Below are 144,179 nucleotides of genomic sequence, written 5' to 3' on the forward strand. Positions count from 1 at the left end.
GCAAAAAAAAAGCAATGTGGGTGTTATCACAATACTATATTTCAAACTCTTCAACAGAGCCATAATAACAAAAACAGCTTGGTATTGGCACAAAAATAGAATCGAAGATCAATGGAACAGGTTAGAAGACCCAGAAATAGAATCACATACTTACAGTCATCTCATATTTGACAAAGAAGCCAAAGACACAGTGGAATAAATATAACCTCTTCAATAAGTTGTGTTGGGAAAACTGGGCATCCATATGCAGAAAACTAAAAGTGGATCCCCGCTTGTTACCATGCACTAATAGCAATTCAAAGTGGATCAAAGATCTCAAGACTTGAAACTCTGAAACTACTACAGAGAGAGTAGGAGAAACATTAGAACCTGTAGGTATAGGCAGAAACTTCCTGAATAGAGTCTCTGGGGCACAAGAGATAGGAGAGAGTCTGGACAAGTGAGACTACACTGCATTAAATCAAAAAGTACAGATAAGGGCATAGTAACTAAACTAGAAAGATAGTCAAACAAATGTGAAAAGATGGTTACCAACAATACATCAAAGGCCTAGTATCCAATATACACAGGGAGCTAAAACACTTACCCTTCCTAAACATAATACATCAAATTACTAAGTGGATAAGGAAGGTAAGGAGAGACTGACTTCTCAAAAGCAGAAGTAAGAATGACAAAGAAACACATGAGGAAGTGCTCCTAGTCCCTGGCCCTAAAGGAAATCCACATCAAAACAACCACAAGACACCATCTTATCCCAGTTAGATTGGCCAACATTTTGAATTCTAACAATAAATGCTGGTGGGGATGTGGGGGAAAAAGAACCCTACTGTACTGTTGGTTAACTAGTATAATCACTCTGGAAAGCAGTCGGAGGTTCCTGAACAGCAAAACATAGACCTTCCCCTATGTTCCGGCCATACCATTCCTAGGCATCTACACTGAATATGAAACCAGGGTATAATAAGGACACCTGCACATCCAAGTTCATTGCTGCACTCTTCACAATAGCCAAGATAGGGAAACAACCCAGAAGCCCCACAATAGATGAATAGATTCAAAACATGTGATATCTATATACAATAGAATTTAAAATAGCCATTAGAAAGAATGATATCATTAGCAGGGAAATGGCTGGAACTAGAACACAGCATGTTAAGTGAGGTAAGCCAAGATCAGAGAGACAAATGGCACATGTTCTCTCTGATATGTGAAAGTCAGATATAAAAGGTACTGGGATATGACAAATTACACAGGGTTCTAGACACTCAGACACAGTGAGACCAAAAGAGGATAGTGTTGGGAGAGAATACAAAGGCGCAATACCAAAGCACTCCTTTATATGTATATAAAATAATATGCATACTGAAATGATCTCTAAAGCTATGGAAATAAAGGAGTTTTTTGTTAATTTGTTTTTTTTCTTTTGCTAATGATTCTGTATTATTTACCTCATATATGGTGTATTCATGGGCACTTCTATGGGAGAGTGAGGAGGAGGGCACAGAATCCTAGGAAAAAGGGTGGAGAAGTTCAGCAGTGGAATGCATTGGACATTGATCAAAGTGAACTGTACAACTCGTGGGAGGAGATGGGACGGAGGGAATGGGAGAGAATGAAGGACAGATGGCGCTGTATGAAATGAAATGTAGTTATTACCTGACACATATAAATGTAATCCCTCTCTATATCACCTCTATGATAATAATAAAATAAAAAGTTCATGTCATTATTTATCTTTAAAAAGCTAATGTTATTATTTCATTCTATATATTTAATACTATTTTTAATTACAGCAATCAAAATAAATTTGGAAACAATATTTCTATATGACATAATTTGTTCATTTAAACTCTTATAAATATTAAATTTTGGAAATGTATACATGAGCATCTTGATGCAAACAAAAGAATACATTGACCCCCAGAGAATTGGTGCCATCTTGGAAGATCAGTTGGGTTGCGGTGGGAATTGGGTTGTACAATAGCCACTCCGGAACCTAATGAGGCTCTGTGATGCCTTCTAATTCATAGCTGGATCTCCAGCTTCATCCGGGATTCCTCTACAAAGGAGAACAAATACCACCTAATTTGGATAAAGTACAAGATATTAGTCTTTTTATGCATTCACTTTTTCATTCTTCTTACATTTATGAAATGTTGTAATTCTTATATTTAAGAAACTATTTGCTCTTTTGATGCTACAGTGAGAAATAGTTAAGAAGGAATATATTTTTGAGTGTAGGATTCAGATAGGAAACTTAAACCATATAAATTATAAGAGAGGAATAAATCCCATGGAGAAACAATAAACAGGCCAGTGTAGGAGTTAGATGTTCCAGGGACAGGAGTGGTCGGTGCAGGTCTCAGTGGGCACTAAGCACTTGAGCAAGGATGGCAGGAGGTGAGGACAGTTCATGTTGGGCATGGTACCATCTCTCTACAGGGTTGTGAATGGAAGATCCCACTCACATGGCTGAAATTTACTTGGGAGTTCCTGTCTAACAATAGCCTTTTTGGTTATTTTAATTAATCCCATGGTGAGAGCAATTAGAACAAATGATGAAATGTTAAGTATAACTTAATACGATATTTGACTTATAAAAAACAAAGAATTGCATTACCATTCAGTAGGAGAACACAGAAAATATACAGAGCACTTAGTTATCCCTTTGTGAAAACAGAACTTGACAAGTCAGAAAAAATTGTTACTAACACAGGGCATTAGGACAGGCTGTAGATTTTGTATTGTTTTGGTATAACACAGCCATAGTTTTTGTAAAAAATGGGCGAATGTACTGTGAAAAGTTCGATTGACACACTTCACATATATCCTCAGGAAAAAGGAAAATAGGAAGTAATCAGGCCTTGCAGAGATATGCAGCCAAGATCTCTAGGAAATATCTAGGAGATGATCAAACCTGTTAGATGAGCAAACTAATATTATATGAGGGTAAAATGAACATGCAATTAAATGACCAAAGCTGTAATTAATCCTATCAATTGTTAAGATAAGTATGTCTAGCTCAATGAAACCAAGACACCAAGAATGAGAGGCAGTGGAAACAACAGAAGCAGAAACATAGATAGAATATATCGGTGTTAATCAACACAGTCAAGAACATTACTTTATAATAAGGAGAAAGAATGCTGTAGCCCCTCAGTTCCTGAGTTTCTGAGACTCACAATTTAGAGTTCCTGTGCATCCTGGGCTGATCTTGGGGCGCTGAGGCTGTCACCACGACATAACAAGAACCTATTCATATACGCTATAAGCACTCTGCATACCATTTGAGTGAACATGAGAAATGAAGTAAAGCAAGAGGCTCCTGAACATCTAACATAGACAGAGAAAGAAAAACGGAGAGGGGAGACAACTTTGATAAGACATAGTCTAGTTATAAAACTCAAAGAGTTTGTACACCAATTTGCATACTAGAAGAACATTAAAAACTATAAATTTTGCATTTATGTCAATTAGTTAGAGAAGAATAGTAATATAAAAAGGAGGGTATAAAAGGGACACAATTTTAAAATTAATTAAATAGAAAGTCAACATAGAGTGAAAGAAAATCAATAAATACTTGTTTTCTTGCAGTGATTTTGTTACCTTTTAGCCTGTAAAAATAAAAGGAAAGTCCAAAACACAAATAGCCAAATAGGGAAGGAAAAAAGCAATACAAATACACCTTTTACACCTATTATTAGGAGTATAAGTAGTTATGAGCACTTGTATGTAACAATTGATAATTTAGGTAAACTGAAAAATTTAATTAATTAATTAATTAATTATTATTTTTTTTGCATTTCCTGGGCCTTGAACTCAAGGCCTGAGCACTGTCCCTGGCTTCTTTTTGCTCAAGGCTAAGCACTCTACCACTTGAGCCACAGCACCACTTCAGGCCATTTTCTATATATGTGGTGCTGGGGAATCGAACTCAGGGCTTCATGTATATGAGGCAAGCACTCTTGCCACTAGGCCATATTCTCAGCTCCCACTGAAAAATTTTAAACACATAACTAATTCAAATCAGCTCAGAAAGAAATTAAACAGGAGGGTCATTTAATAATTAAAGAAATTTAATGAGTACATGAAAATATAGAGATAGCAATACCTATTAAATTTTATTAAATACTAAAGACATTTAATGAAATAATAATTCTACTCTGACATAAGTTCACTGAGACTACAGTGTGCATATTTCAAGACAAGAATAACATATGAGAAGTCTTGATACCAGAACCCAAGTAGCAAAAAAGAAAATTCAATTATAGTCTAGCTTTATTTATTTATTTATTTTTCTCAAATTTTTATTATCAAACTGACGTACAGAGAGGTTACAGTATCATACGTTGGGCATTGGATACATTTCTTGTACTGTTTGTTGCCTTGTCCCTCATGCCCCCCTCCCTCCCCCCCTTTCCCTCCCCCCCCAGGTGTTCAGTTCACTTACACCAAACAGTTTTGCAAGTATTGCTTTTGTAGTTATTTCTCTTTTAGTCTAGCTTTATTTTTATGAAAATAGACAAAAATACCTTACAGAACATTAGCAACTTTATCAGCAGTTTATGAACACCATAGTGTATTAACATGAGATTAAGTGCATTCTAGCAAGAACACGTAGATTTAATTGAAGAACCTCGGGACAGAAATTGAAACCATTGAAAAGAGTTAATCAGAATTCAATTAAAGTCAAAATATTCTGTTAATTTGTTTTCCCTGACAGTAACAATAAATGTCATGAAGCTTCATTACAGAATTGTGGACAAATGTACTGCTTGGTATTTCATACTAGACCATAGGAGAAATATAAAAATCCTGAGTGGTATTTTTTTTATAATTTATTTATTAATTAAACAATTTTTTGACAAGGTGTTGTGCAAAAGGGGTACAGTTACATAGTAGGGCAGTGTGTACATTTCTTGTGATATCTTACACCCTGTTTTTCTTTCCCTTCTCTAGGTCAGGTAGACATATATACAATACACAGTGTACCAAAAACATATACAGTAGCCACGTGGCCTACGCCAAAGGAAATTCTCCTAGGGCTTTAAGTGTAATGTCGACAATAGGGTTTGCTTATCCTTGTCTTATATGAACGTACATACACAGCTTTTGAGCTATTGTCATACACTGAGAGGTCTATTTTTGACCTTTACATGTTGAGTAATTGTTTGGTTTTAGTTACATAATGTAGGGTCGCTGACCCAAACCTGTGGGAAATACCATTTGACAAGAAGTTTTTGGTTTCGCAGACCTGGTCTCTACCGTCTCCCCCTCCCCCACCTTAACAGTCATATATCAAGGAGATCATGCCCCTTTGTTTTCTGTGCTCTAGGCTTGTCTCGCTCAACATTATTTGTTCAAGTTCTGACCATTTCCCTGCGAATAACAATATTTCACCATTTCTAATCGCTATGTAGTGTTCCACTGTGTATAGGTAACATATTTTGGGATCCATTCATCTGTCGAGGGGCATCTGGGTTGTTTCCATATTTGGGCTATTGTGAATTGTGCAGCGATAAACATGGAAGTGCAAATGTCTTTTTGATATCTTGGGACCTGTTGTTCAGGATAGATGCATAGGAGTGGTATGGCTGGGTCATAGGGTAGGTCTATGTTGAGCTTTTTGAGGAACCTCCATACTGTTCTCCAAAGTGGTTGTACTAATGTGCACTCCCACCAACAATGGAGAAGGGTTCCTCTTTCCTCGCACCCCCTCCAGCATTTGTTGTTGCCTGAGTTCAGAGTATAGGCCATTCTAACTGGAGTGAGGTGGTATCTCAGGGTTGTTTTTATTTGCATTTCCTTTACTCTGAGTGGTATTTTTGAGAAATGTGCTACATGTTGTATATCCAGTACCAGATCTCAGAAAAACTGTGTAACATTTTCAGATACAATAAAAAGGTATCACTACGGACTTTGCAGTATTTACTTTTTGCTTGAAAGTATTTGACAAAACTATGTATTCACTAATGAGGTTGTACAAAATACTACATATATGTTTGTATGTATATATATATATATACACACATATATATCGTGTGTGTGGGGGTGCATGCTTGTGGGGGAGGGCAGTCCTGGGGCTTGAATTCAGGGCCTGAACTAGGTACCCGAGCTGTTATGCTCAAGGTAGGACTCTACTACTTGAGCAACAGCTCCATTTCCAGCTTTTTGGGGGTAGTTAATTGCAGATAATCATCTTGTACTTTCTTGCCTGGGATGGCTTTGAATCAGAATCCTCAGATCTTAGCCTTCTCAGTACCTAGAACTACAGGCATGAGCCACCAGCACCCAGCTCAAAATAGTATATTTTGAAGTAATAAAAAAATATACCAGAGCTACTTTATCTAATTAAAAATGTGATAGAATACATCACTGGAAAAGAACATCAAACAAATTAAACAATTGATAAGTTCATAGACAGACTATATTAAATTACAATGTTGGACATAAAATATGGAAAAGGAGTAAAGAGAAATAAAGGTTACAGGACACATTGAAGAACTTTAAAAGGATAACCAACTGAGTTACTGTAGCTCAAGAGGGAGAATTCCTTTAATCAATGGGCTAAAGATTCTCTTCTTAAACTCATCATTTCAACACCTACCCGAAATCACACAAGGAACTGAAATGAACTAATGTTATGGGCCTTCAGGAAACTTAAGATCCAAACTAACATTGTACAGTAAACATTTTGGGAGGGAAAACCTTTTAAAGGATTTTTAGCAAATTTTGTTTTATAACAACAGTTGATGGCCTCAATCACAATTTCAGTGAGATATTATAACAGCACTTCAAACCTTTCAGTTGGTACATGATCTCAAAATGAACCAATCTTACTACAACTTTCACAATGGATAATTATGTATCAATGATTGTAGGACCACTTTTAGGTATAGATATAAATATTATTTCCATAATAAAGCTAGAAAATACCAAACCTGACTAAGAAAACATTTTCCTCCCAAGTTCTCTCCTTAGAGCCCCTTTGATCTCATTATTCCTGAGGCTGTAGATGAGGGGGTTCAACATGGGGATGACCACCATGTAGAACACAGATATCACCTTGTTCTGGTCAGTGGAAAAGCTGGATTTGGGCATCACATAAATAAACAAAACTGTCCCATAAAACAGAGCAACCGCAGTGAGGTGGGAGGTGCAGGTGGAGAAGGCCTTGTGGCGGCCCTCTGTGGAGCGCATCTTCAGGATGGTGATGAGGATGTAGATGTAGGAGATGGCTATGACAATCACTGTGACCACAAGGATGGAGCCAGCAGTGAGTGTGGAAAGAAGAATGAGGATACTGTCTTCAGAACAGGCAACTTCAAGTAGAGGAGCAAAATCACAAAAGAAATGATTGATTCTGTTTGATCCACAGAACACCAAAGAAAAGAAAGAAAGAGAAAAGGACGAAGCATTTAAACAACCAGCTATGTAAGCTACTACAAGGAACTGCACACAGACTTGTGTAGACATTTTGGTTGAATAGAGCAGTGGGTTGCAGATGGCCATGAAGCGATCATAGGCCATGGCAGCCAAAAGAAAACACTCAACTGCCCCAAAGAAAACAGCTGTGCCAAGCTGGATGGCACATCCATGGTAGGAGATCATATTTCTGTCTACCAGGAAATTAACCAACATGTTGGGTGTGACCGAAGATGAAAAGACCATGTCAGCAAAAGCTAAATGGCTGAGGAAAAAGTACATGGGGTGGTGGAGCTGAGTGGAGACTCTGATGAGAAGGATTGTGCAGAGATTTCCCAATACAGTCACCAGGTAGATGCCCAGGATGATGATGAAGAGGATGACTCGAAGGACTGGATCCTGTGTTAAGCCCAATAAAATGAACTCTGTCACTGCAGTGTGGTTCCCCTCCACCAGGGAATCCATGAGGTAATATGCTTGTTTCAAACAAATCTTCAGTAAAAAGATTACATGAGAGAATTTGTTAATATGTTACATTTTTGTAAACACTGTAATTCAAAAATTTATATTGAGTTTTGTAATTTGCCTTTGAAATTGTATTATATATTTATGTCTACTGAGTCTTTCTACACTTTAGAATTGTTTTATCTTCAGCACCGGGTATCTGTCTTCAGATGCTGTGTATCTTTATGCATTATTGTAAAATGTACCAATATGGCCTGAAACCAAAAGCCTTACTAATATGATTTTTTTGAGAATTACACAAAGGAATCAAACTATAGTAAAACAGATTACAATGTATAAGTTATAAATAAAAAACTGAGTTGTCACTGATATTTACTGAGTGCTTAATTATGAGCACCATAGTAAATATATATATAATTAAATTTTAATTTCTATTAAATATCATTAAGTATTTTTATTTTTTTCAACTTACTAATAAGGAAAATGAGTTTGAAAATGTTAAGTAATTTATGTAAAAGTGCACAGGATGTAATAATCTATAGATGTGAGCTGCAGGTAGGTTGAATTCACTTCATTCCTTTTGCAACCATTTTTTAAAAACAATTTAATAATGGTTACTAATTTGAATACAATTGTAACTGGGTAGCTTACAACTTAGAGTTTTAATTTTCTGGTAATATGCAAAGAGGAGAAGCCTGGTTACCTGATTCACCATATCTATCAGTTAAACAAGGCCATTTTTAAATTTCATTTGTACCTTTCTATCTTATTCTTATTTTATTATTTTGCAGTTCTGGGGATCATATTCATGACCTTATGCTAGTCAAATGCTCTACTACCAAGATACACCACAAACCTACTATTTTCAACTTCCTTTTTCTTCTGGTACCTTTATATTAAACTCAGGAACTTGAGCTCTTGCTTGTTTTTTTTTTTTTTTAATCATGGCTGGCCTTCTAGCACTTGAGACACACCTATAATTCCACCTTTTTGCTGAGTAGGTTGGAAATAAGTCTTGTGAATTTGTTTGCCTGTGCTGGTTTTAAACCTCAGTCCTCTCATCTCAGACTCCTGAGACCATATTTTTAAAAACAAAGAAGAAATAATTTTCTCAACATCACAAGAAGAAAATGGGAGTTTTTATTATTTTTGAGCCAGGTGCTGGTGCCTCACACCTGTCATCCTAGCTACTTAAGAGGCTGAGATCTGAGGACTGTGGTTCAAAGCCAGCCCAGGCAGGAAAGTTGGTGAGACTCTTGTCTCCAATTAATCTCAGGAAAATCCAGCAGTGGTGCTATGCCTCAAGGGGTAGAGTGCTAGCTTTGAGCAAAAAGTGTTTAGGGACAGCGCCCAGGCCCAGAGTTCAAGGAATAGGACTGGCAAAAAAAAAATAGTAAATTTGAGAATGAAATTACTGATTATAATTTTATTAAACATTTTACTAATTCCAGTGAAGATATATTATCAAGTTTTTAAAAGTATCAATCTAATAACTAGGCAAAATATAGGAATGTATTTAGAACACAATTAGTACAGTTGTCTTTTTCAAACCTATGAAAAATGTTTGTTACAGAATGAAACATAGTATAAGGAATAAATCTCCACATAAGATGTACACTTGGTTCAAACAGCTATAGTTTATGTCACTGTTTGACTCCCAGTGTCTGATTCTTGTGATGCTAGAGCATTCAATCAAAGTATCCTACAAGATATTTACAGGTAGAAGCCATAAAAGCAGGGTAAAGTCATTGAATTTATAAGTATCGTGGCTAAATGCTAAGTTTAAAGACTATTAAGGACCGTGCTGGTTTCTTATGTGTAGAAAATGAATAATTTTTCAAAATGGAATTATGTCTATTTATTCACATTAATTGCACTATGGAAGCTTAAGTTAATTCAGCTGAAGTCATTTGCTAGCTGACTACTTGATTGTATCTGTCCCATGTCTAAGCCATGGGTTGTGAATGCACTCTACAACTTCCATGAATGAAATGTTTTCACATAGTAAAGGGAAATTACTAAAACAGATTCACCCACATCAGCCCAAATCTTACCTCTTAAAATAAGAAATCGTCCATCTTACAGTGAGAATTTAAGGATTCATTAGCAGTGATGTTGTCCCTCGTACTATTGTTCATCTTTGGGGCTAAAACTGAAGATTCTGCTGATTCAAATATGTATTCAAATACACTAGGGATCATTATCACATTCTCAGGTGAATATTGACCAGTTTATTCACACAAACACAATTAATCTACCAAGACTTTTATCAGTCCTCAAGAGATCCATTCCTTTCTTTTTCTGCAAGAATCAGTTCACTTGCCCTTGATAATTACTGGGAGAACACTAGAACAAACGCTCAGATAGCTAAATATTGTTTACTAGTTTAATTTTATCAGGTAAAAATACTACACTCGAAAATCTAAAATGGTATTATTAGCTTCTTTCACTCAACATCCATTCATTTGTAAGTATTTTGTGGTGGAAGATAGAAGAAAGGCCATTAGTCATAGTGAGAAATTTGAGGAGGGATGATACACAAAGCTGAATGTTAAGCTACACAATTACTTAAGAAAACACATCTTTTTGTACTCAAAGGCATAAATTCTTTAAAATTCATATAGATAGAGAACTATGAAACAAAAGAACCTAAGATAAGACACAAATCTCTTATTATCCAAACGTTAAGCAGTTGGTGATTGGCTAAGGATCTTATGGAAGATGGTAGAAACAGTGACCTCAATGGGAAAATTGAATCTAACTCTCTTGCTAACACTAGTTGTAGCAAGCCTACCACAACCCTTCTGATGTCTGTTGGATGCAAGTCATTGCCCACTGTTCTCATTTAATCCTTACTGAGATTTGGTTAACTCAGTGTTCCCATTGCCTTGTTTCAAAGATGACACTTTATTTAATGTACTTACCCAGAATTCAATTGGTAAAGTTAAATCCAGGTTTGAAATATAGGTCAAATAGGATGAAAGAATGTGTGCCCTGAACTACTATTATCACCAACATTTGAGTTCCAAATAATGTTAAGGGCACTGACTATCAGAAAGGGGAATCCATTTTAACCTATAGTTTCTGATGAGAAAACGGTCACTAACCAAATCCTTGCTCTCTAAGTGAATTAGGTTGGTTTTTTCTGTTGTTATTTTCAAGATTTATTATTTTGTTTTTGTTTTTGGGCACTCCACTGTATTTATAACGTGTGTGTGTGTGCGCGCACACATGCACGTATGCATGTGTGTGTTTTTACTGCTTTTTGCTTTATCTATGAGGTAATATGATAGTATTTGCTAATTTGAGACATTTTCAACAGTGACTCTTCAAGTATCTAATAAGTGTATGTTCTCTCCACATGCATATACACGTGCATATATATATCTATGTGTGCATATATTTGCAAATTGACATACACAAATGTGTTTAACTATTTGATATCAATCTACAGGTTTCTAGTCTTTGTTGAGTTTTTAAAAAGCCAGTTACTTTTTAATATATCACATGGTGTAATTTTAATTTTATTTTGTATTTGTCAGTTGTAATTGTTTTCCTAGTGTATCATATGATGTAGTGAAGTGTATATATGTATATGTATATATGCATAATATATGTATATATTATATATGTATTGGGGAATGGTTATATTTAGTTAATTACCTATGAAATTACCTGACATAGTTATAATGTGTTTACCAAAGTATTCAACTCATGGGCCATGAACACTTCCCTGCCATTAAGGTTTGTTTATAGTCCACATTCCCTGAGCTTAGTCAATAATGATGTAGATTGGAGATGAGGCCCAGGAGCTACAGGTTCTCATCTGCCACCAAGGCAGGTCTTGGGGCTCAGTCAGCAGGTGCAAGCCTAGAACCAGGGCCAAGAGTATTAGTCCAGAGGTGAGTGTTACTACTCAGGCCCAGTGTAAAGGACTACTGCAAAATCTTATGCTTATTTTCCTATCTTTCTCACAAGCAGGTGACATCACTGTGCTGCATTGGTCAGGATTGGAAGGACAATGACAATAATGCAAAGCTGTCCTTCCTGCTCTGTTTCGGATGCATGTTCTTGCTATTGTGTACAACCAAATATTGTGATCCCTCACTTGCTTCCTTAGCTCTTGTGACAGTATTTTCATGTGCAGATAGCTGTTGAATTGATTTTTCTATTGGGAAATGGTCTTTGGAGAGTTCTAGTCCTCAATCTTTCTCTGCCTTTAGGGAACTTATCGAATTGAAGATGGAGCAATTCTAAAACTTGCAGGAAGGTGAAAAGAAAAAGTGAATAAGAGCGATGATACAGAGGTGATGATGAAATCCCTCCTCAGAAGACTGGTAGAGATTATAGTCATACACACACACACACACACACACACACACACACACACACACACACGTGATATCCCCTTGATGAATAACTTAACATTAGATAATAACCTTTTTTACTTTGATAGATTGACTTAAAGGCTGTCTTGTGTGAAATAACTAGAATTGCCGCTGATCTTTTCTGGATTACACTGATAAAAAATATCGCTTCCCTTCCCTCCTCTTTCAGTTTATGTGTGTTCTTAAAGCTTTAGAATGTGTATTTAATGCTCATATGCTTTGGTATCTTTAAAAAGCATCTTCACCCACCACATGTCTTTTGATTTATACACTTATCTAATTTAAAGTAGTTGTGAATAGGTGAGAACTTTCGCTTCATATTCAGTTAGGTTTGCATATCATTTGTTACTTTATATTTGTTGGCTTCCATTCTGATTTGATGATTTTCTTTAGGCAATGTTTTGAGTTCTTTCTCTTTATTCTTTGTGTATTCATAACAGATTCTTTGTAGCTTTTCTCTTCCTTAAAATCATTTACATGACTTTAAACCAGTTGACAATGACTCTGCTTGACAAGGTTATTCAAATATTTCTTCTTTCTTAGTTTTGGCTACCTTCAAATAATAAGGCGATAGAAATTATTAGGGTAATTAATGGTAGTTTGTTACATGAGTGGGATAGAAATAGGGTGATAGTATTGGAGTTGATGCTTAATATAATAAATATGGTGGACATATATAAAATATAAATAAGTTTAAAGTATTTATGATAGAAATAATTTTATGCTTATACTGAAAGGGTGGGACATTAAAAATTGCTATTATAAAAGATTTTTCATAGTTGATGTTGATTTGTCTCTCACAAGTCATCTAGAATGACAGACAGAATAGCTACACTGAGGATGAAGTGGATAGGTACTAGATTTTCAAGTTAATATGTTTATTCCAGAAGCAAGTGGTGTACTTGTATAATTTTGATACCTTGAACTGTTATATGGCCAGGCATAATTTAAAAAGGCAGTGCTGATAATAGAATGTTTGGAGATTTTATTTATTAACGAACTAAAAATTGCTTCTAGTTGAAATTCTAAGTCTTCAGATCTAGAGGAAATTCTTAATGAAAAGAGATAAGTTTAATTGCTACATTTGTATTGAGTTAGTTTGTAAGTTTATGAATGTAAAAGAATTTCTAGTTTACTAAGCCTAGTTTTCTTTTTGAAAAATTGTATACTTAAACATTGCCTTTGTTGCAACAAACTAAAATGAGTAAATTAAAATCCTTTGGAATCAAGTCAGGTGTTCATTAAATAATTAATGAATAAGGAAAATATAGTATAATCTATGTGTGTATATAGTATGATACACAATGAGTGTTACTCAATCATAAAGAAGAAATTGTGTCATTTGTAGGAAGATGTATGGAACTGGAGATCATTATGTTCAGTGAAATAAGTCAGTCCTGTATGGACAAGCACCACATAGTACCACATAGAATCTAGACCTTAACCACAATGAAAATAGTATGAAGTAAGGACTGTTTGGGTATAGGAACAAGTGGGAGGAGTAAGTCGTGAAAGTAAGGTGAACTGGAAGCTGAATATAATTAAAGTATTTTTATGCATGCATGAAAATAGAATATAGAAATCTGTCTAAATTCCTTTTCAACGTAAGAAAGATAATAAGGAGGAATCGAAGGACTAAATTTTATCAAAGTAAATTCCATACATGCATATACATGTATGGAAGCAGCACAATGGAACCACTTTTCACAATTAATATACTGTACTAAAAAATAAAGATACCAAATGTGATGAGTGAGAGGGAGAGAGAGAGAGAGAGAGAGAGGGAAAGAGAGAGAGACACAGAGAGAGAGACACAGAGAGAGTGAAACGTGCAGCCCCCCTGTCTTAACTTATTGCAGAGAAAATCTCCACAGGAAACCTATGTGAACTCAGAGTTGAATAAATAGACATAAAAGAAAAGCTTAGCAATCTTTAGTATTGAGGGAAGAAAGAGAAATTCTAGTACTGCAAAGAACCACAAGGAACAAATACAACATGGCCCACAAAAATTCATTCTGTATGTCTATATGTATCCTGTATTCATGATGAGAGAATCTGCTACCAGCAGGGCCCTGCCAGAGATTCATGCCTGTAATCCTAGCTACTCAGGAGGCTGAGATCTAGAGGTCTCAAAGTCAGCCCAGGCCGAGAAGTGTGAGACTCGATCGATCTTCAATTAAACAGCAACATGCCAAACAGGAGGCATGGAGTAAGTGCTGGGATGTCATCCATGAGCAAGAAAGTGAAGCAAGAGCTTGAGGTCCTGAATTTCAGTCCTATTACATACATATGCCTCTCTCTCTCTCTCTCTCTCTCTCTCACACACACACACACACACACACACTGAGCTGCAAATAACTTAATGTTCATATTTTATTGTTAGTATAAAATGTTGAATGCACACAATGAAGTGTATATAATCCCTATCCCTGGGTTCATTGGTACTCTTACCTTCTAACACATTCCTCAAATGCAGAGCTTTAACTCTACAAGTTGTCTAGTGAAGACATGCTCTGGGAAAGTGTGGGAGAATGTGAGGATGAGAGAGGACAAACAAGAGTAGACACGGAAGAGGTGGGAGCAGCATTGGAAGTGCAGCTCCAGTCTCAGCCCATAGGGAACTCTGGAGCATGCGCGGCACCTGGAAATGATCTAACTCTATGGTTACCAGGCCAATTTCTTTTGATGTTATTGCTTTTTAAGCCATTGCAGCATTCAATTCTGACCAAGAGCCACATGTAGCATAGGAACAGTCACTCCCAGGTGTTTCTAGTCATTCTTATTCATTCAGCTAGGAGGAATTCTCCCCCTTGGCTGTGAAAGTTATCAGTCAGCTCTCAAAGAAGATGGACAATGTGTTTCTTTCTTGGTAAGACAAATCCAGGAAAGGCACTAATAGTTCTATCTAGTTTTTAAAAGTACCAATTCATCATTATACACAACTACCTAGTCATCTATGCTGTGTCAATTAACATGGAGGTTCTGGGAGCTAGTGCATCTGTAGTGTCCCGTCCAATACATTTCCTTCTTAATGACATTGCTTTTGGTATTTGTTATTAAAAGATCCTCTTAAATGAGGTATCATTTGTTCTGAAAGGACAAGATTTTGGATAGATGGAATCAGACAGGAGGGACAATTAGCAGAAGAAGAAAAGAGCAGAGCCAGATGATAGGAGCTAATGTCTGTAATCCTACCCACTCAAGAGGCTGAGATCTGAAATTGCAGTTGAAAGTCAGTCCACAGGAAAGTCTGTGAAATTCTTATCGTCTTCAAATAACCAAAAAGTTGGAAGCAGAGATGTGGCTTAAGTGGCAGCGTACCATCCTTGAGTGCAAAAGCCCAAGGACAGTGTCCAGGCCCTGAGTTCAAGCCCTAGTACTGGTACACGTGTGCACACACACACATATGCACACACACACACACACTAGCACATAGAAAGGAGCTGAATTTAATTAGAGGATAGTGGGTTGATTGGCTCATTTAATGAGAGCAGATACTGGAGATAAAATCTGACAGAAAGCTAGGTGAAAGATCACAAGCTGGTGAAGACTTTGTGGGTCAAATGGAAGAAAAATCAACTAGGGGCTACTTGAAGTTATTACAGATGGAGTCACTGGGAATTTAAATAAAAGTTGAAATGACTGCTTTTCAATAAGGACTTCTACAGTAGAAATTTGGGTTTTCTTTATTCTTATTTTTTCTCTTTATCTAGGCAATTGCTTCTCTTGGCACTCCATTCCCTTGTCCTGTAGATGGGGTAGGTAGTACATCTGTCAGCCTTGCATATTTTCAGAATTGTAAAATAAATGATATTGCACACTGTGCAAAACACGCCAGTGAGAATGGTCTGCTTTTCTGGATATATTTTAATAAGTTGAATTCCAACAATTTCTACTGTGATTCAAATGAACATCAGTGAAAAATCCACATGATATTGAAGATTTAATGTTTTTTGTCTATTATATTTTGTGATACAGAGCTAAAGCCTCTTTGTATCTAAAGTGAGACTTTCAAGGTACTAGTCTCCAGGGGCTCCTCATTATAATTGTTCATGGACCTGAGCTCTATCTACCAGAAATGTTTTCAGAGACACAAAATTCATAAGGGACTCACAGCAAATATTTAACAGGAAAAATCACTTAAATATTTTCCTGAACGAAGAAATGTATGTATTCACAGAAAGGGCCACAACAAGTCACGTCTGAGCCAGGAGTCTAAGTTCTTCCTGGAATTTTAAAGAGACTGATGATTTGGGCTGGGGGGGGTGGATTTTGTAGTGATTTTTCTCTTAACAATGAACTTCACTCTATAGCTTTTGATAATAAAGTTCTACTGGGTATTTGTACTCTGTTAGAAGGTTCCAAAAATTGTGGATGAGGATAAGCTGGAAATAAATAATGATAGTCAGTTCCCTATTTTTTGATGGAAAGGGAACCCAGGATGGCAATTATGTAGGTAGGTATGTGCACAGAGAACCGAATGCCAAGATTAAGGCAAAAGCAGATGTTGCAAGAGGATGAGGTTGGGCTAATCACACAAAAGAGTTCATCTAATGTTTTCAGGCATCTTGTTTTCCAGAGGCGGCCTGGATGATTTGAGAGAATCATATGTCATAGTGATGTATCTTCTATGGAGGCTGTTCTGAATTATATGATGAAATCATAATTTACCATTGACATACATGAAAATTGTCATTACCAAACCATTAACTGAGAGTATGATCACGGAAAGACCTTTAAAGTCTGCATATCCTGAGAAGAAAGAGAGCAACTCTGGAAAAATCTTGTGGTAGGTGGAGGAGTGTGAAGTGTTGTTTAATTTGAGATAAGCTCTTCAGCAATTCTGAAATGCCTTTATGTAGCAGAATTGGAGTATGAATTCATATTGTAGTAAATAAAAATAAATAGCCTCTAATATATAAACTTGATAGCTTCTTTCTCGCAGGCTTCATGACAGATGTTCTTCCAGAGGTAAACAGACAGGGAAACCTGCAGAGAAGTGGTCTGTGAAGGGGTCTCAAAGGAGCCATAGAGAAGATTGCTTGAGTAGATTTACTGCCCAGCTTAGGGTTGCTGTACTGGCCACATACTGTGCCTGTGATGTTGTCTGCCCTGTTCATCTCCCATTGTGTACAGTTGTCGGTCTATTCTCTACATAAGGATGTCACCTCCACACAGAGGGATTTCCTCACTCCATGCACAGAGCCCTGAACTCCAGCACCATAGACCCTATAGGCCTGTTTTCACACTGCATTTACAATCCAGTTAATCGTCTGGCACATAGTGGCATTTGATCAGCATATATTGAATGAATTTGTGACCTCTCATAGTTATTTAATCCCTCCATGCTTAATATTACTCATCTTTTGTAAAATTTGAGTAATTCCTTCTACACAAGCTTATGAAGGTTTTAACCTCTGTGAATCCGATAGAATGATCTCTAGCCAGCTTCTGTCTCTATCTCTCTCCACATCTTCACTTCCCATCCTTGTTCTGTTACTATTTTTCTTTGAATTCACAGTGAATGAATTGAAAAAAAATTCAAGTCCCAGTCCTGGGTTTGAACTTAGGGCCTGGGCACTCTCTCTGAGTTTTTTGTTCATTTTCTACCACTTGAGCCACAGCTCTACTTCTGGCTTCTTTGGAGATACGAGTCTCATGAGCTTTCCTGCCCCAGATGACTTTAAACTGCTATCCTCAGATCTCAGCCTCCTAAGTAGCTAGGATTACAGACATGAACCACTGGTGCATAAGTAAAAGTCAAAATTTTATGAAGGTCTTCCTATCACGTTTTCCCCCTCATATCTTCTATGGATTGTATGTTTCATGAACCATCAAAATGAAAGTATGAATTGCAAGTTGGTATGAGTTACTGAAGTCATTTTTTTAAGGTTTGTACTGCAAAACAAACCACTAATGGCTGTGAATATGGCTTAGTGGCAAGAGCACTTGCCTCGTATACATGAAGCCCTGGGTTCGATTCCCCAGTACCACATATATAGAAAAGGGCCAGAAGTGGCGCTGTGGCTCAAGTGGCAGAGTGCTAGCCTTGAGCACAAAGAAGCCAGGGACAGTGCTCAGGCCGAGTCCAAGCTCCAGGACTGGCAAAAACAAAAACAAACAAACAACAACAAAAAAACCCCACTAAGTATATCATCTAGAAAACTTGTTGGAGTTTCTGCTAAAAACGCAAAGGTGGGTTAGACCATCATGAACAAAATTTGATACTCTGAAATGAAACAATATTTTCAACATCCTATTAACTCCAGGCTAGTCAGTTTTATTATGTTATACATTTAGAAAATAACTTCTACAAGAAGTACTTAAGAATTTACAAATTACTGCTGTTTCGAGAGCTATTAGGTCATGAACAATTACTTTTGTATATATCAGGCTTAAAGTAGTACCAAAGAAAGATACTCAGAAGTTACAATGTGATAAATGACTTTATCCAGTGTAATCATTGCCATAAAATAGCATCTTTGGAGCCTTTGTGTGAATGCAGACAAAGAGAAGATATGTGTGTGTGTGTGTGTGTGTGCATTCGCACATGTGAGTGTGTGTGTGCGTGCGCGCACGCCAACCATAGGACTTGAACTTAAAGTCTTTTGTTCTCATTCACGGCTGATATTCTAAGAAGTGAGCCACCCCTCCACTTCCAAGATGAAGATAAGGATACACTTAAATGTGAACATACCTTTGAAATTTTTCACTCATCTTTCCAGAAATCATTGAATGTCATCTTAATTTTAAAGCAAGTGACTAAAATATTTTATTTATTTCACCAATGGTTTGCTGAGTTTTCCCTAAGTGACAGGGTAACATTTGACCTAAAACATTTAAGTAACGCTGGAGATGAGACTTATATTTGTATTACTCTTCTTCCTTGCAGATTTAGAACAGAGAAAATAGAGATCAAACGTCCTTTTGTGAGTAGAATCCAAGAAGAAAATTGGACCCACTTCAGAGTATTTGTGCAATATTTCATACTGGAATCATTTTCCTGCAATCTTGTTCTGCTTATTGACTTCTGCCAGGTGTACTTTCAAGCTGTATTCTCGAGTTCTCTTACAGTAGTAGCACAGGCAATCTGGATTAAAGTCCTGAGGACATCAGTGAGGAACAAGATATTTATGACCCTTTCAGAGCTTTGGCCTCCAACACCTCTGTGCGGTAAATTGGTTGCACCAGGAGAATGGCCAATCACACCACAGTGAGCACTTTCCTTCTCTGGGGATTTTCCAGTTTCCCAGAACTGCAGGATCTACTCTTTGTCGTGATCTTCATTTCCCACCTGACCATCCTCATGGCCAATGTGTCCATAATGGTAGCCATCAAGCTCAGCCACAGCCTTCACACCCCCATGTACTTTTTCCTCTTTGGCCTGTCCTTGTCAGAAACCTGCACCACGATGGTAATCCTGCCTCGCACATTAGTGGACTTGTTGTCAGAGAGCAAGACCATTTCCCTCCCTGAGTGTGCCACACAGATGTTTTTCTTCTTTGGCTTAGCGGCCAACAACTGCTTCATCATGGCTGCTATGTCCTATGACCGTTACACTGCCATCCACAGCCCGCTGCAGTACCCCGTTCTGATGACAAGGAAGATCTGCTTCCAGCTCATGGCAGCCTCTTGTGTGGTTGGGTTCCTGATTTCTCTGTCCATTGTCCTTATAGTGTTTGATCTGTCCTTTTGTCACTCCAATACTATCCAACACTTTTTCTGTGACATCTCACCTGTAGTTCACCTTGCTTGTGATTACACATCCCATCATGCCCTGGCTATTTTTGTGCTGTCTGCCTTTGTGCTGGTGGGCAGCTTTGTTTTAATTATGATTTCCTACGTCTTCATTGTGTCTGTGGTTGTGAAGATGCCTTCTGTAAAGGGCCGGTACAAGGCCTTTTCAACTTGCTCTTCCCACCTCACAGTTGTGTCTATGCACTATGGGTTTGCTGGCTTTGTCTATTTGAGGCCCAAGAGCAGTGATGCCTTCTGTGAAGACATGCTCATGGCCGTGAGCTACACTGTGTTGACGCCTCTGCTCAACCCCATCGTTTACAGTTTACGGAACACAGAAATGCAGACAGCACTCAGGAAAGTCCTGGGCAGTGCAATTAACATTTTCCCTTGGTTGACAAATAAAAAAGCCCTGGGTATTTAAAAAAAAAAGTACTAACCAGTGATTAAACACAATGGAAACTGTATAGTTCTTCCAATAAAAGTCACCTCTTGCTGTATATATCAGTCTCATTGCCTGATAGGTTGGTGACTCACTGTTTTCCTCCTATCAGTAGAATGTTTTAAAATATTTTTAAGTGTTTTCTACAAGCAGTAAACATATTTAAGTAGTTTAGAACATTGCTATTTTCATGATATTAGTTGATTTTGGGGGGTGGGGGAAGAAAATTGCTAACTGGAGAGGATGAAAGGAGACAGAAAAGAGAGGAAGAGAGAAGGAAGGGAGTAAAAAAAGGGACAGAAATTGAGAATGGAAAATGAAGAACAGAGAATGAGAACGAAGAGATTATACTGTACTCTATTGAAAAAGAAAAAGAACATACAAGCATGCTGAGATAGGACTGAGAATGGCTTATGATCATACTCCTGAACACAATGAAGGTCAATTTAAGGGAATAATGTATGCAATTCTATTCAAATAAATATGGAAATTAGAATAGAATAGGTGAATTTCTGAGTAAAAATAGTCCAAAAAAAAAAATGAACCCGAAAGCATTGTGAGTTTTAACATGTTGATTTCCATGACTTTCTTTTAGAAATCCATCCCAGTGCTTTCTTTCTGTTCCTCATTGCCCCAGAACATTTGACCAGGTGGCTTAGTAATTAATCTGTTTGTATTGTCAAGAAACAAATAATTCTAATGCTCTTAAAATAATTTGGTGTCCAAAGATACATAGCTTCTAATATATGAATCCCAGTGTGGAGGAAAGTGCTGTGGGTGCCTGTGATATGATTGTGGCCAGGCTATGGAGCTTTGGGAATGGGAGCTACCAGGTGACTCTTGTGGTGCCCGCATGTTAGAGTGGTGTAAATCAGTGCGGCATTGTGGGTGGGAGTTGCATTTCCCTGCTAACAAATTGTGTCTTACGGACTGGGAATATGGCCTAGTAATCGAGTGCTTGCCTCGCATACCCGAAGCCTTGGGTTGGATTCCTCAGCACCACATATATAGTAATAGCAAGAAGTGGAGCTGTGGCTCAAGTGTTAGAGTGCTAGCCTTGAGCAGAAAGAAGCCAAGGACAGTGCTCAGGCTTTGAGTTCAAGTCCCAGGACTGGCATAAAAAATGTGTCTTTCACCTTGTGATAACGTATTGGTCATTTGTGTATCTAATGCAACTTCAAGTTCTTTCCCCATTTTAATTGGGCTATTTGTATTAAGTTTAATGTGTTTTTGTAACTACACATTTCCTAAACAGATTAGTTGTATGAAAATTATTTCTCTTGTTCTTCAATTTGTTTCTTCACTTTATAGTTTTGTATTAACTGCAAATTATATGAGGTCCAATTTGTATGGCAAAAAGCCAGAAGTAGATGTGTGGCTAAAAGGGTAGAGTGCAAGACTTGAGCTAAAAATCCAAGTAAGTGCATAAGACCCTTAATTCCAGCCCCAGTAATAGCACACACACACACACACACACACACACACACACACACACAAATTGCCAGTAACATTATTTGAGCCAATCATTTTTTCTCAATAATTTTTTTTCTCAAATTTTTATTATCAAACTGACGTACAGAGAGGTTACAGTATCATACGTTGGGCATTGGATACATTTCTTGTACTGTTTGTTGCCTTGTCCCTCATGCCCCCCTCTTTCTCAATAATTTTGAAAAACTGATTATTATTAATTCAGATATATTAGTTGTTATAACTAACTCATCAAAATTGTCTATTTCTTCTTTGATTAGTTTTGGTAACTCTTGACTTTCTAGGGATTTACACATTTTATTTAAGTTATTTTACTTTTCAATATACAGTGGTTCATAATATATTTTGCATTTTTTGTCAGTCTTGGGGCTTGCACTCAGAGCCTGGGCACTAACCCTGCATTTTTGTTCAATCCTAGTGCTCTACTACTTGAACCAGAGCTCCACTTCCAGCTGTTCTTGGTGTGTGTTTAATTGGAAATAATAGTTTCATGGACTTTCTTGCCCAGGTTGGCTTCAAATTGCAATCCTTCAATATTAGCTTCTTGAGTAGTTAGGATTATGGGTGTGAGCCACCAGGCACTCAGCTCATACAGTTTTGTTTTGTTTTTAAGTTGGGTGGTAGCAAAGTTACTGCTTTCATTTCTGGCCCTACCTATTTTTAGTCTTCTCTGTTTTCTTCAGCAATCTAGCAAAAGCCTTGTCAATTTTGCTAATCTCTTTCATGAAACACTTTTTGTTTCTCTGACTTGCTCTGAAGTCTTTCTATTCTCTTTTTTTTTTCATCTTTCCCCCTTTATTGTCAAAGTGAGATACAGAGGGGTCTATTCTCTGTTATACTAATTTTCAGAAATACAACATAAATAGTATTGAGTGGGAAGCAATATATACCATGAAGTGATTTATCCTTACTCTAAACATATTTCAACTAGATCTCAATGTATGTTCTCACTAAAAACAGTGGGTTTTGGGCATCACAGAGTTCTAGGTCCACAGAGGACAATTCTTCTGTCGAGGAAGAAGAAACCCTAAGTAATGTCAAGGAGGAAGGGTCTCTGGTGGCCTTGAAACTCTCATTGGGAGTGTATCAAACTCAGCTCCAGTCACAGGAATAGAAAACAAACTGCCCTGTTGTCATAAGAGAGTTTATGACTTTAGACGAAAGTGGTCTCCTCATAGACATCCACAGGGGCAAATGACTTTAAATCGTATCTCTAAATGTTATCACAGAAACTACTACAGGAAATGATTTTTGGTGTAAGCTCTTCCTATCAGCTTCATTTTCCCCTTATTTTCGAAGTTGGAATTTATTCGTTGATAGAAACTGAGATTTTTATTTTGTGTTTTCATTTACCTAAGTATTTATCTGTTTTTGCCAGTCCTGGGTCAGGGCTTGAACACTGTCCCTGGCTACTTTTTGCTCAAGGCTAGCACTCTGCCACTTGAGCCACAGTGCCACTTCTGACCTTTTTCTGTATATGTGGTGCTGGGGAATTGAGCCCGGGGCTTCATGTATGCGAGGCAAGCACTCTTGCCACTAGGCCATATCCCCAGCCTACCTAAGTATTTTTCTATATCCACTAATAGCCAATTTCTTGTGGGTGTCCACAGAGTTAATATACTGAGAATGCTAAGGGCACCAAGAAGTATGTTCTTTGTGTTTTTCTTATTTCTTGGACAACTGTCACACAGACAGCAATGTGAGAGGGATGTAGAGAAAACCTCCAAACAAAAAGACTGTGAACTACAGACTGAAGTGAAGGATGACAATAGGGATCAGCTTGGGCAAACCAAGCAGACTCAGCTACAACACCCCAGATAATTTATGGGCAGGCAAGTAAGTATTGATAAGTTGTCAATAAACCATGTAATGTTTTAACAAGAGGGAATGGAATTAGCAAATATGAAGCTCTTATTATCTGATAGGCCATTATGCACAACATCTTAACCCTGTCCTTGCTAAAAGGATATATAGTTACAAGGAGGAAAATAGTTGAAAAGGAGAATAAATAGCTTGCACATGTGTGTGCAATAGAAGTAGAATTCATATTTGAATATATATTTGAGTTCCAGGGATAATTAAGTCTAGTTAGGTGACTTAATAATCTCAAAGGATTTAGCAAGGTTGACCATGGTGGTGCATACTTGGAAAGCAAAATACGTGAGAGTAAATGGATGGTAGAAATGGGGGGAAAATGGTTCAAGGCTTGTCTGGGCAAGAAAATCCCACACTACATCAGCAAGACCATATTTCAAAATACAAGTTAGGTATGGTGTCACAGGCAAGCTAAATAAAGAGGATTATGGTCAAAGACCAGCCTTGAGCCCCTTTTCTCACAGTCAAATAAAATATCATCTACTACTCCAAACACCGTTAAAAAGCTATATCATAGCCAACTTTTATTCTGATTAAGTTGAAAGAAAGTTAAATACACTTTGCCAGAGACTTGTTAATGAAGAGTTTTCTATCAGTTTTACCATATTTCTATCAGTGAACATTGCCAAGTGAACAGGGAATTTGCCAGAAAATTTCTCTAGCTCTGTGTTATGGAGACTGTAGCCCTAAGGTCCTGATAGTCTTTTGGTGGTAGATTCACAACCATTGCCCTAACTTTTCATTTAGAGAGAGGGTAAGAAAATTTGTGAAGTGATTAACCAAGAAGCAGCCCCCAATTCCTGCAGATTTTGTTGCTATCTCAAAGAATGTGTCACATTCAATCCATTAGAACTCACTGAAGGGAAGACTGGGGAAATCTGAAATATGAGATTTCCAGAGAAGTTAATTAGACCCCTATTGGTCTATAGAATTGATGTGGTCTGTAGAACTGATGTAGTACAAAGAGGCTGAACAGTTTACCTGTATCTCAGTCTGTGTCAAAGTTCCTACGTATAGAAGTTCCTCACATGTCACAAGTATTAAATAAATATTAGTAGACTTAGTGTGTCAGTCTTTATCTTTATTTATGAAATTTATATAACCTTAGTTTTACATTTTGTAGTATCAGAATTGAAGCACCACATAGAATTGTTGGAAGAAATTAAATGAAAACTCCTATCTAAGGCACAGCACACTCACCAACAAATTTTAGAGGTTGAGTAAATTATTGGTGGCATGGCTTATTTCATTTTGCATTCTATTCCCAGAAATGCAGTAGCAAAAAGGGAAATTATTCAGTTAAAAGTGTATGTTCTTGCCAGGTACTGGTGGCTCAGGCCTGTAAATCCTAGCTTGCTACTTGAGAGCCAGAGATCTGAGGATTGCAGTTCAAAGCCAGCCTGGGCAGGAAAGTCTGTGAGGCTCTTATCTCCAATTAACCACCAGAAAACTGGAAGTGGCGCTGTAGCTTAAAGTGGTAGAGTGAAGAGCTCAGGGACAGCGCCCACACCTAGAGTTCAAGCTCCATGACCAACAAAAAGAAAAAATGTTTATGTTCTTACATTACCTCTTTTTTCCTTGTTCTCTTTCTTGTTCCTTCTTTCTCTGTGTTTTCTTCCTTCTCTCACTTTTCTTTTTCTTGTCTCTCTTCTTCCTCCCTCCCTTCCTCCCTTCCCTTTTCTCCCTTTCCTTTCTTCCTTCTTTCCTTCCTTCCTTCCTTCTCTCCTTCCTTCCTTCCTTCTCTCCTTCCTTCCTTCCTTCCTTCCGTCCTTCCTTCCTTCCTTCCCTCCTTCCTTCCTTTCTTCTCTCCTTCCTTCCTTCTCTCCTTCCTTCCTTCCTTCCTTCCCTCCTTCCTTCCTTTCTTCTCTCCTTCCTTCCTTCCTTCCTTCCTTCCTTCCTCCTTCCTTCCTTCCTTCCCTCCTTCCTTCCTTTCTTCTCTCCTTCCTTCCTTCTCTCCTTCCTTCCTTCCTTCCTTCCTTCCTTTCTTCCTTCCTTTCTTCCTTCTTTCCTTCCTTCCTTCCTTCTCTCCTTCCTTCCTTCTCCCCTTCCTTCTTTGCTTCCTTCCTTCCTTCTCTCCTTCCTTCCTTCCTTCCTTCTCTCCTTCCTTTCTTCCTTCCTTCTTTCCTTCCTTCCTGATAACAGTAATCCAGTGGCCTTAGGAGCAAAAAATTTGGTGCAAGTTCAAAATAAAGCAACTTATCACCTTCCTTCTCTCCTTCCTTCCTTCCTTCCCTCCTTCCTTCCTTTCTTCTCTCCTTCCTTCCTTCTCCCCTTCCTTCTTTCCTTCCTTCCTTCCTTCCGTCCTTCCTTCCTTCCTTCTTTCCTTCCTTCTCTCCTTCCTTCCCTCCTTTCCTCCCCTCTGAGTCTCCCATTACTGCTTGAACTTGAACTCCATATTGTATGGAAAGTATTCCAGTTACTTTTGTGCTGTCATCTCACAAAGTAGGTATATTAGGAACTGATAGAAATAGAAATGTGACTTAATTCTTACCATAGCTGTGCTTCGAAGCAACTTTTCCCACTTACTAGGCATCAGTTAGTGAATAACCTGGAAGTTTTTCTGAACACTCAACAATTAACAAGGACTAGGAGACACAAGTCTATTCTCTGAGATTAGGTTAATCTCTCCCCAAACCTCAGATTCAAGCTACATCTAGACAGAAAAGAGGTCACCGAACACCTTCAAGACGTCCATGGTTGTTGTGTAGTTGAATCCAGTATAAATTTCATTTACAAGTTGTTTGTTAGTACAACATTCAGTTACAAAACGGTTACATTCAACCACATAGCATGAAATTTTGTTGTTATTTATTTGATTTCTGAATGTGTGCCAATACTGAGGAATGAACTCAGGTGGCTCAGTGCTATCCCTTAGCTTTTTTTTGGCTCAATGCTAGTATATGGCCACGTAAGCCACAGCTCCACTTCGGTCTTTTTGGTGGTTAATTGGAAATAAAAGTTTCATAGACTTTCCCGCCTGGGATGGCAGGAGTAGCTAGGATTATAGGTGTGAGTCACCTGTACCTATTACTTGCTTGATTCTACAAAAAGACTTTAAAAGAATATTTAGGAACGATACTGAAAATTTTCCTAGATCTCTTTCAGTTGTTGGGGATTCAGTCAACATTCTGTATGTCCGATTATTAGTTATACTCTTGTAGGTCAGAAGACAAGAACTTTTTACCACATTTCTCTCTCTTAGGCAGATATAGGAGATAAAAGGGTACTGAATAAGAAGTTCCCAGAAGATACTTGATTATTCATGTGTCATTTCTAAATTCACCTAGTAGAAACTTTCTCCTTGTCACACTTAGTTCTGACAGTGACTACAGAAGATGCTCTGGTCTCTTTCTTTGCAGGTTTTTCATTAAGAGTGGTCTTAACCTGGCCCAGGAGACCTTCATTACAGTCTAGCTATGGCACACAATTTTGCAATCATTTCATTCTTGGCCTCAACATATGCGCAGTAAATTGGTTCCACCAGGAGAATGGCCAATCACACCACAGTGAGCACTTTCCTTCTCTGGGGATTTTCCAGTTTCCCAGAACTGCAGGATCTACTCTTTGTCGTGATCTTCATTTCCCACCTGACCATCCTCGTGGCCAATGTGTCCATAATGGTAGCCATCAAGCTCAGCCACAGCCTTCACACCCCCATGTACTTTTTCCTCTTTGGCCTGTCCTTGTCAGAAACCTGCACCACGATGGTAATCCTGCCTCGCACATTAGTGGACTTGTTGTCAGAGAGCAAGACCATTTCCCTCCCTGAGTGTGCCACACAGATGTTTTTCTTCTTTGGCTTTGCGGGCAACAACTGCTTCATCCTGTCTGCCATGTCCTATGACCGTTACACTGCCATCCACAGCCCGCTGCAGTACCCCGTTCTGATGACAAGGAAGATCTGCTTCCAGCTCATGGCGGCCTCTTGTGTGGTTGCATTCTTTGTTTCTTTTTGCATTGTCTTCATTGTATTCAGCTTATCTTTTTGTAATTCCAGTCTCATTCAGCACTTTTTCTGTGATATCACACCTGTGGTCTCCCTGGCCTGTAATACAACTGCTTTTCAGAAGATTATTCTCCTTGCCTTCACTGTCTTTGTGTTAGTGGGCAACTTCGTTCTCATTATGACTTCCTATGTCTTCATTGTGGCCACTGTCATGAAGATGCCATCTATCAAGGGAAGGTACAAAACATTCTCAACTTGCTCTTCCCACTTCACTGTGGTGTTCATCCATTATGGATTTGCTTGCTTTATCTATCTGAGGCCCAAGAATAGCGACTCATTCAGGGAAGATACACTAATGGCTGTGACCTACACTGTGCTGACACCTCTGCTTAATCCCATTGTCTACAGTCTAAGGAACAAAGAAATGCAGACAGCACTCAGGAAAGTCCTGGGAAGTGTAGGTGGGTTTCCTCCCCTCAAGTGGTGAATAAAAGAACCCAGACCATTTAAAAAAAAAAAAAACTTTCACAGTGTTGTTAAATAAATGTGGAAAAGTGAAGGACTTTCAATAAAAATCATGACTTAGTGTACAAAGCAATGAGTGCTTTCTTGCTACCTTATATAACATAAACCAACTCTTTCCCTATCAGAAACCCAGATGCAGTTTGAAAGTATGGAAGTACCATTGAAAATCCATTTGCATATCTACATCTATATGCATACACATCAGTACAGAAGTACATGTATAAATGTATACAATAAACATATCAAAACATGATTTTGAAGTATTGTATTGTAACATTGATTGCCTTGTCAAAAGCAAAAATAGTCGGTGTTGGTGGTTCACACGTGTAATCCCAGCTACTTCGGTGGCTGTAAAGCCACCAGCACAACAATGTTCATCGCAGCACAATTTGTCATAGCTAGAAGCTGGAACCAGCCCAGATGCCCCTCAGTAAACAAATGGATCAGGAAAATGTGGTACATATACACAATGGAATTTTATGTCTCTATCAGAAAGAATGACATTGCCCCATTCGTAAGGAAATGGAAGGACTTGGAAAAATTTATACTAAGTGAAGTGAGCCAGACCCAAAGAAACATGGAGTCTATGGTCTCCCTCATAGGCAATAATTAGCACAGGTTTAAGCAAGTCACAGCAGAGGAACACAACAGCCCAACAGACCTTATGAACACATAAGATGATGCTAAGTGAAATGAACTCCATGTTATGGAAATGACTGCTATGGAAATGACTGTTGTAATTACTTTCAACATACGATGTGAAAACGTAGCTTCTATTATTGATGATCCTCTTGTATCCCCTTCCTATGGTTGTACCTGCACTATCTGTGTATCTCATCTGAGTACATTGGAAACTGTGTATACTGGTATTAGAACTAGGAAATAGAAAGGGAATACCAAAATCAAGAGACACAGGCTAAAAAAAGACATACGACTCCAAAAGCAATACTTGCAAAACTGTTTGGTATAAATGAACTGAACAACTCATGGAGGGGAAAGGGAAAGGGGGAGGGGGAGAGGGGAATGAGAGAGGAGGTAAAAAACAATACAAGAAATGTATCCAATGCCTAACATATGAAACTCTAACCTCTCTGTACCTCAGATTGACAATAAAAATTTAACACAAAAAAACCCAAAAACTAGAAATGCAAGGCCAGCTTGCCGCACAGCTGTACTCCCAGTAGTCCCATCTCATGTATCCTCTCATCCCTTCCCTTCTCCTCCCCTCCCCTCCTCTCCCATCCTGTCCTGTCCTGTCCTCTCCTCTGCTCAGATCCATGGCTGTCAATGACAGGTAGAACTGCTGACACTAGTCAGGCTGGGAAAAGGCAGGAGGGGGGAGGGGTGGAGTTCATTCCTTCAGTTGGCCTCACTGAAATTTGGGAAAGTGGGTTGGCACTATTTTTCGTGTGTGTGTGTGTGTGTGTGTGTGTGTTTGTGAGTTGTAACACTTTTATTTATGAATCTCTGTTGGTGCTGGGATGGAGGTTCCCTGTTGCACATTCAGAGGACAAGGAAGCAATAAGGAGACTCATGAGACCCTCTCCTTTGTTTTTCCTCAAGTCTTGACATTCATAAGAAGCTGCCTTGCTTCCTGTTAAAGACTTATACTTTTTTTCCATGAGAAATTTATGTTTTCCTTTTAATAATAAGAGGTAGGTTCTGAGAGAAGTTAGGCTTGTTTTTCTTCAGTGGAACCAGAATCTAGGCCTTTAACCATTTAGACACATTTATAGGGCTTTTTATTTATTTCATTTCAGAAAATGAGGGAAGTGCACATGAGTTTGGCAGGTTCAGATGTAGACACCCTACAGACACCTGCTACAGGAATGGTTTGCTAGACAGGAATGTGTCAGAGATAAAGGCCCTAGGGGTTCACCCTGTGTCTCTCTCTTTCTGTGTCTCTCTTACCCTCCGTTAAACAGATAAACTTCCAAACAAGACCAAAGGCACAGAAAACAAAAACAGCAAAAAAGAAAAAAAAATCTCTTTCCACTTCTTGGAGTTCATTTTGATAAACATTTTACATGATCATATGCACAAAGCTATTTAGCCTTCATGATCCTCTGGTAAGAATATCCACCTTTTGCCTGACTGTGTGTGAATGTCTAGAGAGCTGTACAATTTATCACATCCAAGTACATTTTTGTCTTTTACCATCCAGTGTTTTTACTTGTATTTTTTTTTGTCAGTCCTGGGGACTGGACTTAGGGTCTGAGCACTGTCCCTGGCTTTTCTTTGCTCAATGCTACTACACTACCACTTGAGCCACAGCGCCACTTCTGCCTTTTTCTATATATGTGGTGCTGAGGAATCGAACCCAGGGCCTCATGTACGGGAGACAAGCACTCTTCCCACTAGGCCATATTCCCAGCCCCTTACTTGTATTTTTATAGGCACATTCTAGTTGTTACAAGTGAGGAAAACCATGTAGCCTATTTTTCTTTGGGTCTGGATACTTCACTTAATATAAATTTTTCCAAGTCTTTCCATTTCCTTAGGAGTGATACAATATCATTCTTATATTCACTAGATACTATGTTGAAAATTAACTCTACACCTTGTGTGTGGGGATGGGAGAGAAAAACTGGGAGAAAGGCAAGGAAGATGTTCAAAAATGTACATTAAAAACAGCCAATGTACTCATTACTTTACTTATGTAACTGTAATTCCTCTGTACATCACCCTTCCAACAAAATAGAAGTTAAAAAGAAAAAGAAAAATGTACTCATTACCTGACTTATGTAACTGTAACCCTTCTGTACACCAACCTTACAACAAAATAAGAGTAAATTAAAACAGAAATGTACTTGTTACCTGACTTATCTAACTGTAACCCCTCTGTACATCTCCTTTACAATAACAATATGTATGATGTATACATGAACGTATGTATGTGTGTATTAAAAAGACCCTAGGGGGTCAATGGTTCTCAAGCAGCTTTTCCCTCCAGCCCTCCACAAGTGTGCTCACTTTCAAAGATTCAATAATTAGGAGCACATTTATGTGTTTGAAGTTCACTTAGTCTATCTCTTGAAGCATCTGTAAAGTAAGCATGGAATAAAATGTATTAGGATTATGATGTGGTTTACTTGGGTTAACACTGATAAATTATCCAGGACAGTATCTGGAATGAAGTCGGCAATCTTATTTTATCCTCTACTGTTGCTAATATCCTTACTAGTCTCCTGCTACTATTCCTAAAATTTGGTCTCTAGATCTAAGTGTTGGAACATTCAAATATATAAGGTGGTAAATATTTGGTAAGATACCTTAAACATCTGTTAGTAAACTAGGCTGGAACAGTAGTTAGTAATGTTCTTTTCTCTTTCTCTTTTTCCTTTTCCTCTTCCCTCCTTCCCTTCCCTTTTCCTCCCTTCTCTCTTTGCCTTTCTCCTTGTATTCTTCTTTCACATACTCTCTCCTCTCCTCTTTCCTTTCTTTTCCTCCCCTCTCCTCTTCTGTCCTCTCTTCTCCTTTCATTTCTTTGTCTTTTTTTTCTTTCTCTATTATTCATACTGGGGTTTCTCAGGATCTCACACTTGCTAGGTAGATGCTCTACCCCTTGTACTACTCTTCAAGTATCAGAATCAGAGTTTCAAACAAGACCTAAACTCCATATACTCATTCATTCACACTAATGATTCCAGGCACTCACGTACAGTAGATATTTATGCTTACTACATTCAAGGAACGTCATGAAAATTAGAGACAAAGGGAAGAGGAAGCTCTAGTGTCATGTATGTCTACAGGAAGCATCTAGCATTGTACACAGAATGTATAACTACCAGTGCAAGGAGTAGTTCATAGATATGGAGACAATGATTTTCTTAGTGAGGTCTCCAGCTTCAGAAGAGCTTCTTAAAGATCAGAAACAATAAGCATCTGCATAAGCAGATGCGAAGGGAACCCAGGTGAAGGGAAACAGGTTGAGGTACTGCATGGGAGAGGATCTTGATGTTACTTGAAATGAATTGTAGCTAATCAACCATGGGCCCACGTCCAACATGAGAAGAATTCGTGCAGGACACAATTCTAGTAAGAGTAAAGGGATAGTTTATTAGGAAAGAAATATGAAGAAGAAAGATTATGTGGCATAATGCCATGGGAAGGTAGTCTTTAGATAATCTTTACATTAAATGCTAGTCATTATGAGTCATTTTACTTGCTATTTCACCCCAAATTCTCCCTCTAAAGAGGTCCATAATGAACAAGAATAAATGAAGAGAAATATTTCAACCAGAGTCAGCTTCTTATTATTATGTTATTATCTATTACATCACATATTATATTATATTGTTTATTATATCTTTTTTGGTAATGCTTGGAATTGAAGTCAGGACCTTGCACTTGGTAAAAAGATTCTCTATCATTTAAGTAATGTCTCAAGCTCTTTTTTGCATGTTATTCTCAAGATAGGGTCTTACTTGATGCACAGGCTGACTAGAGCCTCCATCCTCCTACTAGTACATTCCTATATCTCTGAAGATGATAGTGTGAGCTAATGTGCCAGACCATCATGCTTACCCAGTGGCTTAGACACCGGGTTCAGAGTACCACACCATACCATTGGATGAAATGAAGTCTCAAAAAGTTCATTACCTAGGCTGGCATTGATTGATCCATGATCCTCCAATTTTCACCCCTCAAATAGGATTATAGAACTATCACATTTGCCCCTTTACTGTTGTACTTATGATATATATATATATATATTTCTCTCTATATCTATTTAGATAAACACATTTTCAGTGTTGGTGATCAAACCCAGGACTAAATGAAGACAAGGCAAGTGCTTTACTACAGATCTATATCTTCAATCTCTCTAGAAGATATTATTACTCTAATAAGTCCTACTAAATAACAACTATCCCTAAGAAAATATTTTCCTACCAAGCTCTCTTTTCAAAGCCCCTTTAATCTCATGATTCCTGAGGCTATAGATGAGGGGGTTCAACATGGGGATAACCACCATGTAGAACACAGATATCACCTTGTTCTGGTCAGTGGAGTAACTGGACTTGGGCATCACATAAATGAATGTAATGGTCCCATAAAACAGAGTGACCGCAGTGAGGTGGGAGGTGCAGGTGGAGAAGGCCTTCTGACGGCCCTCAGTGGAGCGCATCTTCAGGATAGTGATGAGGATGTAGATGTAGGAGACGGCTATGACAATCACTGTAACCACAATGATGGAGCCAGCAGTAAATGAGGGAACAATGGCTGATACACTAACATCAGAACAGGAGAGCTCCACTAAAGGAGCAAAATCACAGAAGAAGTGATTGATCCCATTTCGTCCACAGAAGAACAAAGAATAGAAGCATAAGGTAAAAGACCAAGTGTTGAGAAAGCCACCCATGTAAGCAATTGATACTAACAGGACACAGACTTGTGTGGACATTTTGGTTGAATAGAGCAGTGGGTTACAGATGGCCATGAAGCGATCATAGGCCATGGCAGCCAGAAGGAAACATTCAGATGATCCAAAGAAAACAACTGAACCAAGCTGGATGGCACATCCAAGATAGGAGATTGTATTTTTCTCCACTAAAAAGTTGACCAACATGTTGGGTGTGACAGAAGATGAATAGCCTAAGTCAGCAAAAGCCAAATGGCTGAGGAAAAAGTACATGGGGTGGTGGAGCTGAGTGGAGACTCTGATGAGAAGGATTGTGCAGAGATTTCCCAATACAGTCACCAGGTAGATGCCCAGGATGACGATGAAGAGGATGACTCGAAGGACTGGATCCTGTGTTAAGCCCAATAAAATGAACTCTGTCACTGCAGTGTGGTTCCCCTCCAGTAGGAAATCCATCAAACAATGGAGCTGCTGCCAAAACAAATCTAGGTTGAACAGATTACATGAAAGGATTATAAATATATGATGATATCGTGTTCTTTAAGAAATATGGAATGTTATTAAAAGCAAAGACATTCAAGAACACATACATTTTTTTTGTTAATAATAGCATATCAATCTGCAATTTAATTAAAAATATTTTTTTAGCAAACATGCCCTGAAAATTCTTATTGTATTGTCTCTTTTCCTTTATGGTTATAAATTTGAAACTGTCTGAAGTGACTTTACACCCATATAACAAAGGCAATGGAAATAATAACAATGTACAAAGATTTTAAAGGAAAGATAAACTTAGGTTGAGTTTTCAAAGAACTTTGATAGTAGTTAATAATTATTTAAGTGTTTAGTAAATGGTAAGCCTGCATCTGGGAATTACATATTTACACAAATATTTATAAATGTATGATTCATTAAGTATTCTAAAAACTTTAATTCCATTTTCATTGTAGAACTGAATTACATGAGGCTGAAAGAAAATATAAAATATTCACATAATTACATAGCAAGTGATAAAGTTAGAAATGAAGCCAAATAGACTGCCTATTCTTTAAGTAACTATGTAACAATCAAATTAAATTATAATAACCATAAAGGTCAATACATCAGTGGTTGAATATATAACCATTTCCTTTAGCTTGTAAAATAAGTTAATAAGTAATATCATCACATTGACTTTTTATGGTTCAATATATCTCTCGAGTACTGAAATATTTTGAGGAGAAATAAAACAGTTCCTGGTAGCGTAACAAGAAACAAATTCTAAATTAGGGTTGTAAATGTGGTCATAGCTATTTTTTTTTACCAACTATTTTAATTCACTTTCTGTTTAAATAATTTAAACAGTAGATAGTCTTTTGGCAAATTCTTTGGAGCATTATTTCAGTCATTATTAATATTGCAAACTTGAATACTCAGCTCAACTTAATGTAGGGTCTATCAAATGAAACAAATCACAGCCATAACAATAATGATTTGTAACTGGCAATGTTTTAGCATGAAGTAAAGCCATTTCAAACAACATAGCATAATAAGTTATATACTAAAAACTTCATTAAAATCACTACGCAGTGGTCAGATTGATTCTGAGTGTGAATACTAAGCTTTCTGTAAAGTGTAAAAGATACTAAAAATTCAGATGCAAAATTTTTATGCAAAGAATTTTTACATCATTAGGTTTTTAATTCTTTAATTAACTGTAAATATTAATGAAAACCCAAGGCAAGTAAAACTTAGCAAATTGTCAGAGCCAAAATTTGGATAATGCTGAAAAGACAGTGTCTGCTGGCTTATGGTTAAGTAAACAGGAATCCTAGTATTGGACTATGATTATTGGTGATGTAAGCAGAGCAAGTCAGACAAAGTAAAGCACCACTTGATTGCTTGATTACATCAGCCCTGTTTTCACACTATGACATGTGAAAATTGTAAGCTTCAGAGGGCAAATTTTCTCAATGAAAAGTGAAGTTAAGAAAAGAAGATTAATGAAAGTCAGGATCTTACCACTTAAAATGTGAATTTATTCATCTTTTGGTAGCAACACAGCCATAGTGGATATCTAGAGAGAGAGTACAAGTTGTTTTTATAACTTTTGTTCTCTTTTGGGGATTAATCTCTAATGAAACTAAGGATCCAGCTATGAATTCAAAAGCATCATGGAGCCTTGTTAGGTTCTTGAGTGGATACTGAGTACTTCAATTCACTCAACGCAACTGGTTCTCCAACATGTTACCAATTCTCAAGTGACCAATTTATGCTTTTGTTTCTATCTGGGTGCTCATGTACTCATCGTATTACCTCCAGGGAATAATTACACAAATTGCCTTACAGATAAATGTTAGTTCAATTTCACTTTAAAGATTATGATTAAAAAATAGTGCCAAGCACTGGTGGCTCACACCTGCAATCCTAACTACTCAGAATGCTGAGATCTGAGGATTGCAATTCAAAGCCAGTCCAGGCAGGAAAGACTGTGAGCTCTTCACCAATTAATCACAGGAAAACTGGAAGTGACTCTTTGGCTCAAAGTGGTAGAGCACTAGCCTTGAGCTGAAGAACTCAAGAACAGTGCCCAGACCCTGAGTTCAAGATGTGTGACCAACCAAAAAATTAGTGCTAAATTTCCAGAGCAACTGCTAACATTATCATAACATTCAATATGTGTTTGCTAACTAAGGTGTTCTTTTTTGTTGTTGCTACTGTTGTTTGCAATGGTATCCTTTTAGTCAGCACTTAAAAAAAAAAACTATCGGGGTTGGGATATAGCCTAGTGGCAAGAGTGCCTGCCTCAGATACACGAGGCCCTAGGTTCGATTCCCCAGCACCACATATACAGAAAACGGCCAGAAGTGGCGCTGTGGCTCAAGTGGCAGAGTGCTAGCCTTGAGCGGGAAGAAGCCAGGGACAGTCTGTGCTCAGGCCCTGAGGTCCAAGGTCCAGGACTGGCCAAAAAAGCAAAAAAACAAAAAAACAAAAATCTATCCTTAAGTAGTTGCACAAAGGAATTGCCATTTAACGAAGTAGTCTACGAATACAATCAATGTCATCTCTTTCAACATTCTCACTCATCATTCCCCTGCATACCTTTTTCCTCACGTTCTTAATTTTATAGGATTATATATTGAATTCTCAACTGCATTCTCCATTTCATTGTCTACCTGTTTTTCCCTGGACCTGACTCCAACACTTTCAAGTACGTGCTTCCCAGTATTTATTTTGTTGAACTTTGACTTTGCCTTTTTAAGGAATTACACCATTTGACTTCTCCTTTAAAAATATATTTATTATCTTTTAGTAGTTGTACAGAGTTTGCATTCAACAAAACAGTTTATGGATTTTATGGGTACAGACACAACTCAAGTAAATAACATCATGATGCAATTAAAACTGCTAGAAAAAAAAATCTAAAACTAGTAGATGGAGAGAGTGGTAAAGATTATAGCAGAAATCAATGAAATAGAAACTAAAAAACTATAGATAAAAATCAATGAAATAAACTGCTTTTTTTTTGAAGAAAAACGAATGAAATGGTCAGATAACTTATGAGATTAATGAAAAAAAGGAGAGGAGGTTCAAATCAACAAGATTAGAGATACCGCAGAAAACATTACAGAAAACATCCAAAAAAAAAGAAATGATTATGAAGAACTACTTTCAACACCTATACCCCCAAAAGAAAGAAAACCTAGAAGAAATGGACAACTATTTAGAAACATTCAATCTGCCTAAACTGAACCAAGAAGATATACGCCAATATAGGTAAGCCAATAACATTCAATGAGATAGAGGGAGTAATCAAAAGTCTTCCAAAAAGGAAAAGCCCAGGCCTGGATGGATTCATCGCTGAATCTTATAAGACTTTTAGAGATGGGCTAATAGTAATATACCTCACATTTTTCTGTGGATAGAAATGGGGGGAGAAATTCGAACTCATTCTATGAAGCCAATATCACACTCATCCCAAAACCAGGAATGGATCCAACAAAAAATAGACCTACAGACCAATTTCTCTGGTGAATACAGATGCAAAGCTCTTCAATAAAATACTAGACAACAGAATCCCAAAACTAATTTAAAAATCCTACATCATGACCAAACTCCCTTCACCCCACAGATGCAAACCTGGTTTAAGAAAGACAAATTAATAAATGTAATTCACCCTCTAAACAGAGCCAAGGACAAGAACCACATGATCTTATCAAAAGATGCAGAAAAAATGCAACACCTATTCATGTTCAAAGCTTTGGAGAACCTAGGAATAGAAGGAACCTTCATTAAAACAATAAAGATTATAGGTGACAGACCAGCAGCCAGGATTACACAGAAGAGTAAAAACTAAAACCGTTTCCCCTAAAATCAGGAACAAGGCAAAGATGTCCACCTCTTCAATGTAGATCTGAAATTCTTAACAGGACCAGCAAGGTAAGAAAAGGGCATAAAAAGATTCACCAAAGGAAAGAAGAAATTGGACTATTTCTATTTGCAGATGACATCTTCTTATACCTAAAGGATCCGCAAAAGTCCACTCACAAACTCCTAGAGTTGGTCAACCAAAGTAGCAGGATAAAAACTTAATCCACAAAAATCAATAGCCTTTCTGTTTGCCAACAATGTATAAGCACAAAGGGAAATCATAAAAACAACTGTATTACCAATGGCCTCAAAAAGTAAAAAACCTAGGAATTAACCCAACCAAAGATGTAAAAGATCTTTACAGCAAAAACTGTAAAACTCTGAAGAAAGAAATCAAAGAAGGCAGCAGAAAATGGTAAGACCTTCCATGTTCATGGACATATAGGATCGATATTGTGAAAATGGCCATACTATCTAAAATGTTATACAAATTCAATGATATCCCCATCAAAATCCAAATGATGTTCTTTACTGACATAGAGAAAACATACCAAAAAATCATATGGAACAACAAAAGACCTAGAATAGCAAAAGCAATTGTAGGCAAAAAAAAAGCAATGTGGGTGTTATCACAATACTATATTTCAAACTCTTCAACAGAGCCATAATAACAAAAACAGCTTGGTATTGGCACAAAAATAGAATCGAAGATCAATGGAACAGGTTAGAAGACCCAGAAATAGAATCACATACTTACAGTCATCTCATATTTGACAAAGAAGCCAAAGACACAGTGGAATAAATATAACCTCTTCAATAAGTTGTGTTGGGAAAACTGGGCATCCATATGCAGAAAACTAAAAGTGGATCCCCGCTTGTTACCATGCACTAATAGCAATTCAAAGTGGATCAAAGATCTCAAGACTTGAAACTCTGAAACTACTACAGAGAGAGTAGGAGAAACATTAGAACCTGTAGGTATAGGCAGAAACTTCCTGAATAGAGTCTCTGGGGCACAAGAGATAGGAGAGAGTCTGGACAAGTGAGACTACACTGCATTAAATCAAAAAGTACAGATAAGGGCATAGTAACTAAACTAGAAAGATAGTCAAACAAATGTGAAAAGATGGTTACCAACAATACATCAAAGGCCTAGTATCCAATATACACAGGGAGCTAAAACACTTACCCTTCCTAAACATAATACATCAAATTACTAAGTGGATAAGGAAGGTAAGGAGAGACTGACTTCTCAAAAGCAGAAGTAAGAATGACAAAGAAACACATGAGGAAGTGCTCCTAGTCCCTGGCCCTAAAGGAAATCCACATCAAAACAACCACAAGACACCATCTTATCCCAGTTAGATTGGCCAACATTTTGAATTCTAACAATAAATGCTGGTGGGGATGTGGGGGAAAAAGAAAACTACTGTACTGTTGGTTAACTAGTATAATCACTCTGGAAAGCAGTCTGGAGGTTCCTCAACAGCAAAACATAGACCTTCCCCTATGTTCCGGCCATACCACTCCTAGGCATCTACCCTGAATATGAAACCAGGGTATAATAAGGACACCTGCACATCCAAGTTCATTGCTGCACTCTTCACAATAGCCAACATGGGAAACAACCCAGAAGCCCTCAATAGATGAATAGATTCAAAACATGTGATATCTATATACAGTAGAATTTAAAATAGCCATTAGAAAGAATGATGTCATTAGCAGGGAAATGGCTGGAACTAGAACACAGCGTGTTAAGTGAGGTAAGCCAAGATCAGAGAGACAAATGGCACATGTTCTCTCTGATATGTGAAAGTCAGATATAAAAGGCACTGGGATATGACAAATTACACAGGGTTCTAGACACTCAGACACAGTGAGACCAAAAGAGGATAGTGTTGGGAGAGAATACAAAGGCGCAATACCAAAGCACTTCTTTATATGTATATAAAATAATATGCATACTGAAATGATCTCTAAAGCTATGGAAATAAAGGAGTTTTTTTTCTTTTGCTAATGATTCTGTATTCTTTACCTCATATATGGTGTATTCATGGGCACTTCTATGGGAGAGTGAGGAGGAGGGCACAGAATCCTAGGAAAAAGGGTGGAAAAGCTCAGCAGTGGAATACATTGGACATTGATCAAAGTGAACTGTACAACTCGTGGGAGGAGATGGGAGGGAGGGAATGGGAGAGAATGAAGGACAGATGGCGCTGTATCATAGGAAATGTAGTTATTACCTGACACATATAAATGTAATCCCTCTGTATAATACCTCTATGATAATAATAAAATAAAAAGTTAATGTCATTATTTATCTTTAAAAAGCTAATGTTATTATTTCATTCTATATATTTAATACTATTTTTAATTACAGCAGTCAAAATAAATTTGGAAACAATATTTCTATATGAGATAAACTCTTATAAATATTAAAGTTTGGAAATGTATACATGAGCATCTTGATGGAAGCAAAAGAATAAATTGACCCCCAGAGAATTGGTGCCATCTTGGAAGATCAGTTGTGTTGCGGTGGGATTGGGTTGTACAATAGCCACTCCGGAACCTAATGAGGCTCCATGATGCCTTCTAATTCATACCTGAATCTCCAGCTTCATCCGGGATTCCTCCACAAGGGAGAACAAATACCACCTAATTTGGATAAAGCACAAGATATTAGTCTTTTTATGTATTCACTTTTTCATGCTTCTTACATTTATGAAATGTTGTAATTCTTATATTTAAGAAACTATTTGCTCTTTTGATGCTACAGTGAGAAATAGTTAAGAAGGAATATATTTTTGAGTGTAGGATTCAGATAGGAAACTTAAACCATATAAATTATAAGAGAGGAATAAATCCCATGGAGAAACAATAAACAGGCCAGTGTGGGAGGTTGATGTTCCAGGGACATTAGTGTTCGGTGCAGGTCTCAGTGGGCACTAAGCACTTGAGCAAGGATGGCAGGAGGTGAGGACAGTTCATGTTGGGCATGGTACCATCTCTCTAAAGGGTTGTGAATGGAAGATCCCACTCACATGCCTGAAATTTACTTGGGAGTTCTTGTCTAACAATAGCCTTTTTGGTTATTTTAATTAATCCCATGGTGAGAGCAATTAGAACAAATGATGAAATGTTAAGTATAACTTAATACGATATTTGACTTATAAAAAACAAAGAATTGCATTACCGGTCAGTAAGAGAACACAGAAAATATACAGAGCACTTAGTTATCACTTTGTGAAAACAGAACTTGACAAGTCAGAAAAAATTGTTACTAACACAGGGCATTAGGACAGGCTGTAGATTTTGTATTGTTTTGGTATAACACAGCCATAGTTTTTGTAAAAAATGGGCGAATGTACTGTGAAAAGTTCGATTGACACACTTCACATATATCCTCAGGAAAAAGGAAAATAGGAAGTAATCAGGCCTTGCAGAGATATGCAGCCAAGATCTCTAGGAAATATCTAGGAGATGATCAAACCTGTTAGATGAGCAAACTAATATTATATGAGGGTAAAATGAACATGCAATTAAATGACCAAAGCTGTAATTAATCCTATCAATTGTTAAGATAAGTATGTCTAGCTCAATGAAACCAAGACACCAAGAATGAGAGGCAGTGGAAACAACAGAAGCAGAAACATAGATAGAATATATCGGTGTTAATCAACACAGTCAAGAACATTACTTTATAATAAGGAGAAAGAATGCTCTAGCCCCTCAGTTCCTGAGTTTCTGAGACTCACAATTTAGAGTTCCTGTGCATCCTGGGCTGATCTTGGGGCGCTGAGGCTGTCACCACGACATAACAAGAACCTATTCATATACGCTATAAGCACTCTGCATACCATTTGAGTGAACATGAGAAATGAAGTAAAGCAAGAGGCTCCTGAACATCTAACATAGACAGAGAAAGAAAAACGGAGAGGGGAGACAACGTTGATAAGACATAGTCTAGTTATAAAACTCAAAGAGTTTGTACACCAATTGGCATACTAGAAGAACATTAAAAACTATAAATTTTGCATTCATGTCAATTAGTTAGAGAAGAATAGTAATATAAAAAGGAGGGTATAAAAGGGACACAATTTTAATATTAATTAAATAGAAAGTCAACATAGAGTGAAAGAAAATCAATAAATACTTGTTTTCTTGCAGTGATTTTGTTACCTTTTAGCCTGTAAAAATAAAAGGAAAGTCCAAAACACAAATAGCCAAATAGGGAAGGAAAAAAGCAATACAAATACACCCTTTACACCTATTATTAGGAGTAAAAGTAGTTATGAGCACTTGTATGTAACAATTGATAATTTAGGTAAACTGAAAAATTTTATTAATTAATTAATTAATTATTATTATTATTTTTTGCCATTCCTGGGCCTTGAACTCAGGGCCTGAGCACTGTCCCTGGCTTCTTCCCGCTCAAGGCTAAGCACTCTACCACTTGAGCCACAGCACCACTTCAGGCCATTTTCTATATATGTGGTGCTGGGGAATCGAACTCAGGGCTTCATGTATATGAGGCAAGCACTCTTGCCACTAGGCCATATTCTCAGCCCCCACTGAAAAATTTTAAACACATAACTAATTCAAATCAGCTCAGACAGAAATTAAACAGGAGGGTCATTTAATAATTAAAGAAATTTAATGAGTACATGAAAATATAGAGATAGCAATACCTATTAAATTTTATTAAATACTAAAGACATTTAATGAAATAATAATTCTACTCTGACATAAGTTCACTGAGACTACAGTGTGCATATTTCAAGACAAGAATAATATATGAGAAGTCTTGATACCAGAACCCAAGTAGCAAAAAAGAAAATTCAATTATAGTCTAGCTTTATTTTTATGAAAATAGACAAAAATACCTTACAGAACATTAGCAACTTTATCAGCAGTTTATGAACACCATAGTGTATTAACATGAGATTAAGTGCATTCTAGCAAGAACACGTAGATTTAATTGAAGAACCTCGGGACAGAAATTGAAACCATTGAAAAGAGTTAATCAGAATTCAATTAAAGTCAAAATATTCTGTTAATTTGTTTTCCCTGACAGTAACAATAAATGTCATGAAGCTTCATTACAGAATTGTGGACAAATGTACTGCTTGGTATTTCATACTAGACCATAGGAGAAATATAAAAATCCTGAGTGGTATTTTTTTTATAATTTATTTATTAATTAAACAATTTTTTGACAAGGTGTTGTGCAAAAGGGGTACAGTTACATAGTAGGGCAGTGTGTACATTTCTTGTGATATCTTACGCCCTGTTTTTCTTTCCCTTCTCTAGGTCAGGTAGACATATATACAATACACAGAATACCAAAAACATATACAGTAGCCACGTGGCCTACGCCAAAGGAAATTCTCCTAGGGCTTTAAGTGTAATGTCGACAATAGGGTTTGCTTATCCTTGTCTTATCTGAATGTACATACATAGCTTTTGAGCTATTGTCATACACTGAGAGGTCTATTTTTGACCTTTACATGTTGAGTAATTGTTTGGTTTTAGTTACATAATGTAGGGTCGCTGACCCAAACCTGTGGGAAATACCATTTGACAAGAAGTTTTTGGTTTTGCAGACCTGGTCTCTACCGTCTCCCCCTCCCCCACCTTAACAGTCATATATCAAGGAGATCATGCCCCTTTGTTTTCTGTGCTCTAGGCTTGTCTCGCTCAACGTTATTTGTTCAAGTTCTGACCATTTCCCTGTGAATAACAATATTTCACCATTTCTAATCGCTATGTAGTATTCCACTGTGTATAGGTACCATATTTTGGGATCCATTCATCTGTCGAGGGGCAACTGGGTTGTTTCCATATTTGGGCTATTGTGAATTGTGCAGCGATAAACATGGAAGTGCAAATGTCTTTTTGATATCTTGGGACCTGTTGTTCAGGATAGATGCCTAGGAGTGGTATGGCTGGGTCATAGGGTAGGTCTATGTTGAGCTTTTTGAGAAACCTCCATACTGTTCTCCAAAGTGGTTGTACTAATGTGCACTCCCACCAACAATGGAGAAGGGTTCCTCTTTCCTCGCACCCCCTCCAGCATTTGTTGTTGCCTGAGTTCAGAGTATAGGCCATTCTAACTGGAGTGAGGTGGTATCTCAGGGTTGTTTTGATTTGCATTTCCTTTACTCTGAGTGGTATTTTTGAGAAATGTGCTACATGTTGTATATCCAGTAGCAGATCTCAGAAAAACTGTGTAACATTTTCAGATACAATAAAAAGGTATCACTACGGACTTTGCAGTATTTACTTTTTGCTTGAAAGTATTTGACAAAACTATGTATTCACTAATGGGGTTGTACAAAATACTACATATATGTATGTATGTATATATACATACACATATATATCATGTGGGGGGGTGCATGCATGTGTGTGTGTGTGTGTGTGTGTGTGCGCATGCAAGCATGCATGTGGGGGAGGGCAGTCCTGGGGCTTGAATTCAGGGCCTGAACTAGGTACCCGAGCTGTTATGCTCAAGGTAGGACTCTACTACTTGAGCAACAGCTCCATTTCCAGCTTTTTGGGGGTAGTTAATTGCAGATAAGCATCTTGTACTTTCTTGCCTGGGATGGCTTTGAATCAGAATCCTCAAATCTTAGCCTTCTCAGTACCTAGAACTACAGGCATGAGCCACCAGCACCCAGCTCAAAATATTATATTTTGAAATAATAAAAATATACCAGATCTACTTTAATTAAAAATGTGATAGAATACATCACTGGTAAAGAAGATCAAACAAATTAAAAAATTGATAAGTTCATAGACAGAGTATATTAAATTAAAATGTTGGACATAAAATATGGAAAAGGAGTAAAGAGAAATAAAGGTTACAAGACACATGGAAGAACTTTAAAAGGATAACCAACTGAGTTACTGTAGCTCAAGAGGGAGAATTCCTTTAATCAATGGGCTAAAGATTCCCTTCTTAAACTCATCATTTCAACACCTACCGAAATCACACAAGGAACTGAAATGAACTAATGTTATGGGCCTTCAGGAAACTTAAGATCCAAACTAATATTGTACAGTAAACATTTTGGGAGGGAAAACCTTTTAAAGGATTTTTAGCAAATTTTGTTTTATAACAACAGTTGATGGCCTCAATCACAATTTCAGTGAGATATTATAACAGCACTTCAAACCTTTCAGTTGGTACATGATCTCAAAATGAACCAATCTTACTACAACTTTCACAATGGATAAATATGTACCAATGATTGTAGGACCACTTTTAGGTATAGGTATAAATATTATTTCCATAATAAAGCTAGAAAATACCAAACCTGACTAAGAAAACATTTTCCTCCCAAGTTCTCTCCTCAGAGCCCCTTTGATCTCATTATTCCTGAGGCTGTAGATAAGGGGGTTCAACATGGGGATGACCACCATATAGAACACAGATATCACCTTGTTCTGGTCAGTGGAAAAGCTGGATTTGGGCATCACATAAATAAACAAAGCTGTCCCATAAAACAGAGTGACCGCAGTGAGGTGGGAGGTGCAGGTGGAGAAGGCCTTGTGGCGGCCCTCTGTGGAGCGCATCTTCAGGATGGTGATGAGGATGTAGATGTAGGAGATGGCTATGACAATCACTGTGACCACAAGGATGGAGCCAGCAGTGAGTGTGGAAAGAAGTATGAGGACACTGTCTTCAGAACAGGCAACTTCAAGTAGAGGAGCAAAATCACAAAAGAAATGATTGATTCTGTTTGATCCACAGAACACCAAAGAAAAGAAAGAAAGAGAAAAGGATGAAGCATTTAAACAACCAGCTACAAATGTAAGCTACTACAAGGAACTGCACACAGACTTGTGTAGACATTTTGGTTGAATAGAGCAGTGGGTTGCAGATGGCCATGAAGCGATCATAGGCCATGGCAGCCAGAAGAAAGCACTCAGCTGCCCCAAAGAAAACAAATGTACACAACTGGATTGCACATCCATGGTAGGAGATTGTATTTTTGTCTACCAGGAAGTTGACCAACATGTTGGGTGTGACAGAAGATGAATAGAGTATGTCAACAAAAGCTAAATGACCAAGGAAAAAGTACATGGGGTGGTGGAGCTGAGTGGAAACTCTGATGAGAAGGATTGTGCAGAGATTTCCCAATACAGTCACCAGGTAGATGCCCAGGATGATGATGAAGAGGATGACTCGAAGGACTGGATCCTGTGTTAAGCCCAATAAAATGAACTCTGTCACTGCAGTGTGGTTCCCCTCCACCAGGGAATCCATGAGGTAATATGCTTGTTTCAAACAAATCTTCAGTAAAAAGATTAAATGAGAGAATTTGTTAATATGTTACATTTTTGTAAACAGTGTAATTCAAAAATTTATATTGAGTTTTGTAATTTGCCTTTGAAATTGTATTATAAATTTATGTGTAATGAGTCTTTCTACACTTTAGAAATTTTTATCTTCAGCACTGGGTATCTGTCTGCAGATGCTGTGTATCTTTATGTATTATTGTAAAATGTACCAATATGGCGTGAAAGCAAAAGCCTTACTAGTATGATTTTTTTGAGAATTACACAAAGGAATCAAACTATAGTAAAACAGATTACAATGTATAAGTTATAAATAAAAAACTGAGCTATCACTGATATTTACTGAGTGCTTAATTATGAGCACCGTATTAAATATATATATATAATTACATTTTAATTTCTATTAAATATCATTAAGTATTTTTATTTTTTCAACTTACTAATAAGGAAAATGAGTTTGAAATTGTTAAGTAATTTATGTAAAAGTGCACATGATGTAATAATCTATAGATGTGAGCTGCAGGTAGGTTGAATTCACTTCATTCCTTTTGCAACCATTTTTAAAAAACAATTTAATAATGGTTACTAATTTGAATACACTTGTAACTGGGTAGCTTACAACTTAGAGTTTTATTTTTCTGGTAATATGCAAAAAGGAGAAGCCTGGTTACCTGATTCACCATATCTATCAGTTAAACAAGGCCATTTTTAAATTTCATTTGTACCTTTCTATCTTATTCTTATTTTATTATTTTGCAGTTCTGGGGATCATATTCATGACCTTATGCTAGTCAAATGCTCTACTACCAAGATATACCACAAACCTACTATTTTCAACTTCCTTTTTCTTCTGGTACCTTCATATTAAACTCAGGACCTTGAGCTCTTGCTTGTTTTTTTTTAATCAAGGCTGGCCTTCTAGCACTTGAGACACACCTATAATTCCACCTTTTTGCTGAGTAGGTTGGAAATAAGTCTTGTGAATTTGTTTGCCTGTGCTGGTTTTAAACCTCAGTCCTCTCATCTCAGACTCCTGAGACCATATTTTTAAAAACAAAGAAGAAATAATTTTCTCAACATCACAAGAAGAAAATGGGAGTTTTTATTATTTTTGAGCCAGGTGCTGGTGCCTCACACCTGTCATCCTAGCTACTTAAGAGGCTGAGATCTGAGGACTGTGGTTCAAAGCCAGCCCAGGCAGGAAAATCGGTGAGACTCTTGTCTCCAATTAATCTCAGGAAAATCCAGAAGTGGTGCTATGCCTCAAGGGGTAGAGTGCTAGCTTTGAGCAAAAAGTGCTTAGGGACAGCGCCCAGGCCCAGAGTTCAAGGAATAGGACTGGCAAAAAAAAAATAGGAAATTTGAGAATGAAATTACTGATTATAATTTTATTAAACATTTTACTAATTCCAGTGAAGATATATTATCAAGTTTTTAAAAGTATCAATCTAATAACTAGGCAAAATGTAGGAATATATTTAGAACACAATTAGTACAGTTGTCTTTTTCAAACCTATGAAAAATGTTTGTTACAGAATGAAACATAGTATAAGGAATAAATCTCCACATAAGATGTACACCTGGTTCAAACAGCTATAGTTTATGTCACTGTTTGACTCCCAGTGTCTGATTCTTGTGATGCTAGAGCATTCAATCAAAGTATCCTACCAGATATTTATAGGTAGAAGCCATAAAAGCAGGGTAAAGTCATTGAATTTATAAGTATCGTGGCTAAATGCTAAGTTTAAAGACTATTAAGGACCGTGCTGGTTTCTTATGTGTAGAAAATGAATAATTTTTCAAAATGGAATTATGTCTATTTATTCACATTAATTGCACTATGGAAACTTAAGTTAATTCAGCTGAAGTCATTTGCTAGCTGACTACTTGATTGTATCTGTCCCATGTCTAAGCCATGGGTTGTGAATGCACTCTACAACTTCCATGAATGAAATGTTTTCACATAGTAAAGGGAAATTACTAAAACAGATTCACCCACATCAGCCCAAATCTTACCTCTTAAAATAAGAAATCGTCCATCTTACAGTGAGAATTTAAGGATTCATTAGCAGTGATGTTGTCCCTTGTACTATTGTTCATCTTTGGGGCTAAAACTGAAGATTCTGCTGATTCAAATATGTATTCAAATACACTAGGGATCATTATCACATTCTCAGGTGAATATTGACCAGTTTATTCACACAAACACAATTAATCTACCAAGACTTTTATCAGTCCTCAAGAGATCCATTCCTTTCTTTTTCTGCAAGAATCAGTTCACTTGCCCTTGATAATTACTGGGAGAACACTAGAACAAACATTCAGATAGCTAAATATTGTTTACTAGTTTAATTTTATTAGGTAAAAATACTACACTGGAAAATCTAAAATGGTATTATTAGCTTCTTTCACTCAACATCCATTCATTTGTAAGTATTTTGTGGTGGAAGATAGAAGAAAGGCCATTAGTCATAGTGAGAAATTTGAGGAGGGATGATACAAAAAGCTGAATGTTAAGCTACACAATTACTTAAGAAAACACATCTTTTTGTACTCAAAGGCATAAATTCTTTAAAATTCATATAGATAGAGAACTATGAAACAAAAGATCCTAAGATACGACACAAATCTCTTATTATCCAAACGTTAAGCAGGTAACTACTAGTTGGTGATTGGCTAAGGATCTTATGGAAGATGGTAGAAACAGTGACCTCAATGGGAAAATTGAATCTAACTCTCTTGCTAACACTAGTTGTAGTAAGCCTACCACAACCCTTCTGATGTCTGTTGGATGCAAGTCATTGCCCACTGTTCTCATTTAATCCTTACTGAGATTTGGTTAACTCAGTGTTCCCATTGCCTTGTTTCAAAGATGACACTTTATCTAATGTACTTACCCAGAATTCAATTGGTAAAGTTAAATCCAGGTTTGAAATATAGGTCAAATAGGATGAAAGAATGTGTGCCCTGAACTACTATTATCACCAACATTTGAGTTCCAAATAATGTTAAGGGCACTGACTATCAGAAAGGGGAATCCATTTTAACCTATAGTTTCTGATGAGAAAACGGTCACTAACCAAATCCTTGCTCTCTAAGTGAATTAGGTTGGTTTTTCTGTTGTTATTTTCAAGATTTATTATTTTGTTTTTGTTTTTGGGCACTCCACTGTATTTATAAGGTGTGTATGTGTGCGCGCACATATGCATGTATGCATGTGTGTATTTTTACTGCTTTTTGCTTTATCTATGAGGTAATATGATAGTATTTGCTAATTTGAGACATTTTCAACAGTGACTCTTCAAGTATCTAATAAGTGTATGTTCTCTCCACATGCACATACACGTGCATATATATCTATGTGTGCATATATTTGCAAATTGACATACACAAATGTGTTTAACTATTTGATATCAATCTACAGGTTTCTAGTCTTTGTTGAGTTTTTAAAAAGCCATTTACTTTTTAATATATCACATGGTGTAATTTTAATTTTATTTTGTATTTGTCAGTTGTAATTGTTTTCCTAGTGTATCATATGATGTAGTGAAGTATATATATGTATATGTATATATGCATAATATATGTATCTATTATATATGTATTGGAGAATGGTTATATTTAGCTAATTACCTGTGAAATTACCTGACATAGTTATAATGTGTTTACCAAAGTATTCAACTCATGGGCCATGAACCCTTCCCTGCCATTAAGGTTTGTTTGAAGTCCACATTCCCTGAGCTTAGTCAATAATGATGTAGATTGGAGATGAGGCCCAGGAGCTACAGGTTCTCATCTGCCACCAAGGCAGGTCTTGGGGCTCACTCAGCAGGTGCAAGCCTAGAACCAGGGCCATGAGAGTTAGCCCAGAGGCGGGTGTTTCTATCCAGGCTCAGTGTGACAGACTACTGCAAAATCTTATGCTTGTTTTCCTATCTTTCCCCCAAGCAGGTGACATCACTGTGCTGCGTTGGTCAGGATTGGAAGGACGATGACAATAACGCAAAGCTGTCCTTCCTGCTCTGTTTAGGATGCATGTTCTTGCTATTGTGTACAACCAAATATTGTGATCCCTCACTTGCTTCCTTAGCTCTTGTGACAGTATTTTCATGTGCAGATAGCTGTTGAATTGAGTTTTCTATTGGGAAATGGTCTTCGGAGAGTTCTACTCCTCAATCTTTCTCTGCCTTTAGGGAACTTATCGAATTGAAGATGGAGCAATTCTAAAACTTGCAGGAAGGTGAAAAGAAAAAGTGAATGAGAGCGATGATACAGAGGTGATGATGAAATAACTCTTCAGAAGCCTGGTAGAAATAATAGTCACACACACACACACACACACACACACACACACACACACACACGTGTGATATCCCCTTGATGAATAACTTAACATTAGATAATGACCTTTTTGTCATATATCAAGAAAACTAACAATAACAATTGTTGGAGGGAATGTGGCCAAAAGGGAACCTTACTTCATTGTTGGTGGGAATGTAAACTGGTTCAGCCACTCTGGCAAGCAGTATGGAGATTCCTCAGAAGGCTCAATATAGAACTCCCCTATGACCCAGCAGCCCCACTTTTGGGTATCTATCCAAAAGACCACAAACAAAATCACAGTAATGCCACCAGCACAACAATGTTCATCGCAGCACAATTTTTCATAGCGAGAATCTGGAACCAACCCAGATGCCCCTCAGTAGACGAATGGATCATGAAAACGTGGTACATATACACAATGGAATTTTATGCCTCTATCAGAAAGAATGACATTGTTCCATTTGTAAGGAAATGGAAGGACTTGGAAAAAGTTATACTAAGTGAAGTGAGCCAGACCCAAAGAAACATGGACTCTATGGCCTCCCTTATTGGGAATAATTAGTACAGGTTTAGGCAAGTCATAGCAGAGCATCACAAGGCCCAATAGCTATACCCTTATGAACACCTAAGTTGATGCTAAGTGAAATGAACTCCATGTTATGGAAACAATTGTTATATCACAGTTGTAACTACTTTCAACGTCCTATGTGTATCTGTAGCTTCTATTATTGATGATGTTCTTGTATCACCTTCCTGTGGTTGTACCTACACTATCTCTGTAATCTCATCTGAGTATATTGGAAACCGTGTTTACTGGTATTGGAAGCTGGAAATTCAAAGGGAATACCAAATTTGAGAGACACAGGGAAAAAAAGAGAAACAACTACAAAAGCAATACTTGCAAAACTGTTTGGTGTAAGTGAACTGAACACCTGGGGGGGGGGGGAGAAGGGAAAGTGGGGGAGGGAGGGGAGTATGAGGGACAAGGTAACAAACAGTACAAGAAATGTATCCAATGCCTAACGTATGAAATTGTAACCTCTCTGTACATCAGTTTGATAATAAAAATTTGAAAAGAATTTTTATTATCTTTTAGTAGTTGTACAGAGTTTGCATTCAACAAAACAGTTTATAGATTTTATGGGTACAGACACAACTCAAGTATATAACATGATGATGCAATTAAAACTGCTAGAAAAACAAATCTAAAACTACTAGATGGAGAGAGTGGCAAAGATTATAGCAGAAATCAATGAAATAGAAAGTAAAAAATTTTGCTCCTCTACTTGAAGTTGCCTGTTCTGAAGACAGTGTCCTCATACTTCTTTCCACACTCACTGCTGGCTCCATCCTTGTGATCACAGTGATTGTCATAGCCATCTCCTACATCTACATCCTCATCACCATCCTGAAGATGCGCTCCACAGAGGGCCGCCACAAGGCCTTCTCCACCTGCACCTCCCACCTCACTGCGGTCACTCTGTTTTATGGGACAGTTTTGTTTATTTATGTGATGCCCAAATCCAGCTTTTCCACTGACCAGAACAAGGTGATATCTGTGTTCTACATGGTGGTCATCCCCATGTTGAACCCCCTCATCTACAGCCTCAGGAATAATGAGGTCAAAGGGGCTTTGAGGAGAGAACTTGGGAGGAAAATATTTTGTTAGTCAGGTTTGGTATTTTCTAGCTTTATTATGGAAATAATATTTATATCTATACCTAAAAGTAAACTGACTTTCTGAAATGGTCCTACAATCATTGGTACGTAATTATCCATTGTGCAAGTTGTAGTAAGATTGGTTCATTTTGAGATCATGTACCAACTGAAAGGTTTGAAGTGCTGTTATAATATCTCACTGAAATTGTGATTGAGGCCATCAACTGTTGTTATAAAACAAAATTGGCTAAAAATTCTTTAAAAGTTTCCCCCCCAGAATGTTTCCTGTACTATATTAATTTGTATCTTAAGTTCCCTGAAGGCCATAACATTAGTTCATTTCCGTACCTTGAGTGATTTTGGGTAGGTGTTGAAATGATGAGGAGTTTAAGAAGGGAATCTTTTTTTTTTTTCTCAAATTTTTATTATCAAACTGACGTACAGAGAGGTTACAGTATCATACGTTGGGCATTGGATACATTTCTTGTACTGTTTGTTGCCTTGTCCCTCATGTCCCCCCCTTTCCCTACCCCCCTGGTGTTCAGTTCACTTACACCAAACAGTTTTGCAAGTATTGCTTTTGTAGTTATTTCTCTTTTTTACCCTGTGTCTCTCGAATTTGGTATTCTAAGAAGGGAATCTTTAACCCATTGATTAAAGGAATTCGCCCTCTTGAGCTACAGTAACTCAGTTGGTTATCCTTTTAAGTTCTTCCAATTGTCTTGTAACCTTTATTTCTCTTTACTCCTTTTCCATATTTTATGTCCAACATTGTAATTTAATATAGTCTGTCTATGAACTTATCAATTGTTTAATTTGTTTCATCTTCTGTCCCAGTGATGTATTCTATCACATTTTTAATTAGATAAAGTAGCTCTGGTATATTTTTTATTATTTCAAAGTATACTATTTTGAGCTGGGTGCTGGTGGCTCATGCCTGTAGTTCTAGGTACTGAGAAGGCTAAGATCTGAGGATTCTGATTCAAAGCCATCCCAGGCAAGAAAGTACAAGATGCTTATCTGCAATTAACTACCCCCATAAAGCTGGAAATGGAGCTGTTGCTCAAGTAGTAGAGTCCTACCTTGAGCAAAACAGCTCGGGTACCTAGTTCAGGCCCTGAATTCAAGCCCCAGGACTGCCCTCCCCCACATTTGCACACACACACACACACACACACACACACCACACCATATATATGTGTGTGTATATATGTATATATACATACATATATTTGGTATTTTGTACAACCTCATAAGTGAATAGTTACATTGTTTTGTCAAATACTTTCAAGCAAAAAGTAAATACTGCAAAGTCCGTAGTGATACCTTTTTATTGTATCTGAAAATGTTACACAGTTTTTCTGAGAACCGGTACTGGATATACAACATGTAGCACATGTCTCAAAAATACCACTCAGGATTTTTATATTTCTCCTATGGTCTAGTATGAAATACCAAGCAGTACATTTGTCCATAATTCTGTAATGAAGCTTCATGACATTTATTGTTACTGTCAGGGAAAACAAATTAACAGAATATTTTGACTTTAATTGAATTCTGATTAATTCTTTTCAATGATTTCAATTTCTCTCCCGAGGTTCTTAAATGAAACCTACGTGTTCTTGCTAGAATGCACTTAATCTCATGTTAATACACTATGGGGTTCATAAACTACTGATAAAGTTGCTAATGTTCTGTAAATTATTTTTGTCTATTTTCATAAAAATGAAGCTAGGCTATAATTGAATTTTCTTTTGTGCTTGTTGGGTTCTGGTATCAAGACTTGTCATGTGTTATTCTTGTGTTGAAATATGCACGCTTTAGCCTCAGTGAACTTATGTCAGAGTAGAATTATTATTTCATTAAATGTCTTTAGTATTTAATAAAATTTAATAGGTATTGCTAGCTCTATTTTTTCATATATTCATTAAATTTTTTTAATTATCAAAAGACCCTCCTGTTTAATTTCTGTTTGAGCTGATTTGAATTAGGTATGTGTTTAAATTTTTTCAGTTTACCTAAATTATCAATTGTTACATACAAGTGCTCATAAGAATTACACCATTTCATAAATGTAAGAAGCATGAAAAAGTGAATGCATAAAAAGACTAATATCTTGTGCTTTGTCCAAATTAGGTGGTATTTGTTTTCCCTTGTGGAGGAATCCCGGATGAAGCTGGAGATCCAGCTATGAATTAGAAGGCATCATGGAGCCTCATTAGGTTTGGGAGTGGCTATTGTACAACCCAATTCCCACCGCAACACAACTGATCTTCCAAGATGCTACCAATTCTCTGGGGGTCAATTTATTCTTTTGCTTCCATCAAGATGCTCATGTATACATTTCCAAACTTTAATATTTATAAGAGTTTAAATAAACAAATTATCTCATATAGAAATATTGTTTCCAAATTTATTTTGATTGATGTAATTAAAAATAGTATTAAATACATAGAATGAAATAATAACATTAACTTTTTAAAGATAAATAATAACATTGACATTTTATTTTATTATTATCATAGAGGTGTTATACAGAGGGATTACATTTATGTGTGTCAGGTAATAACTACATTTCCTTTGATACAGCGCCATCTGTCCTTCATTCTCTCCCATTCCCTCCCTCCCATCTCATCCCACAAGTTGTACAGTTCACTTTCATCAATGTCCAATGCATTCCACTGCTGAACTTTTCCACCCGTTTTCCTAGGATTCTGTGCCCTCCTCCTCACTCTCCCATAGAAGTGCCCATGAATACACCATATATGAGGTAAAGAATACAGAATCATTAGCAAAGAAAAAAAAACAAATTAACAAAAAACTCCTTTATTTCCATAGCTTTAGAGATCATTTCAGTATGCATATTATTTTATATACATATAAAGAAGTGCTTTGGTATTGCGCCTTTGTGTTCTCTCCCAACACTATCCTCTTTTGGTCTCACTGTGTCTGAGTGTCTAGAACCCTGTGTAATTTGTCATATCCCAGTGCCTTTTATATCTGACTTTCATATATCAGAGAGAACATGTGCCATTTGTTTCTCTGATCTTGGCTTACCTCACTTAACATGCTGTGTTCTAGTTCCATCCATTTCCCTGCTAATGATATCATTCTTTCTAATGGCTATTTTAAATTCTATTGTATATAGATATCACATGTTTTGAATCTATTCATCTATTGTGGGGCTTCTGGGTTGTTTCCCTATCTTGGCTATTGTGAAGAGTGCAGCAATGAACTTGGATGTGCAGGTGTCCTTATTATACCCTGGTTTCATATTCAGGGTAGATGCCTAGGAGTGGTATGGCCGGAACATAGGGGAAGGTCTATGTTTTGCTGTTGAGGAACCTCCAGACTGCTTTCCAGAGTGATTATACTAGTTAACCAACAGTACAGTAGGGTTCTTTTTCCCCACATCACCACCAGCATTTATTGTTAGAATTCAAAATGATAACTGGGATAAGATGGTGTCTCGCGGCTGTTTTGATGTGCATTTATTTCCTTTAGGGCCAGGGACTAGGAGCACTTCCTCATGTGTTTCTTTGTCATTCTTACTTCTGCTTTTGAGAAGTCAGTCTCTCCTTACCTCCCTTATCCACTTAGTAATTTGATGTATTATGTTTAGGACGGGTAAGTGTTTTAGCTCCCTGTGCATATTGGATACTAGGCTTTTGATGTATTGTTGGTAAAGATCTTTTGACATTCGTTTGACTACCTTTCTAGTTTAGTTACTATGCCCTTATCTGTACTTTTTGATTTAATGCAGTGTAGTCTCACTTGCCCAGACTCTCTCCTATCACTTGTGCCCCTGAGAATCTATTCAGGAAGTTCCTGCCTATACCTACAAGTTCTAATGTTTCTCCTGCTCTCTCTGTAGTAGTTTCAGAGTTTCAAGTCTTGAGATATTTGATCCACATTGAATTGCTATTAGTGCATGGTAACAAGCGGGGATCCACCTTTGGTTTTCTGCATATGGATGCCCAGTTTTCCCAACACAAATTATTGAAGTTATATTTATTCCACTGTGTCTTTGGCTTCTTTGTCAAATATGAGATGACTGTAAGTATGCGATTCTATTTCTGGGACTTCTAACCTGTTCTATTAATCTTCGGTTCTATTTTTGTGCCAATACCAAGCTGTTTTTGTTATTATGGCTCTATAGTAGAGTTTGAAATATAGTCTTGTGATAACACCCACATTGCTTTTTTTTTTTGCCTACAATTGCTTTTGCTATTCTAGGTCTTTTGTTGTTCCGTATGAATTTTTGGTATGTTTTCTCTATGTCAGTATAGAACATCATTTGGATTTTGATGGGGATATCATTGAATTTGTATAATATTTTTGGAAGTATGGCCATTTTCACAATATCGATCCTATACGTTCATGAACATGGAAGGTCTTGCCATTTTCTGCTGCCTTCTTTGATTTCTTTCTTCAGATTTATACAGTTTTTTCTGTAAAGATCTTTTACATCTTTGGTTTGGTTAATTCCTAGGTTTTTTACTTTTTGAGGCCATTGTAATGCAGTTGTTTTTATGATTTCCCTTTGTGCTTATACATTGTTGGCAAACAGAAAGGCTATTGATTTTTGTGGATTAAGTTTTTATCCTGCTACTTTGATTGACCAGCTCTAGGAGTTTGTGAGTGGACTTTTGAGGATCCTTTAGGTATAAGATGATGTGATCTGCAAATAGAAATAGTCCAATCTCTTCTTTCCTTTGGTGAATCCTTTTATGCCCTTTTCTTGCCTTGTTGGTCCTGTTAAGAATTTCAGATCTATATTGAAGAGGTGGACATCTTTGCCTTGTTCCTGATTTTAGGGGAAACGGTTTTAGTTTTTAACTCTTCTGTGTAATCCTGGCTGCTGGTCTGTCACCTATAATCTTTATTGTTTTAATGAAGGTTCCTTCTATTCCTAGGTTCTCCAAAGCTTTGAACATGAATAGGTGTTGCATTTTTTCTGCATCTTTTGATAAGATCATGTGGTTCTTGTCCTTGGCTCTGTTTAGAGGGTGAATTACATTTATTAATTTGTCTTTCTTAAACCAGTTTTGCATCTGTGGGGTGAAGGGAGTTTGGTCATGATGTAGGATTTTTAAATTAGTTTTGGGATTCTGTTGTCTAGTATTTTATTGAAGAGCTTTGCATCTGTATTCACGAGAGAAATTGGTCTGTAGTTCTATTTTTTGTTGGATCCATTCCTGGTTTTGGGATGAGTGTGATATTGGCTTCATAGAATGAGTTCGGAATTTCTCCCCCCATTTCTATCCACAGAAAAATGTGAGGTATATTACTATTAGCCGATCTCTAAAAGTCTTATAAGATTCAGCGATGAATCCATCCAGGCCTGGGCTTTTCCTTTTTGGAAGACTTTTGATTACTCCCTGTATCTCATTGAATGTTATTGGCTTATTTATATTGGCTTATATCTTCTTGGTTCAGTGTAGGCAGATTGAATGTTTCTAAATAGTTGTCCAATTCTTCTAGAGTTTCTTTCTTTTGTGGGTATAGGTGTTGAAAGTAGTTCTTCATAATCATTTATTTTTTTTTTTGGATGTTTTCTGTAATGTTTCCTGTGGTATCTCTAATCTTAATGATTTCAATCTCCTCTCCTTTTTTTCATTAATCTCATAAGTAATCTGTCCATTTCGTTACTTTTTCTTCAAAAAAAGCAAAATCACAAAAGAAATGATTGACTCTGTTCGATCCACAGAACACCAAAGAAAAGAAAGAAATAGAAAAGGATGAAGCATTTAAACAACCAGCTATGTAAGCTACTACAAAGAACTGCACACAGACTTGTGTGGACATTTTGGTTGAATAGAGCAGTGGATAGCAGATGGCCATGAAGCGATCATAGGCCATGGCAGCCAGAAGAAAGCACTCAACTGCCCCAAAGAAAACAGCTGTGCCAAGCTGGATGGCACATCCATGGTAGGAGATCATATTTCTGTCTACCAGGAAATTAACCAACATGTTGGGTGTGACCGAAGATGAAAAGACCATGTCAGCAAAAGCTAAATGGCTGAGGAAAAAGTACATGGGGTGGTGGAGCTGAGTGGAGACTCTGATGGGAAGGATTGTGCAGAGATTGCCAGATATGGTGACCAGGTAGATACCCAGGATGATGATGAAGAGGATGACCCGAAGGACTGGATCCTGTGTTAAGCCCAATAAAATGAACTCTGTCACTGCAGTGTGGTTCCCCTCCACCAGGGAATCCATGAGGTAATATGCTATTTGCAACCAAATCTTCTATGAAAAGATTACAGGAAAGAACTTATTAATATGTTACATTTTATTAATATATACATCCAGATTATTGTAAACAGTGTAATTCAAAAATGTATATTGAGTTTTGTAATTTGCCTTTGAAATTGTATTAAATATTTATGTGCAATGAGTCTTTCTACAGTTTAAAAATTGTTTTATCTTAAATACCAGGCTTCTTTCTTCAGATGGTATGTATCTTTATGTATATTGTAAAATGAACCAACATGGTATGAAAGCAAATATCTTAATGATATATTTTTGAGAATTACACAATGGTATCAAACCATAGCAAAACAGATTTCATTGTATAAATATAAGATTATATAATGAAACTGTGTTATGACTGATATTTACTGAGTGCTTAATTATGAGCACAGTGTTAAAATTATATAATTACATTTTAATTTTTATTAAAGATCGTTAAGTATTTTTACTTCTCTTAACTTGCCAATAAGTAAAATGAGTTTGAAAATGCTAAGTAATTTATGTAAAAATGCACAAGATGTAATAATATATACATGTGAGCTGCAGGTAGGTTGAATTCATTTCATTCCTTTAGCAATCATTTTTTAAACAAAATTAATGCTTACTAATTTGAGTACAGTTGTAATTGGAGAGATTACAACTTAGAGTTTTAATTTTCTGATAATAAACAAAAAGGTGAAGCCTAGTTACATGATTTGCCAAATCTACCAGTTAAACAAGGCCATTTTTAAATTCCATTTTTAGCTTTCGATTTCATTTTTATTTTATTATTTTGCAGTCCTGGGAATCAAACTCATAATATTATGATAGTCAAATCCTCTACTACTGAGATACACCCCAAACCTACCATTTTTAGCTTTCTTTTTCTGCTGGTACCTGGGATTAAACTCAGGGCCTTAAGATCTTGCTTTTTTTTTTTTTTTTGGCAAGGCTGGCTCTCTAGCACTTGAGACACACCTATAATTCCAGGCTTTTGTTGAGTTGGTTGGAAATAAGAGTCTTGCGAATTTGTTTGCCTGTGCTGGTTTTAAACCTCAATCCTCAGGTCTCAGACTCCTGAGACCATATTTTTGAAAACGGAGAAGAAATAATTTTCTTGACACCACAAGAAGGAAATTGGAGTTTAAAACATTTTTGAGCCAGGTGCTGGTGCCTCACACCTGTCATCCTAGATACTCAAGAGGCTGAGATCTGAGGACTGTGGTTCAAAGCCAGTCCAGACAAGAAAGTTAGTGAGACTCTTGTCTCCAATTAATCTCAGAAAAAGCCAGAAGTGGTGCTATGCCTCAAGTGGTAGAGTGCTAGCTTTTAGCTAAAAGGGCTTAGGGATAGTGCCCAGGCCCAGAGTTCAAGGATTAGGACTGGCAAAAAAAATAATAATAATTTTCACAATGCAATTACTGATTACAATTTTCTTAAACATTTTATTAATTCCAGTGAAGATATATTATCAACTTGTTTGAAGAATCAATCTCAAAACAAGGCAAAATATATGAATACGTTTAGATCTAATTGGTAGAGTTGTCTTTTTCAAACCTATGAAAAATGTTTGTTACAGGATGAAATAATATTTCAAACACAGTATAAAGAATAAATCTCCAGCCTAAGATGTGCACCTGATTCAAACAGGTATAGTTTGTGTCACTTTTGACTCCCAGTGTTTGATTCTTGTGATGCTAGAGTAATTAATCAAAGTAGATTTGCCTACAAGATATTTACAAGTGGAAGCCATAAAAACAGGGCAAAGTCATTGAGTTTATAAGTATCATGGCTAAATGCTAAGTTTAAAGACTATTAAGGACCGTGCTGGTTTCTTATGTGCAGAAAATGAATAATTTTTCAAAATGGAATTATGCCTATTTATTCACATTAATTGCACTATGGAAACTTAAGTTAATTCAGCTGAAGTCATTTGCTAGCTGACTACTTAATTGTATCTGCCCTATGTCTAAGCCATGAGTTGTGAATGCAGTCTACAACTTCCACCAATGAAATGTTCAAATAGTAATGGAAAATTAGTAAAAATAGATTCACCCACATCAGCCCAAATCTTACCTCTTAAAATACAAAATCATCCATTTTACAGTGAGAATTTAAGGATCCATCAGCAGTGATGTTGTCCCTTGTATTATTGCTCATCTTTGGGGCTAAAATAGAAGATTCTGCTGACTCAAATACACTGGGGATTATTATCACATTCTCAGGTGAATATCAAACAGGTTACTCACAAACACAATTAATCTACCAAGACTTTTGTCAGTCCTCAAGAGATCCATTCCTTTCTTTTGCTGCAAGAATCAGTTCACTTGCCCTTGATAATTACAGAGAGAACACTTGAGCAAATGTTCAGATAGCTAAATATTGTTTACTAGTTTAATTTTATCAGGTAAAAATACTACACTGGAAAATCTAAAATGGTATTATTAGCTTCTTTCACTCAACATCCATTCATTTGTAAGTATTTTGTGGTGAAAGATAAAAGAAAGGCCATTAGTCATAGTGAGAAATTTGAGGAGGGATGATACACCAAGCTTAATGTTAAGCAACACAATTACTTAAGAAAACACATCTTTTTGTACTCAAAGGTATAAATATTTTAAAATTCATATAGACAGAGAACTATGAAGCAAAAGAACCTAAGATAAGACACAAATCTCTTACTATCCAAATGTTAAGCAGATAACTACTATTTGGTGATTGGCTAAGGATCTTATGGAAGATGGTAGAAACAGTGACCTCAATGGGAAAATTGAATCTAACTCTCTTGCTAACACTAGTTGTAGCAAGCCTACCACAACCCTTCTGATGTCTGTTGGATGCAAGTCATTGCCCACTGTTCTCATTTAATCCTTACTGTGATTTGGTGAGCTCAGTGTTCCCATTGCCTTATTTCAAAGATGACACTTTATCTAATGTACTTACCCAGAATTCAATTGGTAAAGTTAAATCCAAGTTTGAAATATAGGCCAAATAGGATGAAAGAATGTGTGCTCTGAACTACTATTTTATTTTATTTTATTTTTTTGCCAGTTTTGGGACTTGGACTTAGGGCCTGAGCACTGTCCCTGGCTTCTTTTTGCTCAAAGCTAGCACTCTGCCACTTGAGCCACAGAGCCCCTTCTGGCCATTTTCTGTATACGTGGTGCTGGGGAATCGAACCTAGGGCTTCATGTATGGGAGGCAAGCTCTCTTGCCACTAGGCCATATCCCCAGCCCCTCTGAACTACTATTATCACCAACATTTGAGTTCCAAATAATGTTAAGGGCACTGACTATCAGAAAAGGGAATCCATTTTAACCTATAGTTTCTGATGAGAAAATGGTCACTAACCAAATCCTTGCTCTCTAAGCAAGGTTTTTTTTTTCCTGCTGTTATTTTCAATTTTTATTATTACTTTGTTTTGGTTTAGGGCACTCCACTGTATTTATAACGTGTGTGTGTGTGCATGCATGTATGCATGTGTGTGTTTGTATTGCTTTTTGCTTTATTTCTGAGGCAATGTGATTTGCTAATTTGATACATTTTCAACAGTGACTCTTTAAGTATCTAATAACTGTATGTTCTCTCCACATGTACATACACATGCATACATATCTATCTATGTGTGCATATATATGCAAATTGACATACACAAATGTGTTAAACTATTTGATATCAATCTACAGGTTTCTAGTCTTTGTTGAGTTTTCTTTTTAAAGCCAATTACTTTTTAATATATCACATAGTTTAACGTGTTTACCGAAGTATTCAACTCACGGGCCATGAACACTTCCCTGCCATTAAGGTTTGTTTGAAGGCCACATTCCCTGAGCTTAGTCAATGATGATGTAGATTGGAAACGAGGTCCGGGAGTTACAGGTTCTCATCTGCAACCAAGGCAGGTCTTGGGGCTCACTCAGCAGGTGCAAGCCTAGAACCAGGGCCATGAGAGTTAGCCCAGAGGTGGGTGTTTCGATCCAGGCTCAGTGTGACAGACTACTGCAAAATCTTATGCTTGTTTTCCTATCTTTCCCACAAGCAGGTGACATCACTGTGCTGCGTTGGTCAGGATTGGAAGGACGATGACAATAATGCAAAGCTGTCCTTCCTGCTATGTTTAGGGTGCATGTTCTTGGTATTGTGTACAACCAAGTATTGTGATCCCTTGCTTGCTTCCTTAGCTCTTGTGACAGTATTTTCATATGGAGATAGCTGTTGGAATTGATTTTTCTATTGGGAAATGGTCTTTGGAGAGTTCTAGTCCACAATCTTTCCCTGCCTATTGTGTACAACCAAGTATTGTGATCCCTCACTTGCTTCCTTAGCTCTTGTGACAGTATTTTCATGTGCAGATAGCTGTTGGAATTGATTTTTCTATTGGGAAATGGTCTTTGGAGAGTTCTAGTCCTCAATCTTTCTCTGCCTTTAGGGAACTTATCGAATTGAAGATGGAGCAATTCTAAATCTTGCAGGAAGGTGAAAAGAAAAAGTGAATAAGAGCGATGATATAGAGGTGATGATGAAATACCTCCTCAGAAGACTGGTAGAGATTATAGTCACACACACACACACACACACACACACACACACACACGTGTGATATCCCCTTGATGAATAGCTTCTTTAACAGTAGATAATGACCTTTTTTACGTTGATAGATTGACTTGAAAGCTGTCTTGTGTGAAATAACTAGAATTGCCGCTGATCTTTTTTGGATTATACTGATAAAAAATATCCCTTCCCTTCCCTCCACTTTCAGTTTATGTGTGTTCTTAAAGCTTTAGAAAATGTCTTCAATGCACATATGCTTTGGTATCTTTAAAAAGCATCTTCACCCACCACACGTCTTTTGATTTATACACTTAGCTAATTTAAAGTAGTTATGAATAGGTAAGAACTTTCTCTTCATATTCAGTTAGGTTTGCATATCATTTGTTACTTTATATTTGTTGGCTTCCATTCTGATTTTCTTTAGGAAATGTTTTGAGTTCTTTCTTTTTATTCTTTGTGTATTCATAATAGATTCTTACTTTGTGGCTTTTCTCTTCCTTAAAATCACTTACATGATTGTAAACCACTTGATAATGACTCAGCTTGACAAGGTTATTCAAATATTTCTCCTTTCTTAGTTTTGGCTACCTTCAAATAATAAGGCAATAGAAATTATTAGGGTAATTAATGGTAGTTTGTTACATTAGTTGGATAGAAATAGGGTGATAGTATTGGGGTTGATGCTTAATATAATAAATATGGTGGAAATATATAAAATATAAATAAGTTTAAAATATTAATGATATAAATAATTTTAAACTTATAGTGAAAGGGTGGTAGATTAACAATAGCTATTATAAAGGATTTTCCATAGTTGAGGTTGCTTTGGCTCTCACAAGTCATCTAGAATGACAGACAGAATAGCTACACTGAGGATGAAGTAGATAGGTACTAGATTTTCAAGCTAATATGATTATTCCAGAAGCAAGTGGTGTACTTGTATAATTTTGATACCTTGAACTGTTATGTGACCAGGCATAATTTTAAAAAGCAGTGCTGATAATAGAATGTTTGAAGATTTTATTTATTTATGAACTAAAAATTGCTTCTAGTTGAAATTCTAAGTCTTCAGATCTAGAGGAAATTCTTAATGAAAAGAGATAAGTTTAATTGCTACATTTGTATTGAGTTAGTTTGTAAGTTTATGAATGTAAAAGAATTTCTAGTTTACTAAGCCTAGTTTTCTTTTTGAAAAATTGTATACTTAAACATTGCCTTTGTTGCAACAAACTAAAATGAGTAAATTAAAATCCTTTAGAATCAAGTCAGGTGTTCATTAAATAATTAATGAATAAGGAAAATATAGTATAATCTATGTGTGTATATAGTATGATACACAATGGAGTGTTACTCAATCATAAAGAAGAAATTGTGTCATTTGTAGGAAGATGTATGGAACTGGAGATCATTATGTTCAGTGAAATAAGTCATTCCTGTATGGACAAGTACCACATAGTACCACATAGAATCTAGACCTTAAACACAATGAAAATAGTATGAAGTAAGGACTGTTTGGGTATAGGAACAAGTGGGAGGAGTAAGTGGTAAAAGGAAGGTGAACTGGGAGCTGAATATAATTAAAGTATTTTTATGCATGCATGAAAAGAATATAGAAATCTGTCTAAATTCCTTTTCAACGTAAGAAAGATAATAAGGAGGAATTGAAGGGCTAAATTTTATCAAAGTAAATTCCATACATGCATATACATGTATGGAAGTAGCACAATGAAACCACTTTTCACAATTAATATACTGTACTAAAAAATAAGGATACCAAATGTGATGAGAGAGAGAGAGAGAGAGAGAGAGAGAGAGAGAGAGAGAGAGAGAGGGAGAGAGAGAGAGAGAAACGTGCAGCCCCCTCTCTCTTAACTTATTGTAGAGAAAATCTCCACAGGAAACCTATGTGAACTCAGACTTGAATAAATTGACATAAAAGAAAAGCTTAGCAATCTTTAGTATTGAGGGAAGAAAGAGAAATTCTAGTACTGCAAAGAACCACAAGGAACAAATACAACATGGCCCACAAAAATTCATTCTGTATGTCTATATGTATCCTGTATTCATGATGAGAGAATCTGCTACCAGCGGGGCCCTGCCAGAGATTCATGCCTGTAATCCTAGCTACTCAGGAGGCTGAGATCTAGAGGTCTCAAAGTCAGCCCAGGCCGAGAAGTGTGAGACTCGATCGATCTTCAGTTAAACAGCAACATGCTAAGCAGGAGGCATGGAGTAAGTGCTGGGATGTCATCCATGAGCAAGAAAGTGAAGCAAGAGCTTGAGGTCCTGAATTTCAATCCTATTACATACATATGCGTCTCTCTCTCTCTCTCTCTCTCTCTCTCTCACACACACACACACACACACACACATACACACACTGGGCTGCAAATAACTTAATGTTCATATTTTATTGTTACTATAAAATGTTGAATGCACACAATGAAGTGTATATAATCCCTATCCCTGGGTTCATTGGCACTCATCTTCTAACACATTCCTCAAATGCAGAGCTTTAACTCTACAAGTTGTCTAGTGAAGACATGCTCTGGGGGATGGAGGGGGAATGTGAGGATGAGAGAGGACAAACAAGAGTAGACACAGAAGAGGTGGGGAGCAGCATTGGAAGTGCAGCTCCAGTCTCAGCCCACAGGGAACCCTGGAGCATGCGGGGCACCTCGCCGTGATCTAACTCTATGGTTACCAGGCCACTTTCTTTTGATCTTACTGTTTTTTAAGCCATTGTAGCACTCAATTTCTGACCAAGATCCATTGTAGCATTCAATTTGTGACCAAGAGCCACATGTAGCATAGGAACAGTGACTCCCAGGTGTTTCTAGTCATTCTTGTTCATTCAGCTAGGAGGAATTCTCCCCCTTCGCTGTGAAAGTTATCAGTCAGCTCTCAAAGAAGATGGACAATTTGTTTCTTTCTTGGTAAGACAAATCCAGGAAAGGCACTAACAGTTCTATCTAGTTTTAAAAAGTCCTAATTCATCATTATACACAACTACCTAGTCATCTATGCTGTGTCAATTAACATGGAGGTTCTGGGAGCTAGTGCATCTGTAGGGTCCCTTCCAATACATTTCCTTCTTAAAGACAGTACTTTTGGTTTTTGTTATTAAAGGATCCTCTTAAATGAGGTATCATTTGTTCTGAATGGACAAGATTTTGGATAGATGGAATCAGACAGGAGGGACAATTAGCAGAAGAAGAAAAGAGCAGAGACAGATGATAGGCGCTCATGTCTGTAATCCTAGCCACTCAAGAGGCTGAGATCTGAAATTGCAGTTGAAAGCCAGTCCAGGCAGGAAAGTCTGTGAAATTCTTATTGTCTTCAAATAACCATAAAGTTGGAAGCAGAGCTGTGGCTTAAGTGGCAGAGTACCATCCTTGAGTGCAAAAGCCCAAGGACAGTGTCTAGGCCCTGAGTTCAAGCCCTAGTACTAGTACGAATGTGTGCACCAACGCACACACACACACACACACACACACACACTAGCACATAGAAAGGAGCTGAATTTAATTAGAGGATAGTGGGTTGATTGGCTCATTTAATGAGAGCAGATACTGGAGATAAAATCTGATAGAAAGCTAGGTGAAAGATCACAAGCTGGTGAAGACTTTGTGGGTCAAATGGAAGGAAAATCAGCTAGGGGCTACTTGAAGTTTTTACAGATGGAGTCACTGGGAATTTAAATAAAAGTTGAAATGACTGCTTTTCAAAAAGGACTTTTACAGTAGAAGTTTGGGTTTGCTTTATCCCTATTCTTTTTTTCATTATCTAGGCAATTGCTTCTCTTGGCACTCCATTCCCTTGTCCTGTAGATGGGGTAGGTAATACATCTGTCAGCCTTGCATATTTTCAGAATTGTAAAATAAATGATATTACACACTTTGTAAAACACACCTGTGAGAATGGTCTGCTTTTCTGGATATATTTTAATAAGTTGAATTCCAACAATTTCTATTGTGATTCAAATGAACATCAGTGAAAAGTCCACATGATATTGAGGATTTAAATTTTTTTGTCTATTATATTTTGTGATACAGAGCTAAAGCCTCTTTGTATCTAAAGTGAGACTCTCAAGGTACTAGTCCCCAGTGGCCCCTCATTATAATTGTTCATGGACCTGAGCTCTATCTACCAGAAATGTTTTCAGAGACACTAAATTCATAAGGGACTCACAGCAAATATTTAACAGGAAAAATCACTTAAATATTATCCTGAACGAAGAAATGTATGTATTCACAGAAAGGGCCACAGCAAGTCACGTCTGAGTCAGGAGTCTAAGTTCTTCCTGGAATTTTAAAGAGACTGATGATTTGGGCTGGGGGGGGGGGTGTGGATTTTGTAGTGATTTTTCTCTTAACAATGAACTTCACTCTATAGCTTTTGATAATAAAGTTCTACTGGGTATTTGTACTCTGCTAGATGGTTTCAAAAATTGTGTATGAGGATAATCTGGAAATTAATATTGATAGTCAATTCCCTATTGTTTGATGGAAAGGGAACCCAGGATGGAAGTTATGCAGGTAGGTATGTTCACAGAGAACCGAATGCCAACATTAAGGCAAAAGCAGATGTTGCAAGAGAATGAGGTTGGTCTAACTACACAGAAGAGTTCATCTAATGTTTTCAGGCATCTTATTTTCCAGAGGCGGCCTGGATGATTTGAGAGAATCATATGTCATAGTGATGTATCTTCTATGGAGGCTGTTCTGAATTATATGATGAAATCATAATTTACTATTGACATACATGAAAATTATCATTACCAAACCATTAACTGAGAGTATGATCACGGAAAGACCTGTAAAGTCTGCATATCCTGAGAAGAAAGAGAGCAACTCTGGAAAAATCTTGTGGTAGGTGGAGGAGTGTGAAGTGTTGTTTAATTTGAGATAAGCTCTTCAGCAATTCTGAAATGCCTTTAGGTAGCAGAACTGGAGTATGAATTCATATTGTAGTAAAAAAAAAATAAATAGCCTCTAATATATAAACTTGATAGCTTCTTTCTCACAGGCTTCATGACAGATGCTCTTCCAGAGGTAAACAGACAGGGAAACCTGCAGAGAAGTGGTCTGTGAAGGGGTCTCAAAGGAGCCATAGAGAAGATTGCTTGAGTAGATTTACTGCCCAGCTTAGGGTTGCTGTACTGGCCACATACTGTGCCTGTGATGTTGTCTGCCCTGTTCATCTCCCATTGTGTGCAGTTGTCGGTCTATTCTCTACATAAGGATGTCACCTCCACACAGAGGGATTTCCTCACTCCATGCACAGAGCCCTGAACTCCAGCACCATAGACCCTATAGGCCTGTTTTCACACTGCATTTACAATCCAGTTAATCATCTGGCACATAGTGGCATTTGATCAGCATATATTGAATGAATTTGTGACCTCTCATAGTTATTTAATCCCTCCATGCTTAATATTACTCATCTTTGGGGCTGGGGATATAGCCTAGTGGCAAGAGTGCCTGCCTCGGATACACGAGGCCCTAGGTTCGATTCCCCAGCACCACATATACAGAAAACGGCCAGAAGCGGCGCTATGGCTCAAGTGGCAGAGTGCTAGCCTTGAGCGGGAAGAAGCCAGGGACAGTGCTCAGGCCCTGAGTCCAAGGCCCAGGACTGGCCAAAAAAAAAAAAAAAAAAATATTACTCATCTTTTGTAAAATTTGAGTAATTCCTTCCACACAAGCGTGTGAAGGTTTTAACCTGTGTGAATCCTATAGAATCATCTCTAGCCAGCTTCTGTCTCTATCTCTCTGCACATCTTCATTTCCCATCCTTGTTCTGTTACTATTTTTCTTTGAATTCACAGTGACTGAATTGCAAAAAATAAAAATTCAAGTCCTGGTCCTGGGTTTGAACTTAGGGCCTCAGCACTCTCTCTGAGCTTTTTGGCTCATGTTCTATCACTTGAGCCACAGCTCCACTTCTGGATTCTTTGGTGGTTAATTGAAGATAAGAGTCTCATGAGCTTTCCTGCCCCAGCTGACTTCAAACTGCTATCCTCAGATCTCAGCCTCCTAAGTAGCTGGGATTATAGACATGAACCACTGGTGCCTGAGTAAAAGTCAAAATTTTATGAAGGTCTTCCTATCACTTTTCCCCCCTCATATCTTCTATGGATTGGATGTTTCATGAACAATCAAAATGAAAGTATGAATTGCAAATTGGTATGAGTTACTGAAATCATTTTTTTTAAGGTTTGTACTGCAAAACAAACCACTAAGTATATCATCTAGAAAATATGTTGGAGTTTCTGCTAAAAACTCAAAGGTGGGTTAGAACATCATGAACAAAATTTGCTATTCTGAAATGAAACAATATTTTCAACAGCCTATTAACTCCAGGCTAGTCAGTTTTATTATGTTATACATTTAGATAATAACTTCTAAAGAATTTATAAATTACTGCTATTTTGAGAGCTATTAGGTCATGAACAATTATTTTTGTATATATCAGGCTTAAAATAGTACCAAAGAAAGATACTCAGAAGTTACAATGTGATAAATTACTTTATCCAGTGTAATCATTGTCATAAAATAGCATTTTTGAAGCCTTTGTGTAAATGCAGACAAAGAGAAGATATGTGTGTGTGCGTGTGCGCGCATGCCCACCGTAGGACTTGAACTTAAAGTCTTTTGCTCTCATTAAAGGCTGATGTTCTTTTTTTTTTTTTTTTTTTTGGCCAGTCCTGGGCCTTGGACTCAGGGCCTGAGCACTGTCCCTGGCTTCTTCCCGCTCAAGGCTAGCACTCCGCCACTTGAGCCACAGCGCCACTTCTGGCCGTTTTCTGTATATGTGGTGCTGGGGAATCGAACCTAGGGCCTCGTGTATCCGAGGCAGGCACTCTTGCCACTAGGCTATATCCCCAGCCCAAGGCTGATGTTCTAAGAAGTGAGCCACCCCTCCACTTCCAAGATGAAGATAAGGATACACTTAAATGTGAACATACCTTTGAAATTTTTCACTGATCTTTCCAGAAATCATTGAATGTCATCTTAATTTTAAAGCAAGTGACTAAAATATTTTATTTACTTCACCAATGGTTTGCTGAGTGCTCCCTAAGTGACAGGGTAACATTTGACCTAAAACATTTGAGTAATGCTGGAGATGAGACTTATATTTGTATTACTCTTCTTCCTTGCAGATTTAGAACAGAGAAAATAGAGATCAAACGTCCTTTTGTGAGTAGAATCCAAGAAGAAAATTGGACCCACTTCAGAGTATTTGTGCAATATTTCATACTGGAATCATTTTCCTGCAATCTTGTTCTGCTTATTGACTTCTGCCAGGTGTACTTTCAAGCTGTATTCTCGAGTTCTCTTACAGTAGTAGCACAGGCAATCTGGATTAAAGTCCTGAGGACATCAGTGAGGAACAAGATATTTATGACCCTTTCAGAGCTTTGGCCTCCAACACCTCTGTGCGGTAAATTGGTTCCACCAGGAGAATGGCCAATCACACCACAGTGAGCACTTTCCTTCTCTGGGGATTTTCCAGTTTCCCAGAACTGCAGGATCTACTCTTTGTCGTGATCTTCATTTCCCACCTGACCATCCTCGTGGCCAATGTGTCCATAATGGTAGCCATCAAGCTCAGCCACAGCCTTCACACCCCCATGTACTTTTTCCTCTTTGGCCTGTCCTTGTCAGAAACCTGCACCACGATGGTAATCCTGCCTCGCACATTAGTGGACTTGTTGTCAGAGAGCAAGACCATTTCCCTCCCTGAGTGTGCCACACAGATGTTTTTCTTCTTTGGCTTTGCGGGCAACAACTGCTTCATCCTGTCTGCCATGTCCTATGACCGTTACACTGCCATCCACACCCCGCTGCAGTACCCCGTTCTGATGACAAGGAAGATCTGCTTCCAGCTCATGGCGGCCTCTTGTGTGGTTGCATTCTTTGTTTCTTTTTGCATTGTCTTTATTGTATTCAGCTTATCTTTTTGTAATTCCAATCTCATTCAGCACTTTTTCTGTGATATCGCACCTGTGGTCTCCCTGGCCTGTAATACAACTGCTTTTCAGAAGATTATTCTCCTTGCCTTCACTGTCTTTGTGTTAGTGGGCAGCTTCGTTCTCATTATGACTTCCTATGTCTTCATTGTGGCCACTGTCATGAAGATGCCATCTATCAAGGGAAGGTACAAAACATTCTCAACTTGCTCTTCCCACTTCACTGTGGTGTTCATCCATTATGGATTTGCTTGCTTTATCTATCTGAGGCCCAAGAATAGCGACTCATTCAGGGAAGATACACTAATGGCTGTGACCTACACTGTGCTGACACCTCTGCTTAATCCCATTGTCTATAGTCTAAGGAACAAAGAAATGCAGACAGCACTCAGGAAAGTCCTGGGCAGTGTAGGTAGGTTTCCTCCCCTCAAGTGGTGAATAAAAGAACCCAGACCATTTTTTTAAAAAACTTTCACAGTGTTGTTAAATAAATGTGGAAAAGTGAAGGACTTTCAATAAAAATCATGACTTAGTGTACAAAGCAATGAGTGATTTCTTGCTACCTTATATAACATAATTCAACTCTTTCCCTATCACAAAACCAGATGCAGTTTGAAAGTATGGAAGTACCATTGAAAATCCATTTGCATATATACATCTATATGCATACACATCAGTACACAAGTACACGTATAAATATATACAATAAACATATCAAAACTTGATTTTGAAGTATTGTATTGTAACATTGATTGCCTTGTCAAAAGCAAAAAATAGTTGGTGTTGGTGGTTCACACATGTAATCACAGCTACTTCGGTGGCTGTTATCTGAGGATTGCAGTTCAAAGCCAGCCAGGGCAGGAAAGTCTGTGAGACTCTTATCTCCAATAAGCCATTGAAAACTGGAAGTGGTGCTGTGGTAGAGGTCTAGCCTTGAGCTGAAGAGCTCAGGGACAGAGCCCAGGCCCAGATTTCAAGCCCCAAATTGAAAAAAAGAAATTTTGAAGAGGAAGGAAAAATGAAAGAAAAGGAAAAAAATCAATGCAATTAAGAAAAGGATAAAGCACAAACACCCATCTTGCTCTAGGTTTATATATTTTTGTTAATCTTCTCAAAGAAATACCTTCAGGTTTTACCAGCTATCTTTGCTGAATATCTGTTTTTTAATTCATTTCTACTTCAATTCAAGCTTTATTCTCTCTCTCTCTCTCTCTTTTTTTTTTTTTTTTGCCAGTCCTGGGGCTTGAACTCAGGGCCTGAGCACTGTCCCTGGCTTCTTTTTGCTCAAGGCTAGCACTCTGCCACTTGAGCCACAGTGTCACTTCTGGCCATTTTCTATATATGTTGTGCTGAGGAATCGAACCCAGGGCTTCATGTATACAAGGCAAGTACTCTTGCCACTAGGCCATATTTCCAGCCCTCAAGTTTTATTCTTAGCCACCAGAAAACAAGAAAATTTTCATTCACATAAGGATAGTGACATATTTGGGTTACATTCACAGAATGAAACACAATTCAGCCACAAAAGGTAGTAAGCTACTGAAGCATACCACAATTTGCATAGATTTCAAAAGCCAGGCCCAGAAAGACAAAGATACATGTTTTCCCTTATATGTGGAAGTATGTAAGTAAAAATACATAAATATTGCTGATATTTAGTTACTAACGTGTGGTATAAATATTTAGATAAAAGAACTCTGATGGTCACCGTCTCTGGAAAGTAATTTACCTTGCCAGGCATCAGGTGGCTCACAGCTGTAATCTTAGTAACTCAGGAGATTGAGATCTGCAGTTGTGGCTTGAAGCCAGCCAGGGAAAGGAAAGTCCATGAAAATCTTATCTCCAGTTAGCCACCAAAAAAAGCCAGAAATCAAGCTGGGGCTCAAGTCAAGGACAGCACCCAAACCCTGAGCTCAAGCACCCAGGATTGGCACGGCATGCATGCCCATGCACACATACCTGCGCACGTGTGCACACACACACGTAAAATGTCCTTTCCTGTAAGTGATAGACATAATAACATCCCTCTCCCAAGATGTCCAAATATGTTCATTTTCTGAAAGCACACTATGTTACACAAGGTTTAAATTTATAAATGAGATGATGGTTTCCATTCAACTGAAAAAATAAATAGATTATCCATATGGATTATCCATATAATTATAGTGTCCTTGATCGTGGAAGAGGCTGGTGGAAAGTGTCAGTCAAGGGAAGATGACTTTTCTGGCTTTGAAGATAAAGAAAAACTCAAACCCATCAACATTGTTGGCTTAGTTAAATCTTGAAAAAGCCAAGGAATGGATTCTGTCCAAAAGTCCCCAGAAGGAACCCACCCTGCCAATGCCTTGATTTTCAGCATAGTAAAATCTATTGAACTTTGGATCTTCAGAAAAGTAAGGTAATAAGTTATTATTACTCCAAGCCATTAAATTATACTAGGCTATTAAAGCATTAATTGAAAATTACTATATTATATTATTTAGTTTACAACAATCTACTCCTTCTTCCACCCATTGGAACCTGAAACCATGAACACTGGTTTGGTTTTGTTCAAGGTGTATTTATATTTCTGTAGGACAACAACTCATACATGTGCAACTATCATCTCTCAGTTGACACCATAACCAAGCAATCAACAGGCTAGAACAACCTGTTACCAGATAACCAGATGACTTTGGGGGAGTGGAGTCATGGTAGGGTGTAATGAAATTACTCTGTTGACAGTTTGGACACTCTGTCATGGTGGTATGCACACCAATTTTGGTGAGGGGAAGTCTAAAGAAGAGTTAAGCTAGAGAAGCAAGTGGCAAATAAATATCCCACCGCTGTAGGGTGCGGTTTAATAGTTTTAAGTGGAAGCTCCTATATTGGAATAATAGTATTTTTAATTTATTTAGACTCCTAAAGAATGCTTGGACTCTGCTAATATGGTTGCTTTTCTGGCAAGATCATTCCTCATTTGTGCCTTCATAGTAGTTTTTGGATATCTACATCCAGTGCTTACTTTTTTTTTTCTAACCCCTCATGCTTCTATGTCATCCCTTTGAACACCAGGTTATAGTCAATCACTTCTCTAACATCTATCCCTTGATAACATTGTTTATGCTTGGTTCATGTATACTGGATGATGGGTAGGTACATGGATGAATGGATGAATAATGAACCTTCATTCTCCATCTCAGTGTTCATGTGCCTCTCAGATAACAAAGGGGCCAAAGGTTCAATCAAGCATCATACAGGTTGGAATAGAGTGTATGGCTTATATTGGATTTAATTTTGGGGCTTCTCTAAGAACCTAAATTCATAACTTTAGTGACCTCCAGTCCAAAAAGTAATTATTTAGTCACACACAGAAATGTATTCATCCCACTGTCTACTTACCACTCTCTATGTTTTTACATCCCTATGTATAAGAATAAATGTCACCCCCCATCATGATCCCCAAATATTCCCAAACCACTTGTCCTTTTCTTTTATCTTCATCCTCTGGCACAATCTTTTTTTTTTTTTCTTGAACTCAGGGCCTTGGTACACTCCTTTAGCTTAAGATTGGTGCATTGAAACTTGGGCCAAAGCTCTACTTCTGGATTTTTGGAGGTTAATTGGATATAAGATTTTCACGGACTTTTCCTTTCCCAGGCTGGCTTCAAATTGCAACCGTCAGATCTCAGACTCTTGAGTGGATAGCATTACAGGCATGAGCCACTGGCGCTCAGTACTTGACAGAAACTTAACCCCAGTTAAATCCAACTCTTTGCCTTCTCTGGCTAAATTCATGTAGTGGATAAGACACAACCATGAACAACTTTGATGATGAATATTAACAAATTTTAATATCCTAAAAATAAAAGAAGAGTTGATGATATTTGGGAATCAAAAAAGGTCATAGAAGACCTACAGCGAAAAACTTAGATCAAGATTTCACCAGAGTCAGATACTTAATATAGTCAGTTTATCATTAAAGTCAGGCATTTCAGAACTACCAGTGAGTTCTAGCCAATAATTTTTTCATGGCATCTTTAACTTCCTTGTTCCTTAGGCTGTAGATGAGGGGATTCAACATGGGAATCACCACTGTATAGATCACAGATATCACCTTGTTCTGGTCAGTGGAGTAGCTGGACTTGGGCATCACGTAAATGAATGTAATGGTCCCATAGAACAGAGTGACCGCAGTGAGGTGGGAGGTGCAGGTGGAGAAGGCCTTGTGGCGGCCCTCTGTGGAGCGCATCTTCAGGATGGACACAAGGATGTAGACATAAGACAGGGCAATGATGAACACAGTAATAGCGATGATGGAGCCTGATGAAATGGCTGGAACTAATTCAGAAGCAAAATCATGAGCACAAGAAAGCTTCAAAAGAGGAGAATAATCGCAGAAAAAGTGATTGACTTTATTTGGTCCACAGAAGGACAGATTTAACAAACAGCCAGTAAACGTCCAAGCATTCACACATCCACCCAGATAGGAAGCCCCTACGAGGAGAATGCAGACAGTGGGGGACATGAGGCTGGAGTAGACCAGGGGTGAGCAGATGGCTACATAGCGATCATAAGCCATAGAAGCCAGTAGGAAGCACTCAGTTGTGCCAAATGTCACCACCGAACAGAGCTGGGCTACACAGCCAGCCACTGGGATGGAAGTCCTATTGCTAAGGAAGCCCATGAGCATGACAGGGGTGACTGAAGATGAGTACCCAATGTCTACAAAGGCCAGGTGGCAGAGGAACAGGTACATGGGAGTATGAAGCTGAGGGCTGCTTCTGATTAACACAATGATGCTGATGTTGCCCAGTAAGGTGACGACATAAACTCCCAAAAACACTATAAATAGAATAGCGCAAGCTGTAGTATCCTCTGTCAATCCCAGAAGAACAAATGCTGTCACAGACGTATCATTTTCAGTCCCCATCGCTAATGAAGATAGCGTTCCCTGAAGGAAAAACAAGTGTTAGAATGAAATAACTTACAATTGCTTACACACTTATTTTATTACAGTACCAATATAAAGTAAAATACAGAAACATAGATGCTGTTTTTGGATATTTGGGGGAATTTTTTCAAATAATAGTCCATGTAATGTATTGATATAAATGTTTATTGATATATGTCCAAAGTATAGAGAAAAAAATTTTCTGAAAATATCTTTATTGTAAAGGTGATCGACAGGGGAGTCAAATTTAAATAAGTAAGGTAATGAGTACATTTCTTTTTAAACACTGTTATCTTCTCCCTGATTTTCTCTTGCTAATACCCTTCCCTACTCCTCCCCCTAGTTGTATAGTTCATTTCCAACATATTCCTCATTTGTAATAACTGGAATATATCTATGATATTCTTAATAGCAGATCACAATAGTCCAATTTCTATGTGCAGAGGACCATTATAAGGAAGCGTACCAACATGAACTCCAAGAATTGGAAACAAGAGGTTTTTATTTTGTCTTGTATGCAGTTATTTCTATTCTTTTGTTTCACTTTTCTGTATTCTTTGTCTTGCATATAAGTTTATCTGATCAGTGGAAGAGAAAGGGAATTACAGAAAAGAAATATCTTCTTTTAAGCTTAGTACACTCAACTCCTGTATTCACCATACTGTTGGTTTAGGTGTTTCTTGAAAAATCAAGATTAACCAACACAAGAGAGCAACTTACAAGAATTCATTGTCAAAGAAGACTGCATTCAATCCCATATACATACACATGCGCACTCAAAAATATATCACATTCACACATGTATACATGAACATACTGCACACTCTCACACTGACACCGACTCATCCAGATACATCAGATTTTTTATTATTAACAAAGATAAATGTTGTTATATGCACATTAACTGAACAATAACAAGCCATTATGATGAACATCCTACATTTCTGTGTCTGAGCTCAAAAGTTCTACTTTACTTACCTTGGTACAGCACAGAAATAATAATTTTATCAAGACTGAAAACAATGAAAACTTACCATTTAAAAGAAAATAAATACACATGACACAGAAACATTATGCTTCCTTATGATAGGAGTGTCATTATGGTGTAGAAACAACATGTTGAACACAAATGCTATGAACTGTGAAGCCAGAGGCCGGTGGTCTGGTTCCTGGGTCTCACTGTCAATCTATGGAATCTTACCTAATTGATGTGATCCATTCAATACCCATCATGTTTTGTTTCACAAACTAAGAAGTCACGAGATGCTTGTGCTGAACAAGTAATGAATGTAATAGTACCACAACTAATCAAAGAAAAAAACAGGAAACAAACTATAACTACCTTAAAATAACCAAACTGTAGCTTCTTACATAAGTGAAAAGTAGAATCCTTATATTAAAAAACAACAACTGTTACCTGTACATGTATGTATGTCAATGATAAGAACATATTCCAAGGAGCTGCAGAGGCAAAGCAAGGCTGTATTTATGAGAATAGACTCTTTGGGGATAAAGCCCCTTGAGGGCATTGCTTATTAGTGAAAATTTTAGTGAAAACCCATTAGGAGTGTGCGTATTACAGATGTATATGTCATAAAAATGTTTGTCTCATGACATCTATGAATTCACTATTTGTGTATTGAACATTTACAGGAAAGCTTCACGGATTGCTAAAAATATTATATTAAAAATCATCAGAGTAAATCAGTGTACAGTATATAGATGAACTTTTAATTCAAAATAGGAATCTCAGAAAAAATGGGGGCTTCTTGTTTTTAGTCTGTTTCTAGAGAGTACCATCTTTTTCTTTAAGCTTTTTAATTTTAAGATAGTTGTAGGTCTACATGCAGTTGAAAGAAACAATAGCAATACAGATAAATCCTATGACATTCTTTTAATTTCCCCCAATAGTGGTAGTTTGCCAAAAATTTTGGTACAACATCACAACCGGTATGACCGGTATGTTGAAGCACTACAGTGACATGGTCATGATACAGAATGTTTGTGCTACAAGGATTGCTGATGAGACCCATCTATAACCATCAATAAAAGAAAAGCACAAAACATCCCTCTCCTGCCAATTCTCTCCTCACCTTGAGAGAGAACATTGACTATGCTCTCTATTTCTGTTTTCATGATTTCAAGAGTTGGGTAATTGGTGAGCGCTGATAGCTTATACCTGTAGTCCTAGCTACTCAGGAGGCTGAGATGTAAGAATTGAGGTTCAAAGCCAGAAAAGTTTGTGAAACTATTTTTTCCAATTACCTCCCAAAAGCTATAAGTAGAGCTGTGGCTGAATTGGTAGTGGGAGGGGGGAGGGGGGGAATGAGGGACAAGGTAACAAACAGTACAAGAATCGTATCCAATGCTTAATATATGAAACTGTAACCTCTCTGTAATTCAGTTTGATAATAAAAATATATATTAAAAATGTTTGAAAGCCAGGCAATGGTAAATATATGCTTATAATAATAGTTAACAAAGATAACAAGCTTTCTGTCTTTTTCAAATATAACACTGTACTTTTGAACTTTCAATGCATATCTAAAGAGTAAAATAAAGACTATTCATTCAAATCATAAAAAAAGATAATAATATGGAAACTTCTGCTTTTCTTAGGTTCTTTCATATGTGTGTTTCTCATGCTGGTACCTTGATCTTGGATTTCTCTGTCATGCACTGTGAGAAAGTAAGTTTTTGTTAATTATAAGTTTCCCAAACCAGACAATTTGTTATAAAAGCATAGAGTGCATCAAGTCACAGAGTCTTTTGTATTTGAGTCAATGTAATGTAACGTCCACCCCCAGGAGGGCTCCCTGCAGATGTCCCCGCCCAGTTTAAGTCTGTGTCTGGTGCCTGAGTTAACTAGGTGATTGACACACCTGGAGGCAGTTACCTCCTGCTTCTGAGGTCACATCCAATCCACCTGGCCAGATCTCCCACCTTTTCCTATATAATCTGGCTCAACACAGTCCCCGTTCTCTTTCCTTTTCTCTCATGCTCTCTGTCTTTTGCTCTTCTTCCTTCTTCTCTGTCTCCCCACACCTCCATCTTGTGCATGTAGGCCAGCTATTTGCTCTTCCCCCAATAAAGTCCTTTCTGCCTGAACCATGTGCAGAGTTTGCTTTCCTTTCTGGTGAACCTTACATGTAGAGTATCATATAATATGTCACCTAGACATATAATATATAACCTTGTATTCATTCTACCAATATTTTAAAATGTTTTATCCTTGGCTCTAAAACACTTAGTTATGGACTTCTATATAGCTAGCATTGGAACATTAAATATGGACACAAAAGGTTATAACAATGGTCCTGTATACCAGAGAACAAAAAAGAGCTTCAGCTATAGTGAGTAATAATCAACGGGTATGCCATGGTGTGTCATTTTCTAGCTGGATAACATGATTTAGTGTCAAGCTGAGTAAATTCTATCACTTAGTTTTTCTTATTTCAACATTAAAAATCTATTATTGGCCTTGTATATTCCCCCCAAAGTAAAATTATAGTATCTTGCTAAAAAAGTAATCCAGGAGTATGAAAGAAACATTAGAGGGAAGACGGGGATGTAAGAATTTATTCTCACATGTATGATCTGAGATGCTTTTTTGGTATCAGTGTTCACCTCTTTAAACCTCTCAGACTCAGTAGCACTCTCTCCAAACTCAATTGATGGAATCTCCTCTCAGCCTGTTCATACCCTAATTCGTTAGAGTTGAAGTATTTAAGCTTCTACATCTTCCTAATGTGGATCATCAGGCTTGTTTTAGTTCCAGAGAGGAAAAACATGAAGATTTCAATTTCAAGATAAAAGGAACCCAACTTTCCACTGAAGGACTTCCTTGCTATGAGGCTACAGGTCAAGGACACCATGAAGTCAATAACAGCCATGACTTCTTGACAGTCAATATGGCAGCTTGAATGGCAGAGTCACAACCTGTGTATGTGTTTGTGTGTGTAGTGTCTACATATTATACACATAAGTGTGTGCACTAAAAATACAGTTACATTATACATATCCTAGAACAAGTCTATAAGACAAAGAAATTTTGTTTTAAAAGTTATTAAAATAACACATCAACTCTATTGGATTCATATTTATAAACGAAACTCTTGCGGTTAACTCAACTTACTTCTAAGCATATGTGACATGAAAACCTGGGCTATTAAATTTAGTTTTATTTTAGGTATGCTCAAAATGGCTGTAGCCATACTATTCAACCCAAAATTCGACGTACATAAGGGCAAAATGTTGTTATTTTTCTAATATATTTAACATTTGTGTTGTCCATGTTCTAATTATCTTGGGAAGCAAATAAAAAAGCTTTCAGTGGAAAAAAATGTTGTTATTTCTGTTTCCAGAACATTTAAATATAAACAAACTGAACTTTGAAAAGGCAAGGGAATGGCTTCTGTCCTAAAGTCCCCAAGAGAAACCCATTCTGCCAACTCCTTGATTTTAGCTTATACTGAATTTTGGATCTCAAGAACAATAAGGTGAAAAGTTATCATTCCAAGTCATTAAATTATAGTCATTTATTAAAGCATAAATAAAAATTACTATCTTACATTATTTGGTTTGAAACATCCTACTGCTTTCACTACCTCTTGTACCCTGAAATTATGAATTCTGGCTCCACATTTTTGTTTATGTTATAGTTGCAACTCTGTAGGACAACAATTCATACACATGCAGCTGTTAGCTCTCAGTTGAGACCATAACCAAGCAATCAACAGGCTGGAATAACCTGTTACCAGATGACCAGTTGGACTTGTAGGGAATGGAGTCATGGTAGGGTCTAATGAAAAGACTCTGCCATGCTGGTATACACACCAATTTTGGTGACGGGAAGTCTAAAGAATTAACCCAGAGATGTAAGTGGAAAATATCCCACCTGAGGCTCCTACAGAAATCTTGGGCTCAGCTACTATGGTAGCTTTTCTCCACAAGATCATTCCTCATCATGTTCCTCCATAGCATCATTTTATTTATTTTTTCTACTTTCTCATACTATTATGTCATGCCTTTGAAGACCAGGCCAATCACTTCTCTAATATCTACCCCTCAATATCATTGTTTATGCTTAGTTCACGTATATTGGATAATGGGTAAGTACATGGATGGATGGATGAATAATGAGCTTTCATTCAGAATCTCAATGTTCATCTGCCTCTTAGATATCACACAGGCTTGAGGTTCAATCAGCATCATACAGGGGTTGAATAGCGTGCATACCTTATAACAAATTAAAGTTGGGCTTCTCTAAGGACCTGAGTTCATAGTTTTAGTGACCCCAGTTCAAAAAACAATTATTTAATCACACACAGAAATGAATTGATCCCACTGTCTACGTACCATTCTGTTTATTTTTACATTCCTATGTATAAGACTAAATTTCACACTCTATCATATATACTCCCAAACCCCTTTACTCATTCCTTTAATCTTATCCTCTGGTAGAATCTTTTTCTTTTTTCTTCATCTGAATTCATTGCATGGGCACTGTTCATTAGATTTTTCACTTAAGACTGGTGCTCTACTTGACCCACATTTTACTTCTTGCTTTTTGTAGTTAATTAGAGTCGAGTTTCATGGACATTCTTTCCCCACATTGGCTTCTAACTGTGGCCTTCAGATATGAGGCCTCTGAGTAGCTAGCATCATAGGCATGAGGAACAGGCACAAAGAACCCGGCAGAATCTTAATCCCAATTAAATCCAACTCTTTGCCTGTTCTATAATTCTAGAAGCAGCAAATTTTATGTAGAGAAAACATTAAGAAGATAAATGGGCTTACCCAAATTTAATGTCCTGGGAAATAAAGGAAGGGTTGGTGGTATTTGGGAATACAAATCAAAATAGATCACAGAAGATTTATGGTAAAAAACTCAAGTTAACATTTCACATGAGTCAAATACTTAATATATTCCATTTATTATTAAAGTCAGAACTACCAATGAGTTCTAGCCAATAATTTTTTCATGGCATCTTTAACCTCCTTGTTCCTCAGACTGTAGATGAGGGGATTCAACATGGGAATCACCACTGTATAGATCACAGATATCACCTTGTTCTGGTCAGTGGAGTAGCTGGATGTGGGCATCACGTAAATGAATGTAATGGTCCCAAAGAACAGAGTGACTGCAGTGAGGTGGGAGGTGCAGGTGGAGAAGGCCTTGTGGCGGCCCTCCGTGGAGCGCATCTTCAGGATGGACACAAGGATGTAGACATAAGACAGGGCAATGATGAACACGGTGATAGCAATGATGGAGCCTGACAAAATGGCTGGAACTAATTCAGAAGCAAAATCATGAGCACAAGAAAGCTTCAAAAGAGGAGAATAATCGCAGAAAAAGTGATTGACTTTATTTGGTCCGCAGAAGGACAGATTTAACAAACAGCCAGTGAATGTCCAACCGTTCGTACTTCCCCCCAGATAGGAAGCCCCTATGAGGAGAATGCAGACAGTGGGGGACATGAGGCTGGAGTAGAGCAGGGGTGAGCAGATGGCCACATAGCGATCATAAGCCATGGAAGCCAGCAAGAAGGACTCAGTTGTGCCAAATGTCACCACCGAACAGAGCTGGGCTACACAGCCAGCCACTGGGATGGAAGTCCTTTTGCTAAGGAAGCCCATGAGCATGACAGGGGTGACTGAGGATGAGTACCCAATGTCTACAAAGGCCAGGTGGCAGAGGAACAGGTACATGGGAGTATGAAGCTGAGGGCTGCTTCTGATTAACACAATGATGCTGATGTTGCCCAGTAAGGTGACGACATAAACTCCCAAAAACACAATAAATAGAATAGCGCAAGCTGTAGTATCCTCTGTCAATCCCAGAAGAATGAATGCTGTCACAGATGTATCATTTTCAGTCCCCATCTCTAATGAAGACAGTGTTCCCTGAAGGTAAAACAAGTGTTAGAATAAAATATGATTACTTGCATATTTACTTTGACCAGAACAGTATAATATAAATTACAGAAACCCCGGTACTCATTTAGCAATTTGGAGGCAATTGTTTTTTTTCTTTTTATGGTTCTGCCCTATTGTCTAGGACCCATTCCCATCCCCTTTCTTTCCCTCCTCAATTCACGGCTGCCCTCAGTGTGCCAGTAGGAACAGTGGGAATAGGGCCTGCTTCATCTCCATCATTTCTAATCCAAGCCGTCAATATCACTTGCTTGGCCTGCACCCATTCTTATGACTACTGTTTATTAGAGCATCAACCATACTGGGTTACTGACCTGCTTCACACTGAATCACTTCTCAAAGCTTTGAACAAGGTCTCTACCTTTTCCAATGGCCTCCAAGGCCTGGGCTCTTGGGTTCTTGCTCTCTGCTGAGTCTTCATCTCATCCTTCCTGCCCTCCCAGTTTCCCACTCAGACCACATGGGTTTGCTGGTGAGGAATCAGCCAGCTTTAGTCTATCTCTGTGCCAGCTGCTCCCCCTCTTGCCCAGGCCCTCCCTCGAGTATCACCTCTGCAGGACTTCTGGGCCACTGGAAATGCAGGATCTGGAACTGGGAACTTATCTGCCTCAAGCCTGGGAGAGACACCAGACAAGCTGGGGAAGGTCAGGAAATACTGGTGATATGCAAAATGACTCCTATTACCCATAAGAGCTGCAGGTGAGATCAAGACCAGGTTTAAACTCTGTAAATGACAATCTTTAGGCTAAGATTCCTAGGTTGTGCACCTTTGAAGCAGGCAACTAGTCCCCTCCAGCAAGGTCAAAGGAGAGTTAACACAGGAAATCTTCCTTACCAGGGTCCAGGAATTTAGCAGAGATTCTCTGAGCAAGAGAACAAACCAAAACAACAACACCCCCCACCCCCAGACAGCTGGCCTTAGGTCTCAGAGGCCAGCCACCATGGAAAGAGAACAAATGGGAACCACAGATCTGCCACCTCATCAGAAAACCACAGAGTTGTATCACCTGTCGAGATGAATGGAGGTTTTGATTTTCTTTCCTCATTATAAAGAATCCTGAGAGGCTGGGTTGTTTCCTTACTCTTCCTGAAAGTTAATCCCTAGTTCCACCTCCAGAATATTTACAAGGCCCTTGTGATTTTAAGTTCCTGCTGGAAAGTCGGTGAACTATCTTAAATCTTCCCAAAAAGCGTCTACTCTGATTCAGAATTTTGCAATTTTTTATTTAATAGTTCATGTAATGAATGTCATGAAATAAATGGTTATTGATACGTAGCCAGAAATACAGAGGGAAAAAACCTTCTGTATAAGTTTAACACACTCAAATCCTGTATTCACCATGTTGGTGGTTATGTGTTCCATGAACAATCAAGATTAACCAAAACAAGAGAACAACTTTTATTTCTATACATAATTCAGTGTGAAGCAGGCCAAACTTAATCACATTCATAAGTGTACACATACATGCACACACACACACACACACACACACACACACAGGCACTGACTCATCCAGACACATCATTAGACTTTAAATTATTAACGTGAGAAGTGTTGTTATGTAAATTAACTGAACAATGGAAAGCTATTAATATGCACATCCTACATTTCTGTGTCTGAGCTCAAAAGTTCTACTTTTCTTACCTTGGTACAGCACAGAAATAATAACTTTATCAAGACTCAAAACAGAATGGAAATTTACCCTTTAAAAGAGAATAAATGCACATGACACAAAGCCATTTTCTTCCCTGCCATAGGAGTGTCATTATGGTCTAGAAGCAACATGTTGAATACAAATGCTATGAACTGTGAAGCCAGAGGCCGGTGGTCTGGTTCCTGGGTCTCACTGTCAGTCTATGGAATCTTGCCTAATTGATGTGATCCATTCAATACCCATCATGTTTTGTTTCACAAACAAAGAAATCACGAGATGCTTATGATGAACAAATGATGAGCCTATTAGTACCATGACTAATCAAAGAAAAAACAGGATAAGAAACAGACTATGGCTACCTTAAAATAACCAACCTCTAACTTCTAATAAAAATGAAAAGCAGAATCCTTACATCAAAAGAAAAGAAAAACTATCACCTGTACATGTATGTACGTCAATGATAAGAACACATGCCAAGGAGCTGCAGAGGCAAAGTAAAGCTGTATTTATGAGAATAGACTCTTTGGGGATATAGCCCCTTGAGGGCATTGCTTATTTGTGAAAATTTTACTGAAAACCCATTAGGAGTGTACATGTTACAAACGCATATGTCATAGAAATGTGTTTGCCTCATGACACCTATGAATTCACTATTGTGTGCATTGAATCTTTATGGGAAACTTTATGGATTATATTAAAGCTGTTCTGTTAGATCTCATGAGAGTAAATCAGGGTACAGTGTAGTAGAAACAAATTTAATTCAAAATAGGAATCTTTCTGAAGAAAAACTGGGGGTATATTGTTTTCAGTGCATTTCTAGAGATTAGCATCGTTTCCTTAAGCTTTTTAATTTTTAAGATAGATGTAGATCCACATGCAGTTGAAAGAAACAGTAACAATACAGATAGGGTATTTATCCAATTTCCCCTAATATGACATTTTGCCAAACATTGGTACAACATCATAACCAGTATCTTGGTGAAGTACTGTGATATAGTCATGATACAGAATGATTGTGCTGCAAAGATTACTGATGTGACCCATCTACAATCATCAATAAAAGAAACACACAAGAACTTCCTTCCCCTGACAATTCTTTCCTTACCTAGAGAGATAACATTGAATATGCTTTCTATTTCTCTGGTTTCATCATCCCAAGAAGGGGAACACTGGTGATTCCTATAATCCTAGCTACTCTGGAGGCTCACATCTGGGAATTGAGGTTCAAAGCCAAGAAAGTCTGCAAAACTATGTTCTCCAATTACCATTCTAAAGCTACTAGTAGAGCTGTGGCTGAATTGGTAGAGAGCGAATGAAGAAAGTTAAGTTTCAGTGCCAAGGCCTGGAGTACCAGCACACACATAAAACTAATTCTGATTATTGTATGACATCCTTCCATATATGTGGTAATATCTTTCTCTGAAGTGTACACTATGAAAATATATTAATGTAGAAATGTCTGCTTTCCCTTGATTCTTTCATGTTTGTCTTTTACATGCTGGTGCCTTGATCTTGTGATTCCTGTAATGAACTGTTAAGTTTCTGTTCATTATAAACTACCCAGACTAAACATTCATTACAAAACACACAGTGATCCAGTCATGGAGTCTTTAGTTTTTGAGTCAATGCAGAATGTCATTTAATATATAACTTGGACAAATAATATATAAACTTGCATTTATTCCACCTTTAGTGGACCTTATAGAATATCATGAGGCTGAATTTGCATGGTAGCTTAAAATCTATATCTGATTCCAGCATTTTGAATACATTCCCAATATATTAGTTGAGGGTACTTTTCACCAATATAAAATATCCTTTTATTTGTTCATAATAACAATTTCCCTTAAAATCTCCTTTTACTGTATTGCTGTATTATTATGCTTTGTTTCTGCTATTTTTGATCCTCCTCTTCCAAGTTCAAACTAATAATTTTTGTTAGCATTAATTAACTGTGGAAAGAGATTCACTGTGATTTGTATATATGAGCATAGAATGTACTTTGATCAAATTATGAAAGCTATTAGCCTTTCTCAATCCTCCACTCTCCTCAAATTCTTTTGATATCAAATTCAGACAAAGCCATTCCACAATATAAAAGTACAGGTTGATATACCTGATGGGTATAGGTGTAAAATTCCTTAACAAATTATTAGCAAACAGAATTCAACAGTGCATTTTTTAAAAGAACAGATGCATAACTAATTTAAAAACCGTGTCCATGAGTTAGACAATAATTCAACATATGCAAATTAAGCAATGAGATACAGAATGAAAAATAAAACTATAGAATAATACCAGTATATACAAATAAAACAAATTTGATGTAAACTTCATTTTCATAATAACACTCTTGATCAATAATGTGTGGTTAGAAGTTACTTCAACATAATAATCATATGTAATGAACTCACAGCTTTCATCACATTCAATGGGACCAAGTAGAAATTTTGTCCTAGAAAAGCAAAGGTATCCACTTTTCCACTTACATTCAAAACAGTGCTGTGCAGGTCAAACATTCTTAATAAAAAGACCCAGAAACACAACAAACTAAAGAAAGGGTGAATAAATGGAATTGCATGAAACAGCAGAGCTTCTCATGGCAAAGGATATAGCTACCAAGATAAATAGAAAGCCCAAAGATTGAGAGATCTTCACTAGCCATACAACAGACAATGGCCTCATATCTAAAATATACTTAGAACTCAAAAAATTAATTTCCCCCAAAACAAATCCTCCAAGAAACAACCACCCCATTAATAAGTGGGCTAACGACTTAAAGAGAGACTTCTCTGAAGAGGAAATATGAAGGGCCAATAGATACTTGAAGAAGTGCTCTACATCTCTGGCCATAAAAGAAATGCAAATCAAAACATCATTGAAATTCCACCTCACCCCAGTTAGAATGGCCATTGTCAAGAAATCTAATAACAATAGGTGATGGTGGGGATGTGGCCAAAAGGGAATGCTACTACACTGTTGATGGAAGTATTAACTTGTTCAGCCACTCTGGAAAGCAGTATAGAGGTTCTTCAAAAGACTAAACATAGAGCTTCCCTATGACCCAGCAACCACACTCATGGGGATTTACCCAAATGACCCAAAACAAGGGCATACTAAAGCTACCAGCACAATCATGTTCACTGCAGCATTATTTACCTTAGCTAAGATATGGAACCAAATCAGACGCCCTTCAATGGATAAATGGGTCAAGAACATGTATGCATATATACATATACATGTATATATATTATGATATATATGACATACACACACAATGGAATTCTATGCTTCTGTCAGAAAGAAAGACATCCATAAGGAAATGGAAAGATTTGGAAAAAAAAACATTAAGTAAGCCAGACCCAAAGAAACATAGATTCCATGGTTTCCCTCATTTGTAATAATTAATATATATCTAGGATAGTCATAGCAGAGGATCACAATAGCTCAAAAGCTATGTACATATGATCATCTAAGATGATGCTAAGTGAAATGAACTCCAAGATATGGAAACAGGAGGTGGTTGTTGCTGTTTTTAATGTACTGTGTGAAGTTATTTCTTGTTTCCCTCTTTTGTTCTTTCTCCTATGGCTTATCCCCTGTTGCCACTCTATTTTATTTTGGTGCCCTGTGTTATACATATACATATATATATATATATATATATATGTTTATCTGAATTAGGTAAAGGAAGGGGAATAACAAAAAGGTGAGATAAAGGACAAAGAGTGAGCCAATGCAACAGTGATACTCACAAGACAATATGTTGGAAATGATTTTTTTCCCTTGCAGGGAGATTGGGGGGGAGGGGGAAATGAGGGAAGGGGTAACAAGTTTGGCAAGAAATGCACTCACTACCTTATATATGTAACTGTAACCCCTCTGTACAATAAAATTACATTTAAAAACTAGTGTTGGAAGTCCTTGCTTCAGTAATTATGCACCATAAGGTAATGAAAGATATCTAAGTAGAGAATTATAATTATACTTGTACATCTATAGAATGATCTTGTAAGTATGAAACTATCAAGCTTCATCCAAAAATTCTGTCAGAACTAATAAATGAACTTAGCAAAATTGCAAGGTGCAAAGCAAGCAAACAAAAATCAGTCTATATACAAATACTTTCCATGAACTCTCTACGAAGGAAATTAAGAAAAGAATTCCATGTCCAAACACATAAAAAGTAAACATTATAGGTTAAACTTAGTCAAGGAAAGACTCAAGACACCTTAAAAATACCAATAATAAAATTGCAGAAAGAATAAATAAGTGAAAAAAAGTGTTCACAGATTGAAAAACATGTTATTAGAATGTTCACACTAATCAAAGAGATTTCTATATTCTAGCCAATTCCTATCAATATCTCAAAGACTGTAAAAAAAAACCTCTAAATAGTCCAAACAGTCTTGAGAACAAACAGCAATTACTGATACTGAAGTGTATTTTAAGTACATGGTAATTCAAATGGTATGGAACTGGCATAAGGACAGACATAGAAACCAAAGGAACAGGAGTTGAGCTGAGGGCCTGGTGCTTGTTAGGCAAGTATCGTATTGGAGCCATAGCCTTTCATTACTTTTCAAGTAGTGCCCAGCCTATCAGCTCCATTTATTTACGTTTTCTGCATAGCTGAGTTGACATGTGCATTGCACCATGCCCAACTTCAGATGGGAATCTCATTAACTTTTGCCTTGGATTGACCTCAAACACAATCCTCTTCTTTTCAGCTTTCTCAGTTGCTAGGACTTCAGGGGTAAGCTATCACATCTCCTATGCTGGGTGCATGGCAGTCTGCTCTGTTGTAAGAATAATGGGTGGATGTTGGCAGGTGAGGTTCTTCCCTAGCAGGACTTGTAAGACACCAGGCAAGAAATACATTCAGCACTTATTTACACTTCCGCCTGTAAAAGTAAAAGTAGGACGAATGCAAGACAAATTTCAGGATTCTCTAAAACTATTGGCTATAAAACTAGGACAGTCCAAGATGTCCAGGGAGGCTTCAATGACAAATTATATTTAAGCCTGAGACAAAATCTAGCTAGAAGTTAGCCCTCTATGAGAAGGATTGTGGTCAGGCATGCAATGAAAGAAATGGGGTGAAAGAGAGAGTTGTGGGAGTTTATCTAATCATTTAACTGTAGCACAGTGACTGGGACACAAAATATTTTAAAATGTTTTATCCTTGGCTCCAAAAACACCTAGTTAATGCCTTCTATATAAATAGGATTGGAACATTAAGTATGGACACAAAAGCTTTTGACAATGGTCCTGTACACCAGAGAACGAAAAAGAGCTTCAGCTACAGTGAGTAATAATCCAGGAATATGCCATGGTGTGTCATTTTCTAGCTGGATAACAAGGTTTAGTGTCAAGTTGAGTAAATTCTATCACTTAATTTTTCTCATTTCACCATTTAAAAAACGATTATTGGTCTTGTGTATTGACATAAAAATTAAAATTACAGTATCTTTGTCAAGAAATAATAATCTAGGGATATAAATAAAATGGTAAAGAAAACACATGGGTGAAAGAATTTAATTCTCATAGGTGTGATCTGGGATGCTTTTGTGGAATCAGTGTTTACCTCTTTAAACCTCTCAGGCACATTAGTGCTCTCTCCTGGTCCAATTGATGGAACCTCCCAGTCTGTTCATTTCCCAGTTTATTAGGGGAAGTGTTGGAACTGCTGCATCTTCCTAATGTTAGGCTTAGTTTTGTTCCAGGGAGAAAAAAATGTATGATGATTCCAATCTCAGGATAAAAGGAACCTGACTTTCCCCTGAGATAATTCCCTGCTATGAGGCCACTGGTCAAGGATACCATAAAGTCAGTGTGGTTATAACTACTTGGCAGGCGACGTAGCAGCTTGAGTGGCAGCGTCATACCCTTATCAGCTCCTTTGTTCAGTGAGATAGTATATAAGTTAGTAACTAAATTGGGTAATGGGAAGATAATGTGTGAGTGCAACAAACACAGTGTGTATTTCACATAACTTACTCCAAATGTATAAGACACAGAAAATCTGTTTCCGAAGTGACTGAAAATAATACATTAGTTCTATTGGGTTCATATTTACAAACTATTCCCATTGACTCCAATTATTTCTAAACATATGTGACATGAAAACCCCTGACACTAAATTTAGCTTTATTTAGGAAGTACCCAGAGCTGCTTTAGCCATATTATGCATACCAAAATTTAACTTACATCATAGCAAAGTGTTGTCATTTCTGTTTCCAAGTGATTTAATTAATAACAAATTAAACCTCTGTGTATCCTGGAAATATTTCACTCATACACTTTTACATAATTATGTGCACATTTTTCTGTCCCATTGGGGAGTAAATGCAAGTTCTCTGTCCCACTGGATTGTCAGTGTAATTTCCTAAAACCAAGTGAAATAATTAACCCCCAGTTTCAAGTGATGTAAATAATTTGGGACCCATATCCCAGTTGACTAAAAACATGCTTAAATGTGGCTCTTCTGCACAGTAACAATTCCTTGGAGCCTAACCCTAAGGTTGCAGTGGATATAGTACAAATTTATACTTTTACATTTTAAGGATCCAGAAATCCTCAACTCTTCTACCTGTTCTAGAAGTAGAAAATTAACTATTTGGAAGAAACTATTAGGGACTGATGCCTACTTTTCATTTCTTTACTTTGTCAACAATCTTGGTGGTTTGATTCACAGCATATAAATTAACACAAGAATCCTATGAGGTATGTATCATATCCTTTTTGCAGGTAAGGAAGGGAAGATCACAATGTTCTTGTAATTTTCCTTGGTTCTATACACTGAGAGGCAGAGCTGGAAACTGATGCAAGCTGGCATGGCTCCACTCTATCACATTATTCCTGAACATACTGTTTTCCATGCGAACACCCATATCCAACTTTGAAAACAGTTAAGTCTTTTATACATTCGTTTTCCTTAGTATGCAAAATTTAAAGAAACCATATCTGGATTGGGTCTTAATCAAATTTAAAAAAACCAGAATCTGGGAATTCTGACATATAGTGCTAGTTATACTATGGTATGCTCTTGTCAGTGTTCACATATAACTCTGACTAAATACAATTTGAGAGGATGTTTGGATAAAGGCATGGTTATTTATTTATTTGTATTCTTAGTCTTCAAACAGAGGTTCTGGAAGGAAAATCCAATCAGTCTAAGCATATATTGGTAGAAGCATGGAAAGGGATAAATCTACTAACATTCTCCCTGTCCTTGATCATATGCTATATTTTAAGCAAAAGAACCATAATTCTGAAATGCTACATCATCTTGCTTTCAATACAATTTCCTAGCTTTCTTAGCTGCCCACTTTCACCCTGACCTCCTTAAACCTCTTTCCCTGTGTCAACTACTCTCACTTCTTATTTGCCTATTATTGGTTGTTTGCCTAGAACTGGTAGAACCCAAACTTACCTAATGCAAGTCCTCACATGTTTCTGTTCACTTACTTAATGCTAGTCCATAGTGTCAGATTCCTCTTGTAGCTTCACATAAGCCACATTCTCTAGGAGACAAATAAGGATGGCATCAAGCTCTCAGTATTAACCATTATAATCAAACATGTGAATTCTTTATTCCAAGAAATGAGCAAGTCAAGTGTCCAAATCAGCTGTCCTTGTTAACAAATAGACTATATAAATGAAGACAGCAATTATTATGATAAGAGTAAGGTTTGGGAAGAGAAACACAAGGTTCCAAAAGGTGTCTTTCCTATTGTTATTTCAGTTACTTTACTATTCTAAATAATTTGTAGTTATAAATTATATTATAATTTGTGCTGCTGTAAACCTCCATTTGTGAACTCACGAAGAAAGACATTAGACTTACCCCAGGGTCTTTTAGTAGGAACCACACAGATGAATATTAAGGTCATTGAGCCTGTTTTTTTTAATATCTCATGAAACTTGAAAAAATAAAGAAATGTGTGTACACAGTATTTTTATAAGCAAGGAAAAAAATTACCATATTTTAAAATTTAGTGGCAAGATTATGCTTAGAGTATACATTAACCATGGGCTCACTTCAGTCAGCTTCATCTCCTCTCGTTTTGGTTTCAGCAGGCCCCATTAAAGGAATAAATGGAGACTGACAATGATACTTCAGTGACAGAATTCATTATTTTGGGATTGACAGATAACCCTACACAGCGTGTCATTCTCTTTGTGATTTTCCTAGCTGTGTATGTAGTGACTGTGGTGGGAAATATCAGTATCATATTCTTAATCCGAAGCAGCCCACAGCTTCACATCCCCATGTACCTCTTCCTCAGCCACCTGGCCTTTGTGGACATCGGGTACTCCACATCTGTCACGCCAGTCATGCTCATCAGTTTCTTAAAAGAAAAAACTACGATCCCTCTCACTGGCTGCGTAGTCCAGCTGGCCTCCGATGTCGCGTTTGGGACTTCAGAGTGCTTTCTGCTGGCCACCATGGCCTATGATCGCTACGTGGCCATCTGCTCGCCCCTGCTCTACTCCACCCAGATGTCGCCCACAGTCTGTTTCCTCCTCCTGGGGGCTTCCTACCTGGGGGGATGCCTGAATGCATCATCCTTCACAGGCTGTTTCGTGAACCTGTCCTTCTGTGGCCCAAATAAAATCAACCATTTTTTCTGCGACCTCTTCCCACTCCTGAAGCTTTCTTGTGGCCACCTTTATCTTGCGGAAATCTCCCCTTCCATCTCTTCTGCTTCGGTCCTGGTGAGCACGTTGTTGACCATCATGGTGTCTTACGTCTACATCCTGCATTCGATCGTGAAGATGCGCTCTACCGAGGGAAGGAACAAGGCCTTCTCCACCTGCACCTCCCACCTCACTGCGGTCACTCTGTTCTATGGAACTGTTCTGTTTGTCTATGTGATGCCCAAGTCGAGCTATTCTGCTGATCAAGTTAAGGTGGCATCTGTGATCTATACCGTGGTCATCCCCATGTTAAACCCTCTCATCTACAGTCTGAGGAACAAAGAGGTGAAAGAAGCCGTGAAGAAATTAATAGCAAAAACTCATTGTTTCTCCTGAATTCATCCGGTAACAAAATCTACTTCCCAGGGGTAGGGGGAGGAAGGACTTTTGTTTGATATTGTCTTGGTATTTATTGTTAACTTAACCATGTACACAGTGAAGAATGCCTATAAATACAGAAAGCCAATGTTTTCTTCCATTTTTAAAGTTAACTGTGTCAGGGACATGGGCATCTGTAGGATTCTAATAAACTGTATATGTATCAAGGTAAGAATACTTCAGAACACAGCTTCTAACTTAGAATATTCCATATTTGCTAAGTAAATACGGAGTTTTGTTTTCATAGTGATATATTTCAGAGATCAAATTTCTTTAAATTTCATCATCTAAAATCCCATTTGGGAAATAAATTTCCAATCTATGCTAACAAATGGTAAGGTTGACCAACCAAGTACTTCAATTGACTTCCTTTAAAGAAACTGTGGTCAGTGAATAGTTAAACATTTGGTAGCAGGGGTAATAGTATCTCAGAAAATACTCCTATTTATTTTCCTTTTATTTAAGTCAGAGTCAAATCATGGCTCCTGTATTTGCTAATTGAGAGATTCAGCCCAGGCAACACAGAAGAAATTGGGATAAATCTTAGCTGAGACTGATTAGTTGCTGAAATCTTCATAGATAGGAATTAGAGCCAGGCATCAGGGGCTCATGCCTGTAATCTTAGCTAGTCAGGAGGCTGAGATCTGTGGATCACAGTTCAAAGCCAGCTCAGGGAGAAAAGTCCTTGAGATGCCTATCTCCAATTAAGCACAAAAAAGCCAGAATGGGAGCTGTGGCTCAAGTGGTAGGGCACTATCCTTGAGTAAAAAAGCTCAGGGACAATGCCCAGATTCTGAGTTCAAGCCTCAGGACCAGCGCGCACACACACACACACACAAACACACATACTTAGAGTGGAATATTGAAAGCATACATTCTTTGTGGTAGGAGAGTGAGACAATGAGGCGGTCCTAGAATAAATAGCTTATAGATGGGAAATTATGTTCCAATAAAAGACTCAATTTGCTGCACACTCCTGTAATCTCTCAAGATGTTTTCAGTTCATGATCTGTCTTTTTTGAAAAAATTCTGTAGGTTGTTTCTCTGCTTCCTGTGCTTCTTCTACAATTATGTCTGATTAATACTTTAATTTATGTATTTGCCATTATTCCCATAGCAATCATATTGGGAAAATCTTAGGATAATGTAGAGCAAACAGGCCTCATATTATTGGGTTCTCTGCTGGCCAGATAAAGGGACTCTCCTCTGTTGCATCTAGAACCCATATTAGAATTTCTCTGACTGTTTCTTCATTTAGACTTCTCACTTTCATCATTGAGTCCTTAATCCTACCCAGAGCAATAATTCTGGGGCTGAAATTAGTAGAGAGACAGCCCTTGGCAAAGGGACAGCGCTCTAAATTTGGACTCATAGGAAAAGGCCACTTCAGCATCATGGTGGGAAGTTGTACTTTGCCTGGTGAGGTTTTTCATTGGCTGTTTCTGGCCATTCTCTTCATCTTGCCCTTTGCCTGTGGCTCTTCAGCAGGGTTCATCATCAACTGTCTGCCCCTTTCCACACCTCACCGCGGTCCCCTTGGGCTGACCTCATCTTATTCCATGAGGCCAGCAACCATCCACATGGTGATCAGGACAGTGTTCTGACCCATGGAGGGAAGATGAACTTCTCTAGTAGGCTTTTCTTCTTTTTATTATCCAATTATTATTTTAAATAATTATTTATTGTCAAAGTGATGTACAAAGGAGTTACAGTTTCATACGTAAGGCAGTGGGTACATTTCTTGTACAATTTGTTACCTCTTCCCTCATTTCCCCTCCCCCATGAGTTGTTCAGTTGGTTTACACCAAATGGTTTTGCAAGTATTGCTTTTGGAGTCATTTGTCTTTTTATCCCTTATCTCTCGATTTTGATATTCTCTTTCCCTTCCCTAGTTCGAATACCATTATATACAGTATCCAGGGTACTCAGATGAGATACAGTGATAGCGCGGGGACAACCACAGGAAGGGGATAGAAGAGGATCATCAACAACAAAGCTACGTTTCACATGGCATGTTGAAAGTAATTACAACAGTGATATAACTCTTGTTTCCATAACGTGGAGTTCATTTCACTTAACATCATTTTATGTGTTCATAAGGGCATAGCTATTGCGCTCCTGTGATCCTCTGCTGTGTCTAGTCTAAACCTGTGCTAATCATTCCCTATGAGGGAGACCATAGAGTCCATGTTTCTTTGGGTCTGGCTCACTTCACTTAGTACAAGTTTTTCCCAGTCCTTCCATTTCCTTACAAATGGGGCAATGCCATTCTTTCTGATAGAGGCATAAAATTCCTTTGTGTATATGTACCACATTTTCCTGATCCATTTGTCTACTGAGGGGCATCTGGGTTGATTCTATATTTTGGCAATGGTAGGCTTTTCTTTGAAGCTCTCAAAACAGTGAACTACACTTGGACTCATCCCATTTCTTTTAAAGCTATTCTTTCCCCTTCTATTCCTTTCAGTACACATCTTGTGAGGCCTGGTACTTCAGTAGAATTGGGGTGGACTTCCCTCTCTACCCATCTACATAGTCAGCTTCTTGCTTTTCTCCAAAAGGAGATAAGTCTTGTATCAATCTTGTCTTTAACAAAATCCCTTTAGTTTAGAAGCTTAAATGTTCCCCTATGGGTTGTGATAATTCCATACAGAACTTTGTGCTCCATCTTTCAATTCTAATGGATACAAACCATTCATATATAAGAGATGTGGTTGCACCTGGTATTGTACATTTTTATTTTAAGTGGAGGTGTAGATGTATGCTCTTCCTCTCCCAAATTCTGAATCAACTATTCAGTGACTAATAAAAAAAAAGAATGTGGGAGACTAAAATATCACCTGTAGCAATGTTCAGAGCTGATATCAAAGAATATGGTTTATATTTATGTACACATATTTTATTGTGTATAGAAGTTTGTGTATGAGCATATCTTGCTCATGCTAGGTATATACTTTACCACTGTGTTAAACCTGCACCTCATATTCATGGTTTGAATCTTAGAATTTGACACTCTTTCCTTCTCTATCATGGGGCAGACATTGGATTCTGTCCAGTGCAACATCTTACTTATCCACTCACAGCATGGCCAAAAGCAGCAAGAGTACTGATGGCAGGGTTGCTCTGAAGAGAAAGGAGGAAGAAGGGCTGGAATGCTGTTTGAAGGTGAGTTTCATCCTTCCAAAACTGATTTCCCATTACCTCACGACTTTACTTTCCCATTACCTCAGAATATGACTTTATTTGGAAATAGGTCGTCATATCTGAATGGGCTGGGTTCCTGATGCAGTGTGACTGGTATTCTTGATAAGAGGAAAATTTTGGATGCATACACATTACACAAGGAGAATGCCATCTAAACATAAATGCAGAAATCTTCATGATTTTTCCATGTGCCAAATAATGCCAAAGGTGATCTTGAATATCCAGACGCTAGGTGATAGATGTGGAACTGACTCTCATAAACCTCAGAACTAATCCTGCCAACCCTTTGATATTGTATTTAACTGCAAAATAATGAATCTGTGGTGTTTAAGACATCCAGTTTATGGCACATTGTTATAGCATCCCTGAAAACAGCTACTAAAATTGGATATCTAGTCTTTACCCCTAAATTGATATCAGCTAATTTACTCTGGGAAGAGGAGGAAGTGAAGACTTGGGAAGATGCTGAGTATGCGTATTAGTAGATATCCCTAAGGAAAGAAAGGAAGCATTAATATGGTAAAAAGGTTTTCCCAAGCAGAATGAGTAAATAAAAATTCATGATAATGATATTGCCATTAAAAAACAGTAGAAAAATTCTCGTACAGTTTTCTATACTTTCTTAAAGGTTTGTATTTATTATAGATTTTAGATTACTACTTAGAAGTCTAGAAGGAATTTTAAAACATCATGACTTGATATGTTGTTCAAAGGTGCTTAGTGTATGCAAATTTCATAAAAACTTTCCTTTTCTGAACTGGATTAGGATTTTGGCTGTCAATAGCCATGTCTCAAGGTTCGGTAAAACACTTAACCACAGTAAAGTATGGGAGATGATTAGAAACAAGGAGGCAAGAGATAACTTATTGGGGTGATGAAATAATTGTCTGTTACAATCAGGGTGGTGATTGTATAGATGTACACCTATGTCAAAAGTCACCAACCTACGTATTTAAATTTTGTGTATGTAAATTATTCTCCAATAAAGTGTTTTCTAAAAAAAAAACTACACAAGAGAGCTTTCTTTCCCATATTACTGAGGCTACATAGATACTGACAGTGGCATCATCTTCTTACCTATGAAAGTTTGTTCAATTATTTCTCCAAAGTTCTGCTTCTTCGTCTCTTGTACCTTGCCTAGTGTCCTATATGTGTATTCTGTTTGCTATCCTTCATTCCTTGCTTCAACACCAACCCTGAACTTACTTCCATCTTCATACAAGTTAATACAAGTCTACTAGTGATGAGTTTTAGTAGTTTTTTTGTGTCTGAAGAATTCTTTTTTGCCCCTTCATTTTAAGAGATATTTTATTTTGTTCTATCTTGTTCTACCTGCAAGTTTTTCCATTTATTTGGATGATTGATGGATCAATCAATCGATCAACTGATTGGCAGAACTAAGGATTAGACCCAGAGCTTCCTTCACCTATGCAAGGTAAATGCTCTGGTACTGCTCCACGGTTTCTTTTCTGATTTGGGCTTCCTAAAATCTTTCTGTGATTCACATAAGAGTAGCTGTTGTTAAACTTTTCCTGTTTGGAATTACCAAAGTTCTATGGATGGGTAGTTCATTTTTATTTACCCGTTTGAATATTTACCAGTGATCTATCTCCAAACATTTTTTTCTACTTTATTGTTTCATTGTCTTTCTGTTTTCCTTTAATTCCACTTTATTATATATGTTGGAGCTTTCTTAATTTATTATATGTATTTCTTGTACTGATTATATTTTCATTCTGTAATACCAGTTTTTTTTCAGTTTTCATATCTTTCTTTTTTTAATTTAATTTATTTATTAATTGAACAATACCAGTGTTTTTTTATTGACCTGTCTTTCAGTTGCTAATCCTCTTTCTGAAGTGTTCAGTTTACTACTAAAACACTTCTACTGAGCTTCTCATTCCTTTTCTGTGCTACTCATAAGATCTTAGCTTGTTTCTTTTTCTTTCTTTAGTGGCCTATCTAACTCTGTTAATGTGTACTACACAAAGGCAAAATCTCTGCTGAACTCAGGTCTTCGACTTCCCACTGGCTGCACTTTACCTGACATTTTGATGTCTCACCAGACTTCATGCAGCCTAGGAGTCATAGCATTTCTTATGGGAAGCTACACTTCAAATCTCATGCTCACTTTCCTAGTTTTCTTCCACTCCAGGACTTGCCCTCATAGGTCTTAGCTGTCCTGGTGTCTTTGTCATCCAACCTCCAAGTTCTCATCCTGTCATATTGCCTAAAGTCCCAGACTCCACTTTTCCACTAAGTTTTTAGTCCTTGAAGACCAAAAAGGGTTCATTTGTGAAATGATACTGAAATTGAAACATGAAAGAAATTTGGAATTAACGGTCATTGAGAGTTGGAAACCCAGTGGCTGAAACTTTGGTAAGTGGGTGAGAGTAGTGATGTGGGAAGTTCACATCATTGCCTGCAGTCTGAAGTACAGTGGCCCTGGGACAGAGCCGTTACTCATCAAATAGCTATTGGTTACATCTGAACTCAAATTCAACGAATATTTATTTGGTGTCTCTTATATTCTTACTACTAGGTTCTGAACCAAGGATACTATGTTGAATGCCTGTACTTTCTTTCTAGCCTCACAATTATCCAGAGAATATTTTGGAGTATGTTTTATGTGTAGTTAGCAGCTGCTATTTTTTAAGAAAACTTTTTAAAAAATTACAATGACTCCCATTCAAATGATATGAATAAGTGCTATAGGCCAGGTTTTTTTTAATTGAAATTTTATTGTAAAGGTGATGTACAAAGAGGTTACAGTTGTCTAAGTCAGGTAATGAGTACATTTTCTTTTGAACAGTGTCACCCTCTCCATTCTCTCCAAGTTTTTTTCCCTCCTGTCTCCCCCCCAAGTTGTATAGTTCCATTCCAACATAGTGTCTAGTGAGCATCCCTGCTGAATTGGTTCACTCTTTGTCCCACTCTTTCTGTGCCTCCCCTCTTCCTCCCTAAATCAGATAGACTCATACAAGACAAAGCGTACAGAAATAAAATACAGCAACAAAAGGGAATAAACCAAAGGAAAAAGGAAAAAAAATACAAACAGTACAATAAGAAAACCTCTTGTTTCCAGTTCTTGGAGTTCATTTTATTTATTGATTTATTTTTTAAATTTTATTGTCAAACTGAATTACAGAGAGGTTACAGTTTCATACGTTAGGCATTGGATACATTTCTTGTACTGTTTGTTACCTCCTTCCTCATCCCCCTCCCTCCTCCTCTTTTCCCTTTCCTCCCTATGAGTTGTTCAGTTCATTTACACCAAACAGTTTTGCAAGTATTGCTTTTGTAGTCATTTGTCTTTTTTACCTTGTGTCTCTCGATTTGGATATTTCCTTTCAGTTTCCTAGTTCTAATACCAGTATACATGGTTTCCAATGTACTCAGATAAGATACAGAGATAGTGCATGTACACCTCTGATCTCACTATGTGAATGTTTAGAGTGCTGTGTAATTAATTATGACCAAGAGTAGTTATATGTCTTTTACTATCTATTGAGTTTACTTGTAATAATAATAATAATAATAATAATAATAATAATAATAATAATAATAATAAAAAAAGACAGCCTTCCTCGCTTCCAATCCCTGTTGTAGACCAGGCTGGCCTCACTCTCCAAATCCTCCCACCCCTCCTCCCTAGGGATGGGATAGTGCGGTGCTCATCTAATATATTTTCAGCTGGACTCTTTTGACTTCTGATTTTGATATAAGAATTGTGGTACTCATAAGGTACTATATTGAAAATGAACTAGACAGTTTCTGTGTAGCAATGAGAAGGAAAGACGAGCAGAGAGTGAGGGAAGGGGTGACATTGTCCGTAAAAAATGTACTCATTATCTGACTTATGTATACGTAATCTCTCTGTTTATCACCTTTGTAACAATTAAAAATACTTGTGTTACAGTATATTTCTTCACAAACATGCTTTTTGTGACCTGCATGATCATGCAATGAGGGAGTAGACCTTTTTATATTATTATCTTTAAGTTGCACAAAGGAGTGGCCATTCAACCAAGTAGTTTATGAATACAAGGAATCTTGATTACCCCTTCCATCATTCTGCTCACTTCCCTCAACTTTCTGAATTTTGTAGGATATACATTGAATTTTATGACTGCCTTCTGCCTCCCTCTCCCCTTTGATCCCACTCTCTGTTTCAAGTACCAGTTTCCTGGTATTTATTTTGTTGAACTATGAGTTAGTTTTTGCATTCTCTCCTGAATATACCATATTTTGGTTAATACACTTATGTACACTTAGATACCATCCAAAATGTTTACTTATATATGTAACTGGTCATCATTCTTTTGGGACATTTAACAGCTTACATGCTCTACTATTAGAAGTAGGCAAATGGCATCTACTTTGGACAACTACTTAAAGATAATTTTCCAAAAGGAAAAAAGAAAAACAGTGGATGGAAAAGAACTAGGCATCTTACAAATTGAATCATGCAACAGGGAAGTAAAATGACCAAACAAAATAAATTTAAATAAGAATCCAATTCTCAGTTCTTTTCCTTTTTTTTACCAGTCCTGGGCCTTGAACTCAGGGCCTGAGCACTGTCCCTGGCTTCTTTTTGCTCAAGGCTAGCACCCTGCCACTTGAACCACAGCGCCACTGCTGGCCGTTTTCTGTATATGTGGTGCTGGAGAATCGAACCCAGGGCCTCATGTATACAAGGTAAGCACTCTTGCCACTAGGCCATATCCCCAGCCCTCAGTTCTTTTCCTTAAGGCAGTAATTCAAAGGGATGTGTTCAAAGAAGTTCAATGTGATTCACAAAAAATGAAAATGCTAAAGCAAATAGCTTCCCATTTGTTATTGACATTTTTAGTTCTGGGCTACATTTTTATTAGAATTTATACTTTCTTCATGCTTTTCCATTTCATTGGAACCCATTGGGACAAAAGCAATGTTTGTTGGCATTAAAACAGAGTTAGTAAGGCATGATTTCTTCAAGATGTTTTAATTCTTTAAACTTTTTAAATTTTCTTCATTTAGGATAGATAAGTATTTGGTTTCTCTGCTGGGAGGACAAAGGTCTTTGACCAATTATACTGAATTTAGGGTATACAAAATCAATAATTGAGATCCTACAACTTATTAAGGAATGTGTTTTATTTTTCTTCATGCATTTTTATTGTTCATATAATGGTGATGCACAGAGGGGTTACAGTTACACAAGTAAGATAAAGAGTACTTTTTTTTTTTAAACAATGTCACTCCTTCCCTTGCTCTCTCCCCGGTTTTCCCTCTCATCTCCACACAAGTGGTATAGCTCATTTTCAATGTGGTATCTAGTGAGTACAACTGCTGTATTTGTTCACCTTTTGTCTCACTGTTTCTGAGCTCCCTCGCCCTCCCCAAGACAGATAAAAGAACAAACAAGACAAAAGGAAAAAAAAAAAAACAGCAACTAGGGAAAAAACCTATTGTTTCCATTTCCTGGAGTTTATTTTGATCAATATCATTTTATATCATCAGATGCACATGGCTTTGTGTTCTTCTTCTAAGAATATCCTCCTTTGGTCTCACTGTGTCTGAATGCCTAGAGACATATATATATATATATGTATATATATATGTAAATATGTAAATATATACATATATATATCATGTCCCAGTGTATTTTGTTAACTATCCAGTGTATTTACTTGTAGATTTATAGGCACATACTAAAAAAAAATCTTCATTGAGTATGTTTGAATTACTCTAGTAACAGGTAGTTTACTTACTGCCTTTCATGTTAGCTCTACCATGAACAAAATCTGTTTTAAATTGTTTTGATTGGGGAATCATGAACTTGATTGTATAAAGGTCTACTTTTGATATAAAATGTTGAAGACTTTAAAGAGAGCTATTAAGCCCACATAACCCCTTTTCTAAAATCAAGCATCTTTGCTTCTTATCATTCCGCCATCACTTTCAGATCTCTTGAGACTTTTCCTTTCAGACAGAACTTACACTGATCTGAGGAACTAAGAGGCCAACTACTAGGCAGCATTTGTGTTCTTTCTGGTTTGATCCTTGCATTGAGTGGAAGGATTGTTGGGTGGGCCAGCATGCTGGACCCAGGTTAAGCAACAACTATCAATGCCAGTAGTGCAGAACTCTAGACCTTCTATGTATAAAGGGAGAGGAAAGGAATGTGAAAGAACCAGCTTGGATTTGTAGCATCGCACTATTGACTCCCTGAAAGATTGGCTGTACTTCTCATGAGGAAGGTAAATCACTGAACTCTCACCTTTCTTGTGTTTGCTTAATTTTTTAAGGTTATTCCCTCACTTTTTCTGCCTATCTAACTACAGATTAGGAATCAACGACTCTTCTCCCCACATTGTCTGACCTTGCACAACACACATTCCATTCATACAGTCAATGAGATAAAGTTCATTGAAATCCATATATGAAAGTGCTATCAGGAAAGCTAGATCACTCTTGTGTGTTGTATGTGGCTTTTCTCTAGCTGCGTTGATATCCTCTTTGTCTTGAAGTTTGAAACTTGCCTATGTCTTAGAGTAGATCTGATTGAGTTGTATCTGACAGGTGGGTGACTTCTGACCTCCTCTATGTTTACATGTGTATCTCTCTCTAGGTTAGGAAACACTTCTGCTATTATATCTTGGAGTGGCTTTCTCTTCATCACCTTTTCAGAATATACATAAACTATAACATATGGCACAGGACAACTTTTGAGAACACATGAAAATGACGTTAAAAGTATGTTCACCATATGTTTTTAATGTCAATTTGTGCTCTTAATTACAAATTTAATATAATTTTACTTAAACTACAAACCCCAAATATAAATGTGACCTAAAATTGAATTCCTGTATTAACAGAAAAGTTCCACACTAGGTAATCATATATCATTGAAGTGCACTTTTTAAACTACAGATATTGTTTCTTTAATTATTATTTCTATGGGATACCATTATTATGACATTTTACAAAGTAACAAACTCTACTGAGAAAATACTTTCCTAGCAAGTTCTCTCTTCAGTGCCCCCTTAATTTCATTATTCCTGACACTGTAAATGAGGGGGTTCAACATAGGGATCACTACTACATAGAACACAGATATCACCTTGTTCTGGTCAGTGGAGTAACTGGACTTGGGCATCACATAAATAAATGTAACGGTCCCATAGAACAGAGTGACCGCAGTGAGGTGGGAGGTGCAGGTGGAGAAGGCCTTCCCACGGCCCTCAGTGGAGCGCATCTTCAGGATGGTGATGAGGATGTAGATGTAGGAGACAGCTATGACAATCACTGTGACCACAAGGATGGAGCCAGAAGTAAAGGAGGGAACAATGGCAGGGACACTAACATCAGAACAGGAGAGCTCAACTAAAGGAGAAAAATCACAGAAGAAATGATTGACTTGATTTGGCCCACAGAAGAGTAAAGAAAAGAAGGAAAAGGTAAAGGAGGAAGAATTAACAAAACCTCCTATGTAAGTTACTACAAGTAACTGCAGACAGACTTGTGTGGACATCTTGGTTGAATAGAGCAGCGGGTTGCAGATGGCCACAAAGCGATCATAGGCCATGGCAGCCAGAAGAAAGCACTCAACTGTCCCAAAGAAAATGACTGCACCAAGCTGGATGGCACATCCAGGGTAGGAGATTAAATTTTTCTCCACTAGGAAGTTAACCAGTAAATTGGGTGTGACAGAAGATGAAATGACCATGTCAGCAAAAGCCAAATGGCTGAGGAAAAAGTACATGGGGTGGTGGAGCTGAATGGAGACTCTGATGAGAAGGATAGTGAAGAGATTTCCAGATATGGTGACCAGGTAGATGCCCAGGATGATGATGAAGAGGATGACTCGAAGGAATGGATCATGAGTTAAGCCCAATAAAATGAACTCTGTCACTGCAGTGTGGTTCCCCTCCACCAGGGAATCCATGAGGTAATATTGTTGTCGTCAAAACAAACCTCTGGTAAAGGAATTTATGCTTGTTTTATTTTCATTATTATATCAGAAATGTCATTTAAAATGATATTCAAAAACAAGTACATATTAATAGACAGTGGTGAGCCTATAATTTTAAAATTGGCATTAGCCAAAATTTTTGAAATATTCACTCATGCATTGTTTTTTTTTCTTTAAAACCTAGTAATAAGAATGTAAGACTAGTAAATAAAACAATGTACTCTCTGTATTGGAAGACAAGAGTATTAAATCATTTTGCAAAGAAAATTTTCTGTAATAACTAATATTCATTACATGTCTTTTAAATGATAAGCACAGTACTAAAAACAGTTTATACACACTCACAAATATATGATGGTAATTATACTTTCCTTAAAATAATATTCATCATCCAGATAATTTTAACTAATACAATTGTTGGGTATTATATGATGTATACACTGCTGTTTAATAACTGAGAATATTTGTTCAATGAAAAACTAATGATGTAGTCATAAATATATGAGTATGTAAATATGAGTAAAGTATGTTTCATAGGATATATACTTGTACATTAAATGAATAAAAGTTAGAAGAAAAAATATTAGTCATCATTTTTAACATGTTAATAGAATCAAAGAGATTATATACCTTTCAGATGTGACATAGAAAGTGGTAAAATCATAACTCAAACATCTGCTGATCTATGCTTTATGTATCTTTGTATCGATAATATTTATTAAGTAATGACTGATGTGAAGTCCGGTACAACCACCAATGAATGGGCGGGTGATAGTTTTATGCTCTCTAACAGCTAACATGTAAAAGATTCATCTAGGTTGTTCTGTTTTTCACAATGTCTGTTGGTTAAATATAACTGTTTTTAAAGGAGAAAAAATAAAAATGTTATTGATACTATAATGAGAAAGGAATTTCAAATTTTTATTATAAATGAGGATACTTACTGTGAACTCACTGGGTGTCTTTATATATTTAACACATATTTGCTATTATGCAAAACAGTTTGAAATATTAATGTAATCACATTGGAAACCAACATGCTGGATTTGTGACTCATAATTAGAGTACATTCATTCCAATCTGTCACTTCCTTCTGTAGCAAATTACAATTATGTAACATGAAATAATGCTATTTTCAACCTTACATGTGCCCTCAACATTTTCTCATTACACATACAAATATTTTCAATGTAAAATTCATGTTACATCATAATTACTAAGAAACAGAACTTTTGAGATCTGTATGATAATTCGCTAGGTAATTATGGCATAGTTTAAATGACGCATTTCTTGCAGACATACAGCTGTTCTCAACTCCTCACTACCAGAACTAGAAATCTGCAAATTGTATTACACATCTGGGAAATAACATGGTAAATGTGATCAATTTAAATAACAATTGCATTCATAGTTATTTTTATTTAGTCAATAACTCAAAAGAAGTGTGTTCTGTTTGCTAAGGTAATTTTATCCTTCTTAGTTGCAATAATGAAAATACTAAACCAAATCATTCCATTCATTTTTTCTTGGCTACCTTTAATTAAACATGTTGTCACTTTATTGTGAAAAAGGCAAAGTCCCCATGTTCTGAAGCAGTACAAAGAAGGCAGAAGTAATGACAAGATATAATAATCATGTATATATAGTATCCAGGGTACTAAAATAAGTTGCAGTGATATCAGGGGTAAAACATGGCATGTTGAAAATAACAACAACAATGATAAACCACTTGTTTCTATAACTTGGAGTTTGTTTCAATCAGCATTATCTTATGTGTTCATCTGGACATAGCTATTATAATCTTCTTCCATAATGGAGAGACAAAGGATAAAAAGACAAACCAATGCAATAACAATACTTACAAAACTACATGGTATAAACCAATGGTACAAATCAAAGGGGGAGGGGGAAAGGGGGAGAAAGGAGGTGAGAGAAAAATGAGGGAGGAGGTAACAAGTTGGCTAAGAAATGTGCCCACTCCACTGCCTTACGTATGAAACTGTAACCCCTCTGTATATCACTTTCAATGAAATGAAAAAATATATAATAAATATTATTTATGAAATAAATATAAAAAGTTCAGTAGCCATAGTAAATTTTAGTGAAAATTAAAAAAAGAAATATGTATGTATCTATGTAAAAATCAAAGACTGCAAGTAATTGTAAAGCATTTCTGTCAAATATTATTTTAAAAATTATTTCAATTGTTTAAGTATCTAAAATTTTCATGTGTGTAGATCTTTGCTTGTCTTTAAGTTCATCCAATGACAATCCCTTCAGGTACGGTCTACAGAATGGCAAATCCTTTTTTGCAGTGTTTTCCTCTATTATTTGCATATTACTTAACCACTAAAGGAAATTATCTCCTCTGAATCTTCAGCTTTAATAATGCCTCACAATCCATTCTGGCTTATTTTCATTTGGAGGTGTCAATGATTTTTTTTTTTTTAGTATTCCTTTGAACATACCATTTTGGGGGGTGCTACTGGTGTTTGAATTTAGGGCTTCAGACTTGCTGAGTAGCTGTTCTCCCACTTAAGCCATGCCTTCAGCCCTTTTTGGTTCTGCTCATTTTTGAGAGATGGTCTTGTTTTTATGCCTGGATTCATGTGGACTGTGTTTTCTCATACATAAGCATCCCGCATGGCTAATATACCATATATGTGCTCCTGGACGCAGCCTTTATTGTTCTCATAAACATTTTTACTTGGGTTGAACTTGAGCCATCATATTCCCAATCTCAGCCTTCTGCATAGCTGGTATGAGCCTTCACACCCAGCTAGTATTTGAAATGGGGTTTCATGAGCTTTTGCCTGAGCTATCCTGGAATGAAATCCTCCCAATGCCCACCTCCTGAGTAGCTAAGATTAAAGGCACCAGTCACCAGTGCCTAGCTGTATAGGCCGTTATTAATTAACATTTTACTTAGTATTATCAATGAACGGGCTCTCATGTGCCAGATTAATCTTCATAACTGAAATATTATATGAAACATAACCAAACTCTTTAGCATGGTACTCATGGGGCTTCATAGTCATTTTCAATGGCTTTTCCAAATGTATCCTCTATAGATTTGTTTCTTGGTAATTTTGTACTTCTTCAATTGCCCTGTTAAATGATGCTCTGATGTTTTACATGAGGCAACTAGTCAGAATATTCATAGAAACACAATTTTCTATGAGCATCTGAGCAAGGAGGGCCAGCACTGAGCAGCTTTGGTGTTCTTTCTATTCTCACTGAAGCAGAGGTCAGTGAGGGTAACTGTGCTTTCATTGTGACACCCTATGATAGGCCAATCTGTGCTGATGGAAGACTCGTGGAGACTGGAGTCAGCAAGAGGATCCTGGGCCTGCCACCTATATTAATTTACACATGACAATTGATTGCTTTGACTCTCGGTATTGGCATTCTTAAAACTGGAAGCCTTGTCCCCATACAGAGGTTTTATGAAGAAATAGTATCTATAAGATGCACAGACTTTTTGGTTGTACATTAGAGATTACTTTAAAATTAAATAAAAATGCATTGGTAGATTACCAGTTACTCATTTTTTATGAGAAATATAATTTTTCTTCACCCCCCACAAATCCACATAAGTAAATACTTGACCTCATGCTTGGTTTTGACCTGTCCTTCCTCTCCACTGGACACTTAGGCTCTAGTGCTCTTTGCTGTGGCATTTGTGAGCTTTAACCTGGGCCAGCGATTCTGACCAGTCAGGTACCTTTCCCTTCAGTGCATTTGTCACTAGCAATCTAAGGGCATCAGACTGTGAACCTAGTGGAATCTTAAGTATAAAACAGTTTTTTTCTGATTTTCTTTCCATATACTCACCTTCTCACACTAGAAGATTTTGGCTGCCACAACCATCCATACTCTCCGGGATCTCCTGGGCAGGCTGACCTGTGGGTACCAGAATGACCATTGCACAGAGCCTCTCTTGCTGAATGCATCACGATCTAAAATTGGCAAAAGCAGTTCTTTTATTTTCAATATCTTCTTGAACAAATGAAAATTTAACTTAACAAAACCCGTGTTCCTACACTTACCCTTTAGAATTAGACTGTGGATGCTGAATTACAAACAGGGTTTTTATAAAATAGATGTTTTCCACTTATTTTTATGGACAATAGAGACCAAATACTCAGCACTATGAGCCACTGGATGTATCCACTCCTCTGGGAACATTGTTACATAGAAAGCAATGAAAAGAAAGATGACTATGTTTGTGTGCATGGGGAAGAGAGAAATGTCCAATCAGATATGGCAAACCCTCTAGGACAACTGCAGCTTTTCTTGAGAAAACATGTCTTTGGGTTTGTTGTACAGAAATGACTTATGGAGCCAATTGATTCATTAAAACCTAGCTGGCCTCTCCCAAAGGGACATCCACATGTAACATTGACCTTCGGAAAGCCTTTCTCTTTTTAATGACAGTGAAGCACTGTTCTTGGGTTCCCAGAAGTAAATCTCACATTTAGAACAAATAACGTATCTGCTGATTAGAGTTAGTACCACGATGGCAGAATACTTTCCAATTAAGGGCACTTTCCAATTCAATCCCATACCTAGCCTTCCTCTGCATGTCCTAAAGGTTAACTTTAGGCTTCTCATTCCTACCACTCTTGACAAATTCCAGTAAGCAGAGCATCTCAACATTATCTCTTTCTCATACACCTACAACTCACTTCCACTGACATCTCTGTATCTTGCACCATACCTATACTTCATTTCTCTTGTATGAATGCCTGATTCAGCAACCACAAAAAATACATCCTTCACCACAAAATTATCTAAATATTTTTCCCTTCAAGGCTGATCTACTGAACTATGCTCTACTGTGGGTCTCAAAATGGTCCTGTTATTCACCTTCAGTGTCTTTAATTTGTATATGCTCAGCGTAAGCTACCCAAACTCTTAGAAACATGCACAGATGTAACCCAAAGAACATCCTGAAGATCTTAGTCTCATATCTTCTGTGGACCCTGAAGCATCCCTGAGACTCAAGTTCAGCATCTTGCAGTCACACAGTGCAACAATATTGCCTGCCAGAGTCTCACCCAGATACTCACTGAAGCCCTGCAGGACACCTGAGAAAACTACACCTGTCCATTGAGAAGAAAATGGGTGCACCATGTACAGACCTTAAAGTGGACCTGAGTCCCAGCACCAGCTATGTAAACCAAGGTCTGGCAGATAGCTCTGCCCTCCAGACACCAAAAAGGATTCATATTTCCTAGAGCTCCTAGTAACAGACCTGCTAGCAAAAACTCCAACTGGAGACAAACGGTTACTAAAATAGGGCTATATCTATATTGGGAAAATCCAAAGACCCTTATATCACCCCCTGTAAGAAAATTACTGCAAAATGTAACACAGATATAAACTCAAAGGATAAAAACATTCTCAATATAAGAGTTGGAGAGGATATTTTCATTTGGGGGATGTTTGCTCTAAAATATGAACCACAAATCATAGATACAAGAAAGAAAACACTTTTGCTTATTTCCATCAACTGATTCCTGTCATTTAAAAATATATTTTCTGTTTCCTCTTTTTAGTTCTTATTCACTTGCTCCAAGAATTTAAAATATGGTTCATATTTTATATGTTAATCATATTATCATCCATGGCTTTGCTAAATTAGTCCTAGGGTTATGGTGTAGACAGATCTCATAATTTACTATATTTATGTGTATATTGTTTAAAAATAGAGACATTTTACTTCCTCCTTATCTGACCTTCCTGGCATATTTGACATTACCTCTGACTACATTACATATATCTAAACCATTAAAGCATCATTCAGGTATTTGTTAGTAGTCTCCTCACTTTTTCCATTCTTCACTTTCTCTTCATGATCAATTTTTTTGTGCAACAGAAATGACTATTAATTGTATATTCTGCTAAGACAACATCACAAGTAAATAAAGGAAAGAGGAAATGCTTAGTATGGATAAGGAAGGAATTTAGCAAAGTAAGGTTTTGTCTTAACTGGTTATGTCAAGCTGGAATGAAGACACACCTCCGGTTGCTCAAGAGAATGTTTTATTTTTTTATTTTCAATAATTACTTATTTATTGTTAAAGTGATGTACAGAGGGGTTACAGTTTCATACATAAGGCAGTGGGTACATTTCTTGTACAATTTGTTACTTCCTCCCTCATTCCCCCCCTTCCCCTTTCCCTCTTGAAATAGCTCCTGGGCTATTAACCTCATCTCAAAGTTTTTTAAGGGTCACTTTATGTAAATTAGTCAGTAGCAAGCAGATTGTGAACCTAAGCTTAGCCATTTGGAGCAGAGGGGGTAGAACCTGCTTTGTTAGGGATGAATAGGAGCAGCCTGCTTGACCAGCTTGCTGGCTTATCAGATTTTTGGCTGATGGTATAGCCTTCTACAGAAGTAAACTTTGCCTAGAGAGGAGTAGCTGGGAAACAAATCATAACTAATTAAACATGGTTAAAATTTTAATAGCATTCCATTACTTTTAGAATAAAATATAAATATCTTCCCCATGGGCCATAAGTCTCCCCATAATTTCCATAGCTACTTTTTATTTCCTGGAATTATCAGGTTCTTTGTATTATCTACTTCCCATTGGCCAGCTTTACCTCCATTCTCCATATCAGTAGATTTTTTGACTTGTTCAATTATCACTTGTTCTATGGAGATTTTCTTGTCATGCTACCTCAACTAAAATTTCCCACATCACCACAACTAACTTTTATGAGACATGTGAATCACATAGATTTGTTTGTTCCAGACTACCTATCATGTTCTGCATTTATAGGGTTGATTTATTCCCTAGAATTTTCTCCACTGAAAACTAAGATTCATGGGAGTTCTTTCATTCATGAGATTATTTTCAATGTTTACCCCATTCCTAGCAAAATAAGTGCTCAATAAATTTTTGAAAGTAACAATGGATAAAATATTACCTCATAAATACCTGTGAAATATCATTGCCTAGCCTTGAGAAATACATCTTGATGGCAGTAGTATCTCAGAAGATGTATCCTAAAATCAATCTGACCTGAATTTGAAAGCTAGATTTCATCTCAATACTTGAGTGTGTTTGGACAAGCAGTACAAAGTAATTCTTGGTTCTACCATCTAAAAGAAATAAGACACTCCTAAGGATATCCTCCTTTGGTCTCATTGTGTAAATGTTTAGAGCCCCGTTTAATTAATCATGTCCAAGTGTAATTTCTTATCTTTTAGTCTGTTTTGGGTTTACGTGTAGACTTATAGGCACATTCTAATTATTACAAATGAGGGAAACTATGAAGCATGTGTTTAATTGTGTCTGGCTTACTTTGCTTAATATAATTTTTTCCAATCTTCCCATTTCCTTACGAATAGGGCAGTGTCATTCTTTCTGATGGAGACATAGAACTCCATTGTGTTTGTATATATCACATCACAAGGACTCAATAGCTATGTGCATATGATAATATAAAATGAGTTATCAAAATGAACTCCAAGAAATGGAAACAAGAGTTTTTTTTTTTAATTTTACTATTTGGGTTGTTTTGGTTTTCCCCATTTGTCACTGTTAGTGATTTCTGTACCTTATGTCTTGTGTGTAAGTTTATCTGATTTGGGGAGGGTCAGAAGAAGTACAGAAATGATGAGATAAAGGGTGAACTAATTCAGCAGTGAAACTCATTGGATACTATGTGGAAAATGAATTATACCACTTGTGGATGAGGGGCCTGAGAGGCAAAAAACTGTGAGAAAATGAGGGGAGAAGTAATACTGGTCAAAAGGAAATGTACTCAATACCTGACTTATGTAACTATAACCCTCTTCATATCAGCTTTACAATACAATTTTTAAAGATTTATTATATGCAATTATATATAACATATAATATATAACATAATATATGTACATATATGCATATATAAAATATATATGTTTATGTACCACATACAAAGACAAATATATGCACATCTACATTTAAATATAAATATATAATTATAGAGAAAAAAGAAATAAGATACTGTGAATACAGGAGTTCATTGGGAGAACTAATGAGAAGATTGAACGAGATAATGTGGGCAAAGGTAAAACACAGTGCTAAGTAGATTAAGCTTTGAATTAAAGTTGATTAGTTCTACCCATGATCCCCACTCCCAATGTACCATGGGAACATCAGGAAGAAGAAGTAGAAGTTCCCACAATTGCAGTTTGCAAGTAGATTGAATCCTCAGGATGAAGATCATCATCCTACCATCCTCCATCACATCATACAAGCCATTAACCAGTGGCCAAAGCTTTGAGGTATTATGAGAGAACAAGTCTTAACTGGAAGTCATCTAAATCATATTTCACTCATAGTTCTCTATATAATGTTCAGATTTTTATTTTATACCTTTGGCTATAGAGATCAGGTGTATATCTTAAATATTTTTAAATGTCATCCCTCTCATATTCCTCAAAGTATGTAGAAGAATGTCTGACATCTATCATTGTAAAGTATTGATGAACAGATGTGGAGAAGAAATGAAAGCATTCCAGTTTATATTTGTACCTAATGTCTTTTTGATGAAATATCAAAGTTAACTTAGAACAACTATTTAGCTATGAGATCATTGTTATAGGGTACTCCAAATAATTGTCAAATGAAAGTGATTAATACTTAAATGGGGGGAAATAAAGAAGGGACACTTGAAGACTGACAGGGTCCTTGAAGATCACCATTGCTTAGGTGAAATAAACTGCTCAGCATTTACTTGAGGATGTGATAATGATCCCTGGTGTATTTGAATTCCATGTGACTTCCTCCATGTGACTTCCTGGAATCTTCCATCTCATCCTCAAAGGCAAATAATAAAAGATAGCTAAGGTGCGATGTAATCGTAGTAACTTTGCATTTCTTACTGTAAGGTGAATGAATTCTTGCTTTTTGTTTTGCATTTTTTCTTTATTGTCAAAGTGAAGTACAGAGGGATTACAGTTTCATATGTAAGGCAGTGAGTACATTTCTTATTCAACTTGTTACCTCCTCCCTCATTTTTCCTCTGCCTCCTCCATCCCCATTTCCCTATCCCCCTCCAATGAGTTGTACAGTTGGTTTATACCAAATGGTTTTGTAAGTATTACTTTTGGTATGGGCTGTCTTCTTATCCTTTGTCTCTCTATTTTGGTATTCCCTTTCCCTACCCTAGTTCTAATACACATATATACAGTATCCCGGGTAGTGAGATCAGATACAGTGATAGCAGGGGTAAAACCATAGGAGGGGAATATGAGAGAAAAAAAGGGGGTACGGTTTCACATCACATGTTGAAATTAATTACAACAATGATATATCATTTTTTCCATAATGTGGAGTTCATTTTGCTTAGCATCATCTTATCTGTTCTTATGGGCATAACTACTGGGCTAAAACGGTCTTATGCTATGACTAACCTAAAAATCCTTGCTTTAAGAGGTAAGATTTTGGCTTCTGCGGATAAATACAGCTTGTTGAACCACTGTACATGACTGCAATCTGTGAAAACATAACTATATGTATAAATTCTACTTGAGAAACAAGGCACCTGGAATCAACAGTCAACCAGTGAAAAACTTTAGCAGAGTTAACAGAAATGATTAGCATGAAATTTACATGAACAAATAAAAACTCTGTTTTCTAAAATTTCTCATTAATCCAGGCTTGAACTAGAAATTCACAACAGGTTTTTATCAATATGTGAATTTAGCACTGAACTGTTTTTAGTTAATACATTTGCTACCTTTGATTTTTTTTATTTTTTTTATTTTATTTTTTTGCCAGTCCTGGGGCTTGGACTCGGGCCTGAGTACTGTCCCTGGCTTCTTTCTGCTCAAGGCTAGCACTCTGCCACTTGAGCCACAGCGCCACTTCTGGCCATTTTCTGTGTATGTGGTGCTGGGGAATTGAACCCAGGGCTTCAGATATACGAGGCAAGCACTCTTTGCCACTAGGCCATATCCCCAGCCCCCATTTGCTACCTTTGAAACATTCTGAGAGCTAGTAGTAAAGATTTTCTAAAAATATTAGACATATATACTATTTGGTTGTATGTACTGTATATTGTCAATATCTTTATCTATATTCACAGGGAGAGACCTTCAAGTGCATAGATACTGTAAAGATAACAAAAAGTGTGGGAATATCTTTTAGAAAGACCCACAATGTTTAGCAATTGATTAGTTTTTCCAGCCAGCACCGACATGCTTCAAAGAGAATGATAAAAATCCAAAAATTGCAAGAGATTAGAATTGTCCCCTAGCTGGATGAATCTGGCTAAAGCTCTTAACTTTTACGCTGAAGCTTTTTCAGCAGTGTATTGGATTGAAATTATTTAATGCTATAATATTTCAATTAGAAGGTATTGTCACATCAGGAAATTGTGTTTGAATAAGCAAACTTTAATTGAATAAGCAAACTTTTAATCATAAAGTGTAAGCTATTCAGAAGGTAATTTGATATTTCACATAATATATGAAAATAACAGCCCAATCATAAAAACAAAAATATTTAATAAATTTATACCATATAATGTTATTTGTAGGTTTAACTTAAGTTTCTTTCTATTCCTTGTTTTATCAGGTAGTTCATTTTTTATTTATAAAACTGGCCTTCAGTAATGACCTTTTTAAATTGGTAGGCATTGTGAACTGATCAAGGAGGCACATGTTTTATGTATTAGCAGTTAGAGAGCTGAAAACTAATCAGCTAACCTTCCATTCATGTGTACTCAATTTCATTGTAACTAGTATTAATTCATTATAAAATTTTCTGTGTAGTGTGGGTTACTAAAGAAATGAACTAAGTTCAATCTGCCTGTGGCTCACAACCTGATTCTACTACTTCCTTTGTTGACCTTAGGTAGTTCACTTAACATTTTAACAATTTCAAATTCACCATCCCATGTACTTTAATGGTAGCTTATGCAGGTAGGCACTAATTTTTGCTTTCTACTTTTATTTTAATTTTCTTTTCTCTTTTCTGGTGGGTTCCATCATCCCTGGTTTCTTTGCAATTAAGTACTCCCAAATTTACAGTTGATCATCTGTTCCCAAGTACTGTCCTCTGATACTTCATCTACTTCTATGAAATAGGACAAGGAGAGTAGTTAGGCTCAGAATCATTAGAAAGAGAGAAGATAATAGACAAAAGAGAAGAAGATAACATGCAAAGAGGAAGCATAGTACTTGGTGGATTTGAATGAAAGTTGGTTAGTTTGTCCCCTGGTCCACGCTTGTATCATGAAAACCTAAGAAATACAGAGTAGAAGTTTATGAAATTATAGCTTGCACACAAGTTAGATTGAAACTTCAGGTTATAGCAAATCACTATCCATTCATCTTTCATCATATCATACAAGATATGAACCATTGTGTAACATACTGAGGAGACTAGTGTCACTTGGAAGTTATCCAAATCACTTTTCTCTCACAACTCTGTTTATAATCTCCAAATTTATGTTTTATACATTAAGCTGTAAAGACCATATGGACATCTTAAATAACTGTCTCAAATTCACCTTACATACCACTTCTGCCATATACCTCAAAGCAGCTAGTGGAATTGTCTCATATCTCTTACTTTAAAATACTGATAGCGTACTCCAAATAATCATAAAATGAATGGTGATTAATTAAGAAAATACACGTGAGCATTTAGAGAGTCCTTGAAGATTGCTTATGTTCTTATGTGAAATAGACTGTTCCTTATTCACTTGAGGATATGATCACTGTTATATTTGAATGCACACGTGAATCTCTAGTCATCTGATGTTTATCACCTAAGTCAAATAATAAAAGGCTGAGGAGTTGGTATATAATCAAAATAACTTTGCATTTTTTTTACTCTAAGATGAGTGAATTCTTATTTCAAGAGCTAAAACTGACTTCTTTGCATAAAACTGTTTTTTCAGTTTTACTCTTGCACCTGAGATAAATCACATTCTGTAATTTATCTAACTTATACATCCTGGTTGAGAACCAGAGAAGATCAAATCAAGCTATACACTATCAAAAACATATACTTTTGTTGAGTTATCTTAGTATAGGAAAACTCACAGAATTAAGTATGCATAATTCAGTTTTCCAAGATTCCTTCTTCATCTATCCATATGACCAGAAACTCAGGTAGTCTTTAAACTTATAGAAATTTAACATTCAGCCTCCATGCTAAATATTAACTAGATTTCAAAGACTTTTAGGGTTTAATCTTAGCAAATATCTTGTAGAAAAGCTTACTTTGTCTGTTAGTTAAATGCTCTATTACTACAGGAATCAGACATGTTGCTCAAAGCCAACACTATAAGCCCCAAATGTTGGGCAATGAGATTCAAATTAACCTCTTGTTCAACGTGGGTAAACTTCTTAACTTTGTAGGCTGAAACTTTATTCCTTGTTCTGTATTTTTGGCTTTGCCTACTCTGGATAATTTGTGTAAATAAAGCATAATTTCTTCTGATTAGCATAACTTTTTTTTCAAAATTTTATTATCAAACTGATATACAGAGAGGTTACAGTTTCATACGTTAGGCATTGGATACATTACTTGTACTGTTTGTTACCTCGTCTCTCATACTAGCATAACATTTTTAAGACTCATTCTTTTAATGTATTTTGTTATTGCAAAGGTGATTTACAGAAAGTTTACAGTTATGTAAATCAGATAAAGAGCATATTTCTTTCTCAAGAATGTTACCATTTCCCTTGCTCTCTCCCAATATTCTCTCCTATCCCCATCTCCATGTTGTATAGTTCACTTTCAATGTAGTGTTTAGTGAATAGCACTGCTGCATTTGTTCACCCTCTGTCCAATTCTGAGTTTTTCCTTTACCTTCCTCAACACAGAAAACAGACAAGACAAAGAAATAGAAAACAAAAGCAGCAACAAAGAAAAAAACTGCTTGCTTCCATTTCCTGGAATTAATTTCAATTAATATTATTTTATATGATCAGATTCATATAGGCATTGAACCTTCATATTCTTCTCCTAAGAATATCCTCCTATGTCTCACTGTTTGTGAATGCCTAGAGAACTGTATAATTTATCACATCCCAATGTATTTTTTGCCATCCATAGTATTGCTCACAGTTTATAGACACAATCTAGCGATCACAAATGCAGGAAACTGCAACCTATGTTTCTTTGGATTTGGGTTCCCCTCCTTTACTTAATGGAATTTTTCCAAGTCTTTCCATTTCCTAACGGAAGGTACAATACCATTGTTCCTGATGGAGGTATAGAATTTCACTGTGTATATAAACCACATTTGCTTGACTCATTCCTCCACTGAGGGCCTCTGGGCTGACTATGTATCTTGGCTATACTGTAAACAATGCTGTAAAGAACATGGTTGTGCTGGTAGCTTTAGGGTAGCCTTATTTGTTGTCTACTGGATGAATGCACAGGAGTGGAATGTGCTATTATTTGTTAAAGAGTTCTGTGTCTGTGTAGTGCTGAAGTGTATTTATACTTTACAACTTTCTTGGTTGGGTTTTCATTCTATTCTATTACTAACGTCACATAATAATTTTGGAAGTATTTCCTCTAATAGTTCCTCTACAAGATTGGATGATCTGATGCTAATGCTTCTTTAAATTTTAATAAAAATTTTTAGTGAATCCATTTAGGCACCTTCTTGATGATTTTATTAAAATCTCTATATGTTACATACAACCTTTAAATAAGCTATTTCCTAATATCTAAATTATGATAGCTATATTTTTAATAAAATTGGATCATCCTAATCAGGATTCATATGTACATATATGATTATATATGGATATATATATACACGCAATGAATATTATACTTATATAATATACTACACAAATATATATACACAAAAACATTTGGTATTGATGTGCATATTTGGTAGAATGGTTCCTTTATTTATTATATGATATTTTGATTATAAGCTCTTCACTCTGAAATATACTTTATATAGCATAAATATAGTAAGTTCTAATTTTCTTTCAATAAATATTTGTATAATTTAACTTTTTTTCTACTTTGATTATTAAATGTACATATGTACAAAAAGAACTAGGTATAGTTAGGAGAGGGATGGGGTTGGAAAAGATTAGAAAGGACTGTAGAAGGCTTGACATTGGTCAAGATGTGTTGTATTCATAAACCGACAGGTTGAATTGAAACTCCTTTGTAAAACTACTCAGTGATAATAAAAATATTTTAAAAATTCAATGGTTCTTACAGGAAAACTGGAGAAAGAGTGGTCTTAACAAAAGAGAAAATACTTTAGCTGCATTTCAGACAACCAGTAATGGAAAAATAGTTCACTTCCCACTCCAAGATCCAAGGTCCCACACAATGAAAGAGTGACCTTCATCCATGTCCCCTCCCAAGCACTAGCCTAGCTAGTATTAGAAGCATACACTGGGGAAATGACTGTCCCTTCGGTCCAGTCCATCCTCATCTAAAACTCAGCAGTTTCCACTCATTCTCACTCCTAATGTTTTTAATACTTTTATTATCCTTAAGCTTATGGATACAGTGCATCTTGATGGCTGTTGCCCCTTTCAAAATTCTTACCCAGACCTCAGAACCTATGACTCCACTTTCCCTCACTTTTCTTAATTTTAAGTTGGCATTTAGTTTTACTTTTGACTTTTGAGTTTCTCCTGATAGGTGATACCAATAGTTATGATTTGATATTTATTCTCTGTGAAAATGATGAAGTAGGTCAGACAATAAAAATGTTGGCAGTGTTGTTCTTACATTGAGATTATCTCTGAGTACTCTGGCAGATTAAGCTGACTATTTGTCTTCCATTGTGTATGATCACTTTGTAGCAATCTTCACCAAACCTATGGCAGAAAATGGGAAAAGGGTGATCTTGTCAACAGAGAATATCCCTGGGCCACATTTCAGAAAAGCACTAACAGAAAAGTAGTACAATTCCCTCCCCAAGGTCACAGTGGAGCAGACTAAGGGAGAGAACTGCATCCAACCTCCCTCTGACACACTTGTGTGACTATGGTCAGAAGCAGATACTGGTGAAATGACGGGCCCTTCTCTCCTGTCTTTCTTCAACCAGCAATCAGCAGGTTATTTTAATTTTTTAAAAACAATTTAGTGTTACATTCTACTTTTCTATTAAAAATATCTCAAATACTTCCCTCCCCTTCCATATTTGCATGGTTTCCTACAAAGGTATACATAAAATCACACCTACCTTGTTGTTAAGGATTCTAGTACCTTGGTTTTCTTCCTTTCACAGACTCAGAAGTTTCTTTATGGATAAAATACACCTCGGCGGAAGTTATGGTCTATCTAAACTATTTCTATTTGACACCATCCGTTAAAAATTCTTCCTGTACAAAGTGTTATTCTACGATATTGGCTAAAATAAGTGACCTTGGTTTTGGCCTTCTGATCCTCTTTTCCTTATGTTAGGCATAAATGTATCACTTCTACATAAGTATATGCTGTTTTTATACAGTACAGTGTATGGTTAGCCATAAGACACTGGTTACTATAGTAGCATAGTGCCTGACACTAAATGAATGCTCACTAAACCATCTTATTGAACTGCTCCCATTGCACTGAAGAATTTTCTCTTAGATCCTTCATCTTTGTAAGGTGGAAGATACTTCAGTGGATGACAAGAGGGTTTTCTAAGGTCTCCAATTTTCAGTGTGACTCTAGATCTGCTCTCCATTAATGACAATTTGGTTCTACACTCAGGACACAAATCTCAGATATCTGGGCTCAGCCTGTTAGGATTGCTATGAGGTTTTGAGTGCAAGTATGTGTCAGGTCTTTTTCTTTGATGATTTTTTGTTTAGTTTTAAGTTTTCTTTTTTTTAATATACAGCATTAAAATAAGAGATATTTCTAACACAATTGTGTCGCTAAAACATTATTTAATCACTCATGTGCTCTAATTTATCCTTTGTACCATTTCAGATATTGTTCTGTATTCTCACCTTTACATGGAATCATATTTTAGATTTTCTACAATTCACTTAATGATACACTACAAATAAATCTCTTTTATCAAAAACAAACAAATCACATACAAATGTTTTCTTGTGCCTCCCAACCTTTTATCATTGACACAATTACACTGGGTGAAGTGGAAAGATTGCAAATCTTGCTTACCAGAGCCATTAAGAGTTTACTCCATACCTGCTTGCGCTGGGATTGCCTGGACCCCAAGATAGCTCTCTTTCTTTTCACAACTCATAAGAAAATTCAAAATGTTGAAAAGAAATAAATCCAAATGATAAAAAATTTTTGAGATAAATGTTGGAAAATATTTTCATGTTTTTGATTTAGCACATGAATCTCAAATTATAATTTTGCCATTCTCAAATTCTTGAATCAGGATTCTATACATTTAGAGCCAGTTTGTTGGTATTCTTAAATAAGTCTTCTTTTTCTAATCTATTGTGAATTTTTCCTTTTTTTTGTTTTAAACCATTTCCTCCAGTAATGACATTGCTCACAATTTAATATTTTTACATGCTTGCTGTCTGTAAGTTGAAGGGTTTTACTTTCCTTGCCTGATCTTCCTTCATTGTAAGTTTTCTGCTTGCCTTCATGTCCGCCTGGCTCCTCCAGGAGAACACTGAGCACTAGAAATGAGTGTGGGCCTTGCTCTCCCTGAATTTAGTGGGAACAACATTTATTGTTTCATTGCCAACCAACTTCTTTCAGCTTGAATAATATCCCCCAACTTCATCTGTGGTACTGGGAACAACAGAATTTCCTTCTTTTCAGAATTTGAACAGCATGATAAGTAATGTATGTGAGTCCTATGTGTTTGTGTGTGTGTATGTGTGTGTGTGTGTCCACATTTAAGTCTTTCAAATTCTAGCTGAGAAGTGCCTCTTAAAGGGACTCAATATAATCACAAGTTTTCATTCAACTATCCCTTGGAATACTTGATATGTGTTTTTTGTTTTATTTTGCTTTTTTTCCCCTCTCTTGTGGTGTTTTCCATCTTCTCTGCAATTTCTTTGCATTTAAGTACCACCAAGTTTACAGTTGATCAGCTCTTCCCAAGTACTGTGTTTTATCCCTTCAAATCATCACAGTTTCATCTCCAAGGAACTCCTGTTACACGGGACAATGGGAATAATTAGTTATGAAATCATTGGGAAGGTTTGAAGAAGATAAAGCATGCAAAGAGGAAGCACAGTGCTTATTCAGGTTAAGCTCTGAATGAATTTTGTTAGTTCTACCCTTGATCCATCCCATTTATCGTGGGAATGTAAAAATCTTAAAGTAGAAGTTTCTACAATTACAGCTTGCAAGTGAGGTAGATTAACTCTTCATTTTACAGGAAATCATCATTCATTCATCTTCCATCAAAACATACAATACACTAACCTGTGGCTACCATGTTGAGAAGACTCTCACATGGAAGTCATCCAATAACTTCACTCACAATACTCTATATAACTTCCAAAATTTTATTTTATACCTTTGGTTATAAAGATCATGCGTACATCCTAATTAATTGATTAAAATTCATCTTTACATATGATCTCTCCCATGTTCTCAGTGTAGCTAGTGGAGTTGTCTTACAGCTATTACTGTAAAGTATGGAGAGGAAGATGTGTTAAGTATTCCATTTTACATATCCAACTTAATATACTTTACACTGAAATACCAAAGTCAACTAAGAACAAGTTAGGTATGAGATCATTCTAATAGTGTATCCTGAATAATTATGAAAGAAAAGTGATTAATACATGCAGAGAAAAGAAATTACTCTTGAGGATTAGCAGAGCCCTTGAAGATTACTTTTGTTTATGTGAAATAAACTGCTTATTATACACTTGAGAATATGCTAATGATCCCTGGATTTCTGAATGCTCATGTGAATCTGTAGCCATCGATGTTTATCACCTAAGTCAAATAATACAAGGCAGACAGCCATTATATAGTCAGAATAACTGTGTTTTTCTTACTGTAAGATGAGTGAATTCTTATCTCAAGGGTATGGTTGACCTCTGTGAGTACAACTGCTTTTTCTGTTTCCCTCTTGCACCATAGAAAAATCACAATGTGAAATTTTGTCTAACTTATACATTGTATTTGAGAATCAGAGAAGGTCAAATCAAGTTATCCACTGTCAAACAAGTTAACAAACACTTTAGCTGAGATAACTTAATTTTTTACAGGAAAATTCATGGTAATAGGCATAACTCAGTTTCCCACTATTCCTTATTTATCAACAGATATGAATGGAAACAAAGATAGTCTTTAATCATCATATCTAAATTAAGAACTCAGCCTCAATGCTAATATATTTACTAGCTCTCAAAGGCTTTTAGGGATTAATTGCTGTAACTATCTTCTAGAAAAACTTCTGTCTATTGCTTGAATACTACTACAGACATGTTGGTCACAGCCGATGCTATAAATCCAAAATATTAGTTGATGAAATTCATACTAACCTTTAGCTCAAGAAACCAGGTAAACTGTTTAACTTTCTATGTTGAGTCATTATTCCTCATTGTACTACTGATGATCACATTACTTAATGCTATGATACTCCATTAGAAAATAATCTTTCATTTAGGAAATAGATCTTGTTTGAGAAAATAAACCTTAACATTTATATTCTAAATATTAGTCGCACACACTTTGCAGAATAATTAGGTCAGCATTTGCGATGATAAGAGAAAGAAAATGGAAATATTAAAAATACCTCATAAATTTACAATTAGCAACTTCATTTATAACTTTAATATGATTTCCTTTCTATTTGTTCCTTTCCTATTAAGAAAACATATTTCCCATTTTAAAAATTGGTCTTTTTCAACATAGTGTCTTGTGAGTATCATGGTTGCATTGGTTCTCCCTGAGGGGAAGCGGGAGAAAGCAAGGGACAGGGTAACACTGTTGGAAAAGAAATATACTGATTACCTTACTGATATAAATGTAACCCCTCTGTACATCGCCTTTACAATAAAAAAATGGTCTTCAAGCAAGATCTATTTTTATTGATAGACTTTGTAGGCTATGTGACTAAGGAAGCACTTCTTTTGTAAATGAACAAATAGCTGAAAAATGAATCCCATATCCCTGGTTGACATGTGTGCTCAACTTCATTGTAATAATTATTTTGTTCATTGAAACTATTATTTCATTTATGTTGCAGTTGCTGAACAAACTGGCTGAGTTCAACCTACCTAAGGTTCATACACTGCCTCTAGTATTTTTTATGAAACGTTAGAGAAGTTGCTTAACATTTGCTCAATTATAAAATGGAAATATAAAAGTACTTAAGAGCACTATATAAAAATTTTAAGTCTTCTGGGTGTTAACTTAGTAAGCAATTGATAAATATTTACTTACATTTAAGTCACTGCTACAAATTTTATTAGCATTTTCAAATCTATTTTGTTAAGTACATGAAAACTTTTTATCATTTCAATAATTCTCCTATTTCTAAATCTTAGGATTAAGCTCTGTATGTTTATTGTAGCGTACGTAGAGGGCCAAAAACAACTTGTGTGTAGCTAATTTAAATTTTTCTGCTTTAAGAATACTTTAAGTTGAATCATTAGATATAAAAGCACAGATTCTGAAACTCTAGAGTAAAAATGTAATTAATGTATTTGTTTGTCATATGTGCACACATATATTAGTCAAAATGCAGCTACGTATTTATGGTACACTTTTATCTTTTCACCACAGCTTTGTCTGGCAGCTGCTGCACTGTTTGATGGATTCCCTGGTGGAGGGGAACCACACAACAGTGACAGAGTTCATTTTAGTGGGCTTAACACAGGATCCAGTCCTTCGAGTCATCCTCTTCATCATCATCCTGGGCATCTACCTGGTGACCGTATCTGGAAATCTCTGCACAATTCTCCTTATCAGACTTTCTTCTCTGGTCCACCATCCCATGTATTATTTTCTCAGCCATTTAGCCTTCGTTGACATAGTCTTATCATCCTCTGTCACACCCAACATGCTCGCTAATTTCATGGTGAAACAGAATATTCTCTCTTTCCATGGATGTGCCTTCCAGCTTGGCTCAGCTGCTTTCTTTGGGGCAACAGAGTACTTCCTTCTGGCTGCCATGGCCTATGATCGCTTCATGGCCATCTGTAACCCACTGCTCTATTCAACCAAAATGTCCTCCCAAGTCTGTGTCCAGTTAATCATAGTGGCTTATGCAGGTGGTTTAGTCAATGGCTGCACTTTCAACCTTTGTGTCTATTTTTTGCCTTTCTGTGGACCCAATAGAGTCAATCATTTCTACTGTGACTTTTCTCCTTTAGTTGAATTGTCCTGTTCTGATGTCAGTGTCCTCACACTTGTTGCCTCAAGTATTGTTGGCTCCTTGATTCTTTCCACAGTGCTGATCGTAGTCTTCTCCTACATGTACATCCTCATCACCATCCTGAAGATGCGCTCCACAGAAGGCCGCCACAAGGCCTTCTCCACCTGCACCTCCCATCTCAGTGCAGTCACTCTGTACTACGGGACCACTACATTTATTTATGTGTTGCCTAAGTCTATGTACTCCACCGACCAGAACAAGGTAATATCTGTGTTCTACATGGTGGTGATCCCCATGTTGAATCCTCTCATCTACACTCTCAGGAACAAAGATATTAAGGAGGCACTGAAAAGACAGATTGGTAGGAAAATATTTACTTAGTATGTGTTAGTTCAAAATACTTCATATTGTGATGGTTTCCTATTGAATGATAATAAAAGGTAATTGGGCTCTGTGGCCAATGTCCAATAATAAAATTCTAATGCAGACCATTTTGACCAAGGGGATTGGAGAAATTTCAGGATTAGCTAGTATGTCACAGGTTAATAATCATTTTCTTTTATCAAAATTAATTTATAACTAAGAATAAGACATTGTTTTCCATAAAAAGATTTATATTTTATTTTAAATATTATGTGCTATACAATGATGTTGCTTCCAATGTAAATCTTTAAGAGTATGAGGTTTTTCAACAGTACCACATTCTGAAACATAATTGAAACTCTCCTTATGATTGGCTGTGCCTTCTGCTATTAAATGACAATGTAGGACACAAAAAACCTTGTACATGTTTTATTGGGGCCAGTTTATCTGCTGGGCTGGAAACAACAGAGTGGGTTCAGTTATCTTATTGCTATGGCTTAAGATCCCTTTTTTTGCCATCTGCAACCTACTGCTCTAGTCAACCATAAGATTTATATGGGTCATGCAGGGGTTTCTCTCAGCTGTTTCACTGTCTCTATGTGCTTCTGTACTTTATTCTTCTGTGCACAGAATGGAGGCAAGCACTTTTCCTGTGATTTTGCTCCTTTACTTGAGTTCTTTCCTCTGTTCCAATGTCAGTACCCCTCAATTGTTTCTTCATTGTTTGATTGCCTCATCATTATGGATATGTTTCTTATCTCCATCTCTTAAAATCCCCATTCTGGTTAGTTTGGCTTATCTCTGTGTGCCTATCAATGCAACAGCTCTTCTGGTCTGTTTGTTCAATCTGCTGACCTGCCTGCCATGTTCAGACTTAGAGCTCAACCACTGGATAATTCACATCCTTAAAATCTGTGTCTCTGTCTTTTCCACTAGCTCCATAGATGTGTATGTATGCTGAACCTTTGTATTTGTAGTGTCAGGATAAAAGGTATGAAGGAAGCTTTGAAGAGATAGGGTTGTTAAGGGAATATTTTCTGAGCAACATTTTATTTTCTTGGATATAACTTAGTAATACTGCTCTATAACTGTAATAATAAAAGGAAAGACACGATTGTGGTTGAAATGTACCTACTGATAATCACCCATGATTGAGATTTTGTTAAGGCGGAGGGTGAATTTTCAGATAGCAAGAAGGAAATCATAGCTTCATATGAGATCAGATAAATGAACTTAATTCATAGTTAAGGTGAAAATATTTGTTGTAAAGATAATATGCTGAAGATAATTTTTCAGCTATATATCATGTATTACATAAAGAGAGAATACAAGGATATAAACTCATGGTTTGAACTCGTGTTTGATAGACATGTTTGTTTTTTAGTTCATCAAGCTGTCCTTTATGGTTAGTTATTTTTGAGATAGGGTGTCAAATCATGTTTGGGCCAGCCAAGACTACAATTTCTTCTGTTTTTGCTTTCCCCAGTCACTCAGATGACCAGCACTAGCTACCATGCCCAGTCACTGGTCAAGGTTGACATTCAGTATTGCTTTCCATCTAATCTAGCATCTAGCAGTCTCCTCTCACTGAGTGTTTCTTTTTTTTTTTTTTCTTGAGAACAATATTTTATTTATTTTTTTTCAAATTTTTATTATCAAACTGATGTACAGAGAGGTTACAGTTTCATACGTTAGGCATTGGATACATTTCTTGCACTGTTTGTTACCTTGTCCCTCATACCGCCCTCCCTCCCACCCCTTTCAGACCCCCCCCCCGCCGGAAGTGTTCTGTTCACTTACACCAAGCAGTTTTGCAAGTATTGCTTTTGTAGTTGTTTCTCTTTTTTTACCCTGTGTCTCTCAAATTTGGTATTCCATTTGAATTTCCTACTTCCAATACCAGTAAACACGGTTTCCAATATACTCAGATAAGATTACAGAGATAGTGTAGGTACAACCACAGGAAGGTGATACAAGAACATCATCAATAATAGAAGCTACAGATACACATAGGACGTTGAAAGCAGTTACAACTGTGATATAACAATTGTTTCCATAACATGGAGTTTATTTCACTTAGCATCATCTCATGTGTTCATAAAGGTATAGCTATTGGGCCTTGTGATGCTCTGCTATGACTTGCCTAAACCTGTACTAATTATTCCCAATAAGGGAGACCATAGAGTCCATGTATCTTTGGGTCTGTCTCACTTCACTTAGTATAACTTTTTCCAAGTCCTTCCATTTCCTTACAAATGGGACAATGTCAAATAGAGTTTGATGTTTTTGTTGCAAGAAACTGAGATACTGAAATATAAATCTAAGAAGTAGTGATGTGGCTCAAATGGTAAGAGCATTATCCTTGACCACAAAGAGACTCAGACACAAGACCCATGATCTGAGTTCAAGCCCTAGGACTAGCAATATATGCATTATGCATGTATGCATATAAGTATATAGCGAGATATATATGCGTATATATATACCTATATTAATCTCAAATTTTTTCAACAACTGTTCTTCTGAAATACACATGATACCAATAGTTAGGATTGGGTATATATTCTCTGGGAAAATGATGACGTAGATGAGACAATCAAAATTTATTTTGTTATTATTCATTTGTTATTTATTGTCTATGACTTATTTTATTTTTAAATTATGTTATAATTTTTTGTTTCTAATTATTGATTTTAGTTTTAATGTTTCCTTATTAAAACACATCATTAAAATAAGAGATATTCAAAATTCAGATTGTGTCTGCACACTGTTCTTTAGTCATTCATGTTCTGTAATTTACCCTTGTTACCTTCCAGATATTGTTCTACATTCTCGCCCTAAAATGTAATCTTATTTTAAATTTTTTACAGTTTACAGTATTCTATAAATCTCTTTTGTCAAACACACACACGAATTCCTGTACCTCCCAACCTTACTTCTTTGACACCATTCCCTTGGTAAAGGAAAGTAGATTGTAAATCGGGCTTACTGGAGCCATTAAGGGTATATTCTCATACCATCTTGCACTGGGATTGCCTGAACTCCAAGATATCTTTCGCATAACAACTCATAAAAGACCAGGATGTAGCAAAGACATAAACTCAAATGATAGATATTTCTTGTGATAAATGCTGGAGAGAATATTGTCATTTGAGAATAGGAAACAAGTTTTTGCTTTACAAAATGATCCACAAATCATAATTTTCAAGTTCTCAGATTCTCTAATCAGGATGCTACAAACTCACAGGTGATACCTGACATTCTTAAGAAGTCTTTTTTCCAACATATTCTGAGATTTCCCTTTTCAATTTCCAATCATTTGCTCCAGTGATGATATCACCTATTTTTTCAATGTATTTACATTTATGCTGTCTGTAACCTAACATAGTATCTCTCAAATTCAAAATTGCTGGGAAATTGTGAAATTTCCTCCTTTTTGTTTTGTTTTGGTTTTTTTTGGCCAGTCCTGGGCCTTGGACTCAGGGCCTGAGCACTGTCCCTGGCTTCTTCCAGCTCAAGGCTAGCACTCTGCCACTTGAGCCACAGCGCCGCTTCTGGCCGTTTTCTGTATATGTGGTGCTGGGGAATTGAACCTAGGGCCTCGTGTATCCGAGGCAGGCACTCTTGCCATTAGGCTATATCCCCAGCCCAATTTCCTCCTTTTTGAAGGTTGCATAGTATCCTGAGTAGTGTATATGAGTCTGTGTGTGTCTCTGTGTGGGTGTTTCCTGTTCAAGTCTTTCAAATTTCAGTTGATGCTTTAAAAGGTGCCACTCTGAGGGATTCACATATAATTCCTATTTTTTTTTTTATTCATTTGGGAACTGGATTTTTAATTTTTTTTCATTTGTTGTGGGTTTCATGATCTTTGCAGTTCCTTGGCATTTAAGTAGCAACACATTTACAGCTGATCATCTCCTCCTAAGTCCTGTCCTCTGAGCCTTCAGTTCATCAAGTTTCATCTTTCTACTCCTCTGAAATAGGACAATGGGAATAGTTAGCTACTGAACCATTGGGAAGATGGAAGAAGATAATACATGTGAGGGGAAATCACAATTCTTGGCAGATTAAACTGAATGAAAGTGGGTTAGTTCTATTCCTGACCCACTGATCTATTATGGGAACTTAGGAAAGGTGAAGTTGAAGGTTTTTTTAAATTACAGCTTGCAAATGAGTTACATTGAATCTTCACATTAAAGTCCATCATCTTCCATCCCATCATACAACCCATTAACCAGTGGCTAATGCATTGAGAAGACTAAGTCTTACTTGCAAGTCATCCAAACCAATTTTACTCACAGTTATCTATACAATTTCAAAACTGCTGTTTTATACCTTTGGTTATAAATATCATATGTATATCTTAAGCAATTGTTTAAAATTCAACTTTACATATCTTCTCTCTCATATTCCTTAAAGTAACTAATGGAGTTTTCTTTGATCTGTTACTATAAAGAAAATTGAACAGTTGCTGAGAGGAATACATGGTAGATTTTCCATTTTGTATTCTTTTGCATCTTACTATATTTTACACAGAAATATTAAAGTTAGCTAAAAAGAAGCATTTAGCTATGAGATAATTCTAATAGTGTACTTCAAATAATGATGAAATTAAAGTAATTAGTATATGAAGAGGAAAGAAATTACACTTGAGAATTGACTGAGTCTTTGAAGATTATTTCTGTTTATGTGGAATAAATGGTTCAGTATTCACTTGAGAATGTGATAATGATCACTGGTATATTTGAATGCACATGTGAATCTCTAGTCTTCTGATGCTTATCACCTAAGTCAAATAAATATAAAAGGTACAAGAGCTGGTATATAATCTTAATAACTGCATTTTTTACTGTAAGATGAGTGAATCCTTATTTCAAGAGGTAAGATTAACTTCTATGAATAAATCTGCTTTTCTCAATTTCCCTCTTGCACCTGAGGAAATTACAATCTGAAAATTTACCTAATGTATATGCTTTAGTTGAGAATCAGAGAAGGTCAAATCAAGCTATCCACTATCAAAGAAAAAAAAGTTAGCTGGGCTAATTTAAATTTTCATAGGAAAATTCACAGAAATAAATGGGCATAATTCAGTTTTTCACTATTCCTTATTCATCCACCCATATGACCAGAATCTGAGATTGTCTTTTCTTTTTTCTTTTTTTTGTTCCAGATGAAATTTAATTTTGTCTCCTCTAAGTCATTCAGAAATGAAAGGCGAGTGAGGCTTAAGTACACAAATTTGTAAATATGGAAACAGTAAGAGTTGTCATGATTTCTTTCTTAAAGAGTGGCTCTAGTCTGACACGTCACATTACTAGCTAAGCAAACAAAATTGCACAAATGCTGGCACTGAAACACTGAGTTTGGATGTGGACACTCTATTTGACTTAAATCATTTGGGCATCTCGGCTTTTGTTATTTTACTCTGATGTAAAGCAGATGATTTCTTCTTATGCAATGTTTAGCTACAAGTACAGAATTCCAAGTTATATTTGTGCACAAATTGGCTTTATATAATACATATATACAAGCCATTAAAATAGCTCTGTAAGGACAATTTAAACTTCTTTGATTCCTGCTGACAGATTGCTAGATGTAATCCTTAAATAATTTTTTCCCAATGATGAAATCATGTATTTGCTTAAAGACCTCCTGATACTATGTTGCATGGAAGATCACATACCAAAAATCAATCTAGAAGGTAAAAATCAATGTAACAAATCCTACGGTCAGGTAGTGTAGGTTGAATTAAATGAAATCTCATTGTACATTTAATGATGATATTTTTGCTTTTTCCCAGCTACAATTTTACGTTAGCATGAGTGCTACATTAGAATTTAATTCTTTCATAGTCTTCTCTTTATTGAGTTTTGAAGTTTGGAATCATTTTGATCCAAAATATATAGGTATACTTCGAAAGAAATGAAAAGTCAATTTAATCAGCTTGGACTTTGCCTACCAGATTCCCTTTCCAATCCACTTTTTTTTGACTTAGTATGTTGTTTTAATCCCTCATAATTTCATAGCAAATTATCCACCTGTTTTCTCAACTAAGCAGTGATAAAACCTAAATCTCAGGCGGTATTCTAAAAAAGTGCAGTGTAAATAATTTTGGTAAACTGTAGGATAACTGCATGCAGTGTATACTGTACCATTACAGCACCAAACCCTTTATAAAAACCAAGCACTCCTTCCTCCTGCTTTATGGTACTGATGCAGTCTCTCATTCCCTCATATTGTGTATTAATTGGAAGTACTTCATAGCCAAGGTCTGTGTTGTCAATTATTGTGCGTGTTCCTTGAATGTGAAGTCGGTGCAAAACTGTTTCCAGTGGGTAAAGTATTACGTCAGAGCAAAGACTGGCAACAAAGTTAGCAATCAGTTCTGGAAAATAAGCTTCCAGTATACACTGTACGGGATAACCACTTTCAACTAGGTGGCTATCGCAACTCTTTCTCTTTAGGATTATCAGGACAAACTTCTGAATGACTGTGCTGATGTTGTAATGAAGAACTCCATGCAGCACCATAGGGAAGATCAAGGAATGGAGTGGAAGGAGTCGCTTGCTATGAGGCACTCCCAAGCCTAGTACTCTTCCGATTCCTTCTCTAATACATTCCAGTATGCTAGCATTTTCTCGAATTCTCTCACTCTGTACTGTTTCAACTAGGCTTGCTGAATAAAAAGGCATTGCCACTATGTAAGTTAGGGATTTCAGTATAAGATGCTCACATATTTGTTTAGGGTTCCACTTATGTGCAATCTCCCTTGGCAATGATGTAAATTCACTAATTATACCTTCTGCTCCAAGTGTGACACCCTGGACAATAAATGTACTTCCCATTCCTTTCCATAGGGATCTTGGACCCTGAGTTTTGTTGAAGTTGTACATAATGTTGACGATTGTAAATGGAGTGAGATGGTAATGATCAGCATGGTAATTAACTTGACATTGGCAGCGTAGAACAAGGAACGGATGGGCCAGTACATTTTCTGTAAAGAGACTTGCAAGTCCAATGCCAAATCCAGCAAATCTATTTAACTGTTAGCTGCTCCGGCCCGGGGGGGCCGCCGCCCGCTAGGGCATAGTCGGCAGGGCCAGGGCGTGGAGGCGGAGGGCGCGCCGTAGGGCGGGCTCTTGTCGCCCCAGTGCAGGTTGCGGCTCCCCGGGATGTCCGGGGGGGTCGTCACCCAGTGGCCCGCGGGGAAGGCGCCGCCCCAGCCCGGCTCGTCCCGGGCACCGCCGCGCCCCCGGTAGCCCAGGCCGTCGAACCCGTCCGGGCGCCGCGGATGCATCGCCGCGGTGTGGGGGTGGGGGTGGGTCGAGAAGGAGGGGGGCAGAAGGAGGAGGAGGGGGGCAGGAGGAGGCCGGCGCCCCCGACGCCCTCCGCTCGCGCGGCCAGCTCTGGCTCCGCGAGTCCCTGAGATAGTCTTAACTGCACCTAAATTTAGCATTCAGCCTCAATGCTAATACGTTCATTAGCTTTCAAAGGCTTTCATGGCTTAATCTAAGTAAATAGCTTGTAGAAAATCTTACTTTGTGTGTTGGTCGAATGGTCTATTATTACAGGAACCAGATATGTTGGTCAAAGAGAATAATATAAATCCAAAATGTAGTGAGTCAAACTAAACATTGCCTGGGTAAACATGACCAGGCTTCTTAACTTTGTGTGCTGCAACTTTATTTGTCACTGTACTATTAAAGATAATATTAGTTAATACTACAAAAGTCTCATTAGAAAATATTGCCGCATGCAGGATATAGGTTGTGTTTGAGAAAATAAACCTTAACATTCATTTCTAAGTATTAGTTACATAATGTTTTTCAGAGTAATTAGGCTGGCATTTGAAATGATATGAGAAAGAAATGGAACTTTTAAATTTTTTTTAAAAACCTTGCAAATTTACAATGATTAACTTCATTTGTAACTTTAATAAGAGTTGTTCTATTTCGAGGCGAGCACTTTACCACTATGCCATCTTCTCAGCCCCAAGTTCTATTTCTTCCTTTTTCTATTGAGAAAATTTATTTCCCATTTTAAAAACTGGTCTTAAAACAAGACCTTTTGCTCACAGACTTGGTGAACTATGTGACTAAGGAAGCACTTCTTTCTAAATGAGCAGATAGAAAGCCAAAAACTAACCTAATATCCTCCATTTACGTGTCAGCTCAACTTCATTGTAATGATTATTTACTTCATTACAGTTATTATTTCATTTACATTAAGGTTACTGAAGAATGTGCCGAGTTCATTCTGACTGAGGTTTATATGCTGATTCTAGTATTTCGATGAAACTTTAGAGAACTTGCTAAATATTTGTTCAACTATAAAATGGAGATATAAAAGTACTTAAGAAAGCTTCATGGGAATTTTAAAAAATATGAAAAATGTTAAATCCTCTGGGTGTTAATATGGTAATCTGTTGATAAATGTTAACTTCTTCCCAGTCATTCCTACAAATTTTTCTTTTTTTTAAAAAAAGTTTTTATTATAAAACTGATGTACAGAGAGGTTACAGTTTCATACATTAGGCATTGGGTACATTTTTTGTACTGTTTGTTACCTTGTCCCTCATACCCCCCTTTCCCCCTTCCTCTTCCCCTTCCCTTTCCCCCCCTGAGGTGTTCAGTTCACTTACACCAAACAGTTTTGCAAGTATTGCTTTTGTAGTTGTTTCTCTTTTTTTACCCTGTGTCTCTCAATTTAGTATTCCCTTTCAATTTCCTAGTTCTAATACCAGTATGCTATTCTACACCGTTCTTTCATTTTAATAATTCTCATATGTTTAAATCCTCAGGATTTACAAAGCCAGATGCTCCCTACCTGTAATTCTAACTACTCAGGAGGCTAAAATCTGAGAATGGCAGTTCAAAGCCAGAGCAAGCAGTAAAGTCTGTAAAATTCTTATCTCCAATTAACCACCAGAAAATAGGAAGTGGAGTTGTGGCTTAAAGTGCTATAATGCTAGCCTGACCAAAAAGAGTTCAGGGACAGCACCCAGGCTCCACAACTGACCAAAATATATATATATCTATATATGTACCTATATTTTATTACATATAGAAGATGAAAGACACATTATTTGAAGCTAATTTTGTGTTTCTGCTTTAAAAAACAAGAGTCATTAAGTATAAATGCAGAAAATCTAGAGTAAAATGTAATCAATATATTTGTAATAAATGCACACATCTGTTAATCAAAAGGTAACTCCATGTATATGGTACATTCATATCATCCTCTCATCACAGTTTTGTCTGACAGCAGCTGCATTCTCTCATGGATTTCCTGGTGGATGGGAACCAGACCACAGTCACAGAGTTCATCTTATTGGGTTTAACACATGATCCAGTCCTTCAAGTTGTCCTCTTCATCATCATCCTGTGCATCTACCTGGTGACTGTATCTGGAAACCTTTGCACAATCCTTCTCATCAAATTTTCTTCTCTGGTCCACCATCCCATGTATTATTTTCTCAGCCATCTAGCCTTTACTGATGTAGTCTTTTCATCCTCTGTCACACCCAACATGCTCGTTAACTTCCTAGTGCAACAAAATACCATCTCCTACCATGGTTGTGCCATTCAGCTTGGTGCAACCGCTATCTTTGGGGTAGTTGAGTTCTTCCTTCTGGCTTCCATGGCCTATGATCGCTTCATGGCCATCTGCAACCCGCTGCTGTATTCCATCAAAATGTCCACCCAAGTCTGTGTCCAGTTAGTCATGGTGGCTTATGTAGCTGGTCTTCTTAATGGTTGCACTTTTACTGTTTGCTTCTATCTTTTGCTGTTCTGTGGACCCAATAGAATTAATCATTTCTCTTGTGACTTCGCTCCTTTAGTTGAATTGTCCTGTTCTGATGTCAGTGTCCTCACACTTGTTGCCTCAAGTATTGTTTTCATCTTGATTCTGTCCACAGTGCTGGTCATAGTCTTCTCATACATGTACATCCTCATCACCATCCTGAAGATGCGCTCCACAGAGGGCCGCCACAAGGCCTTCTCCACCTGCACCTCCCATCTCAGTGCAGTCACTCTGTACTACGGGACCACTACATTTATTTATGTGTTGCCTAAGTCTATGTACTCCACCGACCAGAACAAGGTAATATCTGTGTTCTACATGGTGGTGATCCCCATGTTGAATCCTCTCATCTACACTCTCAGGAACAAAGATATTAAGGAGGCACTGAAAAGACAGATTGGTAGGAAAATATTTTCTTAGTATGTGTTAGTTCAAAATACTTCATATTGTGATGGTTTCCTATTGAATGATAATAAAAGGTAATTGGGCTCTGTGGCCAATGTCCAATAATAAAATTCTAATGCAGACCATTTTGACCAAGGTGATTGGAGAAATTTCAGGAATTAACTAGTATGTCACAGGTTAAAAATCATTTTCTTTTATTAAACTTAATTTATAACTAAGAATAAAACATTGTTTTCCATAAAAAGATTCATATTTTAATCATATATATTATTTTAAATACTTTGTGCTTTACAATGATGTTGCTTCAAATGTAAATGTTTAAGAGTATGAGGTTTATTAACAGTATCTCATTCTGAAACATAATTGAAACTCTCCTTATGATTGGCTGTGCATTCTGCTAGGAAATTCAGTACCCGAACAACCTTGTACATGTTTTATTGGGGCCAGTTTATCTGCTGGGCTGGAAACAACAGAGTGGGTTCAATTATCTTACTGCCATGTTATTGCAAGTAATTGAGATATTAAAAATATAAACCTGAGAAGTGGTTTTGTGGGTCAAGTGGTAGAGTGTTAGTTCGCCTTGAGCACAAAGAGACTCAGGGACAGTACCCATTCTCTGGGTTTAAGACCTAGGACTGGCAATACACACACACACACACACACACACATAATTTTTTCAACACCAGATTCTCCTGAATTACATATTATACCAATAGTCATGATTGGTTATATAGTCTCTGTGAAAATTATGAAGTAGTTCACACAATGAGAATTTTGGCAATATTTTTCTTGCACTGAGATTATCTATGGGAACCCCTATAGATTAAGCTTGGTATCTGCCATCCGTGGCTTATGATCACTTTGCAGGAATCTTCACACAATCCTACTGCCAAAAACTGGAAAAAAGATGACCTTCACAACAGTATGTCCTTGAGCCCCATTTCAGAGAAGCACTAATGGAAAAAATACTATGCTTCCCTCCCCAAGACCTCACTGGAGAAGACTAAGAGAGTGATCCTCATCGATCCTCCCTTCTGTGAACTTTTATTGCTAGGCTCAAAAACATATACTGGGGAAACGACTGTCCCTTCTGTCCAGTGCCTTGTCATGTAAAAATTGACAGTTACTGCTCGTCTTCCTTCCTGTGTTTTGGATATTTTTTAAATTAACTTTAAGTAGTTTTACAAAGGAGTTTGTGATCATAATGCATCTTGATGGCTTTCACATCTTTCAACATTCTCATGCAGGTATCACACCCACACACTGACTCTTCTTAAACTTGCAGTTATGTATTGAATTTTATGCCATTTAGCAACGTAGTTTATGTACACAGTGCAACTTGATCAAATGGAAGAATCTCCTATGCTCCTGGATTGGAAGGATTAACACATGAAATGGCAATACTGCCCAAAGCCCTCTACAAATTCAATATAATACCCTCCAAAGTCCCAACAACATTATTCAATGATATAGAGACAGCAATCCAAAAACTCATATGAAATAATGAAAGATCCCAGATAGCAAAAACAATCATTATTAAGAAGAATAGTATTGGATGATGTTCAACATCAAATTTCAAACTCTATCACAAAGCCATAGTAATAAAAACAGCTTGGTACTGCTATAAGAATAGGATTAAAGACGAATGTCATAGAATAGTAGAAGACCCAGAAATAAACCCACAGGAATATATAGCCACCTAATATTTGATAATGGAGCCAAAAGCACAAAAAGGAAGAAAAACAGCCTCTTCCACAAATGGTGCTGGCAGAGAACTAAAGCTAGGTCCTTATACATAACCGTGCAGCAGAATCAACTCCAAATTTATCAAAGGTCTCAATGTAGGTAGGGCCAAATACCATGAAAATGTTACAGGAAGGGGTGGGGGAAACATTAAAGCTCCTAGGCATGGGTCAAAACTTCCTGAATAAAACTCCAGAATCACAACAAATCAAAGAAAACCAGTTAAATAGGATTGTATCAGACTGACATTTTTGCATGGCAAAGGTCATAGAAAGATAAATTTGTACTAGTTATGGGAAATTTGTACTAGTTATGCATCAGGCCAAGGCCTCATATCTAAATGACACTTAGGGCTCAAAAAATTAGCGCCCCCAAAATCAATCCCTCCAAGAAACAACAGCCCAATTAATAAATGGGCTAAGGATTTAAAGAGCAACTTCTCTGAACTAACAATGACCAATAGACACATGAGGAAATGTTCAGCATCTCTGGCCATAAAACAAATGCAAATCAGCACAATTTGTCATTACTAAAATATGGAACCAACCCAGATGCCCTTCAGTAGATGAGTGGATCAGGAAAATGTGGTATATATATACACAATGGAATTCTATGCCTCTATCAGAAAGAATGACATTACCCCATTTGTAAGGAAATGGAAGGATTTGGAAAAATTATACTAAGTGAGCCAGACCCAAAGAAACATGGACTCTATGGTTTCCCTCATAGGGAATAATTAGTACATGTTTAGGCTAGTCATAGCAGATCACAATAATCCAATAGCTATGCCCCTATGAACACATAAGATGATGCTAAGCAAAATGAACTCCACAATATGGAAACAAGTATTATATCATTGTTGTAATTATTTACAACATGCCATGTGAAACTGTACCTTTTTTTGTTTCTCTCATAGTCCCTTCCTGTGGTGTACCCCCACTATCACTGTATCTCATTTGAGTACCCTGGATACTGTATATATACTGTATATAGAATTAGGGAGGGGAAAGGGAATACCAAAATTGAGAGACAAAGGATAAAAAGACAAATGATTGCAAAAGCAATACTTACAAAACCATTTGGTGTAAACCAACGGTACAACTCATGGAGGGGGAGAGGGAAAGAGGGATGGGGGAGGTGGGGGGAAATGAGGAAAGAGGTAACAAGTTGAACAAGAAATGTACTCACTACCTTATATATGAAACTGTAACCCCTCTGTACTTCACTTCAACAATAAAGGAAAATTTAAAAAAATTTAAAAAAGAATGCAAACCAAAACAACGTTTAGATTCCACCACACCCCAGTTAGAATGGCCATTATCAAGAAAACTAACCATATCAGATGCTGGCAGGGATGTGTCCAAAAGGGAATGATACTACTGTTGGTGAAAATGTTAGCTTGTTCAACTATTCTGGAAAGCAGTATGGAGGTTGCTCAAAGGACTTAACATGGAGCTTCCCTATGACCTAGTAGTTCCAATCCTGAGCATTTATCCAACTGACCACAAATCAAGCAACACTAAAGCTATCAGTGAAAGTATGTTCATTGCAGTATTGTTTACCATTGCCAAGATATGGAATCAATCCAGATGCCCCTCAGTGGATAATGAATGGATCAAGAAAGTGGAATTCTATGTGTTTATCAAAAAGAATGATATTGCCCCATTCGTAAGGAAATTGAAAGACTGGAAAAAGTTATATTAAGCCAAATAAGCCAGACCCAAAGAAACATAAGTTTCATGGTTTCCTTCACTTATTGTAACTAGAATGTTCCTATAAATCTACAAATAAAAGACAAAATAGATACACTTGAACATGATATATATACAAGACACATAGTGAGACCAAAGTAGGATATTCTCAGGAGAGTATCACAAAGGCTCAATAGCTGTGTGCATATGATCATATAAAATGATGTTTCTTGAAATGAACTCCATGAAATGGAAATGAGGTTTTTTTTGTTAATTTGCTTTTTTTTCTTTTGTTGATGATTTTATTTTTTGTACCTTTTGTTTTGTAATATGTTTCTCTGTTTTGGGAAGGGTGTAGGAAGAGCACAGAAATGGAGGGACAAAGGGTGAACTCACCAGACACTATGTTGAAAATGAACTTTACACCTTGTGGAGAGTGGTCAGGGAAAAACTGGGAGAAGAGGTGACACTGTTCAAAAAGATATGTGCTCATTACCTGAACACGTAACTGTAACCACTCTGTACATCAGTTGTACATCACAATAAAGAGCTTCATATAAAAAAATTAATGAAGGGCTGGGAATATGGCCTACTGGTAGAGTGCTTGCTTCGTATACATGAAGCCCTGTGTTCAATTCCTTAGCACCCCATATATAGAAAAAAAACAGAAGTGGCGCTGTGGCTCAAGTGGTAGAGTGCTAACCTTGACCAAAAAGAAGTCAGGGACAGTGCTCAGGCCCTGAGTTCAAGCCCCATGACTGGCAAAAAAAAAAAAAAATGAACTCCAAGTTATGGAAATAAGTGGTTTATCATTGTTGTTGTTATTTTCAACATACTAGGTGAAATTATGCCTTTTTTCTTTTGTTTTTATTCCTTATAGTTTTACCCCTATTGTCACTGTACCTGATTTTGGTACCATAGGTATTGTATATATGTTTCTCTGAATCAGGGAAGGGAAAGGGAACATCAAAATGATGAGACAAATGGTAAAAGGTGAAGCAATGCAACAACAATACTTACAAGACAATATGCTGTAAACCAACTGTACAACTCAGTGGGTGGGAAGGAAATTGGGGAGGAGGGAAGTTGAGAGAAAATGAGGGAGGAGTTAACAAGTTTGACAATAAATGTACTCACTGCCTTACATATGAGATTGTAACCCCTTCGTATATCACCTTGACAATAAAAATTAGAATAAACATCAAAAAACCCTCAAAGATACAACAACCCAATAGAGAAATGAACTAATGAGTTCAAGAAAGACTTCTCAAGAAGAAGAAGTAAAAGTGTCATGTAGAGACATGAAGAAATGTTGAATATTTTTGGCCAAAAGGAAATGAAAATCAAAGCAGCACTAAGGATCTCCCTCCTAATATTTTTAGTGCAGGGTTTTTCTTTATATTCTACTTTTCTATAAAATAGTCCAAATATTTTCTACTTTCATATATATATATATACACACACATATGTACACACACACGTATGCGTGTGTGTGTGTGTGTGTGCAATTCACATTGTTCCCTAGGCAGGTACCCTTAAAGTTACACATTATGTTTTTGTTAAAGGTTCCAGTACATCTGCTTTTCTTCCTTTCACACTGTCTTTCAGAAGTTTCTTTCTAGATAAAGTACACCTCAGTATTGTATCAGTATAGTGCCTAGCACTAAATAACTGCTCAGCAAACCATTGCATTGCACTGCTGCCAGCAGCACTAAACAACATGCTCTTGGAATCTTCAACTTTGTAAGGTGGAAGATTCTTCACTGGAGGACAAGGAGGTTGTTCTAAGGTCTCTGTGTGACTGTAGCACTGCTCTCTATTAATGACATGTAGGTTATTCTCTCACACACCGTTAGGATTACAATGTGGTTTTGAGTGTCATTACATTATTTATTGATCATCTATAAATCGTATTTTATTTATTGATTTTAGTTTTGATGTTTCATTTTTAATATAAAACAATACAATAAGAGGTATTCAAAATAGAATGCATCTGCATACTGTGATTTAATCACTTATGTGCTGTAATTTATCCTTATTACTTTTTAAATATTGTTCTGCATTCCCACCTGAAAGTGGAATAATATCTCAAATATACTTCAGTTCACTTAGTGGTATACTGTAAATAATTCCCTTCTGCCCAAAACACACAAACAGATTGAAAAAATGAAAACTACACATTAAGTTTAAAATACTTTTTCTGTTGTGTAGTAGCATATTGAATTCATTTGCTTGAGTAATTCTTTTTGATCAAATATATAGCAAATACAGTAGACTGATACAAAATTAAATAAGTGGTGTAAATATATGCTTTGAAAAAATCACACAAATGTTTGCTTTTGTCTGTCATCCTTCACTGCTTTGACGTATTCCACTGAAGTGAAGGAAAATTAGATTGTAAATCTTGCTCACAGGAGCCAGTAAGAGTTGACTTCATACTTGCCTTGAGATGGGATTTCCTGAACCCCAAAAGAGTCCTCTTCCTCATCCCCAAAAGAGTCCTCTTCCTCATCATAACCCATAAGAATTCAAAATGGCATCACTCCATTTGTAAGGAAATGGAAAGACTTAGAAAAAATTGTATTAAGTGAGCCACACCCCAAAAAATAGGCTCTATGGTTTCTCTCATTTGCAATAATTAGTATGTCTAGGATAGTCCTAACAGAGGATCACAATAGCTCAACAGCTATCTATGACCATATAAAATGACACTAATTGAAATGAACTGCAAGATATGGAAACAAGAGAGTTGTTTGTTTTATGCAGTTGTATGCAGTTATTTTTTTCTTTCATTACTTTTTTCCTCCCTTTGGCTTACCCCCTGTTGTCACTATTTTTGATTTTGGTACCATTTCTCTTGTATATAAGTTTATCTGATTTAGGGATTGGAAGAGGAATCACAGAAATGGTGGAACAAATGACAAAGGGTGAACCAATGCAACAGTGATACTCACAAGACACTGGGTTGGAAATGAATTTTACAATCTAGGGAAGGTGGGGGGGGAGAAAGCAGAAGAAAACAAGGAAGGTGTAAGAATGTTCAACAAAAAAATGTACTCATTACCTTACTTATATAATTGTAACCCCTCTGAACATCACCTTCACAATAGCTTTAAAAATGTGGGAAATATTAAGTGAAAAAAAATAATTCAAATTGTAGCAAAGATATAAATTTAAATGATAAAAGTTTCTTGAGATAAATGCTATAAAGGATATTTTCATTTGAGAATAGCAAAATGATTTTGCTTTAGCACATGAACCACAAATAATAATGTTGAGGCTCTCAAATTCTCTAATCAAGATTTTATACATTTAAAGGTGATATCTGCCATTTTAAGATTTTCTTTTTCCTATTGTGGCTTTTCCATTTTCAGCTTCAATTATTCGTTTGGTAGTGGCATTTTTCTCCCATAATTCAATATGTTTATATGTACATTGAGGTGTTTTACTTCTTCCTTTTCTGATCTCTCTTCATTTTATGTCTTCTACTCACCTTAATTATTTGCCTAGGAAAACTGAATAGTTGCAATGAGAGTGGACCATCTCCCTCCTAATCTGAGTGTACAAAGCATCTAAGCTTTTACTGCTTCCTTGAAAAAGTAGTTTTGTTTTAAAAGGTGATGCCCAGAGGGTTACAGTTACAAAGGTCAGGTAGAGTACATTTTGTTTCTTTTAGTCAGTCATGTGGCTTGAACTCAGGGCCTGGTCACTGTTCCTAAACTTTTTATGTTCAAGGCTAGTGCTCTACTACTTTCAGCCACAGCTCCATTTCCAGTTTTCTGGTGGTGACTTGAAGATAATAATCTCACCAACTTTCTTTCCTTGTCAGGATTTGAACCATGACCCTCAGATCTTAGCCTGATGAGAAGGAGGATTATAGGTATGAGCCACCTGGGCCTGGCTAGAGTACATTTCTTTTAGGACACTGTCAACCCTGCCCTTGTTTGTTTTCACCAGAGTAGCTAGTGAATACCACTGCTGCATTCCTCCATTTTTGCATCCCCCTTACCCTCCCAAAGAGAAATAAAAGAACAAGCAAGACAAGAAGAAAAATACCAAAAAGGGAAAAACTCCTTATTTCCATTTTTTAGAGTTCATTTTGATAAATATTGTTTTAGATGATCAGATGCACATAGGCATTGCACCTTTGTGACCCTCTCCTAACAGCATCCTTCAGTGTTTTATGCATAATGAAAACAAACATATTTCACCTAATATAATGTCCCCAGCTTTATTGATTGCCAGAAATGACAAAAACTCTATTCAAAGGTCCAGTGGTGTGGCTAGCATCTTGAGTAGTGTGTTTGAGAGTGTGTATGTGTATGTGTGTGTGTTCCTGTTCAAGTTTTTCAAATTCCTGCTTGATACTCTTAAAAGGTACCTTTAGAGGGACTCCCAAATAAATGTTATTTTTTTACTCAACTATAAATTTTGACACTTTTTTTCCTCATTTGAGTGGGTTTCATCATCCCTGCAGTTCCTTTGTGTTTAAGTGCCACCAAATTTACAATTGCTCATCTCTTGCCAATCGATGTCCTCTAACCCATCAAATCATGAATGTTTCATCTTTCTACTATAAGATAGGATAATAGGAATAGTTTGCTAATCACTAGAAGGATGGCTGGAGACAGTTCATGCAAAAGTGATGGATGGTACTTGGTGAAATACACGATGAGTTAGAATTGGTTACTTCTTCCAGCAGCTGATGGTTCACATCTGTAACCTTAGCTGCTCAGGAGGCTGAGCTCTGAGGATGGTGGTTCCAGGCTAGCCACCACAGGCAAGTCTTTGAAACTCATATCTCCAATAAACTACTTGAGAAAAGCCAGAAGTGAGCCATGGCTCAAGTAGTAAAGTTCTAGCCCAAAGCAAAAAGAAAGCTAAGGAACAGTTCCCAACAGTGCCAAGCCCTGAGTTAAAACCCTAGGAGGTACACACACACACACACACACACACACACACACACACACACACACACACACACACACACTGGTTAGGACTATCCTTGATCCACCCCTTGTATCAAGGGGAAATAAGGAAAGTGAAGTAGAAGTTCCAAAAATTAGCATTTTAGTAAGATAGATTGACTC

At 36.9% G+C, this 144,179-nt stretch overlaps 14 protein-coding genes and 1 pseudogene across 14 annotated transcripts; 7 read left to right on the top strand and 8 right to left on the bottom strand.

Annotated features, from left to right (window-relative positions):
* Window positions 1–6,945: 6,945 nt before the first annotated feature.
* LOC125361580 (olfactory receptor 478-like) lies at window positions 6,946–7,890 on the bottom strand. Its single transcript, XM_048360134.1, has one exon. It carries the CDS (start codon window positions 7,888–7,890, stop codon window positions 6,946–6,948), a length of 945 nt encoding a protein of 314 aa, XP_048216091.1.
* Window positions 7,891–19,473: 11,583 nt separating this feature from the next.
* Window positions 19,474–20,439, top strand: LOC125362422 (olfactory receptor 10T2-like). The gene has a single exon (XM_048361271.1). It carries the CDS (start codon window positions 19,474–19,476, stop codon window positions 20,437–20,439), a length of 966 nt encoding a protein of 321 aa, XP_048217228.1.
* A 6,872-nt stretch (window positions 20,440–27,311) lies between these two features.
* LOC125362423 (olfactory receptor 10T2-like) lies at window positions 27,312–28,256 on the top strand. Its single transcript, XM_048361272.1, has one exon. It carries the CDS (start codon window positions 27,312–27,314, stop codon window positions 28,254–28,256), a length of 945 nt encoding a protein of 314 aa, XP_048217229.1.
* Window positions 28,257–33,167: 4,911 nt separating this feature from the next.
* LOC125361500 (olfactory receptor 478) lies at window positions 33,168–34,112 on the bottom strand. Its single transcript, XM_048360003.1, has one exon. It carries the CDS (start codon window positions 34,110–34,112, stop codon window positions 33,168–33,170), a length of 945 nt encoding a protein of 314 aa, XP_048215960.1.
* Window positions 34,113–45,329: 11,217 nt separating this feature from the next.
* On the bottom strand, window positions 45,330–46,278 carry LOC125361548 (olfactory receptor 478-like). Its single transcript, XM_048360077.1, is given in 2 exon segments — window positions 45,330–45,815; window positions 45,817–46,278. Coding segments are annotated over 2 exon segments (948 nt in total).
* Window positions 46,279–49,994: 3,716 nt separating this feature from the next.
* LOC125362424 (olfactory receptor 478-like) lies at window positions 49,995–52,302 on the top strand. Its single transcript, XM_048361273.1, has 2 exons — window positions 49,995–50,024; window positions 51,895–52,302. The coding sequence occupies exons 1-2, from the start codon at window positions 49,995–49,997 to the stop codon at window positions 52,300–52,302; spliced, it is 438 nt and encodes a 145-aa protein (XP_048217230.1).
* Window positions 52,303–57,917: 5,615 nt separating this feature from the next.
* LOC125362425 (olfactory receptor 502-like) lies at window positions 57,918–58,514 on the bottom strand. Its single transcript, XM_048361274.1, has one exon. The coding sequence runs from the start codon at window positions 58,512–58,514 to the stop codon at window positions 57,918–57,920; it is 597 nt and encodes a 198-aa protein (XP_048217231.1).
* A 12,032-nt stretch (window positions 58,515–70,546) lies between these two features.
* Window positions 70,547–71,491, top strand: LOC125362707 (olfactory receptor 10T2-like). The gene has a single exon (XM_048361597.1). It carries the CDS (start codon window positions 70,547–70,549, stop codon window positions 71,489–71,491), a length of 945 nt encoding a protein of 314 aa, XP_048217554.1.
* Window positions 71,492–75,032: 3,541 nt separating this feature from the next.
* On the bottom strand, window positions 75,033–75,965 carry LOC125362046 (olfactory receptor 5P3-like). Its single transcript, XM_048360703.1, has one exon. It carries the CDS (start codon window positions 75,963–75,965, stop codon window positions 75,033–75,035), a length of 933 nt encoding a protein of 310 aa, XP_048216660.1.
* Window positions 75,966–81,938: 5,973 nt separating this feature from the next.
* On the bottom strand, window positions 81,939–82,871 carry LOC125362084 (olfactory receptor 480-like). The gene has a single exon (XM_048360739.1). It carries the CDS (start codon window positions 82,869–82,871, stop codon window positions 81,939–81,941), a length of 933 nt encoding a protein of 310 aa, XP_048216696.1.
* A 9,806-nt stretch (window positions 82,872–92,677) lies between these two features.
* Window positions 92,678–93,616, top strand: LOC125361900 (olfactory receptor 481). Its single transcript, XM_048360512.1, has one exon. It carries the CDS (start codon window positions 92,678–92,680, stop codon window positions 93,614–93,616), a length of 939 nt encoding a protein of 312 aa, XP_048216469.1.
* Window positions 93,617–103,844: 10,228 nt separating this feature from the next.
* Window positions 103,845–104,792, bottom strand: LOC125361528 (olfactory receptor 502-like). Its single transcript, XM_048360050.1, has one exon. The coding sequence runs from the start codon at window positions 104,790–104,792 to the stop codon at window positions 103,845–103,847; it is 948 nt and encodes a 315-aa protein (XP_048216007.1).
* Window positions 104,793–124,519: 19,727 nt separating this feature from the next.
* On the top strand, window positions 124,520–125,464 carry LOC125361535 (olfactory receptor 478-like). Its single transcript, XM_048360058.1, has one exon. The coding sequence runs from the start codon at window positions 124,520–124,522 to the stop codon at window positions 125,462–125,464; it is 945 nt and encodes a 314-aa protein (XP_048216015.1).
* Window positions 125,465–131,532: 6,068 nt separating this feature from the next.
* Window positions 131,533–132,743, bottom strand: LOC125362427 (annotated as a pseudogene).
* A 1,982-nt stretch (window positions 132,744–134,725) lies between these two features.
* On the top strand, window positions 134,726–135,670 carry LOC125362160 (olfactory receptor 478-like). The gene has a single exon (XM_048360842.1). It carries the CDS (start codon window positions 134,726–134,728, stop codon window positions 135,668–135,670), a length of 945 nt encoding a protein of 314 aa, XP_048216799.1.
* The last annotated feature ends 8,509 nt before the right edge of the window (window positions 135,671–144,179 follow it).

Source organism: Perognathus longimembris, chromosome 13 (genome assembly GCF_023159225.1).
Source record: "Perognathus longimembris pacificus isolate PPM17 chromosome 13, ASM2315922v1, whole genome shotgun sequence".
In the NCBI taxonomy this organism is placed as follows: Eukaryota; Metazoa; Chordata; class Mammalia; order Rodentia; family Heteromyidae; genus Perognathus; species Perognathus longimembris.

Coding starts and splice junctions, on each gene's coding strand:
- LOC125361580 (XM_048360134.1), bottom strand. CDS start 7,890: ATGGATTCCCTGGTGGAGGGGAACCACACTGCAGTGACAGAGTTCATT.
- LOC125362422 (XM_048361271.1), top strand. CDS start 19,474: ATGGCCAATCACACCACAGTGAGCACTTTCCTTCTCTGGGGATTTTCC.
- LOC125362423 (XM_048361272.1), top strand. CDS start 27,312: ATGGCCAATCACACCACAGTGAGCACTTTCCTTCTCTGGGGATTTTCC.
- LOC125361500 (XM_048360003.1), bottom strand. CDS start 34,112: ATGGATTTCCTACTGGAGGGGAACCACACTGCAGTGACAGAGTTCATT.
- LOC125362424 (XM_048361273.1), top strand. CDS start 49,995: ATGGGCCATGAACCCTTCCCTGCCATTAAG. Junction 50,025..51,894: donor AACCCTTCCCTGCCATTAAG/GTTTGTTTGAAG, acceptor TCAATGAAATAG/AAAGTAAAAAATTTTGCTCC.
- LOC125362425 (XM_048361274.1), bottom strand. CDS start 58,514: ATGGATTCCCTGGTGGAGGGGAACCACACTGCAGTGACAGAGTTCATT.
- LOC125362707 (XM_048361597.1), top strand. CDS start 70,547: ATGGCCAATCACACCACAGTGAGCACTTTCCTTCTCTGGGGATTTTCC.
- LOC125362046 (XM_048360703.1), bottom strand. CDS start 75,965: ATGGGGACTGAAAATGATACGTCTGTGACAGCATTTGTTCTTCTGGGA.
- LOC125362084 (XM_048360739.1), bottom strand. CDS start 82,871: ATGGGGACTGAAAATGATACATCTGTGACAGCATTCATTCTTCTGGGA.
- LOC125361900 (XM_048360512.1), top strand. CDS start 92,678: ATGGAGACTGACAATGATACTTCAGTGACAGAATTCATTATTTTGGGA.
- LOC125361528 (XM_048360050.1), bottom strand. CDS start 104,792: ATGGATTCCCTGGTGGAGGGGAACCACACTGCAGTGACAGAGTTCATT.
- LOC125361535 (XM_048360058.1), top strand. CDS start 124,520: ATGGATTCCCTGGTGGAGGGGAACCACACAACAGTGACAGAGTTCATT.
- LOC125362160 (XM_048360842.1), top strand. CDS start 134,726: ATGGATTTCCTGGTGGATGGGAACCAGACCACAGTCACAGAGTTCATC.